Source organism: Acomys russatus, chromosome 5, assembly GCF_903995435.1.
Source record: "Acomys russatus chromosome 5, mAcoRus1.1, whole genome shotgun sequence".
NCBI classification, from domain to species: Eukaryota; Metazoa; Chordata; class Mammalia; order Rodentia; family Muridae; genus Acomys; species Acomys russatus.
The window spans coordinates 75294102-75438280 of NC_067141.1; the positions used below are offsets into that span (position 1 = coordinate 75294102).

Below are 144179 nucleotides of genomic sequence, written 5' to 3' on the forward strand. Positions count from 1 at the left end.
GAATCGCTTTTAGTTTGAGGCCAGCCTGGTCTTGAGCCCAGGACAGCCAGGGATACACATAGAAAAAAAGAAAAGAAAAGAAAAGAAAACCTTAAAAAAAAAAAAAAAAAGATGGAAAGTGAAAGCGGAAGACAGCTGACATTAACTTCAGGCCTCCATACATGAACTTGGACATGCATGTTGGCACATACAGAAACACATTCTTACACACACACACACACACACAAGAGTGCATGCATGGTTATTTTCAAAATATAATGAATTGAAAGAAGAAAAGGGAAGGAAAATAAAATCTGTACTCAGGAGATAACTCTGTGCTGAGAACATCCTTGGCAAAGAATATTTGAAAAACTACGTGATCTACATATCAATCACTCACTAATGTGGAGCATGGTGGAAGCGTAGTTGTTAACGTTATGAAGCCTTTAACCGCTTTCTCCATTGAGAGGAAGTGTGTGTGTTTGCCCCAGGAAGTACAGACAGGACACACAGGACCTGTGGTGAGACCTTAAGGCAGGAAAGCCAGCGTGAGGAGCCCTGGCTTCGTGGAAGCAACAGAGCTGCCTCTGTCTGCTCACAGATAGCAAACTGAGTACAAATGTGACCAAGTGGAAACACCTCCCCACTGCCAAAATAGCCACTGAAACTTTGATAAGAAGGTGATAATTTAGTGGTGGGTACAAGTCAGAGAACTTTTAAAGTTAGAAGGGATTAAAAAAAATTCTAAAGAAAGAAACTGTGGTTACATCAGCCAATCAGTGACCCTAAGACAATAAAATAGCCCCCCCATCCCCATTTCCAGTGTCCCTGTGTCCCTTGCTGTCCTTCACCATCAACAACTGCTTCTTCTAAATTCATAGTTATTTTCCAAACTAATCTTAAAGATGTGCTGACAGGACTCCTTGCTGTCCCCTCTGCTCCTGTGACCGCCCACCAGCAGTAGCCTCACCTCCCCCTCTGGAGCTTGGGAGGTGCCTAGAGATGTCTTCTTCCTGTGCTGTTTCTTTCCTCAGCTTCCCCGTCGAATACTGTCTACTGTCTGACTAAGGCCCATTTGTGTGGTGATGGTCCAGGAGCCTGCATGTAGCCAGAACCTTCGCTTTTGAGCAGCACCCGTGTCATGACCCAACACATCCAAGCCAAGCTCACTGGCCTCCCTCCACCACAGCCCTCCACCGCGCAGAGAACACCGTGGAGTTTGCACAGGCAGATTAGCGGGCCCTGCAAGCCTCAACCTTCACTCAACGGTTACTAAATGTGATCAGCCAGGTGGACAGGAAACAGGGTCAGACTGTCCTCACCCTTGTGGGGCTGGGGTCCTGGTCACTTCCTGGCTCTGGCCAATCCCGCTAACTCCGTGTGCTGTTTTGAGACAGCTCCCCCTTTCCTGTTGCTACCTCTACTCCGGGTCTCCAGGGGTCTAGCACCCGTTACCTGAGCGGCTTCCTCGGTACTTTGTCAGCATCTCACCATTTCGCCTCTACTTGGAACCAGTTTCATCACACCATCTCTGCTTAACATATTTCAGTAGCTCCTCACTATCCCCACTAAATGGCTTAAAGGCGGGCCTGGCCCAAGGCCTAGGGAAACCCTGGGGAGCAAGCACCAGCTGTGTCCTTCAAACTTGGACTTCAGATTTCTATTCTTCATAATTAATCGAGAAACACTCATTCTGTTTTCAAAACTGGAATATCCGTTTAGATCACACACGTGAACCCATCCTGTGTATTCACTATTGTTAAGCATATACTCCACTCTTCATAAAATGATATTTTGCTCTGCATAAGGGAATGTCATGTAGCCTCTTTTAATTTCCATATTGTGGTTATTCTTTCTGTCTTATTAAGTAGTCTAATATATCATCCAAATGACACACTATCTATTTTTAAGCGTGATATTTTTCCAAAGTCATATATGTACAGGTTAAAAATCAAGTACAATCAAAGGCCATATAACAAAAATCAGTGTGATCCCACGACACCTGTCCCACTTCATCCTGGTTCCCAGAACTAGCCATTTAAGAACATTTTAAATACTGTTTCTTCTAATTTATCTCTGTTTCCAAACAGCATGTCCATGTTGGCCCTTAAGATTAACTTATACTTTGTCTGTTAACTTCACAGTATGATATAATTAATCATTCAACAAATAAAAACAGCTCCCTGACCATGTGCCAGACACTGCTCCAGGAATTACAGCTCTAGCAGTGAGCAAGGTAGACAAGGTCACTCAGTCCTGGAACTTGAAATCTAGCAGGGAAGTGGCAGGTGAGTGCCTGAGTAACACACACACACACACACACACACACACACACACACACACACACACACTGAACAGTGAGAGAAAAAATGACTTTCAATAGAGTAGCAGAGAAACATTTTTCTGAGGTGGCACCTGACTAGAGCCCTCCGTGCTGAGAAAGGCCTGCACTGTGAACGCCTGGGTGAAGGCAGCTCTGTGCGCTGGGGTCTGGCTCTGGGTAACAACGATCTTACAAGAATGGATTACAGCGAACATTTGTGTTTTCTTCTTACAATAGGCCTCAGGACAGCCTATCCAACTGAACACCATGTTGGAAAAGCCTAGATGCCTTAGCATGAAGGTCCAGGCAGCAAGAATGGAGACAAGCAGGATGTACTTTTTCTGTGTGATGCCAACTCTGAAATGTCTCAGCTCTTCTGCTCATGTCTTTTTGGTCAGACCTTAGTCACATTGACGCATCAAGCTGCAAGAGAAAATTGAAATGTAGCTTCTATTCTGGGCACTAAGCTAAAATTCTCTTCCTGTGAAAAGAGAATAGATATCAGGGGCCAATTCATTTTCTAACAAAATAACATTTATGCAGAGGAGAGATTAGTGATAAAATCGTTGATGAAATTTTTTTAAAAAGTATTTAAATAAGAGAAATATTCTGGGCTTGTTGGTAGTTGCAGCACTTGAGAGGCAGCAGCAGAGACCAGAACTGAAGGGCAACCTCACCTAATGACTTCAAACCCAGCTGAGTTGCTTAAGACCTAACACGTGGGCATGGTCAGGAGGAGATGGAAAGGGGGAGAGAAAGGGAGAAGAAGGAAGGAGAGAGAGAGAGAGAGAGAGAGAGAGAGAGAGAGAGAGAGAGAGAGAGAGAGCATGCATACCAGTGTCACCAAGGAGGGGGGACAAAGGAGAAAGTGGGGGATATGAGCAGGGCATATTTGTGTATGTGTACATGTGTGCATGTTCCTCGGCCCATATGAAGGCACATTTGTGCTACAGAGTACATGTACAGGTTGGAGAGAAAACTCAGCTGCCAGTTCTCTCTCTCTACTTTGTTTGGGACCAAGCATGGTCTCATCCCCATGGTAAACACCAAGCTGGCTGGCCCACCAGCCTCTGAGGATTCTCCTGCCTCCATCACACTGTGGAAGTGCTGGGATTACAGGCATGTTATAGCTTCCAGTTTCACACAGGCTCTGGAGAGCTGAACTCATTTATACGGCAAGTGTGCTACCCACTGAGCCATCCCCCAGCCCAGGGGACTTTACTTTTATTTCAGTTGCAACTGGAAGCCGTGAAAGAATGTTCAACATGGAACTAATTGGATGTTCCCTGTACCTCCCCCTTTCTCTGTTCCTTATTAGCATTAGTAACCAACTCTTATTATTAAATAATTAAACGCCTTACTGCTTATGTCATCGCCAGTCAAGACCAAGCACTTTGTGAGGGTCGCCTCTGTTGGTTTTCACTTACATAGTTACACACATGAACACGCAGCTACTGTTCGTTCCAGATTTCCCACCATGCCATCTATAAACCACCTACTCTAACCATTTTGCCTTTTGTTCCTTTTTCCTTCCAAAATTTGGTTGGCGTTCTTAGCCACTGATTGTAACTATTAATCATCTGGTCCTTGTGGGCCTGCTCGCTGTTACTATCACACTAACGAATCTAGGATAGAATGGGGAAAATTAATATAATCTCTCCAACACTGTAACTGAAACTCCATTAGCATGTGTCCAGGAGAATCTTTGATAGTAACTTTGACTTTGTAATATATGTTGAAGTGCACCTCCCGGTTTGACCTTTGACAGTAACTTTGACCTTTATGTAAACTGAAAATGCACCTCACATCCGACATTCTTGAGAAGTGACAGAAAAGATGAAAATTACTTTCAATATTATCTTCGTCAAGTTTCATTCTCAAAGGATGTGACTCCACACCAGAAGGGGGCCGTGAGGTGACTCTGAACACAACTCCAGTCTCTCCCAGCACCTTCTCTGAGCTTCGACAGCACCTCCCCCTCGCAACAGTCTTCTCCTGTGTGGTGAGATTTCCCCTTTACTTCCTTGTGTATTCTAGTGGCCCTTTAGAGGCTGACATCTGGCCTCCAGTGTCTCACTATACTGCCTGAAGTACCTTAGCAGACACTCCACGACGTCAGGACACACGATGCGGTCCTACCGTTTCCTTGAAAGGTTTCATTCACATCCGCCTTTGTTTTCTTTTTTAGAGCTGATCATCACTCTTTGCTCTTTTCTCCCTCGTGGGTGTCTTAGCTGGACTCTTGCTCCTGGGGCTCTCCCTAAGGAATCTGTCCTCTGACTGACCGCAGTGTGCCTCCACAGTGTGCCTTAATGTAACCAGCACTCGGTAAGCGCTTCCTAAGCGACCAGGCCGAGCCACTCATTGAGGATGCCAGTTCACTGCTCTTGTGCTGTGTTAGTGTTTCAACGTCTGCCATTAAGTATTGAACCGCTGACGAGGCTGGAAATGTTGTTCACGGCGTTCCCAGCCTAGGGACAGACCCGCAGCTGGAGGAATGCACCAAGGACGACGGAACCAAGTCCACCTGCCCCGCCACCCGCCGCCGGGTCCAGGGCTTCAAATGCTGAACTTCTGATGACTCCTACAGGGCTTTTCTTACCTGCTCTTCATCAAACTTGTTAGAAATTTTAATATGTTGGGTGAATTACCAGGCCACACTGCGGACTGGGTCTAGAGTCCTGCGTAAACAGTTTCAGAGTTGTCGCTCGGAACAAGACGCTGTTCTTGGCTGCTCTTTCTCAGGACACGAAACATGCTGCATTGTTTAAAACACGGGACTTTATTACCTATGTCTGAAAACCTGATCTTAGCCAGGAACTATATGATTTAGGGCTAAAGGGGAACTAACTATGCCATGTGTTTAACTATACATCTATTGAATTACATAGTTCCAGATACTATTTTGGTAGCATGCTGTAGTTTTAAGGTATAAAAACTGGATACTTAGTTTTTATATATTTACAGAAACATCATGGGTCATTTTTTAAAAGTGACTTTTCTTATTCCAGGTAGGCTGGCCTTCCCATTGTGATTTATATATTTATATCAACAATACTGCAGTATATACATATATGTGTAGACAGACACTCATACACATAAAATAAGTGTCTTTAACATAAATAAAATGTATTCTATTAGTAATTTAACTTATTCTTTTTTGTTGTTTGTTTGGGGTTTTTTTGTTTGGTTTTGGTTTTGGTTTTGGTTTTGGTTTTCCTATGAGACAGGGTTTCTCTGTGTAGCCTTGGCTGTCCTGGACTCGCTTTGTAGACCAGGCTGGCCTTGAACTCACAGCGATCCACCTGTCTCTGCCTCCTGAGTGCTGGTATTAAAGGAGTGCGCCATCACATCCACCTTTTTTGTTGTTGTTTTCAAGACAGGGTTTCTCATGTAGCCCTGGCTGTCCTGGAACTCACTCTGTAGACTAGGTTGGCCTCAAACTCACAGAGATCCATCTGCCTCGGCATCACTACACCCAGCTAACTTAACTTATTCTTATTGAACCAAAATTGTAGGCTTTTCTTTGTTAAACATCGTTTTTCAAACAAATCAAGGCCAAAGTCTAAAACTAACCATTCTGCTTAGACTTTAAATAGCATGCGGCATATCCACCTAATTAGCTTTCTGTGCACTGTTTTCCTCCACGGTCAAGTTAATGAGAAGAACACTCAGTGCTACTCATCAGAGGAGAGCTGACAACAGCCACGGCTAGATGCTGTCATCATGCACAGCAGGGTCAGCGGAGACGTGAGCAAAGTGCGGACGCTCACACATTGTTGTTGCATTTTGGGAAAGCTTTCAGCTGTTCCCCAAAGTTTAAACATAGCCACCGCATGGCTGAGGCTTTGCTTATACATGTGCAGCCAAAAGACAGGGACATGTGTGTCTACACACCAACCTACACACAAGTAGCACCATGTTCTGTGTTGGCCAAAGCATGGAAACAACTCAGGGAGGAAAGCGTGAACAACACGTGGTGTTTCCAAATAGTGACAATATACCTGCCCTGTAAAGAATGACATTTAGTATGCTCTACAAAGTCTTGAAAGCATCATGCTAAAGAAAGTAGAAAACAGAAGGCCACATACTGGAAGCCTGTGATGACAGGCCACAATAGGCACCGACGGCAAAGGGAAGGCGAGAGAAGAACTGCGCGCGACCGCTAAAGACAGATGATCTTAGTGTGACGGAAACTCACTGGTGGCACTGGGTGCCAAGTTTAAGAACCATTGTACACTTTAATGAGTGACTAGTATGGCATGTGAAATCGACTTGGATAAAGCTGTTGAGAACAAACCATAAAAATAGGGCATGGCACTTCTTCCACGGATGAAAGATATCAGCTCCGTTATCCCCATTGTCTTTGGCCGACCTTGCACAACAGGGACCTTTGACCTTTAACCCCCTTGAAGACAGACAGTGTTGCTTTTAGCTCATTTGCACGTATGTCTGCTCATCCCATATGATACGTAATCATAGCTCAGACCTCACTAGGAAGTCTGGAACAGTTCTTTCATAAGAACTTTTAAACAGTTTAATATCACCCAACAGTGAATTACAACCCTGCTCTGATGCCACTCTGTGACCTTAAGCCTTTGCTTTCCGCTTTGAAATATCAGGAGGGCTTAAACTGATAAAAAAAACAAAACAAAACAAAACAAAACAAAAAACCAACCTGACTTTACTAAAATTTTTTTCCTTTAAAAATGTCATTCACATTTGGGACAAAGCACACAGTGTTCTCAGTTGCCTTAAATCCTTATGTAAACTGCTATGTGTCTACCAGAGTCTAAACCCCGACGTTTATTCCAAAACATAAGAGTAGTATTTATATAAAACCAAGTTTGATTTAAACCAAACAATCAGCTTAAAGGCTGGCCTGGTCACCCTCACCCATGGCCTGTTATTAGGTTTCTAAATTTGTTTCATATATATTTTCTTCTACCAACTGGAACATCATCGACCTCGGCAAGCGCAGCCTCGCCTCCCTCGGGACAGGAAGTCACGCCGACTTCCCTGGTTAGCTGCTGAGCAGTAAATGTCCAGAAGCTTGCGATCTGGCTTCGGAGACAGGCTCAACCTCATCTTCCTGACTCTAGAGTAGGTGAGGGTTCAAGTCTATGCCACCTGGCTGAGCTGATTTCCCTCTTTTAAATGTTCATTTTCTGAATTGTTCCTCTGCTGAAATCAATTTGGAGAATACATACTTGAATGTACTGAAATAGTTCATTGTACATTTTTATTTCCAGTGGTTATTCTGGAACAAACCTATTTTCACAGAAGGGATACCTATAAGAGAATTTTGAGAATCGGTTCCTAAAACATAGATGGATTTTTGTCACTGTTTATTCAAGGTCCAGTCAAGCATTTATAATTTACAAGAACTGTCTCTGGGCCAGACACCAAAAGGTACTGTATCATAAGATGAATAAAATATAAGCCCTTGCTGTAAGGTATATGCAGTGTACCATGGGACAGATCTTAAAGGAATCTGGGTTTTCGGCGTTCCAGGAAAACTTGCTGCTCGTTAGCAGGAATAACACTGGTTGTTCTGGAAGTAAAACTCTCTGTATCTCAACTCCAGGTTGCAGCTCTGCTGTTCTCATATAGGCTAAGAGCAGAGCCACTGGGTCCCTCTCCAGCCCTCAGGGAACGAGGCAGCCTAATTAGATGCTGTGGACCCAGCACTGTGTGAGGCAAGAGCGGCTCCTTAGTGTGCAACTCCACAGGGTCACTCCTGCTCAGCAGCAGCTTTGAACCCTGGGCCCAGGGTATTGCTCTACCTTAACAGCCCAGCTGTGGAGGTTTAAGAGCAAGGAAAAAAAAAAATCAATTCTCTGCCATCCTAGCAGAGAATTGATATATTCCGGACACTCCATGACAAATGTTTTATGGATTACTTTTGGTTTATAAAAGAGTTAGGTGTGAAACCCTGAGGGGAGCATGTCACTATGCAAAGAGAGTATCTTTTGGGTGGAAAGGGCTGGTACTAGAGGAAATGAGAAGAAACACAATTACCACACTTAAAGGACTGCCAGGTAAATGCGTTTAGTTCCTCAGACCAGAAATCCCTGTGGCTGCCAACCCTTCCCACTGTCCGGTAATTAACGGATGCTTTTGCTGGCATCCAAATGATCTTTATTAGCGTCTTCCTAAAGCACTCATCAAATAGACTGAGTGAACAGATGAGTTGTGACCTCATCAGTCCTTTTAGGATGCGTCGTTTTGGGGAAGCAACATCAGAAGTGATTCTCTACCTAGTTTTTTGTGTTATTGATGGGTACTCGGGTGAAGCAGGGATGTTCAGGGTGCACTTGGTCCACAGGGACAGAACTCGGCAATAGTAGGGGGCTCAGTCTAAACCAGATGTCCTAAAGACAGTCTCCTTTCCAGACGCACACCTGAGCAAGGGTAACTTCGATGTAAAAGGCATTGACACCAAGGGAGAAAGGTTCTATATCATAGCAAATCCTCAGGACTAGAAACCATCCTTTCAAGGGCCATGGAATGTCCAAGGCCAGAAGGCACTGGGAAGGAGCTGTGTGAGGAGCCCAAGCACATAAAAAGAACACTTTCCCCTAGGTCGGCTCCAACGTACCACCTCTCTGGCCGTTCCTGAATGTCAGGTGTTATCATCATCTCTTCTGAGTGGATTTCTTCTTTCATTTCACTTTACCAAACTGATGGAGATCAGATAAGACTCTGAGAGCCAATATGGTGGCTCATTCTGCAACCCCAGCTACTCCAGAGGCAGTGGTAGGAGGCTGTCAGCCTTGAGGCCTGTCTGTGCAGTGGATTCAAGGCCAGCCCAGGCAGCACAAAGCATCCTTTCCCAGAATAAAAATAAGGGTTGGGACTGTAGCTCCACAGCAGATTACTTGTCCAGCATACCCAAAGCCATAGGTTGCGACCACAGTACTGCAGAACAAAACAACTCTACAAACAAAAACACCAGAGCTGTAGAACGATCTGATGTGACTCCTTAGTTCATGATTTGTAACAATAGCAGCAAAGCAAGCCAAGCCAAGCTGCCACAGAGTGAGCCTGGACTAGTGCATTACTGTAGAGGACTACAGGCTGGGGTGCTCATAAAATGGCAACCCTAATTTTATAAGTAAAATATTCAAAGACGAAGGGCTGGAGGTGACAGGCCCTGAGGTCAAGCTGTAGCTCTGGGGTGGTGGTGGTGGTGGGAAGATGAGGGAGTTAATTAAATACTCTAAAATGACTTAACCACATCCCTAATGTTAAGAATCCCTATAGACTGTTTCCAGGTTCTGGCTGTTATGAATAAGGCTGATGTGAACATGGTTGAGCATATGTCCTTGTTGTGTGGTGGAGCATTTTCTGGGTATATTCCAAGGAGTGGAATAGCTGAGTCTGGAGGAAGCCCTATTCCCAGTTTTCTGAGAAGGCGCCAGATAGATTTCCAAAGTGGTTTTACCAGTTTGCAGTCCCACCAGCAATGAAGGAGTGTTCCTCGCCAGCATGTTGTGTCACTTGAATTTTTGATCTTAGCCATTCTAATGGTATAAGATGGAATCTCAAAGTCATTTTGATTTGCATTTCCCTGATGACTAAAGATGTTGAGGATTTCTTTAAGCGTTTCTCAGCATTCGGTCCTCTGTTGAGAATAGAAGTATGGATAAAGAAACTGTGGTACATTTACACTACGGAACGTGTATTAAAAAAACGAAGAAATCTCAAAATTTGTGGACAAATGGATGGGACTAGAGATGATCATAATGCGTGAGTTAACCCAGAAGCAGAAAGACTCACATGGTATATACTCACTTATAATTGGGCACTAGCCCAAAAGACATGTCCCATGAAAGTCTTCACTTACTAGGAGATTGGGATAGATGTGAGGACATCCTACTGAGACTCTAGGTAAGAGAAATATAGGAGATGGGGAAATAGAAGGACCCAGAGGGTCCTAGAAACCTACAAGAAGAACGTCATGATGGGTGGATAGGGGCCCAGGGGGGTCTGCTCAAACTATTGCACTAACCAAGGACAATACAATAGTAAACATTGAATCCCTACTCTTATCTACCCAATGGACAGGACATTCTCCACAGTTGCATGGAGAGCAGGGACTGACTCTGACATGAACTCTGGTGCTCCATATTTGGCCACCTCTCCTTGGTGGGGAGGTCTGGTGGCACTCAAAGAAAGAATAAGCAGGCTACCAAGATGAGACTTGATAGCCTATGACCATATAGTGGAGGAGGAGGTCCCCCTCGGTCATAGACCTAGGGGAGGGGAATAGGGTGAAAGCGGGAGGGAGCAAGGAACAGGAGTATACAAGTGATGGGATAACAATTGAGTTGTAATCTGAATAAATTTTTAAAAATTTAAAAAATAGAGACTACAAAAAAAAAAGAAGAAGAGGAGGAAGAAGAAGAAGAAGAAGAAGAAGAAGAAGAAGAAGAAGAAGAGGAAGAAGAAGAAGAAGAAGAGAAGAAGAAGAAGAAGAAGAAGAAGAAGAAGAAGAAGAAGAAGAATACCTATAGAGCTGGCTGTGGTGGCACATACCTGTAACCCAGCACTTGGGAGGCAGAGGCAGGCAAATCATTGTGAGTTTGAGGCCAGCCTGGTTTACAAAGTGAGTCCAGGACAGCCAAGGCTACACAGAGAAACCCTGTCTCAAAAAAAACTTCAATATATATGTGAAGTTTCTCTAATCATAACCTTTAATTAATAACTTAAGAAGCTTAAAACTTCAAAACAATTAAAATTCTTTAAACTCAATATAGTTAGATCACTCCACTGAGCCCTATGTCCACCCTGTGGCCTGGACCTTTTACCTCCACAACAAAGTAAACCCAAGCTTACACAAATGAGGTTTGTGATGAGTGTCAGTCTCATGGTTAAATTCATTTCTGAAATTTTTGTGTGCTTTTATGTAACTGTTTATTAAGAAACTCCCCCAATCAAGCTCACTGATAGAGCAAGGCAAGAATACACATCCATATAACACATGTGGCACTAACTAACATGTCCTTAGGCATCATAAAGGCATTTTTAATATGCATGAGATCTTCACTTTGGACCAAGCACTCAGTTGATGTTATAGAGAGACACACTCATAAATAAGTTACATAACCTCACTTTAGGAAACAATTGCACTGCAATGTAAATGTCCAGTTATCTGATGTCGCCATAGTTCAGCTGAACACACTGCTGCAAACTTCCCCACATCCCTTATTGGTAATTATGTTGCTGTTTGAATCATCTTCCCAAACTCAAATGTGGAATTGCTTTAGCTGCTATTCTTTTTTTTTTTTTTTTAAGATTTATTTATTATGTGTACAGTGCTCTGCCAGCATGTAGCCCTGCATGACAGAAGAGGGCATTTGATTGAACAGTATAGATGGTTGTGAGCCACCATGTGGTTACTGGAAATTGAACTCAGGGCCTCTGGAAGAACAAACAGTGTTCTTAACTGCTGAGCCAGCTCTCCAGCCCCAAGCTGCTATTCTTTATCAGAGTTGCAAATCCTAAGGGCCAAAGAAACTGGGTACTTTAGATATAGCAGACCAATCCCCGGAGTGACAGAACCTGTCAAAATGGACAGAGAGGACACTGGCAATGTGGTGGAGCTGTAACTATTACAGAGCTTTGACCAACAATGAGGAACTTCCTAAAACACAAAGCATCAGACACACATGCACTCAATTCTGAGCAGAGAATGGTGGCCATTTCCTGCCATTCAGAGTCCCGCGGGCAGCCCGGATTCTGAGTCCAGTGGGTTGGTCCAGTTGCTGCTTGCTTCTGGACATGAACTGACAGACCTTTAAATCAAAAGGTCTCAAGGTCCTGCTTCTTGCTCAGGGGCAGCTTAGAGCACTCAGGGTGAGGCCCGTGGCCTGGTTGCTAGGCCAGTTTCCTGGTCTCACTGGGAGAGGTGGAAAATGAATTTTCCAGAGTGTTACAATTTAGCTCTTCTAGAATGTGAGTGCTGGTATTAGAAGGCAGTGGTGACTCAGGAGCCCCACAAGACCATGCTGATATCCAAAGTATGTATCGGCCCTTTCTTAAGCTTCTGCGCTAACCAAAGTGGAGGAAGGAGTTGAGTGTCCTAAGCCCGATGGCAGGCGGGTGAGACGCAGGCCCAGAGGGGCTTTACTGGGAGTCAGCACCGAGCGATCAGCGGTGGAGCTGCTGCCAAAGTCTCAGATGGTCATGGTGGAGGAATGGCGCGAGCACTTGAGAGAGAGCACGCCAGCTAGCCTTTATTAACCTTGGACATGGGGGCGGTGTATGTGGGGGTTTGCGGGTGAATGTGTCTGATTTGCTAGGGTTAAGGGTGCCAGGATACTTAATCTACATACAGTAGTACAGGAACTCTTTCATATGCAGAAGCAAGGGGTCCTATCACAAGAAGGGAAGCACAGTACTTAACTATGCTATTATGATTGGGGGAAGAACTTCTAGGTACGATTAAAGGTCATTTGCAGGACACTAGGATCTCCTTAGCATAAGGTAGGGGTTACTAAACCAGTTTTCTTATCAGAAAAAGGTAGGGTCTGTGATCTTCTATGAGGGCTTTGTGATGCTCCTTACAAGATCTGGGGTTACCAGATCAGGCGGAGTGAGAAAAGGGAGTCTACCGTTATAGGCTAAGTGCAAACGGCTATCTGAAGATGTTAGACTTCAGCCTTATACAGCAGACTCCCACAGTTTCTTACGGTCTCTTCCAGGTAGAAAGAGTTTGCTAACTTGGTTAAGGAGGCTAGCTTTATTCTTAGGAACAATCAGTTGCTACTGAGATAGAATTCAGCAGGTCATGGCCATCAGGCCACCCAGGAAACGGCATGAGTAACTTTCTGTGTATGCGACTGTGTGGAAGAAGTTGATGTAAAAACGCCGCCAACTACTGAATCCCAGTTATGTGATATTTTAGAAAAGACAAAAATTATAGAAAATAAAGATCACTGGCTGTCAGGGGCCAGAGGTCAAGGGGAGTAAAGCAAGAACACAGGGCACATAAAGCATACTTAAGGTAGTGAGACTTTTGTGTGGCACCCTGATGATTGGTTAAATATGTATCAAAGCCCGTAGGATGTGCACCACCAGCCGTGGACGATGGTCACAGTGCCGACATACATTCAGTAATGTTAGTGTGTGTACCATTCTGGTAGAGGGCGCTATATGGAGGGAGGCTATAATCATAAGGCTTGAGGCAGATGGAACTGTACTTTCTGTTCAGTTTTGGAGTGAATATAAAGTTGTTCTAAAAAAATAAAGTCTACTAAAAGGAATATAAAACAATAACAAACCCCACCAAAAGATGCTACAGTAAGTTCTATATTATTTTTATTAAGAATACATATAAAATATTTGTTTCATAATCACATACATAATGCTTTGTGTCTAAGACCCATTACCATGGATCCCTCTGGTGTTGTCCCGTCAGACGCTACAGACCACTGCTGCCTGTGTGGAGATTGAGGGTTGAAGGAACTGGGAGGATCCATCCTCAGCTGGCACCGAGGACTCTGAGCGGCATCCAGTGTCGTGGGTACATTATTCAGAGAGGAAGGACAGCCACAGTCAGTCCTGAGACAGTAGTCATGGGACACACTCCACATCCATGAGCCTTAACCACCAGCCCTGCTGCACACAGCTCGGCTGACCTCTGGGGCAGCATCAGTACCCAGCTTCCAACTTCCACTCCTTAAAGTATTTCTCCATTATGCTCCGAGCTGTGGCGCTGCCGACGTTCACAGTGGGGATGATTCTCTGCGGCTTCAGCCACTGGACAAAACGCTTCATTTCTAAATAGCTGCTGTGCTCACTGTATGGAATCCCTGTAAGAGCACAGGGAAGAGGTTATTTACTAAAAACCAAACTAACGGAGCAAAAGAAGACAGAAAAGCAATCTTCACTATTGCTGTCAAAGAGACTCTGGTTCTTTACTGATGACAGTCAAACTTATGTCCAGCTGGGCGCATACCTGCAACCCCAGCACGCAGGAGGCAGAGGCAGGCAGATCTCTGAGTTTGAGGCCAGCCTGGTGTCCAGAGATGAGTTCCAGGACAGCCAGTGTTACACAGAAAATCCAGTTTCAATGAAAACAAAAACAAAAAACAAAAACAAAAAACAAAAACATTAACAAAACATAAAACTCAGGGTACACAGAAAAACCAAAACCAAAACCTTTCAATATACCTAGAAATCATTTTTAGAGGATATTTAATTGGAATTTTCCTCCACTAAACTAGTGGTTCTCAATTTGTGGGCCACAACCCCTTTGGGAGCCGAGTGAGTTACAGGAGCCACCAAAGATCATCAGGAAACACAGATATTTACATATGACGAATAGCAGCAGCAAAGTTACAGCTATGAAGCAGCAATGAACATAACTTCAGTGTTGGGGTCACCACACCACGAGGGGCTGTACTAACGGGTCAGTGTAAGGAAGGCTGAGAAGCGCTGCTCTGACCCCTCCACTCAGCTGTGACCCTCAGGGAAGTCAGAGGAAACGTGAGGACCATGGGAAGGGTGACAAGCGAGCGGGGACTCCGGGTTTCTAGGGTATGGAAGAAGGGAAAGGGGATTCTAAAACCCCCTGTATTGTCTTTTTTATATTAAAGCCTCATGGAGGAGGTTATGAAAGTCCCTGAGAGAACGAGTCCTCAGTGAAGAAAGTCAGTGCTCTGGTCAGCACACTCCTACCCACCCTCAAGTTACTAAGGCAGCTCTGGGGGGGGGGGGGGTCCTAAAACACGGAAGCCAGCCTGCACCTGCTGCCACCCGTGCCGTCACCACATCTAACCCACCTCTTCCTGCCACAACCTCACAGCTTCAGTCAGCTAAGCGTGCCGTGAAACCACAGCATTGCCGCAGCAGGGAATGCTGTCCTTTCCTCGGAAACCGCAGTATACAGCAGTGACGTGTGCTGGTGGCATCTGGGTATCACCAGCTCTTTTGTGCTGGCTCACAATGGACTGACTAGGGATTCAGAGTTGTGGAGGGACCTGAAAGTCTTGAGGGGCTCAATTCTTTGCCACCTGTTTTCCTTGGTTGTTAATTTTATAGTGCTTTTAAATAACAAACATTACAAGTGAGAAATCTGGACTAGAGAGACGGTTCAGTGGTTAGGACACGTGCAGCCACACCTGACGACCGAGCTTGATCCCTGGGACCCACAGGGCGTAGAGAAGCCTCTACACCTGCACACGGTATAGTATACACACACAGATAAGGAGGTGGGGAAAGGGGGAAACTACTGAGAAATAGGACATTTGAATAGTTTTACCATAAATTGATATATTTCCTTTCTTCTGGGGAGCAATATCTGCAATACTTGTTATGTTGCTAGAGTGTGTCCATCCTGTGGGTCGAAAAGCCAGAATCTGGTCGTATTTCCCAGCACACTTCTTCAAATGGCTCTGTAAGCCCTGGTGAATAAAAACAGTGCATTGATTTGCTGGTTGGTGTCAAAGGGGGATCATACGGAATTAAAGGTGAGACTAGAGACCTGGCACTGACAGTCACGGACAGCAGCTGCTGCTAAGACTGGTGTCAGCAACCCAGCGCCATGCTTCTAAGGAGACAGTTCTGGGAAACACACACAAGCTTCCCTTTTTTACTTTCCAGAACGAGCTAAGGTGGTGCCGGGAAAGAAGTACGGCGAGTCATTTGAAACCCACGTAATAGCCAGCGAGCTGCGGGAGCCCCACCGCTTTCTAAACCCGCGTGCAGAGATGCTGGCACTGAAAACAATGCACATAAACGCAAGTCTGTGAGCACAAGCTGAGGGTTGTGAGGCGGGGGGAGGGGGAGAGAAGCCAGCTGGGCGTGCACTGCACTCAGGACAAACCTCATGTCCCAGAGGCGGAGCAGTGCTCTCAGCGTTTGTTTGCCTTGCACCCCTCAGCCTCAGCCGGGAACTGGACTCACCTTCAGTCTTCAGGTCACTGTGATCAGAATTAACTGCTATCTTGTCAGTCTTTTAAATTTTGTTTTATTTGTGTGTGTGTGTGTGTACGAGCGTGCAAGGATATGGGTATCTTGCTCTACATACTCTGCCTTGTTCCCTTGAGTCAGGCTCTGTCAGTAGACCTGGGGCAGTCTGCTGGCCAGGAACCCAATCACCTTCCTGTCTCTGTCCCACAGAGCTGGGATGGTAAGCACTTGCACCATGCCTGGCTCCCTACAGGGTGCTAGGGATCTGAGCCGGCCCTCCTCCTTGACTTCCTTTTGTACCAACCAAAAGCTTTTATTAATTTGAAGCAAATGTAAAAAATACCAATCACGAAAAGACAGTATTTCTAGTCAACTCCTAAACCTTGCTATTAAGAGCTGGAGTTACAGACATTTCCATTACCATGTCCCTGGCATTGTAAGTTTTCCAGTTTTTGTTTTGGTTACTTGCTTAATTACTATGTTTCCTCATTTTACCCTCAGCCAGAAAGGAAGTAACAGTAAACAGAGGCTGTGCACAGTGACACATGTAGTTATACGTGTACTCCATGAACTGGGGTCTAGTGCACAGCGTTTATTACCAACTTATCCATCTCTACTTGTTTCTTCAAGCTACCTGAAAGAATTAAATGAGAACCAATTTTTGGATCCTATGAGACAAATTAGTTATCCTAAAAATAGCATGAGATATGAGCCAGTGCTACAAATAGAAATTCACGGTTACACAAGCCAACTCTACAGAAAGGGCGGCCGGCAGCCCAAGCTGTACATTAACTACCGCTGCAGGGCTGTTCTCGTGAGGAAAGTTATTATAAACAATTTAGTCAGCGCGGAATCCCTGATTTATGACTGTCTCTCTCTGTGTATTAGGAACCAGTTTGTGGGGAAAATGCCTTGGCAATGTCACCAGTTTCCTGCAGAATGCCAACAGCATCTCTGTATTGTGTTTTACCACACATAGTCAATAAGGGAAAAGTGAGAGGTGGTCGTCAGCCAGATTACATCTCCAGGACCTCGGGATGAGCCAGAGCAGGAATCAAGCAGCATGCGCAGCATTGTGGTCTTCACTTTAGATATGAGAACGCATGTGATTGTGTGTGTGTTGTGCCTGTGTTCAGGTACATGTGTGCATGTGCTTGTGCTGGCCAGAGGGCAATCTTGTGTGTAGTTCACTGGGATCCATCTACCTGAAGCCTGTCAAGTATCCTAGGCTTGGTCAGGAAGTTCCAGAGATTCGGCTGTCTCTGCTTCCTGGTGCTGGGACTACAGAGCACCCACCATGTCCTGTTGTTTTAACATGGGTCTGGGGATAGAACTCACGTCCTTGTTCAGCAAGCACATTACTGACCCCCACATCCAAAACTTTTTAAAGATGCCCTGAATACCCTGAAAACACTTAGGTTTGTCTTTTAACAAAAAGCCATCATGTCTGATACAGTACAAATATTTGGGGTTGGTAAATTTGGTGATAATCATTAATATACAGAATCACAATAATCATCAGCTTCGACTCGTGTGTTTATCAGACAAGGAAGCCTCAAATGCCATCGCCATCTGCTCACTTTCAGGGAGGATGGGACAGTCCTGAAGGCAGGATGCTCCAGCAGGCTTGGGAGAGCAGGAGGGCGTGGCTCACTCTCTGGAGCTTTGCTGGCCCTTTCTCAACTTTCTTAGACATGCACCATGCAAGAGCGCTAAGACATAGCCTTTCATAAAGGGTGGATTTAATACCAACTCCCAGAAGTGGTAAAGTATACTCAGTGGGTTAAACATCAAGACAATGTCCCTTCTTTTCAAGGACACAGCCTAAATTGTGCTCAGGATAAAGGCTTCCAAATCTTAAAGCCAGTTTGAGTCCCTGTATAAAAACTGTACTTGAGTTTGTAGTTGCCTTAAGATTTATTTCTGTTTAGGTGTGGAAGGATAAAAATACAATCTAAAAGAAGGCCACGAGTACCAGAAAACAATCTGTGAAGCTATTGGCTGTGCAGGAGCCATCTGACTCCTCTTTCTCAGAAAGGCTGCTGAGAGGCCTCACTTTGCCAGTTACTGCCTTATCTCAGGGGTCACCAGTTTCTCCCTAGTCCCACCCACAAGGAAAACACTCTTCTCTAAGGAACCTCAGATCTGTGCGCCCTGCCTCTGCAGTGCTATGGCTGCCCCCTGACAGCCTGGGCTCTGCTTCTGGCCTCCACTCCTTCCGACCTCCACTCCTTCCAGCCTCCACTCCTTCCAGCCTCCACTCCTTCTAACCTCCACTCCTTCTAACCTCCACTCCTTCCGACCTCCACTCCTTCCAGCCTCCACTCCTTCTGGCCTCCACTTCTTCTAACCTCCACTCCTTCTAACCTCCACTCCTTCCGGCCTCCACTCCTTCTAACCTCCACTCCTCCCGGCCTCCACTCCTTCCGGCCTCCACTCCTTCTGGCCTCCATTCCTTTTGGCCTCTCCTTTGCTTTTTTCATTGTTTTTCCTCTTGACTTCTAGGCAGCAGCTGGCAGTGTTAAAATGACACAACTCAGCAGTTTTAGTCTATTTACAAAATCAAAGCTGTGCAGCATCGCCATTATCAAAGTCTAGGACATTTACATCATCCAGAGAAGAAGTCATTTGCCACTGGCAGTCACTCTCCACTGTCCTTCTTCTAATCTCTGGCGACCACCAACCCACATTCTGGACCTACAGATTTACATACTCTGGGTATCATGTGAATCAAATCACATAATACATAGGCTTTGCGTTGGTCTTTTTATCTTGGATATTTTCCCATAGTTCACACTGTAGTGTGTGCTACTACTCCATTCCTTCTCAAAGTTGAAAAACATTCTGTTTCATGGACACATCACAGTTATCCGTTCATTCACCATTTAACGGTGTTGGGGTTGTCTCTGCTTTTGGCTGCTATAGATCATATTACTGTGGATATTTCCACAGTTTTATGCAAGGTGTGCATCTGATTTTCTTAGGTGAGACTGGGACACTCCCAGGACTGATCAGGTTGGCACCAAGCTGACTATAAGGAGATCACTTCACAATCCCACTGCAAGGAGCAGGCCGTGACCTCCTCATGCCCTCACCAACCGCAGCTGCCCTCTGTCCGGCTCACTGTAGCTATGCAAGTGTGTGAGGAGGGTTAGGGCCTGTAAAGCCCTTTGGTTGTCTCGAGGCTGGCCATCTGTGAGGAGGGTTAGGGCCTGTAGAGCCCTTGGTTGCCTCGAGGCTGGCCATCCGTGTGTGACTTCTTTCAACAGTCTTCTCACTCCTCCCTGAGCTCTCTGCCATTGGGCTCTTCCCATGACGACTTTACTGCACGGTTAGTTAAGCATGGCTGCCTTCCTTCCCTCACTGGGCCTTGTCCGCAGCCGACAGCATCCATTACGGACACTTGTGAAAAGCTCTCGCCTTCACTGTCCGTAACACTGACTCCCCACCCTGACAGTCTGCTCAGATGAAACAAACCGAGTAGGGAAGACGGTGATGCTGCCTGCTCTCCAGGACAGCAGCACCTGTCCTGAGCAGCTCTCCTGGGAGCCCCACCAAGTGGGCAGCTCCCAAACCTAAGACGCTCACAAGCTGACTCAATTAACTGCCAATGTGCAAAACCCTGCTTTGGTTATAACTAAATTTTTCTGGATTATGAGCCCAGGAAAACAGGTTCTGAAATTGTACTTTCACCTCACACACCTGAGAACGAGCATTCCTTCTCTTGCTATCTTGCTATCTGTGAGGCACAAGCTTCCTAGTTTTAGAAGCTTCAGAAAAGTTACTTTGTGAACACGATGTCAAAAGCACAGCCACACTTTGTGCATCCTGTTCTCAACCACGTTCACTGTGCAGCTCGCGACATTCCGCTGCAGGTGTCAGAGCTAGAGAAGGGGATGCACGCTACAGTGAGACCTGGGACACAGCGCGAAACACAGCGGCACCGCACAAGACGCTTCAGACGGCCTGTTCTAGTTCAGGCCTGGGGCCACAGTGCCGTGGTCTTGACACACACGTGGATGAGCACGCGATGCACGCTGCTCTCTGCGTGCCCCTTCCTTTTGGCTAACCCTCTAGTGTCTCAGGCCCTGGAGGGAATGTGAGCTACTCGACTGAGATGTCTGCACAGAAAGGCTTAAAATATTACGTTTCCACTGCAGGTGAAAATCGTCATTCTAATAGAATTTCTTAAGAGTCAAACGAATCCTGGTTCATCTTAAAAGACGCACATCTTGAATGCTTACCTTAAAATTAATTTGTGACATTGGAAGGAGGTGAACCAAAGAATTGCACATGTCTGTAGTTATGAGGGAACTGACTTCTGGTATATTGAGGCACTGTAAAGTTTTATATTTTTCTTGGGTCATGCCCACCTTTGAACCCAGAACATCAGCAATGGCTGTAGTCAAAGCAAAAGATAGAAAACAATAAAATCATGCTTTGTTAAATAAACAAAGTTACAACTTACTCAAATTTTAAAATAAGAATTTACCAAATAAAAAACAAATTCACAAAACATACACTCACATCATAACCACAAATAACCAATTATTTTGTTCATTAGCTATGCGGAATTAACAACCCGAAAGCCAAAGAATTTCTCTTAAAATGACTATTACTTATTATTTAAAAACTACAAAACAAGTATAGAAAGCAGAGATGTTGGAACTGCGCAGTGCGTGAGAGCACACACTGCTCCTGCAGAGACCCCAGTTTGGTTCCCAGCATCTAGCTCCAAGGTAATCTGACATCATCTGGCCTCCGTGGACACCTGTACTCACATGCACAGACACAGATACATACATATTCACATGACTAAAAATAAAATTAATCTTAAAAGAAAGTAGTATAAAAAGAGGTTAACGCCCCAGCCTCATCGCTTCGTCCCTGGGACGCTGACATAGTGTCATCATATTTAAGAAGTGCGGAGCACTCAGCAGAAGCAAAACAACACATCTATCACCTAACCAAACAACAGGAAGACAGAAAAAGTCATCCTGGAGCAAAAGTCACACTGTTCAGCCGGTTCCCTGGTGGGTACGGCTATGCAGTAAGCACCTTTCCAGGCTGACTGAGATCACAGTGCCACACGGACTTTGCCTATAGACAGAAGTGTCAAGATGAATGCATTTATCAAACCTTCCATAAAGTTTGGCTTCCTCGTTTAAATGTATCAAATTATTTTCCCTCTACAAAGGTAATACTGGACCATTTCAGAAAATAAATGTCAAATGCAGGAGTGGAAACTGAAAGAACCTTGTGCAAGAGAATCTGGTCTTTATAATATATTAATGTGAACTAGACACTGCTGCCACCCACCTAGGAAGACTTTCTCCTTCCCGAGAGAGTAGGTGCCACACACAACAAGAACACGTGGGTTTAGAGTTACAGCCTCAAAGGCAGTGTTGATGGCAAAGCGGACAACCTCCTGCTGAGACGGGAAAGTATATTCCGGGCTGCAGTATCTGTGAGAAGGAAACACAGTTCTTCATGGAGTGATCTGATAGCTGGCTCTACTTGGGTAACACTTTAGAAGAAAAGAAACTAGCCAATTCAACTACCAGGAAGCCAGCTTCTTAGAACCACACAATGCCACACCGCTTAGAATGAAAATACCTGTTTCCAGTTACTGCCAATTTAGGGTAGAACAATAATTTTCTATCTTATCTTTTTATTATGTTTTTATCATCCCCAAAGAAACTTCCTGTTAGAACACTTTTCTTTTCAATAAGAATATATCTACCCAGTTATCCACTTTAGTTAAAAATGATAAAATTCATTATCTATTTTTAAAACCCAAGTCACTATCAAAGAAAATATGATTATATGTATAAGAAAGAATTCTGACTTATATTTTTAGTTGTGAGCCTAGCCTTTAACAGCTGAGCCATCTCTGCAGCCCAGAATTCTGACTTAATAAGAAACTAAATATGAATTTGAAACCAGTGTTTCAAATTAAGTTGATATTCATATGGTTATTACCTTTCACAGATACATAAATGCATACACCACAAGAACAGAGCAGACATGGGGCGAGGGGGACGGCTCATGGGTTAAGAGTGCACACTGTTTTTCAGGGGACCTGAGTTAGTTCCCAGCCCCCCACCCCCAAGAGTCAGATCCTAACCCACCCTGTAACTGCAGCCCCAGGGGACTCTAATGCCTTAGGTCTCCACTGGCACTCAGGTGCACATACTCACACAGACACATAATTAAAAAGATAAAAACAAATCTTCTAGAAATACAACAAATCTAGCTGGACCCAGATTCAAAAGTACCCAGTGAAAGACTGGACTCAAGCTATATATTTTGAGATGGAAAGTGTGATTTTGCCAATATGTAAAAAGCTATAAATACTGAGCAAATGATTATTTATGACTTTCAGAACTGATTTTGTTACTCAACCGTCAGGAAGGGGAATGACTCTCAATCCTTTCTATGAAAACCCACAAAAATTTCAGAATTGTATAAGGAATAAAACTACATGTTTTAAAATTTTACTTCTCTGTCTACTATTTAAAGGACATATGAAAGAATGAAGTGTGTCACTGCAAGCAAATGAGCGTGAAAAGACCTGTCCTTCACGTGTCTGCTCTTTTGGAAAGTATCTTTTACTAAAATATCGTATTCAAAAAAATCCTTAAAATATTTATATAATTAATTCCTAACCAATTAATGAGTTATTTTAATATGTGGAATTATATTATATACCACAAATATACACTCTTTCTGTCAATTATACCTTAATAAAGCTGAGACGTCATAATTTAAATATAAACATCTAGTGGCTCTATTTGTATCACTGGAAGATTGATTCAAAGGTGTAACTTACAAATTACCTTTTTAAGAAAGGAACAAAAGTAATTCCAATACTCATGAACAAACCTACACAGTGGCCTGTCTCCTCTTCCCAGCTACACCCACCAACTATATGGACCCTCCAGAAGAAGAGTAATTTAAAGACTGTTGTCCTAATATTTGTGCCCCATTTTTTTAGTAACAGGATTATACTATAAACATTTTCAAAAATTAAATAACAAAAAATTATGACATACAGTTCTAAATTTGCCTTTTAGCAGGTATTTTTATAACAGCATCCTTTTGTTAAACACTCTTTAAAATAACTGGCTGTAGGGCGTGGCTAACGTGGGGAAGGGAGAGCTCAAAAAGTGTCTCTCACGTGGTGTCTAAGTACAGCGTGTGGACTTTCCGGCCTGCAAGAAGAGAGCGCTCCATGCTGGGGTCTGCGCGGAAGTCTCCAGTGTGCAGGATGACGGCACCGTTAGGGAGGTGGAAGAGGATCATGGCAGCACCTGGACAGCTGGACACAAACGGTTTAGAGGAGCTCACAGAGGACACAGACCTCGTGGAGTAAGGGCATGTCCGTCAGCATCAACAAGAGAACGGACTTCGTCAGCCAACCACCAGTGTGCAGGTAGGCGGCCAAGCCTGCAGGGTGCACACTCCAACACAGAGCTGTCTTCAGGACTGGCTGGCCTCTGAGCACTGGGGACAACTTCTGTCTCATCAGAGTGTTGGTGAGATACTAGCTGAACAAACAGTTTACATGTGCTATGTAATCTGCAGTAAATATTTCAATAACAACTCCAAAAAAAGAAAATAAAAATCAGAACTCAAATTGACAGTGAAAGAAGACATTAGCAAGGCTAGAAGGCAACAGTCTATTGTGATGTCAGCCTGTGGACTTCAGCGAACTTAGCTTTTGCCTTACTTCTTTCCCAAGATGCTTATGGTATCTATGGAATGGGCCCCATCCCAGAAAGAAACATAGTTGACTGCTGTGTTTGGGTAGCATGAATCCTAACAGCACCTCACAGTGTGTGTGGGGGGGGGGCAGAGATGCAGCACCTCACAGTGTGTGTGTGGGGCAGAGTGCAACACCTCACAGTATGTGTGGGGGACAGAGTGCAGCACCTCACAGTGTGGAGGGGAGGGGCAGAGATACAGAGGGAATAAGAAGGAAAAAAGAAGATGGGGAGGGGAGGGAGGGGAGGGAGGGAGGGAGAGAGAGAGAGAGAGAGAGAGAGAGAGAGAGAGAGAGAGAGAGAGAGAGAGAGACCGAGACCATCTATTTCCATGGAAAAACAAATCTTGCAAATCTGGAATGATTTTTTTTAGATTTAAAAGTAGGATGGGTGCAGAGGACCAATCCTCTGGTTTTCAAGTAGAATATAAGATTTTTCCTTATGTAAATCATGTTATGGAAAACAGAAAACTTCATCTTTGAAGAACACTAATAAAGTATTTTTAAATATAAAATGTCATAAGTCAACTGCATAAAATAAGTTAGACAACAGAATCTCTCTACATTTAATCTGATAGTAAGATTATTTTTTTCAAAAGCAGAAATAGGATTTACTCCAGGTTAAGGATCAAGCTTATTAGATCCAGGCTCTCAAGACAGCCGTGCCACCATTTTTATGACACTGTGTGCTGCCCACTGTGCCAAGCAGGAGACTGAGGTGCCCTTCATACTTACTGATTGGCATCCAGCAAAATGACTCTGACCCCATCCACCATGCATTCGGTGTCCATGGGCAACTGATGGATGTATTGTTCCTGCACACGCAGCTTCCTCTTCAACAAATTGCCCGTTATCTGCCAGGCAGAGCGTGTGTTAGTGGCGCTGTCGCATCCTCAGTTTAGAACCATGCTATGTCAGAGCTGTTTCCCACTTCTCTGCATGTGAAGCCTCCACAGCAGGAAAGAGAGCTAAGATACAGCATCCCTCTTCTGCTCCGTCCCGGGGGGGGGGGGGGGGAAACCCTGCCATTCCCCAGGAAGCACAAACCCTTCCTCACCTGTGCCTGCCCTCCACCGTGGGGTTACCGTCCACGTTTCCTGTGCTGTGGTCTAGATACTCTGAACTTTCTGAAAGCCTGGCAGAATACTTGCAAGGCGCCTGGGCCTCTCCACAAACTATCTGAATCATTCCTTTTCACCAGGAGGCGAGGGTGCTTCCTGAGTGCTGTGCTGACTACCTCGGGTTCTAGATAAAGCCCCTGGAACTGGGGTCAAATGCTCACTACCTAATAACCAGGTCAAGGTATTCTGCACTGTGTAACTTTCTCTAAACTCATCTGGGGACAGAGTCTGAGGTACTGCTGTTGCAGCAATAATTCCTCCTTAGCTTTATCTGTAAATGTTACCCCTGGAAGCTACAAGCTCCCTAAAGTTAAGTATTTGGCCTCTATATCCACTTAGGCACTCAAAAGAATGTTTACTGGGTGAAACGTGGCTTACTGAGTACACTGTAACACCATTTATTGCTCTCACGTAGTAAAACACATGTTTATAAAAACAGGTTGTGGCTGTTGGCAGCGTCGTATTTAATTTTTGAACTTAAATGTAGAACCTGCGCAGCCATCTTCTCCAGTACAACAATGGCTTTTCTAGTTTTCAATATTGTGTTTTGAACCAAAGTTTCTCAAAGTCACAACATTCCACAAAGACAGAGTTTAGCACACTAGAGCTTACCTCAGTACAATAAACCGGCATGGCAAAGTCCTTCGACAACCCGGCATAGTGATCAGAATGGAAATGTGTGAGGAAATAGGCAGTGCAGCCTTCAACCTCGCCATACTGAAAAGCATCCACAGTAAAGCCAGTCCCTGCAACGAGATGCCAAGGTGGGATGAGCAGGGCCAGGTGCTCACACACTTGGGCGCCTTGTAAAGCCTGGGCCTCAGCTCTGCTGCTCTCAATTAACCCTCAATTTCACTATGATTTACTAACTCCTGTGTCTACTAAATACCCAGTATAGACACCTGTGAATAGTTTCACAAAAACTAATTAAAAATGAAGTTATGGATCAATCATTTCTTTGCCCTAATTAATAACTTTGTAGCACTGACACTTAGGGCTGGGCAAGCGGAATCTCTATTTTTGCCAGGCTCTGAGAGGAGCATGGTGTAGAGCATCAAAGACATGAATTGCCATGAGGGCGCAAGACTGGCAACGTGTCAAAGTGTGCAGTCCTCCAAAGGGCTAGAGCGAAATGAGAGACAGTCAATGTGATCTAGTCCTTGGATTTCCTTTCAGGATAGCAGAGGAAGAAGGAAATAAGGAAATGTCTCAAAAAGTCACAAAAAGATATGCAGGTAAACAGACTCAACCTCACAGTGCTGCTGAGGCTTTCAGTACAGAGCAGAATTACAGTGTAAAAAGTGAACCGCTATAACCATGGGAAACAGGCCTGCCCTCCACACACTGCGTAGAAGCTGAGCCTCTCCCTGCTGCTCTGACGTACACTCCCAGCAGTGGGTCAGTGGTTGCCTGGGTAACAGAGCTCACCTCTGTGCTCAGTTTTCCATGAACTCACCTGTGCAGGCACAGGCAGATAGCCAAGTGGAATATACGAAAGCAGAAAACCCCAAGTTCTCACCCTGCATTGAAATTGGCATTGCGGTGGGGACAACATGCTGTGCGCTGAGTGCTGTGTGTCCGCAGCAGTGCTTGGACACTAGCTTTTATTCTGTTCACACCGATGTTACCTTCTTCCAGGGAAAGTGCAATCTCCACTGTCCACTCGCCTTCCCATAATCTGTAATAGCTGCCTAATCATTATATATACATATATATATAAATAATAAAAATGTGTTGATAATGGAGAGAAAAGAAAAAAAACCAACCCAACCCAACCCCAATCCTGTTAAAAGATTCATAACGTAACATAAGGAGCAAAGAAAACATACACTGTACATAATCATTTCAAACACATCCACCCAGAGATGAAGACGTGAGAAGTTAAATTTGCTGTGTCTTCTCTGGTAAGAGAAGCTGGTGTTTCAACTTACCAGGGATTCTCTTATAGAACGGACATGTTCTTCTCCACTTCCCAGCACCGGCCGGCTCTGAAGTGTACGTGTTCCCTCTGCACGGCCTGCTCTGAGTCCGTCTTACAGAGGCTTGGCCTCTGCTTATGCCTGCAGGCCCCAACTCTGCACTGTTGCTAAGGGGGCCTGACCTCTGGTATTGTGCCTGTGAACTTGACTTTCTCTGTCTCTTCCTTGGCTGCCGAGCCCTCTCTCCAGACAGCTCCCTAGGGTGCTGACTCTCATTTGAATGCCTTCCATCAAATTCTAAGTCACCTGGAGAGTCGTCCGCTTTCCTCTTGCACGGCCTGGACCTCTTTGCACTAGGACTCAGGAGGGGACTGACTTTTGGCCTTTCTAACGTGCCTTTCCTGGGTGGTGTCTCTTCTTGTCTTTTGGGTGGTAGTCCAAAAAACACACCGATATCCACTTGCTTCAGCACTTTCTTAGAAGGCTGGCTTGCATTGCCTTTAGGACTGGTGGGCGACATGCTCAGGGACCTGGTGAGGGGCGTGCTTGGACTCTTTCCTGCCTCTCTGCAGGCGCAGGTGGAGTTAGCACCCAAGCCCTTACCCTGTAATCCTTTCACCTGGCTTTGGGTGGGGCGCAAAGACAGGCCCTCACCTCCCTCCTTTTCCAGCGGTTTTGCCATCTGACTGCCACCAGCTGATGGTTCAGTTTTCTGTTTCTGATGACTTGATCCAAGTGAGTGAAATTCTTCTGGCTCATCAGGTTTTGTCTTAGTGTTTTGATAATTAGAAGCAGCACGTTCCACTGCCAATGCAGGTGAAAACAAGAAAAAGCCAGAACCTGTGTGGGGTGGGTCATCTTGGGAAAGCCTGCTCTCAGTGTGGGAGATAAGCTGAAACGAATCATTTAGAGCACCGCCTTTACCCAAGCCACCAAACGTAGCTGCCCAGCTTTTCACCGAGGGGTGGGCTCCCCCTGGCTCCTTTGGGAAGCGATCATGAAGGTCCTCAGGTACGGCAGAGCCATCTCCCAGGCTGCTGTCTTCAGGGCGCTGGGTAAAAAAGAGTTCCTGCTGTGAGTCATCCAGCTCTTGGTCTGCCTCATAAGTCTCTTCGTCACTCTGCAGCGGAGAATACGAGATCTCACCGCTGCTGAGGTCATTTTCCGGCAACGGCAAACTCATACCCTGTGAGTTGCTCTGGCTCTTTACCGTGTCCTCAGCAAGAGGCCAACCACCTCCCTGCAGCTTGTCTTTCTTAACGGACTCTGCGCACTGTGGCGCTAGGGACCTTTGAGGACATGCAGATGACGGAAGCTTCCTGCTGGCTTCGGCTGGAGGCTGAGGCGCTCTTAGGCACTGGACCATCAACAGAGAGTCGTCTAAAACTTTTCTTAAGTTCTCAGTTTTCAGATGCTCAGACTGGCTCTCCTCAAGCTTACAAGAGGCTGGCTCTGCTGTGGGGAGACTCCCAGGTGACACCTGTGATGGAGTGCCGACAGGTTCATTGCTAGCCCTGCTCTGAGCAAGCAGGAGGTGGGTGTACTTCTTATAATGAGAAGGAATTGTGGAGGTACACAGAAGACCCTCAGGACAGTCTGAAAATAGTTTTTTTTTAAAAAAAGGAAAAAAGAAAAAAAGAGCATTTTATATAATAAACTTTGACTACACTGACATCATAAAGCAGTCTCTACCCACAAAACCATGGTTAGCATTATGTTTTGTATTTTCAGACAGCGTCTCTTTACATAGCTCTGGCTGTTCTGGAATTGACTATGTAAACCAGGCTGGCTTTGAACTCACAGAGACGTGCCCACCTCTGCCTTCCAAGTGCTGGGATGAAGGGTGTGTGCCACCACACCTAGCTTGCCATGGTCACCTCTAAGAACTACAGCAATGCTACGTCTGAGTCACAGCCGTTGCCAAGATCAAGACTAAAACATCAAAAATTAGGTTTACAAGGCACTAGTATATTAGACAAATTCTTTCACATTGCTGAGAGACCTTTTCAAAAAAAAGTCCTAACTCATTCTCCATATAGTCCAAGTAGATTTTCTATGTGTTAAATATGACATTTATCTTAAAATATAATAAAAACATGGCATCAGTTCTGTTGCTGGCACATTGTTGTGAGACTCTGAGTCATTTCAGACTTCCCCTACTTCCTCTTCCGGTGCGCTGACACGCATGCTGAGTACAACATAGCCATAGTTAGAAACCAAATGCATTTGTAATGTTCTTTCTAGTTTTAAAATAGGATACCGAATTGGCCCAGTTAACTAACGTGTAGGAGTCTTCATCTACAAAATGTTAATCCCATCTACCCATGGCCCTTGTCAGAGTTAAGCAAGAACATGCAGAGTGAATGTTCTTAGCTCACTCAAAGGTTCAGTGAACATTTATAGAAACCAAGAAGCTGGGATGATGGCTCAGTCAATAAAGTACCTGCTCTGTGCCCTCACAAAAACGAGCCAGGCACTGACTGGGGAGACAGTGACAGGGGCAGCCCCGTGGCTCTCCTTACCTGTGTCAGAGACTGGCGGACTATCCAAACACTCAAACACATGCCAGCGGGGTGTCTGACCTAGCAGTGAGGAAAAAGGCATTTGGCAGCTTGGGCAGTGTCCCTCGTAAACTGGGCGTGTCCTCGGGGACACCTGCTTGCTTCTGTGAGCTCTACAGTGCTTTCTTGGAGTGGTCTCTTTGCCTTGAGACTGTTGTCTCTCATCTCCGCAACTCGGATTCTGACTGGAACCCACAGAAATCTGACTGTCTGATTCCCCAGGGCACACTTTGTGGCCCCTCGTCCCACTGTTATCTCCTGTAGTTCTTTTTCTGTTTCCTTTTCGCTTTGGCTGGTATTTCCCATCTGCTGCTTTTTCAACAGATTCTGAAATCTTTTCAGAACAATTATTTGGATGTGCTGGTTTGGGTTTTCTTTTAGATTTATATTCCCAGATGTCTTCTTCCCAAAACGTGTCTTCTAACATGGCAAAATGATTTTTATGAGTACAGCATTAGTCTTTAGTAAGTTCAGAGTCCATTCTTTCTTACAGTTTTCTTTTTTTAAATAGGAAAAAAAAAAAATGACCAAAAGCCAACTAACCTGGTTGGGACTGAAAACTTTGGTGATGATGATGCCGGCGCACACAGACTTTCTGCCTGTGAACACCTGCTGTTCCATTTATACCACATAGAATTAGGAGAACCCACCACAGGTAACAGTTGCACGGTTCTCTTTATATTGTAACACCATTTTCCTCAGGCTTTCTTTTTTGGTTTTTAATTTTCCAGGATTTGATTTGTAAAAATAAAAATCAACAGTGCCTTGAACAATGCGGCACAGGCTCTGTATGACCATTAGGAAGCTATCCTGGCTTCACTCATGTGGACAAATGTCCAGTCACAGACCCTAGTCAATTGGGTACTTTAGCTCACTACTGAAACTAGTCACACCTAACCCTAACCGTTATCAAAGAGGCGTTAGTCACAAAACCCACAACCGCCCTTTTTCGTGACTCATGGATATCCAACCAGCTTCCGTTTCCTGGGTCACTCCATTTCTTCTTCCATCATAGGATCAAATCCTGCACAAGTGAACGAAGTTGAAACATGTGAGACTGTACTGAGGCTACACTGGACTCCATACCACAGGGGTTGTCTGTCCTGAAAATGGTCAGCCACCTTTCCAGAACTCCAGAGAGGTCAGGCACCAGAAAATCCCTACAGGCTCCCCTCTTTAGCTTTGGATCTGGGGTGGGGAAAGGCCAACGAGGGGCCCTGCATCAGTCTCAGGTCGAGCAGTGCCAGCTCGGAGGCCCTGGAAGTCCCTCGTGGGCGCACCTGGCCCTGCAGCCCCGGGGCCAGCTGCAGCTGCTCCCTCTCCGCGCCACCTCCCTCGCTCGCGGGACATTCCATTCGCGCCGGCACTTTCAGCACGCCCAGAGTCACAGGATACATTTTTTTTTTGTTGTTGTTGTTAACACAAAAACACCGGCCTCACTCCCTACATAACAAAACTTCCCTGAGGATTCCTCTACCGGCCTTTACCTTTTGGGTCTTCCTTGGCGGGAAATGTCTCTCGCTGTCACTGCCGTGCCGAATCGGCTGATCCCAATCTAAGAGGTGGGGCACAGCGGAGGAGTTTTTTTTTTTTTTTTTTTCCCCCTAAGTGGCCTCTTTTTAAGTTGTACATAGTTATTTGGACTTTATTTGAGTTGGAAACCGTGTCGGACTTCAAAGGGAATGGGTTCCCCAGCCCCTCTGGAGCCGGACCCCGAGGCCTTTCCCGCGTCGAATCTGTCGCTCTGAACGTCCAGGCTTCGCGGCGGCCCGGGACCTGGAAGGGGCGGGGTGGGCAGTTCTGGAGTTTAATTACGCGCAGGGCAAGCACGGCCCTTTGGACTTTGGCGTCCGAACGGAGGCTTCGAGTCGACGGAGGCGTGTGTGGCGCGGCTCCCGGCTGGCCGGGCCCGCTCCGAGGCAAGAGGGCGGCGGCGCGCTTTTCCGACCCGCGCCCTCGAGAGCCCGCACGTCATGGCGGGCCCCGGAACGCGGGGCGCGAGCCTCTCGGGCCTGCTGCCCGCGCAGACCTCGCTGGAGTACGCCCTGCTGGACGCCGTCACCCAGCAGGAGAAGGATGACCTGGTCTACCAGTATCTGCAGAAGGTGGACGGCTGGGAGCAGGACCTCGCGGTGCCCGAGTTTCCGGCAGGTGAGGGGCTGGCGTCGGGGGGGGGGGGGCACACCCGGGTCCTCCCCATCCTCAGCGATGGCTCCCTCCCGCCAGCTGTCTGGAGACCTGGTGCCCCGCGATCCATCCGCCCACTTCCCTGAGGCGCTATGGTGTGGCGGCGCTCCTCGGAAGGGTTCCTGGAGGGCGGGGACCAGTGTTTGCTCCTCTGTCCTGACGTCGATGACCTCAAGCCTCAGTTTCCACTGACTGGACTACCCAGGCCACCCGGTCGTTCACACAGCTTCAGCACCTCTTTCTCATCCCTGTTGAGATTTGTTGATCACTTTCTACGTGCAACAGACGGTTTTAAGCTCTTAGAGATGCATCTTTCTTAACGCCCGGTACCGCCCACTGGGGTGATCTTATTAGTCTTGTTTCACGGTTAGGGAAACTGAGGCACAGGAAGGTCAGGGAACTTGCCCACCTAATAAACTATTAGAGTTGAACTACATTCTACAGTCCTTGGATCTGATGCTTTTCGAGTCCTGCCACGTTTCCACGTTCAAAGTAGTGAACGTATTGAGTTTTAAAATTTGGAGTCAATTTTAGCTTGGTACTCGGGTTTGAATCCTGGCTGTGGGAACTGTTGGGACAGAAGGAAATGGATACTCCCGGCGCGGGGCAGTTTAAACACAATGCTCCTTTACCTCCTTTGGTTGGGAGTGCCATTGTTCAGCCTGCTGGTGTTGGCATGTGTCCTGGCATGACATTGAAACCACATGCATAGTTAATTTGCTACCTGTGGCGCGGTTCAGGTATCTCCCAGACGGATATATCAGTTCCTCCCACGACGGTCTTGGATATCTTTCCTACCCTTTTGCCCTCGAGAGGGGCGTACCCTCTGGCCCTTCTATGGTCCTGGAATTGAAATACTGTGGAATTCCAAAAGAATTGGCTGCATGGAGGTTTACCTCATCAGAGAAACTTCAAAAAGACAAGTACATATCTACAGATGGATACATACCTCCTGAAAGCGTTGTCATAAGGCATATAGTGAACCACAACACACTGCTATAAACCAGCAGGCCATCAGCTAGAATTTGGGGAGCGTGCTTCCGTTTTCTTGCTTTGTTTGTGTTTGTATTAAGTTTACTATAGTACCATAATTGACCACTGTGGCTCAAGCCCTACTCAAACGAAAATAATCAGACCTTGTTTTTTTTGTTTTTGTTTTTTTTTTTTGAGTTTTTTGTTTTTGTTTTTGTTTTTGTTTTTCGAGACAAGGTTTCTCTGTGATAGCTTTGGCTGTCCTAGACTCACTTTGTAGACCAGGCTGGTCTCGAACTCACAGCGATCCACCTGCCTCTGCCTCCCAAGTGCTGGGATTAAAGGCGTGTGCCACCACGCCCGGCCAGACCTTGTTTTTTACATAGTCTGATACCTGCTGGACCCAATTATTAAGGACGGGATGTTTAAAATGAACAAAGCCGTTTTTGAGATAAAGTTACATTCAGTCTTGATTGTACTTCGCCGATGGAACTTTAAATGCTCATTCTTCAGAAGGTGCCACCTGCAGTGTAGTGGAGGAGGGGGGATCTAGGCCGACCGGAAACTAAATCCCTGCTCCTTCCTTTTTGATTTTGAGCACGCTACTTGATTTCTCCAGGTCTTGGTTTTTTCACTCGAAAAGTGGAGCTAATATTTGCCCTTTAGGTTTATTATGTGGAGGTAATTCTGGCAAATTCTTAGAAAACAAGCAGACATTAAGTGTTGGTCATTTATTTTATTCATTGTAATTATTGCTGCTTAAAATACATTATCATTAAATCTGGCAAATACCTGTCACAATAATTTACATATAATAACTGTCTCTATGCCCTCACTAAGTCACCTGAACAATTTATAGAGACAGATTCTTATATATCTTACAAACTGGGCATGATATATATGCTAATTAGTGGGTATAATTAATGGCTTTGTGTCATCGATTAGGTATATAGCTAGTGCTTACCAAAAGTACCAATTTAATGTTCATTGAAGCCTGAAACCTTTAGTTTAGAGTATTTAGTGGACATAGGAATCTGAGATCATCTTTTAGAATTTTGTTATAATTGAGTAACCAGAGGTTTTGATATTGGGAGTCTTCACCACATCAGTCTACCTTTGTGTCTGGTTTCAGGGACCTATGGGTAATCTCAAAAGATTAAATGGAAAATTCCAGAAATAAACTGTTCATAAGTTTTAAAAAATTGTTCCGAGTAGCATGAACTTGTGTGCCTTCCTCCTGTGTCCTCTCCAGGACGTGACTGGTCCTCGCTGTTGAAGCCTTGTCTGCTGTCTACATCTCAGCAGTGAATGCGTTAGTCATTTAGCAGTTACTGTGGTTTTCCGATGAATGCAGTGGGCCCATGATGCTGTTGTTCTAATAATTCTTATTTCACTTAGTAATGGCTCCAACATTCAACAATAACGATGTTGTTGATTGCCTGTGCCACAGGAGGGACCGTAGAGCCCTCCTTTAAGTGAAAAGGCAGCATTTCTTGACTGTAAAGAAGGACAGCCACATGCTGTGCTTCTAAGATGTACTGTAGGGGTGAACTTCAGCCCTTGCGACTGAGAATGAGGAAAAGGGAACTCACAGCTTTGCAGCTCCGCCTCACACTGTGAAAGTGGCTTGAGGAACTCTCTGTGCAGAGATCAGAAAGTCGACTGACGAGGCCCAGGGTCCACTGAACAGAGCTGAAGGGAGCCTGCCCTGGGCAGCTGGACTGCTATCTGTCTTCTCGCCAACTTCAGCTTTTAGTTTTTTAAAACTATTTCTGTCTCCTGCAAAGTATAGTTCATACTTTACTAGCTGTGTTTATTTACAGAAATAAAGGTCCTTGTTTTCTTAAATTAGTTAAATAGGGATGCTACACCTTTTAACTAACAAAATCTTTATAGTAGAAAATTCAAAGCTGGAATCAACACCAACTAATTGTAAACTTTGTATTAAACACTACAAAATTTACATTCCTGTTTTTCTCTGAAGGGAAGGGAGCATGATCTTCACCAATGACCATGTTTCTTCTAAGTTACATCTCAGATGTTTTATACTTAGGGTTTCACACTCTAGAACACAGTGACACCTTTTGTAAGATTAGCTGAAGCACTTTGTTCACTCTTCACGCGCCATGGTCTTTTTGATGTCTTACTGCGCTTGATCTTGGCCTTTGTTCTCAGTGTCCCTCCATCCTTAGTTATGGCTACAGCTCGATTTTTAAAATCTTATTTTCTCTTGTTTTTGCTGGAATTCACTTCTGCTAGACTACTTTGGAAAGAATGTAGTACGTTTGTTTGTTTTTACTGCATTTGCAGGTTGCCTCATATTAGCAGTTTTTCCACTCTCAGCCAGCTACCACCTCACCCACCTCCCTGCTCACCCCTTGTTCGGCTTTTACTCTCCACGTAGTTGCCTAATTGGCCTTTTCATTAAATCATACAGAGCTAACGTTGCTGCCATCAGGAAGACGGTCCGTACTTATTAATAGAAAAGAGACTCAAATAGAATAATTAACTCAACTGCCGCAGACTTAAGTGTTGGCATCTCTTAAAGTGCTTGACTACTTATGCTGGTCTTGGGGAAAAGACTTACATGTTAATGGACGGTTTGGGTAAATTACCCTTTGTTGTTGTTGCTGTTGTTGTTTTCTTTAATTGTTGTAATTTGCTTTCTGTAAATTCCAGGGCTGGAATGGCTGAACACAGAAGAGCCCCTTTCTATTTACAAGGATCTCGGTGGGAAAGTGGTTGTCCTTGATTTCTTCACCTACTGCTGCATTAACTGTATCCACCTGCTGCCCGATCTCCATGCGCTGGAGCGCAGATTCTCTGATAAAGGTACCTGCTTTGTGATTGGTTCTCACAGACTGCGTGCCGTCCAGAAGCACTGGGAAGGGTCTGACTCCTCCCTTGAAGGAGACTGAAAGGACTGCCTGCCTCCCCGTCCTCCTGTGCAGTTTAGTTTTCAGATAAGATCTCAGGATGTAGCCCGGCTGTCAGCTTCCCTTCAAGCTCTAGGTCCCCGCACCTGCCTCCCAGGTGCCGCTAGCCTGACTGCGCCTGACTTCCATGTGCTTTTTCCTGAGGGCTTGAACTTAGTGATAATGGTTTGCCTAACTGAGAACCAGAATTTAGGATTCAGGTTTTGTCTGAGGGTAAGAGCCTAATTTGTTTTTTTCATGATGAGATATTTAGAAAAGTCTTTTTCTATCCCAGGCTTAACTAAATTTGTTCTATGAAAAAAGTGAAACATCTGGCCACAATTTTGTACTCTTCTTGATGTAATGATACAAAGATTTAAATTTCTTAGCAGGAAATATTATTAGGCTTCTGACGTGAACCACAGTGGAATGCAAAATACAGCAGATACTTTTCTTTGACCTTGTATCGTTAAAAAATGATTTATTACAGTTAATGTTTCCAAAGCACCTAGGAAATCCTCTTAAAGCATTAGAGCCTCTGGAGATAGGAAAGATTATACTTAGTGTTTGCTGGCCAAGTTGGAAAATAATCGGGTCTTTATTTATTCATTCTTTTTTTTTTTTTTTTTTTTTTTTTAACTTCTTTCTAAAAACAACATGAGAGAAAATAAAACTGATAAAATGTTTTCATTTAATTCAGTTTAAGCTAATCAATATACTTGGCATCTGTATGAAAGCAGTAGGGCTGCTGATTGTGTGAGCAGATGTTGGGAGAGACTGTGAGTACACACAAATGGGGGATCTCTACGAATGGAGTTGAGCAGGACTGTTGATAAAACCTAAAAACACAATAAAGATTTAGATGCTTTTTAGCTGTAATATATTCTGTTTTAAAAATACTAACCAAAAGATTTACTAGTGACTAAATCATCAAATATAGATGTAAGAACTGTTTTATTATGCCTTAGGTAGTGAGTGCTCATCCAGAGGTCCTGAGTTCAATTCCCAGCACCCACACGGTGGCTTACAACCATCTATGATGTGATCTGATGCCCTCTTCTGTCTGATGCAGGCATACGTGCAACAGAGGGAGTACTTATATACATAAATAAAATAATCTTTTTAAAAAGTTATTGCCAGAATTGAGGAGAGAAGTAGACAATTCTGTGGTAATAGTGGAAGAATTCAACACCCATTCTCAGTAATGAATCCTACACTCAGATGGAAGATAAGGAAATAAAGGGCTCAAAACACACAGTAAGCGAGCTGCGTGTAGTCTGTGAGACACCTCGATCCTCACAGTAAGCCAGCTGCATCTGCAGTCTACGAGAACACCTCAATCCTTTCAGGGTACACATTTCTTTCAAGTGCACATGGACCATTTCCTATGACAGACCACATGTTAGGTCAGTTTTTTCCAGTGTGTTTTTAAAAGAATGTACCAAGTATCCTCTCTGTTATCAGTTAACATTAGAAATTAATAGAAGGAAAGCTGGAATGATGAAAGGTTTGTGGAAATTAAACACATCTTTAAATACCCAGCAGACGAAAAAAGGAGGATACAAGGAAATTGGAAAATACTTCAAAACAAAAATGTATGGCATATTATAAGAAAGAAAACTTATGAACACATCAAAAAATACACCAACCAAACTTAACAGCATAAGGAACTACTCTCAATAAAATTAACAGAAGGAACACAACAGTGACGGTTTGAGTAGAGACGAACTGAATTGATAATAGGAAAATAATGAAAGCTAAAAATTGGTTTCTTGACAATATCAATATAATTGACAATCTTAGCTAGATTATTAAAATCAGAAATGCAAATGAAGCTATTACTACTTAGTCCATTGAACTAAGGATTATATGAGTGTGTGTAATTGTGCGCCACTGATGAAATGGATCTGTGTGAAAACACGGAGCCTACCAAGAGTAAACCATGAAACAGACCTTCAGTCACAGCAGCCAAGACACAGTAACAACCAAACTTTACTGCAAGATGAGTGGAAAGGGAAAATAGACATGGACACTGGGGGCTACTGTTCAACCTTAAGACGGAAGGAATTCTGACAGCTTTGAAAATGTGACATTGTGCCAAGTAAGATAAACCAGTCTCTGTCTCTCTCTGTCTCTCCCTCCCTGTTTCTCCCCCCCTCACGCGCGTGCGCGCGCGCGCGCGCACACACACACACACACACACAGGGATTCATTCCACTTATGTGAAGGATCTAGAATTGTGAAACATCATGAGATAGGTAAAATGGTGTGGAAAGAGTAATAAGGACTTCCTGTGCAATTAGTAGCCTTGGGTGCTTTATTTAAGACAGGATCTCATTCTTAGCCCAGGCTAGTCTAGAGCTCACTGTGTGGCCCAGGATGAGCTTGGCTTTACGAGCCTGGCACTTTCAGTTTTGCAAGATGAAGTGTTCAGATATGGATGGTGATCAGAGGTAGTTGTCCAACAGTATGAATGTAGTCAGTGCTCTAAACCACACTTACACATTGTTAAGGTGGTAACATTTACAGAACATGGACCGATGTGACACAGGAATGGCCGGTACAGCCTGTGCTGCAGCCACTGGGGAGCTGAGGAATTTCAGGCCAGTCTAAACTGCAGAGGAGTAAAATGCCATTTCCAAACAAGGGAGGGAGTACGTAACTCCTGTTTTGAATTTTAAAATTAACATAGTATAGTCAAATTGTGCCTCTTGAGAAGAAATTCAGTCTGTTCACTAGCACCAAAGCCTACTGACTAGCGGGACCCATTTGTTAGGTATATAGATAGTTTTATGAGCCAACCGTAAACTCAAAACTGGCCATAGGGGAAGTATTTATACCAAGAAAGTCAACAAATGCTACAAATCAGGAAATTTAAAAATAATTTTTTTGATCATCAAATCAAAGGGCCTGGAGCCTGTAGCAAGACCCTGTCAAAATACCAGCGTAAATAAATAACATAACCTGTAAATAAATAAATAACCTGTTTAAACTCAGGTCTGGGTCTGCAATAGTGACCAAATATCATTTTTATAGTAGCATATGAAAAACTCTTTTCAGCAAGAAGCAAATAATGCTTAACTGTAGTGAGTCATGTTAATGCTTAAACATTTTAAAAGATGTAACTGTGCCCTGAGGTCGTCAGCTCGCACTAATTCAGCACATGTTTATGGTAAATCAGAGAGTCCAAGTGATTTCTGCTTGATACATGAGACTTTCTAAGGTTTTTCACTTCTTTATGTTAGCGCTTGGGAAGTGTATTGTTACAGCACTCAATGAGGGCAGTGGCTGCTGTCACAGGGAGAGTGTTCCTGATTTAAACAAAAGCATTTTCTTAGAAAAAGCTTTTACGTTTTTAATATGATGGATGTATAACTGCATCAGATTTGTTGTTCTTTGGGGTTTTGTTGTTTTGTTTTGAGGTAGAGTTTCTCTGTGTCACACCATGGCTGTCCTGGAACTTGCTCTGTAGACCAGGCTGGCTTTGAACTCACAGAGATTTGCTTACCTCTGCCTCCTGAGTGTGAGTGTTAAAGGAATGTGTCGCGACCACCCATGTTACATCAGATTACTTTTAACCCTGGATATTTTGTTACTGTTGAGTGAACACTAGTATTTGTCATGCAGTATGTGAGGACTTAACTGTTTTACACTTTACTCAAATCTGCATAAATATACTTCTAATTTTATAATGAAACTAAACCTTGAAGTGAATTAAGTGTAATTTCATTTTAAGTCAGTTTCCAAGTCACTGTCTATGATAATTCATATAGAGGACCAGGTGAGGATTCATAGCCTAGGACTCAGAATATAGTTGCCTTTGTGGCACAGTTGATTACAGTGAAAGAGCACAAACAAGGTCAAAGAGGAGCACTGAGGGAGCAGACGTAAGGAGACCGGATGCAAGGTGCCAGTCTTCTCTTGATGGACACAGAGCAGACAGCTCCTCCAAGCAGGGAATTGAGACGCCTTTGACACACTGCCAGTTAGGGAACTTACTACCAATTGTCACGTTCATCTCCCAAGGTTTTTAGTGGAGGTGCTCACAGGGTAGCTTCTGTTCTGTGGCATCTTCCATAGAGAATGTGCTTGTCCAGCATGAATCACACGGTTTGTACACAGAGTACACATGACGAGCCCTTCTACCTGTGCTGGAAATGATGAGAGTCCTCCCAAGTCCAGATGTAAGCCTTTCAGGCAGCTGGGTCTGCTATGTTCACTCTTATCCGTACATATTTTCTTTTCCCACAACCCATCTATTTATTATTCTGTGTTCTTAAATAGTTAGGCTCCTGTGAAAATATTGGTCATTTTATGACACATTTTCAGAAGTTTGGTCTGACCAGGAGCCTAATGACTTTTTTTCTTTTCTGTTTCACTTCTGGTCTCTGCTTGAACTTCATCTTTAGTGGTTTGGATTTCAGTATTTCTACTGTGCTAAGTACAAACACCTACTGTCCATGTCTTCTGCCCTTAGGTCCCTTCCCCCTTTGTTTCAGCCTCCCTAGCTTTGCGCCAGGTCATCATCTGTGTTATTGTTGCCTGGTTGGGGTGGTGCCTATGAGGCCACAGGTTGACCTCAGGTGTCTTCCTTAAGCTCTCTGCATCAGGAAAGACTTCCTATGCCCTCCCTTCCTCTGAACAATGACATGGAGACCTTACATATTTACTAGAAGCTTCAGGCAGTATAGCTAGGCAGATGCTTTAGCTGTTCTAACCCGACAATACTGGCCTGTTCCCCTCCCACGCACATGGCTCGTTACCTGCCCTTCCTGTCTCATCCTTGCACCTGCTTCTTCGTCAGGTCTGGCTGACGACCTCTCCTTTTTCTAGTCCCCACCTGAGACACTCCCTGGCTCAGAAGTCCCTCCTTACCCGCTCCTGCCCAGCTATTGGCTGCTCAGCTCCTTATTTACTCAATCAGAAGGGGATGGAGAACAGTGTGTACAGCACACCAAGACAGGAGCTGCTTCATAATGACAGTGCCAAAGTCTGGACTGCAGCCAGATCTCCGGGTACAGAAATCAGCATTTGAATGCACAGTGCACAAAACATCTTCTACGTCTCCCCCTTTTAGTCAAATAAAAGGCTCTTTCTCATACATTAATAAACTATATATAATAACAACAAGCATTAAAGCTATCAGGTAAGAGTTACATTCACAATGTCTCGTCCATTTGTATTTAGCAAACTTAGATAAAGCACTCTACTATCTGCCCTATCTTGCTGAGTCCAAAGTTTTGTACTCCAGTCATTTTCTTTTTAGCTTGTTTTTATCAACCTAAAAATTATGTTCTTGGACCTAAATCATTTTTTAGATTCTTTACAACTTAAGTTTAATTATAAGAATATAATTATTTAGGTCTTTAACCCCATCAGAGACCTGAGAAGGATAAATATTACCAGAGTAAACAAAGTACAGAGCAAGCAGTTTCTAAAACTATAGAAATGACAGAGGTTACTGGCTACCTGGAAAGTTACCCAAAGTTTCTCTACAACATTCGGCATCAATTCAACCTTCTGGCCCAGTATAAGACTGGCTTCTTTTGTGAAGCAGGAATTATGAAGGACTGCCTACTTTGTCATGACAGACCTGAGCAGTTGACTTCCCTGCATGTCCTGCTTGTCCACAACTTGGACAGCATGCTGTCTACAGTTGAAGCAAGGACAGTTTTCTGTGCTGTGGCTTGCTTTGCCACATTTGAAGCAAGCTCCACATGGGGGTTCTTAGATGCCCCTCGTCTTCTCTGAAGTAGAATGGCGCTGCTGCCAGGAGCTGACATGTTCCGTTGTCAAAACTCCCCTTACCCTATTGTTCCTGTATTCCCCTTTGTTTTCATCCTTTCTCTCCCCCTTTCTCCATAACACTAGGTAGGAGAGAAAGAAAAAGAAAGAGAAGAGATCCCTGAATCTAGCCTCCTTTAATTTGTTTCCTCTCTGATGAAGACCATTAACAACTTGCAACTAATACCCCTTTACCAATGACAAACATCCATCACCCACCAAACAGCCAAAACCCACCCGCCCCATTTTTAGGGAATGAGGCATCATCCTCTTAAGTTTGCTTCCTGATGTCTAGGGCAACGTTCTCTTTTTGAGGCTGTAAGAAAACTGAGTTCTAGTCTTTTTGAAAGCTACTATTACAAACTGTTTACAAAATAGGTGGGTAGTTGTTTAGGATACTAGGATGAAAGCTTGTTATAAAATACATGCAGCATCTCCCATAAGGCTGGGTATCATTGACTGAGGAATGATGCTCAGGATAAAAGGTCTAGGGAGGACAAGTCTGTAATAAACTTAATAGTCTGGGAGATTCAGCTGTGGCCTGGCCCTACAACTGCTCCCTGCCTTCTGTCTGGAAAGCAGGTATACATCCTGCATGTGTGACACTCCTGGTTTCTTTCGTGCTATCTGTGAGCACAAGGCCCTCTGCACTCTACAGAGGGCTATAGGAGGTCTATCTGTGAGCACAGGGCCCTTGCTACTCTACAAATGGCTATAGGAGGTCTATTGGTGAGCAGAGCGCCCTCGGCACTCTACAGATGGCTATAGGACATCTATCTGTGAGCACAGGGCCCCTGGACTCTACAGATGGCTATGGGAGGTCTATCTGTGAGCACAGGGCCCTCAGCACTCTACAGATGGCTATGGGAGGTCTGTGGTAAGGCTGATCTGCTCTGTAAGACAGGGTAACAGGCTGAAACCAGTTGTAGAGGATAAGATCAATAGGGCATGGTCATGGATTAAATATGGATCAAGGCAGCTCATGGGCTGTTACGGAGACATGTCTAGATTCTGGCCATGACTTTGAAGACCGTTTCTTCCTGTTCTTATTATCTTGGGCATCAGTCCTCTCTGTCTGCTGTTTTCTCTCCCTGAATCCCCTTCATCACTCTCTTCACTTCATTTCAGCTTCTCGTCATCGAGATGTCACCTGCTCTGTCACTTCTTTGGGAAAATACTGGAATGTATTATATTAATTCGTGGGAAGTAGGTGGGAAGCATGATGATATACTTTGAAGAGTATAATTGAGGGAACTGTATAATATTCATGCATAAATGGTCTTAACTTGTAGGCTCTTATTTGAATTTGGTGAATTTTGAATCATTACTGTTATTTATTTCAGTGTTTGCATTGTCCCAGATCTTACCAGTGTCTTGCCCCACAAGCTGCCTCCTGTGCTCATGCCATTTTTGGAGTACTTCCCTTTCTTACCCAAATATTTCTAGTTCCTCCTGTGCGTTCCCAGCCCATCCCCAAAGTTACCATTTCTCTAAGGAGCTCATGATTCCTAAGCTGTCTTTTGTTTTTAGTTTAATCCCTCTCAAAGATTTTAACAATTACTGAGGCTAGTCTTTCCAACTGCCTCCACCCAGAAGTTACAGTGTTCATTTGAAGGCTCTTTGTATTTCATTTTAGCACCCTTGCCATCCTTGTTGCCTTGGGTGTGTGTGTGTGTGTGTGTGTGTGTGTGTGTTGTCGTCAAACAACATGGTATTCACAGTGAGAACTAAATGGAAAGGTTTGTCATTCATGTACTTATTTCTTTATCTGCTTCCACCTTGTACTTTATTTCATTTACCAGTTTTTCTCTTAAACAGAAAGTGATGTACTTAAGCATCATATTTCACAGTGTATGTGTATGTAAGTCCATTTTCCTTTATGTTGGCTCTTAGGTTGTTACTCAGTAGGTACAATGAATAATATTGTGGATGGATAGGTTTTCATATGCTGGTGGGCCCTCGTAAGGGTCATTTTCTAGAAATGAGATTGTAAAAGTCATTGTGTTGCATATTTCTAAATTCTCAACCCTAGGGTCATGCTCACTTGCATTCCTGTTAGAGAGAGGAAGACAGAGAGGAAAGTGAGAGGCAGAGACAGTGTCTATCCCCCCTTGCTGCTTCAGCGAAGTGTTTTAACTTTAACCTATCTAAATATCATCCCATATAGTTAATGTGGCAGTTTATCATACATGTAGTTTTTTCTATACGTTAATAACTGATTATTGTTTGGCTATATAAAGGCTATTTTCATATGTTAATTTTACATTCAAAATTGCTAAATCTTTTTAATTGAGTCTCGAGGGTATTCTTGTGCACTGATTCTATCACATGCATGCAAATGTTTTTGCAGTGCTTATGTCTTTAACTGATTCTCTCGTGTAGTCATGTTTGCCATCTGCCCATCTGTACCTCAGTTTTTTGTCCAGTAATACAAACAGAATACAAAGAGCAAGCAGGCACCTTTGCCTGTGTCCTACACAGCATTCTTCATTTAAAGACTCATTAGACTTAATTACATTTACTTAATTGACTAACAAAATATAGAAAATGAGACTTCCTTTATGTAAGTTATAAACATGATGTTAAATAAAATCTTTCTGTGTTGTTTCCAGGTTTGAAGGAGAGTGGTAGCCATCTGTGATAGTTAAGGCTGTCAACTTGACAGGACCAGGATTATCTAGAAGACCAGTCTCTGGGCACACCTGAGGGATGATCCATACTAGGATAAGTGACGTGTGGAAACCCACCTTAACTTTGACAGGCAGCGTTCCACAAGGCTTGCTTCCTGGACTGAACAAAAAGGAGAAATGTGCAGAATTCTAGTGTTCAGTGCTCTTTGCCTCCTGGCTGGATACCTCACCCTCCTGTCACCAGGATTTTCTCGCCTCGATAGACTAAACCCTCAACTGTGAACTGGAATGAGCCCTCCCTCGGGGCTCTTCTTGTTGAGTATTTTGTCATAGCAACGAGAAAGGTAGCTGACACGCCTACGCCTTAAATCTTTCTACTTGGTCTCTCAAAAATAAAAATAATAAGGAAAGCAAATATTTGACTCTACATTTCACAATACTACTAGACAGAGGGTGTCATGGCCTTCACATCACATGACCATCAAGAAATAAACTAAATTCTGGTTAAAAGTGCTGCTGACACAAGCTGAGGACAAGGACAGCAGATGCCTAAGCACCAGAAAAGTAGAAGTGCTTGGCAGACACAGAGCAAACCCCCGTGCGCTTGTTTGTTTGTTTGTTTGTTTGTGGGCTTTTTGTTTGTTTTTACTTTTCTTGTCCCTCTCTTTGTCTTACTGGTTTTCTGTTTTTAGTATTCTTTGTTGTTGTTCCATTATTGTTTGTGGGGTTTTTTTTTTCTGTTTTTTGGGAACGAGAGTATGAAGTTGGGAGGCAGGCAGTGGACACGGGGTGGGTGGGGGGCAGGCAGGGCTGTGAGAGGAGTTTGGAAGGAAAACATAATAGACATGGCATAAAAATTTTAAAGAAAAAACAAAATACAACAGTTTTGAGGGGGGAAAGAAAGAAAAAGTACAATAGTTCTGAAGACTTATAAAATACAGACAGAACAGCCCCTTTGGCTCTAGTAAGAAACACCCAATACAAAGTGCTAAATAGATGGATGTGGGTGCCCTCGTTGTATCACAACTCTTTAAGTGTTCAGGATGGATGAGGATGGGAAGTTTGAGGAACGGTTGCTTTGGGACAAGCATCAAATATACAGGCAGGGAGGGTGTGCTTCCCTTTGGATGGATGGGTCCCCAAAGTGAAGGAAGGACATAAAAGGGAAGGCTTAGGGCAATCACAGTTAGCAACCCCCCCACAATGATGTCCCTAAGTGAAACTGCACTGCAAACAGAGCTGTCAGAAGATGGCGCTCTCAAGCTAGCAACCTTGTTTACAAAAATGATAAGGTGATCTTACCCATATAAAACTACAGTAAGGAGAGTGTATGGAAAGCCTCATTAATAGTCACAGAGTTGACACCTGTGTTCCTTACTGTAGTAATATCTTCGAACAGCATTTAAGGCCAATGAAAACCAACCTGGATCAGAAATATTAAAACTAAAAAGAAAAATTGGATATTGATTGAATTATAGAAACAAAAAAATCAAGATTATATTAGAAATCTAAATTTCAAGATAGCTGAGGGAAAATAAATATATAGTAATGGGGTGGGTGACATTGAAGTGAAGCAGAGGACGGGGGAGCTCTAGGATATGTGACTAAGCTAACCACAGAGTGAAACTACACTTAGGGAGAAAGTGATGGAACCAGAAGACAAGCAAAGAAGGAGCAACATGACTTCACAGAGAACCTCAAGAAAAGCAAAACAACCAACCGAAACTAATACCTGAAATTAAAATAGGGAAAAAAAAAAAAAAACCTGAGCTATTAGAGAGAGAGAGACAGAGGCAGAGAATATCTTGTCTTTTCATCTTGAAAGGACCTATCAGGTGCCAGGGAATATTAACCCAGAAAAGTCCAAGGAACAGCTTAATAAAACTCTTAGACTTTACAGACCGGAAAAAAAAAAAAAAAAAAAAAAAAAGGTCCGAAAGAGCTCCAGACAAAAAGATTAGTTACAAGAACATGGGCATTAAACTGGTGGAAACTGTCCTGGATAGATTGCAAGGTGAAGGCAAGGTAAAACACCTTTCAGCACTCCTAAGGAGTACAAGGCAAGGTATGGGACCCATTTGCCCTTCAAGCATCAAGGCTGCAGTAAACCGTGAGGTAGGCCGAGGGTTCAGAGGAGTGTCCTGCAGGGAGCTTTCCTCTAAGTCTGAGTGAGTAAGAAAGCTGCCAGGGTTGGATGAAACTGCCGTACATGAAGATGCAGAGCTGAGATCAAAACAGTACTGTAAATAGTTTGTTCTGGAAACACCAGAACCACTGGGGTAAGGCAGAATGAGGATTACTGTAGGCCCTAACCTGCGCACGTAACTGCAGAGCTGCCTGACCCGTCTGCGTGGGGCCGTTGCTTCTGCTTAGTGTCTCAGTGGCAGATGGAGCAGTGGATACTGAAAGACAAAGAGAAGACAGCTCTGCTTTCTTTAACGAGTGACTAGCAGGTGCCCTTTATTCCGGGACTAACTCACTCCTGGACTGCAGTAGGGTGGAGAAGCTGGGGCGTGGGCTGCAGGCTCTGGTGGTCCCCCTTTGTTTTTAGCCTGACTCACTCATTCCTTTCGTCTGTGGCTCATACAGGATGCAGTCCAGTCTTCCTGCGTGTTTACTCATGCAAGTATATAATGTATATTAGGAGGCATCCCTCTCGCTTCTCAACATGACGTACTTTTGAAGTTTGATTTTGCTAATTTCTTTTGAAAATTTAGAGTGGTTCTTGTAATTTAAAAAATAGTAGTTAAAGTAGGTGATATTTCACTGTATTCCAAGCACTGTGCTAAATTCTCTGCACAGACTCTCTTCATTCACTTACATTTTCCTCACCTCACAAATGAGAAAGCTGATAAAGGGTAAATAATTTGTCCAAAGTTTCAAATCTTTCCCACTTCTTCCTGCCCCCTCCCACCCTATTAGTTCCTAGGCAACTACTCCACACGGTTTTTAAAAGCTTATTCCAAGATAATCCTTTGGTTGTCTAGTCATTGCTTTTCAGCAATTTGGTTATGATCTATCTAGACATAGTTTTCTTCTCTTGGGTCGTAGATTGTTTACTGACCATGAAACTGATCTCAAGTTGCCTGAAGATGTGTGTTTGTTTTCATTCAGCTTTCCTTGGGTGGGTCCTTTCTCTTACCTGGAGGCTCCCGGCCTTGTCTTCTGCCACTGTTCGCCAGGGAGCTCATTCAGTATGTTTGTTCCGAGTATACTTTCAGCTCTAACATTTTTATTTAGTTTTTCTCTTACAGTCTTATCTGTTTGTTTCCTGTCTTTTCATTCATTTCATTTTACTTTTTCTTTTACTTCATGGAACACAATTTCATAGCTGCTTCAAGTCTCTGCTGATTAAAATTATTCTATTTTGGCATCAACATCTTGTTTATTTTTTATTTCCTTTGATGCTAAGCCACATACCCATCTTTATGGTGTTTGTTTGAGGCAGGGTCTCACTGTGGCTCTGGCTGACCAGGAACTGGTTTACTATTCTTTGTGAAACAGTAGTTTGGGATTTTATGCAAGACATTGGAGTTTTGTGATATGTAGAACTTGGGTTCTACTGAAGTCTGATAGATATTTTTAGCTTGGTTTTAGTAGACATTCAGCGCAGTTACTTCTGATTATAAGTTCTTATCTTTTAAAAATATTTTTAGTTTGTGTATATGAGTGTTTTGCCTGCATATATATGTGTGCATCACATGCACGCAGTGGTTACAAAAGAGGGCACTGAATACTGTGAACCTGGAGTTACAGATGGTTGTGAGCCAACATGAGTGCCAGGAGCCCAACCTATACCCTCTGGGAGAGGAGCAAGCTCCGAACCACTAAGTCAGCTCTCCAGTCCCTCTGCTCCTCCTTAGATGCCTTTCCTCTCTACTCAGTCATTCAGTTCTCAATGCTTTGCTGGTCTTGCCTTATGTGTGCGTAGTTTAGAGACGTGTAAGTTGAGACATGCGTATTTTCACTGCTTCCTCACACTCTCCAGCCTCCCTGGCTAGAGTGCAGTTGGCTTTCAGTTGGAATGTTAGCTACCCATGTGGCTTTAGCTGACACCAGAGCTTCTGGCTTGGGCATCTATGGTTCACTCCTTAGACTTATTTAAATAGCTTTCCTGAAAAACATGGAGTTCTAACTCTGCACATGTGTTTATGTGTCTACGTGTTTATGTGTAGAAGTCAATGATGTGTGAGGTTTAGTTTTGTATGCACATGCTTAAATACAGTTAAATACACCATTGCAGTTCTTTCTTTACTCTGTAGGTTGTTTATACTGATGAGCAAACTCTATTATGTGGATTATGATTTTTAATCCATGATGGTTAACATATACCTTCCCTTTTCAGATGGCCTTCTGATTGTCGGTGTTCACTCAGCTAAGTTTCCAAATGAAAAGGTCCTGGACAATGTCAAGAGTGCTGTCCTTCGATATGACATCACTCACCCTGTGGTCAATGACAGAGACGCCAGCCTTTGGCAGGAACTTGAAGTCTCCTGCTGGCCAACACTGGTCATACTGGGGCCTCGTGGGAACATGCTGTTTTCTTTGATTGGAGAGGGACACAAAGATAAACTGTTTTCATATACTGCTATTGCTTTAAAGTATTACAAAGACAGAGGACAGATCAGAGATGGAACAATCGGGATAAAACTCTTTAAAGAGTCTCTGCCGCCTTCCCCGCTGCTGTTCCCTGGAAAAGTAGCAGCAGACCACGCAACTGGTAGATTGGTGGTGGCAGACACTGGGCACCACAGGATCTTGGTCATTCAGAAGAACGGGCAGATTGAGTGCAGTATTGGAGGTAAGGCTCACCTCTGATCGTGCCGTGCAGTACATTTTTCACTTTAAAAATAGCTCAAGTAAATACACCAAGGCAGCCTGAATTGCCTGGTGACTCTATCACCGAGTGATTTTGTTATTTAGTCTGCGTCTGAGTTAACCTCCCTGTCCTCTTCAGAACAAACAGTGCCCAGAAGCTCCACGGTAAAAGGAGGAAATCATTAAGTTATATTGTTTTTAGGTGTATTCGTGTGTTCCATCCTGTTTTTTAGTAAAAATGTCACATTTATTTGTTTTTGGAAATATATACCAAGATTTTAGGTCAATGACATTCATCTTAAATGGAAATTTCATGTTTTTTTTTTCTCTGAGAAAACACATCCATATAGTTTTCAAGACAGTGACTAAGAAACTTGATATTCAGACTATAAAGTAAACAGGCTAGGGCTCGTACGTAATTTCCTTTTTTCTTCACTTGTCCTTAAGAACTACAGCGCACATCTGGCCCCCTGTCCTTTCCGTGCACACACAGCCCATCTCAGTGTGCATCTCCCTGCCGTGGGTGAGAGCATGCTCTAGCTTCCATCTGCCGACTGCTAACATCTCCCAAGTATATCGGCCGGATCTGCTTGTCTGGGCTGAACTGACACACTGCAAATTAGTCAGGGCGAAGGACCACCACCTCCTGCAGCCCATCCCCCTTGAAGGAGAGCAGCCCTGTGCCTCCTGGTAGTAGTGTCGAGATTTTCTCATCTCCTGTGTCATTGTTTATTGATTTTATTAGCGTTTATGTCGTTTTGTGGAGTTTTTGTTTCTTTGTTTGTTTTTTTTAATACAGTTTTTGTGGAGCTTTTTTGTTTGTTTGTTTGGGCTACTTGGTATTTTTAGTTGTAACAGGCAGGTAGGAGAATTGTTATTTGAAAAATGTCTTAAATTTAACTGGCCCTTATGGGTTTTGGTGTGTGTGGTATCTATATATGCTCACGTGAGTCTGTATGCTGACACATGTGCACATGTGCACGGAAGCCAGAGGGTGACAGTGTTTGTCTTCCTCAGTTGCTCTCCGCCTTATCTTCTGAGACAGGGTTTCTCTGAAGCTTATTGGTTTGGCCAGGTTTGCTAACCTTTGAATTCCAGAGGTTTGCTTGCTTCACCTCTCTAGCCTACCACATTGCGTTGCTCTTGTTGCTGCTTTAAGACAGAGTCTACATGTCTTAAAGTCTCTCTATGTAGACCAGACCGGCCTCAGCTCACACAGATCTGCCTTCTGGGATTAAAGTGTATACAACCATGTTTGACTTTACACTGTACACTGGCAGTCCAAACAAGACCCTCATGGTAATGTGCCTGTACATCACCAGATGAGCCATTCCCACCCAGATCTGTTATGCCATAACATTCAAAGTGGGGTAGGTTAGTGTTCTTCTTTTTAACACTGAGTCTCACTGTGCACCTCTGCTTGGCCTGGAACTCTGTAGCTCAGGCTGCTCTGGAACTCACAGAGCTATACCTGCCTCTGCCTCTTGAGCTGGGATTAAAGGCGTGTATCACCATGCCTCTAAGAATACTGCTGTCTCTTGACATACTCCTGAACTTGATGGTTTTTAGACAGAGCTCAGGTGGGCCTGGAACTCACTGTATCCCAGTCTCACCTTGAGTTCACAGCAGTCTTCCTGCCACCTATTATCACTTCTTGTATTTGTTTGTTGTGTGTCGAGAAGCACAAGGGTGCTGTGTGTCCTGCATAGTGGTCAGGAGGCAGCTCATAGGAGTCAGGTCTTCCTTCCATCAGATGGGTCAGACGGTCAGGCTCAGGTAGTTAGGCTTGCGAGCAAGCTCTTTCACTTGGAGAACCAACTTGCTAGGCCCCAGATAAGTTTTTTAAAAGAATCCTTTGGTCACATATTTTCAAGGACTATTGATTTCATGTGACCGACAGATTTTGTCTGTGGTAGTGTAGTATTGTCAGGTTTCTAAGGCACTTACTCTGGCAATGCCTCATGACATTCAGATGGTTGCAGTGCTCCATGTTTTCAGATCTGAAGTGCCATAGAGCTCTTCCCCCATCCATTTTTTTTCTACAGAATTCATAATGTTAACAACAATAATAGTATTAACAGTAATGGTGGCACGCCGTGCCCCTGGCTGCACTCTAAGCACACTGCCCTCAAGTCCTTATTCCCATTCCTGTGACGCTGTGAACTCAGGCGTTGTTAGCTCTGTTTTACAGAAGTGAAACTAAGACTTAAAGCACGTACCCAGGCCACCAGCTGGAGGAGCAAGCGCAGGGAGTCGCTGGGACTTGCATGCATGCCCTAGCCTCCAGGTATAGTCTGCAGAGGAGTCTGTGAGCGCTGACTGAGAGCCTGTGAGCAGCAGCAGCTGTGTGTGACCATGCCAAACTGTTCCTCCTTCGAGCTGTGGTGTTCCAAAACCTGAGAGGACAGCCATTAGGCCAGAGTCAGTCTGCCTGTCTTACCATAAGCCTGCCATGTTACATGGCTTTATGACAGAGAAACCCCAGGAGGGAAGGAGTGTTACCTGCACTTCTTGACTCAAGAAGATGTGGCTCTCAAGGCTAGGGCTACTGACAGCAGCTTTGAGTAGGAGTGCTTTCCTAGAGAAAGAGTGTGTATGGTTTTGTTTTTATTGTCAAAGGAGTCTATTGTCCAAAATTGTTTTTTGTTTTTTAAATCATCCTTTAGGGCTAGAGAAGTGTCCAGTGGTTAGAGCACTTATTCTGTCAGAGGGCCTGGGTTCCATTCCCAGCACCATGTGGCAGCCAACAACCACCTGTAATTCTAGTTCCATTTCTTCTGACCTCTGTGGGTACCAGGCACACACATGGCACTTATTATACATACATATGGACAAACATGCACACATAAAATAAATCAGTTTTTTAAAAATTATCTTTGTAGCTGCTGAAAGGTTTAAGTTATTTTTATCTTTCTAGTCTAGGTAGCAAGTATTTAAAATGCTTTTAAAATTATTCTCTGTTCTATATGCTACTGGACTTCACTAGAGCCCACTACAAGCCCCAAACCAATGGAAACAGAGAAATCGAAGGTGGCAAGCAGTTTCATTTAAAATTTTTTAATGATTAAATTTTTTTATGTGTGTGATGTCTTGCGTGCACATGTCTGTACACCATGTGTGTGCAGTGCCCTCCAGGGCAGAAGAAGTCACCATTTCCCCCTAGGACTAGCGTTGCAGCTAGTTGTGAGCTGCCATGAGGGTGCTGGGGTTGGACCCAGTCCCCCAGAAGAGCAGCCAGCACCCCTAACAGCTGACCTGCCTCTCCTGCCCCACAGTCTCAATTTCAGATAGAAATACTGAAATACTATGTTACTTATTTTTTAAATGCCAGCATTACTAATTTTTTTTCTTTTTGTTGTTGTTTTTCCAGACAGGGTTTCTCTGTGTGGCCCTGGCTGTCCTGGACTCACTTTGTAGACCAGACTGGCCTCGAACTCACAGAGATCCTCCTGTCTCTGCCTCCCAAGTGCTGGGATTAAAAGCATGAGACACCACCACCTAGCTTAAATGCAAATTTTTAAATTATTTGTTTGGAGGATATTACTTTGAAGTTGCTTTTTTAATGTGAAAAAGAAAAAAAGAAAGAAAGAACTATCTCCATCTGTCTTGTTTTTTAGGACCTAACCCTGGAAGGAAGGATGGAATGTTCTCAGAATCGTCCTTTCATTCTCCACAGGGCGTAGCTATAGTGAGTAATGTCATCTATGTGGCCGACACTGAAAACCACCTCATAAGAAAGGTAACTTTCCACTTAGGTCAGAGTTCTAATAGGTCCAGGGCCGTCCTTGCTCATGTAGTAAGTTGGAGCCCAGGCTGGCCTACACACGCCCAGGCTGGCCTACACAGGCCCAGGCTGGCCTACACGCGCCCAGGCTGGCCTACACACACCCAGGCTGGCCTACACAAGCCCAGGCTGGCCTACACAGGCCCAGGCTGGCCTACACACGCCCAGGCTGGCCTACACAAGCCCAGGCTGGCCTACACAGGCCCAGGCTGGCCTACACAGGCCCAGGCTGGCCTACACAGGCCCAGGCTGGCCTACACAGGCCCAGGCTGGCCTACACACGCCCAGGCTGGCCTACACACACCCAGGCTGGCCTACACACACCCAGGCTAAGACTAAGAAAGAAGAAAGCGTAGGAGGGAAGGAGGGAGGGAGAAAGAAAGGGAAAGGAAAACATGCAAGGTTTCAGGGAAATTCTCTATCAATATACTTTTGCAATTTTGGACTTCAAAAACTATTTCTAGAGAATTTTTTTTAAACAAATAGAATTTTTAAAACAGTGTTTTGCAGGTTTTATTCCATATTGATCACAGAAATGATATGACTGTCATATTTCATTATAGATAAACACAGTTATTTTAAACATTTTCTACCAGTAGTGATTTGATATGGTCTATTGATCATTTCTTGTCAATTTGGAAAATAAGTGCCTGTGGTGCACCTTGTTATGTAAACACAATGCTTCTGATACTTGACTTTCATTCAACATTGGCATTTATCTTCATTTATCTGACAGAGTTATCACACAATATATGTATAATAGCAAGTATCTATCTAAAGTGTGCTGGTGTCCATTGCACTGTAGCTTAGTAAAAGCAATGTTTTTTCTTTGCTGCTGAGTAGGAGCTTCCCTGTTAAAATGTTTAATAGATATTTGTTAAGTAAGTTTATTAACAAATTTATATATTTAATGAAACATTTTGCATGAATTTATTTTTATAATTATATATTGTTACTTAAGGAAATAAAGAGGATGTGTTTGTGTGTGTGTGTGTGTGTGTGTGTATGTGTGTGTGTGTGTGTTTTGAGTCTCGGAAGCTCTTCCTATACACTTCAATGTGCGAATATGTTGTTGACAGAGTTGGGGGGATACTTACTGATTATGAACCCCCCCTTTTAAGGCAGTGCTTCTTAATGTGTGTAGGGTACAGAAAAATGATGTGGTTTTAATTACTGAACTCAAAAGTCAGTGCTTCTGAGTAATTTTCTCTGGGAGCTGCTCCTTAATTCTGTCAACGTGTCATGGACATCTGATCACTCACTAAGCCACCACAGGCAGCACTTGCCCCTTGCTAGCTGTGTCCACTCTCCTGCGTCACAGTCTGTGCGGCCCAGTGCTGGACAAGCTGCATGTCAAAGTGTAATCATAGAAGGCAGTATAGTATCCTCTGTGTGACGTGACGTCGTGACTGTGGAGACAGGACGTGTAGCTGCAGCTTTCTTTCGCTTTTCACCTCTTACAGTCACACTCACAGGCATCGCTATTCCACACTCACCTTCTTTTGTTCAGAATAATTTCTTTATTAATGTATAGATTCTTTATGGCCCCCTTTCCTAACTCCCCTAGCTATTCCCTCACATGAGCAAACTGTAGATAACCATTTTAATATGCTTGTCTGCATACAGCCCTCAAAATATCAGTGTCCTGTGCACACGGTTATCTTAATGACTTCACTGTGGAACACACCAGGAGGTTTACCCACTTAGCTCTAGAACTCACTAGTTTTTAATCATTTTAACAGGCTTTGCAATGATAACTTTCAATTGGTCTTAGAATATTTCAACTTCCAAATAAGAATTGTCACAAAAAGGTGATCAGCTTGCCCAGCTCTGGGCAGGCAGCTTCTGCCTGTTGCTCAGCCCTCGCTGAGCCTTTCACACAAGCAGCCCTGTGACGGAGGCCTTCCTCCTCACTCTACTTAGCACTCCACAGCTCCTCCACAGGGTAAGGTGTGCTCACCCTTCCTTCCCAGTAGGGAAGAATTGTATACATTGTGAGTGACAAGTCCTCTACAGTCAGCCTTCTAAAACACTGTGTTTCAAAATGCTGTATGCTCTATTGGAATTATGCACATATTGAAAACAAAAGTAACAGGCATTGAATAAAAGATGTACTGAATTTTTATAGATTGACCTGGATGCTGAGAAGGTGAGCACTGTTGCTGGCGTCGGCATTCAAGGGACTGATACGGAAGGCGGAGAAGAGGGCGAAAAGCAGCCTCTCAGCTCCCCTTGGGACGTCGTGCTTGGAGCCTCAGGTATGAGAAAGGCCTTTCTTGGCTGGAGAGATGGCTCAGAGGTTAAGAGCACTGACTTCTCTTCCACAGTACCCAAGTTCAATTCCCAGCACTCACATGGCAGATTACAACTTTCTGTAACTCCCAAGATCTGACAACCTCACATGTACACACTTATAGGCAAAACACCAATAAATTAAATAATTTTTAAAAATCCCTTTCTGTGGCAGTGGTGGTGCATGCCTTTAATCTCACTTGAAAGGCAGAGGCAGGCAGATCTAAGTCTGGGGTCAGACTGGTCTACTGAGCAAGTTTCAGGACAGCCAGGGCTACAGAAAGAAACCTTGTCTTGAACCCTCCTCCCCCCAAACCCAGTCTTTTCTAATTTTTTTTTAAACTAAAAATAATCTTGAAATTTTTATTTGGATTAATTATGTAATATGTAACTTGTTTTATATATTTGTGCTTAATGGCTTGGAGTTTCCTGATTGCGTAAAACAAAGGCAACCATAATATAGACAAATAAAATACATGTTATATATACCACTATCCTATACTTTTCAGAAAAGACAATGATGTCTGGTTAGCTGGGCCACTCTTGGATGAGAGTTCTAATTTAAACAATCTCATCTGACCTGCATCTTCAATGGATGTGGCTCTAACTATTTGTAAACTGACAGGATTGTGATTTCAGGAGCTGCAGAGATTATCTGGGGCTACTCACTGCTTCGCAGTTCCCTTGCTTATTCTAGTTGGAAAGTAGATATCAAAGAGGAAGCACCCCATCTTTTTCATTTTTAGAAAACTTTTCAAATAGGATAGCATCTTTTGCTTAATTAGAGAATATCACCCTACTGAGTTAGGCAGATGCTGGTAATAAGCGAGACTTGCTGTCTCTGTTGTCTCTATTGCCCGTGTGTGCATACTAAGAGAAACACTGGATTTCTTGTCATTGGTGCTGAGCAGCGCTGACATGGTTAACAGTGTCAGACATAGAGAAAGTAGGATGCACGGAAAGTAGAATTTGGAACTAAATGGTTCCTGTGATCTTGGCGTATTTGAATGGCTGCACATTTGGAATTCTTGCTTTGCTAGTGCTGTCTCTCAAGAGAAGGAAAACTTTATGTGTTCTATGTCAGATTCATAGCCAGTAGTTAATACAGTGATGGAGTTTCTGATGTTCACATTTGCTGCTGTGTCTTCCGTATCTATTAGTAATTATCACAGTGATGCCGTGTTAGGCAGACACATCAAACCTAAGCCCCTGTCTCTTACACACAAGCGGTGTTGGGGAGGAGTCAGCCCAGCCTGAGCTGGCCTGGACTTGCCCGGAGCTGTGTCTCGAGTCCACATCTTTTGTGCTTATGAGTAAATATGTAAATATCTGATATGCAGGATGTCTGATAAGTGACCCCTTTGGGGTCACAACCCACAAGTTCAGAACTGCTGATAGAAATATAATGATGACTCATAACATGTTTGTATAATTTTAAGAAATATAAATGTATATTTCAAAGTCAGTTTCCCTGTTCTGTTGTGGGTAGTTTTTAAGACACAGTCACCAGATACTCATATGTAGCCTAGGCTACCTAAGCATAGGGTGCTTGTGTCTGTAGGTGTGTGCCACCACGGCCAGCTAGCCAGGCTCCCGATTAAGAATAGAGCTTTTTCTTTAAGCAGCTCCTACTGACCTTTTTTTTTTAACCACCTCAGATAAATTGCTTTTGTTTTCTCAAACCATGGTGTAAAGAAATAAAAATGAGGGCTGAAAAAATTATATTGTCCATACATTGAACGATTGACTGAGCTACTTGCCTTTATTGTGTCTTCCTTTACAGTAGTCTTCTATCAGAGCATGCGCAGCCCTGTCATCCAGATCAGTGTGGGTGTGTTTGCATCGTAAGCTTATGTAACTGGCCCCAGCAAATGACAGTGGAAACTCTGGAAAGCCCAGGGACATGGTTCCTCTTAAGTTCTTTTCTTTTCTTTCTTTCTTTCTTTTTTTTTTTTTAAAGATTTATTCATTTGTTATGTATACAGATTGCATTATAGATGGTTGTGAGCCAACATGTGGTTGCTGGGAATTGAACTCATGACCTTTGGAAGAGCAGTCAGTGCTCTTACCCTCTGAGCCATCTCTCCAGCCCTTAAGTTCTTTTCTAATGTCTCCAAAATTTTATAAAACTTCCTTAACTTCTACGCTAACTCAAGAAGTGGGAGAAGACCGAATTATCAGGAAGAAAACTTGAAAGGGTTGTTCTGTCGTGCTCTTAAGCTGTAGCTTCTGTCTAGTGCACATCAATAGAACACAGGCACTCTCAGTGTGGACAGGGCGGAGCGTGAGGAAGGGACTCAGTAAGCTCCCTGTAGAAGTTAGGACAGGTGAGACATTGGGAGGTACACCCCCATACACCTAAACCTAAAAAGAAGGAAGGAAAAAAGACAAAACCCTACACTAGTGATTTCTGAAAAGAAGAGGGGACATGTGATCACACAGGAAGAGGGACATGTGATCACAGAGGAAGAGGGACATGTGATCACAGAGGAACAGGGACATGTGATCACAGAGGAAGAGGGACATGTGATCACACAGGAAGAGGGACATGTGATCACAGAGGAAGAGGAAACATGAGATCACAGAGGAAGAGGGACATGTGATCACAGAGGAAGAGGGACATGTGATCACAGAGGAAGAGGGACATGTGATCACAGAGGAAGAGGGACATGTGATCACAGAGGAAGAGGAGACATGAGATCACAGAGGAAGAGGGACATGTGATCACAGAGGAAGAGGAGACATGAGATCACAGAGGAAGAGGGACATGTGATCACAGAGGAAGAGGGACATGTGATCATAGAGGAACAGGGACTTATGATCACAGAGGAACAGGGACATGTAATCACAGAGGAAGAGGGACAGGTGACCACAGAGGAAGAGGGACATGTGATCACAGAGGAAGAGGGACATGTGATCACAGAGGAAGAGGGACATGTGATCACAGAGGAAGAGGGACATGTGATCACAGAGGAAGAGGGACATGAGATCACAGAGGAAGAGGGACATGTGATCACAGAGGAAGAGGGACATGTGATCACAGAGGAACAGGGACTTGTGATCACAGAGGAACAGGGACATGTGATCACAGAGGAAGAGGGACAGGTGACCACAGAGGAAGAGGGACATGAGATCACAGAGAAAGAGGGACATGAGATCACAGAGGAAGAGGGACATGTGATCACAGAGGAAGAGGGACATGTGATCACAGAGGAAGAGGGACATGAGATCACAGAGGAAGAGGGACATGTGATCACAAAGAAAGAGGGACATGTGATCACAGAGGAAGAGGAGACATTAGATCACAGAGGAAGAGGGACATGTGATCACAGAGGAAGAGGGGACATGAGATTACAGAACAATACTGAGAATCTTCAAATGATGCTCTTTCTCAGGGTTGAACATACATGTGCATATAGGATTTAGTTAGGTAAACTTTCTATATTACATATGTATTATTGTATTAAAAGTCAAATTAATATATAAAGAATTAAAGAAAAAATAGGTACATTAAAAAATGTCAAGTAACAAAGACAGATAACTTCAATATGTACTTGAACTCAGCTTAAGTAACAACATGCAGAAATAGACTTAAGGGGGTAGAGAGCTGGCTCAGAGGTTAAGAGCCTGGCTGCTTTTCCAGAGGTCCTGAGTTCAATTCCCAGCAACCACGTAGTGGCTCATGACCATCTATAAAGTGATCTGATACCATCTTCTGGCATGCAGGTGTACATGCAGACTGAACACTCATACAAAGTAATTGACTTAAAGTGATTGGTTATTCTAAATATATATGTAATTTTTAAATATGTGTATTTATAAATAGTGCCACAATTTCACCTAATTATACAATTGCTACAGTAAAGTAAAAATAATTAACAGTTAATTTACAAAAGCAAAGTTCATCTTATCACTTTAAATATGATGATAATGTCAATGTGTGATACTGATATTTACAATGCATTCATCTTTTAGCAGCTGTTTTACCACATTTCCTGAATGTGTTTTGGTTCTCTCTTGATTCTACTGATGCCTGTAAAGTGTTTCCTCGTAGAGGCCAGGACCCTGCGAGTCCTGAGTGTTTCAGATGGTCCATGGCTCTGAATAATTTATAGAAAGGGTACTGTGGTTGAATCCCGCAGCCTTCCTTGACTCTTTAATCAGCGTTTTTCTAGATACAAACTCCACTTTTCCTATATCACCTTTAATGCTTTGGATCCAGCAGGAATGTATCCAGCTGGTAGTCTGTAAATAAACAAAATGTATTTGGACGCTTACATGCTTAGATATGTCACATGACAGCCATTAATGCTCTAATCTAAGCTGGGGGTGGGCATGGTAGCACATCCTGTAATCCCAGCACTCGGGAGACAGAGGCAGACAGATCTCTGTTAGTTTGAGGCCAGCCTGGTCTACAAACCAAGTCCAGGACAGCCAGGTATACACAGAGAAACCCTGTCTCTAAATAAATAAATAAGTGTAATCCAATGATGTAGGCATGTTTAAAGGGATCAATTTCATGCACTGTGGCCTGTGCACTTTCATTTTAAAAAACAGCTGTATCTTTATATCTAAAATTTGACAGAAGAACCTTTTTCTATATAATAATTTTACTGACTTTTTTCCATACAGTATCCTTTGATTATGCTTCCCCTTTCCCCAACTCCTAGGGTCTCCCCACCTCCTGACTTCACTCCCTTTCTTTTTCTCTCTCTTGAAAAAACAGACAACACACATATACATACACAGACAGACAGACACACACAGACAACACACATGTACATACACAGACAGACACACACAGACAACACACATGTACATACACAGACACAGACAACACACATATATATACACAGACAGACAGACACAGACTACACACACGCACTAATAGACATACACACTAATGATAATAATCCACAAAATCAGAAACCATATTCTATAAGCAAAAGACCAATAAGACCAAAAGATTAAAAAATTCCCAGACAGAGCAAAATAAGACACAGAAAGTCTACAGAAGTACCATTGAGTTTGTTTTGTGTTGGTCATCTACTGCTGGGCATGGGCCCATCCTGAAGTTTGGTCTGTATACCCAGTGAGGCTCCATTGAAGAAAACTAAGTTTTCTTTAGCAAGTAAGTGCCAGTAGCAGGTAGCTTCTTGGTTAGGGGTGGGGGCTCTGTACACTTCCCCTCACAGTGCTGGCCCCGGTTCGAATCTGTACAGGCCCTAGGCAGCCATCATCTCTGGGTTCATATGTGCATCAGTCCTGTCGCGTCTGGAGGACACTGCTCTTTGTAGTCATCCAGCCCCTCTGGCTCTTAAAATCTTCCCACACTCTCTTCTGCAGAAATCCCTGAGGCCTGAGGGAGGGATTTATGAAGACATCTATTTAGGACTGAGTGCTCCAAAGTCTCTCACTCTTTACATGTTAGCCACTTGTGGGGTTCTATGTTAGTTCTACTGCAGGAGGAAGCTTCTCTGCCATAATATGATAAACTATCTTGTTTCAAGTTAATGAGGTAAAATTTACAAAAAGAAAATTTTATTCTCACTATGTAGATCTGTGATTTTTGATAGATGTATACAGTCACATAACTATGACAGCAGTCAGGCTCACCCCAGATCGTTCTGTGGCGGCCCTCTGCTCAGGCCCCGCGCCCGACTCTAGCCTCGGGCACCAGCCATTTGTGCTTCCTCACAGCAGCTCTTTCTGTCTGCCTTCCTCCACTGAGGATGACGAGGATGGCGCTGTCAGGATCCTGGTTCTAGTTTCCTGCTTCTTGTAGAGAAGCAGCCAATCTGTGGCTCAGCACACTGCATTCAGGGGCCTCTAGTTGCAAAAAGTTACAAAGACAGTAATGCCTCCATCAACATTTGTAGTTTCTATTTGTTTGTGGTAGTAATTCACTTACTTCTCTTGGGTAAATGCCTAGGAATGAAATTGATGACATTTTCCCCAAGTGGCAGTCTTCTTTGGGACCAAGCATGGGCTTGAAATCATTGCTTCAGAAAAATTTTAAGCCAAATTTCTTTTTAAACTATGCTGATTTCTTGCCTTTTCCTGAGCTGAGAAAATGTTCAGCCTTCATTTCAGGAGACATTTTCCCTTGATAGGAAGGCTGGGCCTGTTGCATTTCCTGAGCAGTCTGCCTTGCCCTTGCTCTTGGTCTTCTCTGTGGAAAGTACTTTTCTTCCGGCAGCTTTCAAGCCTTTGCCTTGACTTTCAGCAGGTTGGCTGCTGATCCTGAGTTATCCTCCTGGGCTGCTGTGGGTCAGTGTCGTTTTGGATGGATGCTGTGCTTGACTGGTTTAATCACTGCTAAGATAACTGTGTGCATAGACACCTTCTAGTTCCTCTAGCTGGGCTGGTGCCATGGTTCCAAGGTAGGAGGTGGGGTCTCGCTGCCTGGGGTTCTTCTTGGTGGCATTCTTTTCCCTTGGGGTTCTGTCCTGTCATCCCACTCCACAGAGGCCACATGGTGATTCTCTCTGTGCTTGCCTCTGCAGGACGGACCTTTGCTGTTTGTTACTTTGTGCTTGGCTGTCATTGGTGCTCCAAAGTCCTGGGGAGACCAGCAGCCCAGTGGCAAAAGAAGAGTCCTCCGCTGTCCTGCCCTCCCCCACAGCTCTGCTGTCCTGCCCCTCTAACAGAGGACCTCCCCTACAGCGAGGACCTTCCCTGATGCCCTCCCACAGTTGCAATTGGTCTTTTCCTGTGCCCTAGGGTGCCAGTTGGCTACTTTCCCTGGAGGCTGAAGGCAGCTTTATAGGCTCTTTCAGAACCATGGAGCTGACCTGTTATCCCTGCAAATCTCACAACGGCCAGCAGGAGGGTGCTGGTCAGGTTTTTCAAAGCGAGACTTCAGGTGTTTTTCAGATGTCTTTTACTGAGTTTATTCCTATTTTTAAATGTATTTTAGTAATCTTTGTTGATAATTATGTTTCACCTTTTAAAACTTTTTGGACATTAGAAAGGGTAAACTAGTTTCTCTTCCTGGAGTTGGAGGCTGCAAGTGCATCTGAGCATTTCAGCATTAAATGAGCCCAGGTGCCTTGACTAGGGCTAGTACAAGGGTCAGAGGCCAGCGGAGGGAAAAGCAAAAGGACTGAGCAAAGAACTAGACACACAAGCTCTCCCCACAGTGCACTACAGAGGAGCTCAGTTTCAGGCCCAGCTGTGCAGATGTTAATACTTAAGCTCTGTTTTATAAAATGATGGTCATGGTAGGGCGCCCAAGCTCTCCATCCTCAACAGGGTGTAGTCTGGAGGGTTTTTGATGTCTCTCACCACTGTTTGGGTCTTAAAAGCTCCACAAAAGCAGACCCTGAGCGGACACAGCCTGTGCATCTGCACTTACCTTGTGGCTCTAAAGGAAATCAGTGCACAAAGGCCAAGAAGAGACACGTGTGCACTTTGTGACAGCACACTTTACCTTTGCACGTGCAGGAGACAGCTGTCCTGGCCTGTGTAGAGAAGCAGACAGCAGAGGCCTCGCTGACCTCTCAGTCAGGTGTGCAACAGCAAAGCTCTCCCTCTAAGGGCAGGCTCTAAAGACTCCTGAAGCTGGAAGTGAGCGTCTCATCTGTCCTGTGCCGTGTCTGTGTGTCTGTCTTTTCTTTTTGTTTATTTGGAGTCAGGGTCTTGCTTGTGTAGCATAGCTTGGCATATGGAACTGACTGGGTGGAACTAGCTCTGTGACTTTCCTGAGTGCTGGGAATACAAGTGTGTGCCACATACGCAGCAAAAGGGACAGAGGCTCATTTTAAGTGTGAACAGAGTAACATAGTTAAGATGTAATTCTCCAGTCACCCCTGATTGGCACCTCAGATCAAGGTGGAAATGGTTCAAACTGATCAAATTCTTCATCCATTTGAAACGAGCAGCCAACAGCATTTGGTCCGTGAGAGAAAGCGTCAGTAAGGGTGAGAGCAGGGTTTATAACCCAAGAAACAAAATTTGAAGCTGGCCATTGATAGTGCTCCATAGTGGTGGCTGGTGAAGAGGACACGTGCACCCCTGGGTAGGTGTGTACTTACTGGTGTGGTGTTGTCTAGCTCCGTCACAGACGTGCACCATCTGTCTGCAGATAGAGTTTACAGCACCCTAACGTTTTCACATGTGAATTCCAATCCTTCTCGAGCAATTTCTCACATACAATCCTGTACCTGCTGGTACTTGCAGTTTCACTGATAATATTTGCATTTATTTTTGCTTCTACTCCACAAGCTGGGACCTTCCTGTGATACTATAGAGAGGTAATGGTAGCGCTTCTATCTCATTCATGTTGTGCATTCCATCATTAAATATGACATTTGCCATCAATTCTTTTGAAAGTATTCCTTATCGAAATAGATCAGTTATCCATGGATCTTAGCTTGCTCAGAATTTTTATGACTAAAAACATTAAAAGGCTGTATTTTCATATGTAACTTGTGAATTCTTAGCCCTGTTAGACCACCCTCAAGCCCAACCCCATTGTAAATTATCTGAAAAAAAAAAAATCAAAGTGAAATCCACAGTTGTATAATCTAACTACACTTATATGTCTTTAAAATAGAGGGGAAAAAAGAAGTCACTAATAATTAAGGATTCGTACTGGCCTGGCCTTGAGTACGTGCAAGGCAGTGTCAGTTGTGTGTGCAAAGCTGATTAGCGGCGAGATTCTGCTCCCTTCGGTGTGGTGACTTGGGAGGATAGTGGCACAGGTTTGCCGTGTTGTCCGAAGTAAGAAAGGAGTCTGAGTGGAGTCCTGTGCTAGGGGCTGAGGGTGTGAGTCCTGGGGGCAGGAAGGAGGGAGCGAAGGCCTGCAGCTGTTGTCTAGGACCCTGCATGGGCGGGGATGGCAGTGGCTTCACCTCCAGAGTCGGTGCTCACCCTTTGGCCATTGGCCACTTTTGAGATGGACAGTCCTATAGCCTCATTTGACAGGTGAGCAAAGTGGGCAGAAATTGGAGCCAGGATTCAAACCCTGAACTGTTAGGCTCCTTAGCCATGGAAGAGCTGTTCTTCGAGTCCTCTTGTTTCAGAGGCTGTCAGCACACCGGGTGCATAATTTAGTCCCATCAGGGAGAATTAGGAGTGTTTAGTAGTGGGCTTCAAACTATAATTGTCTACAGTCTCCGTGCCTTAGTCCTAACATGCCACTGGATAAATACAGGCCTTGGAATATTGTGAGTGGGAACATTCCAGCTGTTGTAAAAGTGAGCATTATTCATTTGTGCCTTTTGTTTATATTACTCACTGGAGCTTTTGTCTTATTTTGTTGTTATTTCCTTAGTTAATGATACCACTATCTAATCAGGAACTTGGACTCATTTTCATTGTTTGATATGAGTTTATACTCTAAATTTGTGACAGCCTTAACACAAGTGAGCAGCTGTAAACGGAGTGCATTGTTGGCTGGCTTCTGTTGTAGCACAGGTGTAGTCAATGCTTATTACTGAATTGGGAGACCTGTGGGAGACATTGTCGTAGTCCTTACCCTCAGTGGCACCGTCTCCAGACTGTTGAGTTTGTAGACACGTTGATGCTTGCCTCGAGCACAGGCTTTGAAGGTCAGAACCAGATTCATGAACTACTGCTCATGCCTGACATCAGAGCATTGCTGCCTGTGGGTGCTTCCATCTGAGAGTCATTACATCTGAAACAATGGAATATTCTATTAGCTTAGATAACTTAGTCATTTTCATAGTCCCAGAGACTAGCCCTAGAGTAACTGATGAAGCAATGTGTGTTGAAAAATTAATGGTGCAGGTCTTTTGATCTGGGCTTAAAGTGATAAAGCAGAGGCTGAGTCCTCAGAATACACAGACAGCAGAGTCCCCTCTAGCACCTCCTGCATCTGCAGGCATGGTTGTGTATGAAGGAGGTACACTGCAATATTTTCTACTGTGTAGCAATTAAGAGCAGAGAAAGGACCAGGGGTCGGGGTGCACACCTTAAATCCCAGCATTTGGGAGGCAGAGCTCAAGGCCAGCCTGGTCTACAAAGTGAGCCCAGGACAGCCAGGGCCACACAGAGAGACAACAGCAACAACAAAGAGCAGAGAAAGGGCCAGCACCTCCAAGGCTGAGGTGGTGGATTTTTCTTGGCTAGCTTGGGCCCAGAGTCCAGTTCCTTCCTTTGCTCGCTGGTGACCTTGCATGCTGACTTCCCTGTGCCTGGTCACTTCTGGAATTAGACCTTCTAACAGGGCTCCTTAGGCCTCTCGTGGGCCTTTGAGAAAACTGTAGTGAGTTCTTGGAAAGTGCTTGGAATTACAGCATCCATAATTACTTCAGAACCATCATCACTGTAGGTTGTTTCTGTTGTTACTAAATTGAAAGGCATTTAAAAACTATTACTAATTAAGGAAAAAATACCCTTCTCATCACAGAAGTCTTGACGTTAAAGAAATTACAAATAAAATAACTTTCTATAAGATGTCTCACCAGACAACTTTTGTTAAAATTTCTCAGTCATTTCAGAATACTTCCTAATTAAATATGTTAACAGAATTAATCTGAGAAATGTAGCTTTGTTCCCTTATAGTAAGTGTGACATCATTCAATGTCTAAAAGTAGAATGGTAAAATTATGGTGGCAAACAGCTATATTACATTATATTGTACTTTTTTTTTTTTTTTTTTTTTTTTTTTTTTTTTTTGAGACAGGGTTTCTCTGTGTAACCTTGGCTGTCCTGGACTCACTTTGTAGACCAGGCTGGCCTTGAACTCACAGCGATCCACCTGCCTCTGCCTCCCAGCCTGGGACTGCAGGCATGTGCCACCACACTGATCTTACAAGCATCATTTCTTTGATGGAAATCACCAGAGTTTTCTTAGAGAATGTCAGCCCATTTTTTGTGCCACATAATTTTTTTAAATCACTATTTAAAACATTATTTCCAGAGATACAGATTGACATATTGCTATGAAGAATGTGTGGATTTGGTTTAAGGAAATGTTAATTGCTTCAATTTTGTCATTACACATTGTAAACATGTACCGAATTATCACCCTGAACAGCACTGCATTTAATTTTTTTAAAAATCGACAATTTTGGGTTCTCGTGAAACTGTTGCAGGTGAGGAGCTACGTCTGTTGGAACAAATCTGCTAGGAATCATCTTCAAAATAGTCGATTTATAAAAAGTAGTGTCATCCATGGACTTCAGACATGCATATAATACATGCTATTTATTTTCATAAAGGTTCAGAGGTCCAAAGAAATGACATCCTGTGGATAGCCATGGCAGGAACTCATCAGATATGGGCGCTCCTCCTGGAGTCTGGCACACTGCCAAAGAAAAGGTACGTGGTGGTGCCCTGGGAGGACTGTGCTCCTCCAAGTCCCCAGAGTTCCCTTTCATAAATCACCATGTTCGCAGCCCTGCAAAAGCATGGAACTGGTTTCTTCTTGCTCACTCCTGTAGACTCACTGGGGAGTGCTGGGCCAGCCCTTCTGCCAGAGATAGGGAGGAGGGGGTGCTAGCTCACTGGCTGGCTCTCAGAGCTGCCACCCAGAAGACGTTCCTCCTCACTTGGATTTGTGTTCCACAGCTCTGGTTAAGCCCAGACAGGACTCAGATGCCAGATGGGGCTTCAGTCCTTTACAAGAGCACAGTACAGTGTCTGCGGCCACTCCTTCAGGTGCTTGAGTGCTGCATGGCACAGCGGCTAGCAGTCCCAGCTGCTTCTTTCTGTGTGAGCATAGGAGAGCAAGCCCCTTTCCCTCACTGCCATTTCCCATCACTATCCGTGTTTGTGTGACCTCAGGGGATTGCTGTGTGTTGTTCAGCATCCCACAGGTGGCTGTCCATGTCTGAAGGGTCAGTCCAGGCACCGCTTGCTTTCAGGCTAGAATGGATGGACCTTGAGATTAAAGGTCCCACTCAGGGGCAGCTAAGGCACATAGCTTGGGCACTAGGCCTCTTGAGGAGAGTGGAAAGTGAGTCATGGCTTAGCTCTTTTTAGAATGAGACTGCAGGTCTCAAAAGGCAATGGAGACTCCACAAAGCCTGTGATGATACCAAGTGTTACAGCTCCTTGTTTGAGCCACTGTGTCAAGCACAGCAGCAGAAGCAGGCAGATGTCTGAAACCCACCGGCAGGCAGGTGCCCTGAGGCATAGGCCAGAGGTCAGCACCGAGCCTGCAGCGGTGGTGGAGCAGGCCCCAGCAGCTGCAAAGGCAGTTCCACCACTGCTGCCTGGCTTCCAGGTGTCCAGCAGTGGTTACCCCCTCCCCTTGAATAAAGGGGGTCTCAGGTGCTCTTGGTGGAGGAGTGGCAAGAAAGAGAGCTCAAGCACCCCACAAGCTAGCCAGCCTTTATTTATAGACCTTGGGCGGTGGGGAGGAGGAGTTTTGAGGATGAATGTGTCTGATTGGCTAGGGCTAAGGGTGCCAGGCTGTTTATTCTACATACAGTGGTCATGGAGGGGAGGGGGCTCCCAGGACAAGAAGGAGGAAGCCGTGCTTAATTATCCTATGTGTGAGGGGGTGACTTCTAGGTACAGTTAAAGGCCATTTGCTGGGGCTAGGATCTACTCAGCATAGGGAGGGGTACTTTCAGGAATTGTCTGTGTTTGCTTATCAAGTTCCTTATCAGGATAGGGTGGGCTTGTAATCTTCCCTGAGAGCTATGACATTCCTTACAAAATCTGGGGTTACCAGATCAGGTGGAGTGAGAACCCCACTAAGAACAGGGAGTCCAGCCTCATAGGCCAAGCTATCTGGAGAAGTCAGACTTCAGCCTTAGCGGGCAGTGTCCTGCAGCTGTGTTAGGAGTCTAGCCCAGCACTGGCACATGAGGCCATAGAGTGCCTCTTCACAGGGTCTCCTGACGCCTGCCTTCTCCCTCGCCTCAGGCAGAGCTTGTCTTTCTATTTCTTCCTACTAAACTACCTCTTAAAGAAGGGCGCCTCGGCCATTTATGTCTTGTGTCCTCTTCCTCGTACTATGCTTGGGATATACGAGCTCAGTAAAAGCTTGCAGAGTAGCAGACAGATGCAGGTCTGTCCTGAGCCTTCTGCGCTGTGATAAGCACAGTGACCGACAGCAGCCTCGGGTGGGGAGGGGGTTATTTCATCTTACAGCTTATTGTCCATCCTCGAGGAGCCTGAGGAAGGGGCTCAGTAGAGGCCGTCAGTGCTTCTGACTAACTGGCCACATTTGCTTCCTTGTATGTCCAGGGTGATACCGCCCACAGTGGGCGGGGCCCTTATGTCAATCATCACTAAAGAAAATGACCACATGTTTGTCCACAGGTCGATCTCATGGAGGCATTTTATTAGTTGACACTTCCTCTTCTCAGATGACTCCAGTTTATGTAAAGTTGACAAAAAAACTGACCAGGACAGAGTCATAGACCAGAAAATTGTTATGTAACACAGAAAGTACGTGCTAGCCTTCACCGTTATTTTCTGTTTTGTTTGCGTTTCACTTTTTGTGCAGGGTTTCTCTATGTAGCCTTGGCTGTTCTGGAACTCACTGTGTCTCCAGACTAGACTCAAACTTAGAGCTCTGCTTGCCTCTACCTCCTGAGTCCTGGGGTTGCAGGTGTGTGCCACCCCTGCCTGGCCTAGTACTACCACAGTTATCAGTAGTAAGGGACAGCTGTCCAGCAAGTTCAAGATCTCAGATGTCCAGGGTGGGCGTGGGACACAGTTATGAAGTCTTTTATGATAACCGTGTGTCTAAAACAGTGGTTCTCAGCCTGTGGGTTGTGACTTCTTTGGGGCTAAATGATCCTTTCACGGGGGTCATTTTTAAGACCATTGGAAAATACAGATTTTTACATTATGACTCATAACAGTAGTAACATTACAGTTATGAAATAACAACGAAAATAATTGTAGGGTTGGGAGTCATCACAACATGAGGAGATATATTAAAGAGTCACAGTGTTCGGAAAGTTGAGAACCGCTGCTCTAAAACATTTGTTAAATATTCTTTTACTAGGCACAGTGTTAGACAATAGGGATGAAATGGAATGCTCTCTGTGTTAGAGATAAAATGAAGACACGCCTACCCTCAGAAGAATCAGATCAGCAAACAGTGGGAAGTAGAGGAATCGGGTGTCAGCAGAGGCTGTGCGGTGTCTTTAGCTGAGCTTTCCATGGAAGGGGTTGGAAGTGCCGTGGAGGACTCGTGTGGCAGAGGTCTTTCAAGCAGCCCTGATGCTAGTGTTGTCAGTAATCAGGTCATGCTGCACCTTGAGTCCTTTTAAGAGATTTGGACATTCTAAAAGCTGTTATAGAAAGGAGGGAAGGACAGGAGGACCCGGAGGGGACAGGGACACTGCAAGACCAACAGAGTCAACTAGCCTAGACCCATGGGGCTCACAGAGACAGAAGCACCAACCAAAGGGCACGCATGGACTGACCTAGGCCCCTACACATATGTAACCAATGGACAGTTTGATCTTCACATGAGTCCCCTACTAGGTTGAACAGATGCTGTTTATGACATAGACTCTGTTGCCTGCTTTCGATCACTTCGCCCTAGCCAGGCTGCCTTGCCTGGTCTCAGTGGTTGAGAAGGAGCTCAGTCCTGATACAGCTTGATGTGCTGGGATGGGTTGTTGGGGGAGGCTCTCCTTTTCTGAGGACAAGGCAGGTGGGGGTGTAAGAGGGTGGGAGGGAGGAACCGGGAGGAGAGGAGGGAGGGATGTAAAGTAAATAAATAAATTTTTTAAAAAAGAAAGAAAGAAAGCAGGCTGAGCAAGCCATGGGAAGCAAGCCAGTGAGCAGCACCCTCCATGGCCTCTGCTCCAGCTCCTGCCTCCAAGTTCCTGCCCGGCTTGACTTCCTGTCCTGACTTCTTTCAGTGATGAGCAGTGATGTGGAAGTGTGACCCAAATAAACCCTTCCCTCCTCCTTCCCCCACCTCCAAGAGAAAATCTTAAGCTAGGACATGGCTTGATTGCATGTGTTCTTGAAGGAGCTCTCATAGTGGAGCAAGACACGCTCCTGGAGGCTGCAGCTGCCGTGCAGGCTCGGGACAGCAGTGACGTGAGCAGGAGACTGCCAGTCATACTTAAGGCATAGTTACAGCAGAAGCCAGACTGTGTTGTCAGGGCTGCCTAAGCCTATTGTAAGAAAGGCTGTCACTATTGGTAATAGGAAAATGGTTGCTCAAGTTACGTTGATCTGCATCTTAATTTTGTGGGTGCATTGCTACAAAGATAGTATCTGATACAGATTGTAGGCAGTGGTGACCCCTGGTGCTTTAGTGTCACGGATCTCCCGCTCTGTTACCACAGGATTCCTTTCTAATGGCGTTAACTTCTTCACTTGCAGTGTAAGTTTTGCACATATTTCTCTGGCCATCACATCTGAGTGGGTTCTGTGAATAAATGGCCATTCATTCTGTGTCCTTGCCTTCTGTGCCCTACTTCCAGCCCGCTTTAGCTTTGGGAAGGGACCAGTCTAAGGGCTGGTGGCGTTGCACTTCTGTGTGAGGTGCTATTTTGGAGATGGTGTACACGTCGTCTCTCACTTTGCACTTGAAGTCAGCATCCGCTGTACCGTGTCTCAGTACCGTGTCCCCTTTTATTATCCTTTTAGCATAAATTTAGAAATCAAGGTGTAAACTTTCTCTGCATTACAAAGGCAATCAGCAGTGGTCCTTTGCAGCATTTTGAGACACAATCTGCTGCATCTGTAGCTGCCCTGGCCTTGAGACAGCTGTGTGCCACCATGTCCTGTGCTGCACTTCTATACACTTCCCAGTGTATAGAAGAGATGGGGTTTGTATAATTGATTATTTAATGCACTATAGTTATTATGTCATTTTCTTAAATGGTCATGCTCAGAGACATGGCTTCCTTAAATCTAGTCTCTGCTTTACAGAGGACATGGATATTTTTAAAGCAAATTAAAGCTTTAAATGATCAAAAACTAGATAAATTCCTGATTTTGTACAAAACTAAGAAGTTAAAATGAAAATGAAATCATTTTGTTATTATCTCCTAATACCTGATGGTTGTTGTTGTAACTCAGGGATTTCTTATCTGGTATGAGACTGTCCTCTGTAGTCAGTGTGCTCAAGAGACGTGAGGGGCCGTGTGAGGAGCTTCACCTGGAGAATGAATGACTGGACTGCTGGCCCAATGGCAGGCAGTGGCCCTGTGCGCCTGTTAAGCAGTGCTGTCACCATCTGTTTGGTCATTTACCTTCCTTTAGTAACGTGTGTACCCACCTATGAACTTGTCTTTCAGCGAGCTGAAAAAAGGGACCTGTCTTCGCTTTGCTGGAAGTGGAAATGAGGAGAATCGAAACAACGCGTATCCCCACAAGGCGGGTTTCGCCCAACCTTCCGGTCTCTCTCTCGCCTCCGCAGAGCCCTGGAGCTGCCTCTTTGTGGCGGACAGTGAGAGCAGCACAGTGAGAACCGTCTCGCTCAGAGATGGAGCTGTGAAGCACCTTGTGGGAGGAGAACGAGACCCCATGGTAAAGACGCCACTGTGTGTGCGCAGGGAGCAGCTCCTGGGGTGGGAGCCACAGGTGAAGTTTAGGAGGTTCAGACTCCATGGTAAAGACGCCACTGTGCGCAGGGAGCAGTTCCCTGGGGTGGGGGCCACAGGTGAAGTTTAGGAGGTTCAGACTCCATGGTAAAGACGCCACTGTGCGCAGGGAGCAGCTCCCTGGGGTGGGAGCCACAGGTGAAGTTTAGGAGGTTCAGATCCCATGGTAAAGACGCCACTGTGCGCAGGGAGCAGTTCCCTGGGGTGGGAGCCACAGGTGAAGTTTAGGAGGTTCTCTCTTGGCCGTCTGTGACAAGGTGCAAGCAGGTCAAAGAACGTGTGACTAGAAGGAAACACAGAGGAAGCCTTTAGGAAGAAATGCTGGCCCTGCCCACAGAGCTTAGGCTCCAGAGGAAGGGAGAAATAGTGTCTGCTTTTGGCCAGAAGAGAGTGTGCTGGGTTGGTAACGGGATTAAAACGAGCACTAGACTTGCAGACGTGTCCTGTCCTGACCAGATGTGGGACTGCTGTGAGTGGAACAGCAAGGTAGCAAGTGCCAGGGCACAGACTGTCTGCCTGACTCCAGTGTGTTCACATGCCCAGCTCTACCGTGAAGTCAGAGCGTTAGCTTCTGCTTTAGCAACCCTGTGACCTAATTATCTCCTGACAAAACACTGAAAAATCTTAATAACTGCTGTTTCTTTCTCTTCAAAAAAATAAAATAAAAGAATCTATTTGCTTTTGGTGATGTTGATGGAGTAGGCCTCGGTGCAAAGCTGCAGCATCCACTGGGGGTCGCATGGGATGAGAAGAGGAGCGTGCTGTATGTGGCGGACTCCTACAATCACAAGGTGAGCCCCTCTGAAGACACTCCTGCTCTTCACCACGGGCCTCCGCCCAGCACCACTTCAAAGAACAGAGCGACCACGGCTCAGTGTGCTCAGTGTGCGCAGCTCACTGGGGCCTTGCTTGCCAGAAATTTATACCTGAACTGACCTAAATGTATGAACTGTGACCTATCAGAGCTGCTCGGTAATGACTCAGGAAATAAAGAGCCATGTTAGGGAGAGAGTGTGAGCCGGTTGGTCAGGTTTCATTCTGTGGTTGTGACAAAACTGGCCAGAAGCAACATAGGAGGTGAAGGGTCTGTTTGGCTCGCCCTCCCAGGTAAGTCCTTCACTGAGGAAAGTCACAGCTGACACTTAGGCCTGGCTTGCTTGCTGGCTCACTCAGAGCCCCAGGCTTAGCTAGCTTTCTTTTGTCACCCAGGACCCAGCCCAGGGATTGGTGCCACCCACAGTAGGGTGAGCCTCCCCACATTAATTAACAAGACAGTCCCTCACAGGCAGGCCCACTGGCAATCTGATCTGGGCAGCTCCTCGCCTGAGACTCCCTTTTCTGTCGACTCCAGATTGTGTCAGGTTAAGAGTTAGAGCTTGCTGGGACACTAGCAGAAGACCTTTGAGCTGTTAATGAGCTCTTGGCTGTTAGTGAGCTGTTAGTGTCAGTGAGCTGTTAGTGTCAGTGAGCACGAGCAAAAGGCCCATCCACCTTCAGCGCCACTTCCACTTCCTCTAGCTGATTGTGTTGTTCTTTTTTATTTTTTTTAAATATTTATTTATTATGTATACAGTACTCTGCCTGCATGTACACCTGCAGGCCAGAAGAAAGCATCAAATCACATTATACATGGTTGTGAGCCACCATGTGGTTGCTGGGAATTGAACTTAGGACTTCTGGAGGAACAGTCAGTGCTCTAAACCTCTGAGCCATCTCTCCAGCCCGATGAGTTCTCTGCAGTGTGATGAGCAGCCCACTAAGCTTGTGACCTCACCAGTAGCTGTCCTCAGACAGTGCTCTCAGGAAAGCAGGTTAACTGTGGAAGTGTGCTCTGTAATGCAGGAAAACCTTTAATTTCAGAAAAAAAAATTCTGGAAACAAAAACCAAAAAAACAAAACAAAACAAAAGCCCATGGTATAATTAAGATTTTATAAAAGTTATACTCTTAGGATAAAAATGTTCTCTCCTTTGGTGATGTAATTTGAATATTGGGATTTTTGGGAAAATATAAAAATATCTACTGTTTTGAGATTGATTTACTGAGACTACTAATGGCAGGTGGGACCCCTGGCTCCCCTGGCACTGCTGTGAATAGTGATGGCCTCAGGGGAAATGTTTGTTTGTTTGTTTGTTTAGGTTAAAGTTGTGGATCCAAAAACAAAAGACTGTACAACCTTAGCAGGGACTGGAGATGCAAAGGACGTCAGTTCCAGTTTCGCAGAGTCAGCCTTTAATGAGCCCGGAGGCTTGTGCATCGCTGAGAGTGGTCGGCTGTTATACGTAGCAGACACTAACAATCACCAGATCAAAGTGATGGATTTAGAAACAAGAACAGTTTCCGTGGTGAGTTCTCTTAAAACAGCTCAAAGGATGTGGGTTTTCAGAGTGACACTGAGCCTTGAGGCATGTTTGATTGGCTGCCTCTCTGGTGGTATGCGTTTGGGTCTGAGGAAGTGGGTGCCCCTGCTGTGTTCTGGGATAACTAGACCAGCAGGCTTGCTTTGAGGAGCTTCTGTTAGTCTTAAAATATAAGTTCCATCTGTTCTGAGCATTTAAGGAAAATGCTGGAATTCAGAGAAAATTGGATGAACCTTTACTAAAAATAGAGGTCAATCTGCTTTTAAATGTGTAGAAGTCATGACACACACTTTATTTGTATGCCGTGTGGACTGGTTGTTTTATTGTGATCCTTAGATCACTGCCTACTGTCTGTTTCCTGTGGTGAATCCACTACCAAATCATCTTCAGAAGTTCCAGATCCACAAACTCTGAAAAGGAAATGGTCTGAGAAAACCTGACCAAGTTCAAATCAGTAGAAAGTCTGTTGCCCACTGCCTTTTAATGTATCCTAGCTGCCTGGTTGTGGAGGGTGGCTTTTTTTTTTTTTTTTTTTTTTTTTTTTTTTTTTTTCTAAGTAGTGTTTGCTAGGTAATTATTTTAAAATAACCACCAAATATCATCAAAAGTGTCATCTCTTGCATAGATTTTTCTTGGAGTTATGACTATGTATTATACCCAGTGTCCTTAAATTTGTAAAGCTTTACTTTAATTTCCTGCCATTTATAGTCCTTCAGACAATCAGTCTAACTCTGTGTCCTTAGGTGGTCTGACTACTGAGGCAACTGTTTTCTCTCTACCCTGGAAACAGTCTTTAGACTAAATGGCAGCAGATTTCACTGATGGAGAACTTCATGTTTCTTCCCAAATCTAAGGCTCAGGGGTCTTTCCCTCCCTCCCCCTCTGTCCCTCCCTCTCCCTTTCTTCTCTCCCTCTTTCCCTCCCTCTGTCCCTCCCTCTGTCCCTCCCTCTCCCTCCCCCTCTCCTTTCCCTCCCTCCCCCTCTCCCCCTCCCCCTCTCCTAAAAGGTCTTCTGCTTTAATGCACATCGTCTGCTCTTCTAGCTGCCGATCTTCAGCTCTAGCAGTGCGGTGGTAGACGGCCCCTTCTCTGGAGAAAAGCAGAAGACTGTGCCCAAAGTGCCGAAGTCTGCCCCAAACATTAGCCTGCCCCCTGTGACTGTGCACCCTGGCCAGACTCTGCAGCTCCAGCTTAAGCTAGCCCTTCCCTCAGGGACAAAGCTGACGGAAGGTGTGCCCAGCTGCTGGTTCCTGACAGCTGAAGGTAGGAGTGTGTGCCATAGACAGTTGGTAAATCACCGCTGTTAGTCTGTTTTCTATCTGTTATGTATTTTACTGCATGTTTGGGCAAGATTAGAGAGAATGCTGTGAAGACGTGTGACTGGAGCTAGAACCCACTCAGGGAGTTGTCTCTTGGCCTTTCCTCGCCCTCTTCCCTTCCCTTGAAGCCTGAGGCGCGTGAGACCCTGGCAGCTCTGAGCAGTGCAGCCTCTGTGGAGTAGACTTGCCTGCGTGGCCACCTCATTCTACCGTCGTCATTGTGTCCCTAACAGAACCACTTAAAGTTGAAACCTCCCCTGTAATCCCAGCACTGGAGACTGCAGTAGAGAGCCACAGGTTCCAGGCTAGCGAGCTGCACAGTGAATTCTGACCATCTGGGCTGCAGAGTGGGAGCCTGCCAGAAAACCCAAAATTAATTAAGTAAAAAAGGTCTGAAGAGGAGAAATAAGGTAGCACTTCTTTATTTAAGCCTTTTTCTGTAGCTTCCCTCTGGGCCCTGTGGACATGACTCCTCCTCGCACAGTTGACAGTGAGGAGTCGGGCGCTGCTGCTTAGTGCTGCCCGGCATTGTCGTCCCCTGGACAGCAAGTCTAAAGAGCAGCACTGCAGTCCAGAACCCTGAGCGCAGGACTTCTTGGCTCAGGGGAGCTCCTCTGTCCCAGTGTCCCACGCTCTTTCACACGTTCTCACTCAGTCTTCCGTTTCCTTAGTTCCTTCTCTCATACCCTTTCACACACATATTTTTCAATGTTACCCTAACCCTGGCCGCGTGCCTACTTACCTTTTACATTCTCCACACAGAAGCGGCTGATCTGCGCTGTCAGTGTGATGTCCAGACCAAGGAGAGTCCCTGAACCTGTGCTCCCCAGGCTATCCCACAACTCCTCTCTGGCCTCCTGGGGTCCTAGAAAGACTTCAGCTCTTCTGCTTGTGTCTGTCCATATGAAAGCAACCCTTTAATTGGGGATCACATACTTAATTTCTCTCCATGTAAAGGCCAGGATTTTTGTTTTTAAAATAAGATACTGACAATTAACCTTTGTAACTCTGCATTCTTAAACATGCAAACTATTGAATGCTGACTGATTGTCCTGAAAAGTGAAGATGACCTTAAAGTGAAGTAGTCAGATACTTAGATGTGTCACTGTTTCTCTAAAACATTGCCTCTGCTTTACTCTCTAGGACTCTAGGACGAGTACATTTTTAGGCAAGAATCCTAGTAATACAGAGATTCTGAAAGTATTACAGAGCCCATGTCTACACTTGGAGACAAAGAACACTTCTTTTTTGGACCTGGTTCTGTAGAAATAGTTAGAGTGATCAGCACTTGTGATGTTTTCAAGAACATGGTCCTTCTAAGTCATAATTGTGATCTCTGTGAAAAGTATACAAACAAATAGTTGGCGTTATTTCTAGATTTGAATATGAAAATCGCCCCTTGTCCATCTTGTCTGGACTTAGACATCATGGCAGTCGTGTGTACATTGTGCCCTCCAGAGCTCATCCATCTCGTTGTGTTGAGACTGTTACCCTTTGGCGAAGCGTGGTCGGTGTCTCACAGGCCCTGTGCTTATTTATTGACAGTCGGCCTCACTCTGAGCTGGGTGAGGTGGCTCTAAGGAGCCGGGGTTGCAGTGCTCAGCTTCAGATCAGCAGGAGCCGTGTGTGCTTTGTTTAGAGGAGGGAGTTGCACTATGACGTGCAGGGGCCGTCAGTCTGGGATGATCTCACGTCGCTCATGATGTCAGAGCAAAATGCCTGGCACTCACGGGCTCGCAGTAAATACTTGCTGACTGAGAGCATCTTTTCTTAGAGTTTTCTAGTTCCCTACTTGGATTTTATTCAAATATATGTGTGCATAGTATGCATGCGAGTGTGTCCACATGTGTGAGCATCTGGTATACATGCACGTGCTTGTGCCATGTGTCTTCTTCAGTCTCTCTCTCCCTTAAATATCGAGATGGGGTCTCTCACTAGCCTCAGGCTCGCTGTTGTGACTAGTTTGACTGGACAGCACATTGTGGGGATGCCCTGTCCCCACCTCCTATGTCCTGGGATTACAGGTGATGACACACACACACACACACACACACACACACATACGCAGCATTTCCGTGGGTTCTAGGAATCTGAACTCTGGCTCTCACACTTGTGTGGCAAGTGCTTTGCCTAGAGCTATGCCCCAGCCTCGTGTATTTTTCATAGTCTTACTAATACTTTCTCTTATTTTCTAGGCAATGAGTGGCTTCTTCAAGAACAGGTCCCGTCTGGAAACATAGAGAGTATTTCCAGTCAACCAACAATTTCCCTACAGATTCCTACCGAGTGCTTGTCACTTGAAGCTGTGATATCTGTCGCTGTGTTTCTGTATTACTGTAGTGCAGACAGCAGTGCCTGCATGATGAAGGGGATTCTGTTCAGGCAGCCTTTGCAGATAACCAGCACCCAGCCAGGCTGTGCAGCTCCTGTAGAGCTCGCACATATATTCTAGAAAGCCAGCCAGCAGCCCCTCACCACAGCCCCTGTCCATCCTGCCATCTGTCACTTAGGGACAAAAGCATTATAGAAACCCATTGCTCAGTTGTAATAACTGATACCAAAATAAAGTTGTGCTCCTTATTAACATTATGATTCTAAACCAGTTCCTTCATTTTAGCTCTGCACTAACCAAGTCATCAAGCATCGTGTGAACCACAGTGCTGTGAGCGTTGGTGCTGCAGGCCCTGCTGTGTTGAGCGCACTACCCTTTCCAGTCAATACTGATTTTAAGGCCAAGTATCTTAAACAACTTCTTCTCCTTTTCTCAGTGGCAGTCAGCCCGTTTCGTGTGTAAGCTTCAGGGCAACGTTAGATCAGCCTGAGCCGGCGGCGCCCGAGGTCTGCCCAAAGCCAGGGCGAAGGTGTTCAGGCAGCGGCAGCTGAGCGAGGCGCGGGGGCGGCTTCTCAGCTCCTCTGTGGTTTTTATCACGTGAGATATTTTTAAAAGAGAGTTTTAATCTATTTTTATTATAAATTATTTGTTTTAACTTTCTGTTATTAATACTTTATAACTTTATAAAAATAAATATAGAATTTCTAGGGGCATACAGACCCACTCTTAGCTATTTTCTGATAAACACATTCATAGTAGGCAATGCCTAGATCCCCAGGCACGTGCTGCCTCTTGGGAGCGGAGCTTGGGCTGTGTTGCTGTGTGTGACAGTTTATTGTAATGGTTGAACTTGATGTAAATGAGTGTTATGTTGCTCTGGAAATTTATATTTCTATTTTAAAAGTTAAATACAGGTTTGTTGGGTCTGGGACTTGTGTTATTGTTTTGGTTCCCATATTTAGAACTTAAATTATGATCAGTAATTCTGGTGATTTTGAAGAATCACATGTAAATTCTCACATTGCTGTTTTCAATGTAAAATATTTTAATGCAATTGACAGGTATAATTGTCCTAATATACTTCCATTTAAAATATTAGGGCTAACTCACACAGTGGTTTACTGAATCACATAGTATGACATTGTCTTGGTGTTTGTTTTCTTTAACACTGAAAGAGATATTGGAGAGGTTTGGTTTTCATTGTTTTAATTATCATGGGTTATCATTATAACAGTTAAAAGCCCATCTTGTTTCTGAGTCTAAAACAGACTCAACATTTTTTATTTACTCATATTACAAGATTTCAGAAGCATTGGCTGAACCCCACCCCCCTGTAAATTCACTAAGTGTGTAGGCCGTCTAGTGTAGCATGTCTCCCTTCCTCCACACCTATTTCTTGATTGATCTTTGAAGTAGTTTTGATAAGTAGTGTTTGATTGTTTTGTTACTGAGTTAGCTAAAAAAAACAAATTCTGAAGTAAGAATGTATAGATCATGATTTTAATTAGTAACTTGCAGAAGCTATTTTTCAAGAGAAATGAACATGTGAAAGGAAAGGGCACATGGTTACCACAGAAACCGCTGCTTCCTGAGGCAGCCAGAGAAAAGCTCTATGGCTCCAGGCTGCGCCTGGTGTCTGTGGGCAGGGCACACAGGGCAGCTGAGCCTTACTTGATTTGCTGTAGTCCTCATTTTCAGGTGGACATAAACCATTTCACTCTATAAAATAGTTCATACAGTTTAACTAGTGTGAAATAATGGTAATTTATTTTTCACTCTAAAAACTCAAGTATCTATTATGTAATTTTATGTACCTTACAAATACCAAAATACTTATTAGGTCCCTTGGTTTTCCTATTGTTTAGGTAGAAGTTTAATTTAGTCTTCAGTGACTAAGTAGATCTTCAGAACACACAGTCTGACTGCCCATTCTTACCCTGCCTTTCTGTGCTGCTATCTAGATTGGGGTATCACTGGTAGTAGGGTATCAGGGACTTAGAAAACTCAGCTGAACAGTGTACACTGGTTCCACGATTCGTGAGGGACATAGATCTCTGAGATAAGGAGACGCTGGGAAGTGTAGTTCAAACACTTGTGGGTCTGCAGCTGCCTTCTGTCTCCCTAGGACCTTTCACCTGTTCTATGGCCAGTCTACTTTTGGACTCACACCAAGAGGTTATGTTTGGCCTATTTTTGCAATGTTGGAAATTGGGAAACATAATGAAAATGCATAACTCTGATTTTCCCACATACACAGAGCTGACTGTTAGTTCTTTGTCAGTTGAGAGGACTTCAGCATAGCTGTTGCCCATGGCATGATGGTTAAGACCAGGCACCAAAGACTAGAACTGTAACACAGTTGGAGGATGTTTCTCTGTTACGTGCAGAGGCCCTGGGTGCAATCCTCAGGGGGTGGGGGAAGGGAAGCTAAATTTTGTAGTGTGCAATGACATAAAAATACTTGCAGAGGGGACTGTATCGCTGATGCTTCTAAATGAGCAAAACACTTGGCGTTTCATTTTAACTCTATATTTTTCAATGATCAATACTTTAGGGAGAAATCTAATTATTTTTAAAGCTATTAAGATCATCTGAATTGTAAGCCCCAATGTAATAGCTTTTCTAGAGCCGCCTCTGTTACCAAGATCGGACCATCCTGGAGCATTTCGGCTCCCCGGCTCCCCTTAAAGTGTGAGAAGATAAGGGCAGGGGTAACTACCCCTGTGTAGTGGCAGGAGTGAGAGCTCCGTAGCTGAGCCGACCCTATGAAGCAGGCTACTGGACTGCCTCCTGGGCTTGCCAGGATCCAGTGGAATGCTCACATGGCATTAGCACGGAGTAAGTTATGGACTGCTACTTATCGGTTTACTTACTAATAATGACAGTAATTTATGGCCATAGACACGTGCTCCACATTTTCTTCACAACTCCAGCTGCTAAAGCAAAATATTTCTCCACCATTTAACATGTTAGTAGTCCCAACAGAATCTGGGCTCAAGAAAAAAAGAACACTTTATGGTGGAGTATATTAATGTCTCATAAACAGTGTTGTTCATAGAGAAGCACCTCTCTATTGTATTAAATTATTTAAAAACCTTCTGAAACTTTAACCAATAAACCTTTTTCATAGAGAATCCAGACATAGCTAGAGACCACACCACAGTCTTACAACTGGTACAAGAATCCTTGAATTGTAACCCCTTCAGAGTAGTGTCATAGTCTAGGTAGGTGTGTGCGGCTAGGAAGGAAGCTGGTTTGGCATGTTGGTGGCCCATCTGGAGGTCAGGAAGCCGGGTGTCCTCTTTTGGCTCACATGTGGCTAGCAAGCAGCCAGCCTTGACCGAGGCGCTCCTACAAGTGCACAGTGGAGAAGCTCCTGAAGGAGGGGCACTTCTGTGGCCACTCAGGCCATCAAGACACAGTTAGAGTTCGTGTCACCCGCTGGTGCCTTCCCAAGTGCTTTGTGTGCGTGGAGCAAAGGTGACCTCACAGCGGCCTTCCAATGGAGGATGAAGGCAGTCACCTAGCAATCCAGACCCTGCACCTGGAAGTGGCAGATCTGGACGGTGTCTGCCCCCTGCCTGCTGCGTGGTCTGTCCCTTGTGTGCTTCCGCCTTTAGTGCCTTCATGTAGTAACTTACCAATCCAGAGAACTCCAAGATCCCTAGGAATGATTGTTTCTGAAATGCAAACAAAGCCATTTAACCTACCTGACTTTTCACTGATTCTTATCACCTGGGCCTTGGAATGGTGTATATAATTGTTGTTTCCCAGAGAGTTTTCTGTGCCCTTAATTTTTGTCATTAGCCACAGTTTTTCTTGGCAGGTGTATGTACAGAAATCCCAGTTAGTTCCTGTGGAACTGTTTTGAGTGGCCTTGTCATGAAGAACAGGCCTGGTGGGGACCTCGAGAAGTCTGCTCATATTTGAGATAATGTGTTCCTGAGCCAAAGTGAGGCGTAGAAGAATAAAGGCCTCTGCCTTCCCCCAGCCTTAATGGTCTGGTGTGCAGCATTATGAGGGAGAATGCTGGATTCCAGTGATGGCTTTTAATGGGCATCCCGGTCTGTACTTTGTGAAGGGGCTCGGTACTGTGGTGGGGTGAGGAAAGCACACGCCGCTCCAGGCATCCATGCGAAACCTGTCATAACTACCTAAGGTAGACCTTAGTGCTAACCACCAAGCAGGCTTTTCTCCCTCGTCACCCAGCTTACATGAAGATTTAGCACTCACCCGAGTCACTGTTGGACCCTGGCTTAATAAAGCTTGCTTTTCTCCTGCTTCTCTGCAATAGGATAATTGAAGGAACAGTCATAAAAGCTAGAGGCTTGGGTAATGGAGCCACATGGCAGCACATGACAGTCTAGTAAGTCTTGTCTCCTTCATGTGCTGACTTGTCAGCTCTCAGGTGGCCCTGTGGCACACAGGCCGGAGAGGAATAGGACACAGCCGTGCCTGCAGGCTTCTCTACTGTAGCTTTTGCCTTATGTGCTGCTCTGGTTTAATCATTGTCAAGGGCTAGAGTTCATAAACTAAAACCCTATTACCTGTGGAATGTGTGCCTAACTCATTGCTTTCCCTCCCCTGCAAGCCACTCTGGTGTGCCTGTGGACATTCTGCTGTTGGTGGCCTCCAGACCCAAAGGAAAGTTCTTCAATCACTTTCAGATACACTTCTACCTGTGTCCACATCAGCCTTAAGTTAGAAACGAACACCAAGCCCACAGCCTTGTACCAAAAGTATTCTGTGGCTGTCCTGGCTAAGAAGTTGACCTGAGCAAAATTGCTTCTTTTAATATTAAATCCAAAGCTGTAAGTATGGTGCTCATAGGATACTTAGTTTCAGCTTTCCACTTGAAATAAAACAAGAAAAGTCAAGATCAACCCTGAGATGTGGACAGTTTAAAAAGAGTTTTTATTCTATTTTGAGATAAATAAAACAACAAATTATTATTTTTTTTTTTTAAATAGGCAAGTTCCTAACACGGCCGTTGAGCTGTCTTCTATTTTAGAAGTTAGTTGTCTTTGTTTTCAGTTCCACCAGGAACACAGTCTTGTCTGCATAAAGTTGGAGTATACTGTTGATGCCTGCCTGTGATGTCATCCTTGCAGTGTACCTGCAAAAAACCAGCCCGAGCCCCTGAGCCCCCTGACATCCACCTCAGAAGCAGCTGTGGTTTCTGTAGAGTGTGTGGGGCCACAGTTCCACAGAGCACTAGGAAGGAGGAAAGTGTGTTGTTGCAATGATTGTTTTAAAATGCCTAGTAAATTCTGTTTTCAAAGACAGGGAACAAGACTCTGTGTGACTTCGAATTAGCTTCTCTGCTTTTTAATTGCACATGGGCTGATGGTGTAGTTTTAGATGTTTAGGTGTCTGTAGGAGACACCATTAGTGGCACTTCATGTCAGCTCTGTAAGCAGCATTTCCATCTGTCTCATGTGGGTCGCGTTACTCTTCCCTTCTTGTGTGCATAAATTTTCTCATTTGATTTGTGAGCCGAGAGGTGACCTGCTGTGATGACTTCATGCCCACACAACGCAATGAAAACCCAGTGTACATTCAGATATGGATACTTCCAGACACGGCTTAGTCCTGAGGGGATGGACTGGCTGTGCATTTTTAATGCGCGGCTTTTTCTTCCTCTGTGTAGCTGCTGAGATTAATGTGGATGGATTGGTATATTTCTATGCAACTGTGACTTTGCATCTACTTCTAAACCGAACTGCAGTGGCTTTTCCAAGTGCACTGTTAGGTGGATGCAAGGGTGGCGGCCTTCACTGGCTCCAGAGAAGTGTGACGCCTCGGGTCTTGGGACTGTGAATATGTCTACTGTAAATGGAAACCTCAACCTTTTCCAAAGCTCTGTACTTTTTTTCTTCATGAAATAGATTAAATATTTTCTCTCCAAAGTTGTGTTTCTGTCCTTAATATGCTCTGTGGTTTAAATTTATCACTTAGAACCCTATAAGCTGGGGCTGGAGAAGCAGGAGTCTTGGGTCTCAACATCTCCATAACAACAGCAGGTGTGGATGGCAGAGGAAGTCAGAGTCCTCTCTTGCAGTTCTTAGTCTCCTTAGTCTAAGAATTCGAAGCTGACTCAAATGGATAAGGACAAGTTCATTAACATTTAAGAGAAACCCCAGGGCAGGCAAGCTGTGAATCTCAGTGGCTACCTGAAGAAGGGGGCATGGAAGGCAGACAGGCGCACAAGAGGCCAAATGGAGGGAGGGGAGCTTTAGAGAAAGCAAGGATGCCCAAAATGTTGGGGGAAGTGTTAAGGAAGGGAGAAGGAAAGCAAAAGTTAGCCTTTCTGGGTAATTAAAAACAAAAAACAAAACAAGCAGACTTTGGACCTTTGCAGGGCTGTGGCTCATAAGCTGCTGCAGTAGGTGCAGGAATTCTGGGAAGGAAACGGTACAGGGTCTCATTAAAGAGCTAGTTAGCCTGTCCATCTTGTCAGCATGGCTCAAGGTGAGCCCCTTCCTGGGGGTTGGTCCCTTAGAGTGGTTGGAACCAGCTAGATCTCTACCCAAGTCCAAGAGTCCATTCTCTTAACAAGGGTTTTGTTCTTTGTTGTTGTTTTTCTACTTTTAACATGGTGGCCTGCCTGTAATCCCAAGGAAGAGATAGGGGATCTAGTGAACAAGCCAATAGGTAACTGAGTAACTGAACTGGGGTGTTCTTGGTTTAGGGAGAGACCTTTCCTCAGTAAGTAACTGATATCTTACTTAGTGTTACTACTGAAGAGACGTCGTGACCACAGCAACTCACAATAGAGAAGAGTGCCCCATTGGGCTGGCTTACAGTTCAGACGGTCAGTCCATTGTCATCATGGTGGGAAGCGTGGCAGAGTGCAGGCAGACATGGTGCTGGACAAGGAAGGAGCTGAGAGTCCAACATCTGGATCCACAGGCAGCAGGAAGAGACACCGAGCCTGGCTTGGGGTTTTGAAACTTCAAATCCCACTCCCAGTGACAACTCTTCAACAAGGCCACACCTTCTAACCCTCAAGTAGTGATACTCCCTGATGACTAAGCATTCAAATATATGAGCCTAAGGGGCCATTCTCCTTCAAAGCATCACATCTGACCTCCATCTCTGCCCTCCATACACAGGCACAGATGTGTGTCCATACATGCACACACACATGCAGAAAAAAGAAACTATAAGACATGACTTATTTGAACCTTGGAGAGTATAAAAAAGACAATACTAAGTTAAAAAAAAAAAAAAAAACAACAACCTGAAAGTATTACTTGTTATTTATGTACATGAGGGCTGTGCCTACATAGGCATGTATACAATGTGTATGCAGTGCCTACGGAAGGCCAGTGGAGGGGGCCTGGTCCCCTGGACCTACAGTTACAGACAGCTGTGAGCTGCCACATAGTTGCTATGAACCAACCTCCTGTCCTGAGGAAGCATTTCTTACCACTGAGCCATCTCCATCCACTGTAGGCAAATATTTAATAATCAGGTCATTCAGTTTTAGTTGCAGATTTGTGTACACTGACCTGGGAAAGAGGAATCCAGTCCCTAAATGATAACTGGGAAACTTGGAGTATAAGAAAGTTTGATCTCCACCTAAACTATAAGAATTAGAAAGGAATTAATGGTTTAAAGGAACTACCAACAGGATAGGATGGAGAATATGGCATTCCTGAAAATTACTTAGACCCAAAAGAGTGATTGGAAAGATTGGTGCATGTGACCATATACAAACTGGAAGCATCTGTGTAACAAATATGCAGCAAGGGAAAGCCAAATGTACTAGTTACTCATGTGCTGCATGGGTAAAGCAGCGTGGCCAAGGCAGCTAACAGTGTAAGGGTTTATTTGGGATTGTGGTACCAGGAGAAGAGTCCGCTGTGGCCACGACGCATGGCAGCCAGAGCAGAAAGCTAAGAGCGCACTCTCATTTGCAAACACAGGCAAAGAAGCAAACAGAAAGTGAGGTAGGACTGTAAACACTCAAAGTCCTGGCTGCAGACTTCCTCCAGCAAGCTTCCACCTCCCAGGAGTTTCACAAACTCTCCAAACAGCACCACCAGGTGGAGGCCAAGTGCCCAAGCATCTGAGCCTCTGGGGGACATTCTCATGCCAACCACCACATACATCCAAGAAAGCAAACCTCAAAACATGAGAGACCTAGAATTAATGTTGTAGGATATGTGAAAGTTACAGATTATAAATAAAGATATGCCAGTTGGAAAGTTATCAGGGCACATCAACGTGCTACTGCTAGGGATTTACAGTAATGAAGTGGTGCTCCCTCCAGGGTCGGGATGTGCACATTTACTCCACTGCTAGTAGCCTCTTGACAACAAACACTCGTAACCTTAACCTGACACACAGGGCCATCGAGGCACAGCAGGTGCAATTGAACAGCGAGTGGTCCATTTAGATCTCGGGCCATGCATCCAGAGGTCCCATTAACTACACCAGTACTAGACACATATATGGGAACCGATGAGTCCTCAAGTTCTCCACCTGTCAAAATTGAGTTCTTGACCTTCAGTTATCTCATTGTGCAGATTTTGTTGCTGTAACCACCAACAAAACTAGATTATTTGGGGGCAGTCTGACCTAGAACTCAGTGCCCCTTCTGTCTCAGCTAGAATGATACAGTGATCCCACTTGTAGAAATGCATTCAGTAGAATGTTTGTGTACATACACAAAAAATGTGTTAACAGGGCAGCTGGAGAGATGGCTCAGAGGTTAAGAGCACTGACTCCTCTTCCAGAGCTCCTGAGTTCAATTCCCAGCAACCACATGATGGCTCACAACCATCTATAATAAGGTGTGGTGACCTCTTCTGGCCGGCAGGCATATATACAGGCAGAATACTGTATACATAATAAATAAATCTTTTTTAAAAATGTGTTAACAGGTGAAAAAAAAAACACAATGTAAACAGCCTAAATATCCATCAGTAGTGAGATATTAAGTACCAACAGCTCATCCATTCAGTAGATGACAACAGCCATTAAAAATAACTATGGGTGTGTGTCTGTGCTCACATTACTCAACAACATATTTCAGAATACATATAAATATTCCATTTTATCTTTTAAAATTAACCATGCATGCACATATGCATATTTATAAACAGACATTGCTTTGCAGTTATACAAGACTATAAAAATGATTGTGCAAGCCAGAAGTCATAGCGTATACCAGAATTCTGTGATCATGGGAGGCCAAGGCACACGAACCACAAGATTAAAGCCAACCGTAGCTGAGCAGTGAGACCCTGCTTAAACAGCACACGAATGTTCAGGCAATCTGAACTACAGAAACCCTTCGCAATCCATGGGGACTGTGACTGTTCTGTGACCTTCAGTTACCAGAGCCTTTCTCTGCAGTGTGTTTTATGTTGGTTGACCAATTCCCTCTTCGGACTCACCATTTTTATTAGGTATTGCTAAAAACAGGTGACACGGCTACACACTGTGCTGTCTACGAGTGAAGAGTCAAAGATGGAAGGACCCCTCTCTAACAAAATTTAAAAGAAATTAGTTTGCGACTGTGGGACACACGTTACAGAGTGGTTTGTGGACAAAGACAGCAGTAAAGCTTGCAACTGAAATTTAGTTTGTGTTCTTAGAGACCGGTGGGTGTCATTTACACCATAGAAGCAAAAATTGTGCATATCAGAGCTGTGCAAAGCAAGAAGTGCCTGCAGAGATAGGTAGGCAAGTGTGCTAAAATACACATGTGCACACATAAATTAATATATATGCATACATATATTTACATATATCTGTATGTGTTTATATGTACATACATGAATATACGTGTGTGTGTGTGTGTATGAATAGAAAACCCAGAATGGTATTAGGTCACAGCAAACGACTAAGCGTGTGAAGCTGAGTGCATGAAACTATTCCTTGCTGCCCTGTGTGGCTTTGTGTGGCTTCAGCATGAAGTGAAGTAGGAACTGCTATGTCCCACAGTTACATGGTTCACCTGTGCTCCTAGAAAAGGACCAGAGATAAAGCAAGAAGGGTGTGAGGAAGAACATGAACAGCCGCCTGTTGTGGGGAGAAGCAGCCTTGTAATGGATGTCTGCAGAAAATATGAAATGAGTTTCAACCTGCCTCCAGCACAATGCCACAGCCATGCCACAAAAGAGCGGCCCTGAGCCGTTCTTCACCTTTCTCCAGCAGCCAGCTTCCTGCCTCAGCAGCTGGATTTGTTATAACCTAGTGCTGCCCGGAATTATCTTATGATTACACAAGAAAATGATTAAGAACTAGGAGGCTCAAAACACTGAGCTCTCCGACAGTGAGTGTCATCAGCCTACTGTAGTTGCTCTCAGGATTTGCCACGTCACCTGGGAAGTGGAGCCAACCAACCTCAGTTCTGAGCTGTTAGAACAGTGTGCTTTGCAGAACACAAGGACAAGCCCGTTTGGCAAAATTCCAAAAGAGTAGTTGGTTATTTATACCACAAGATTTTGTAAGATTTTTTAATGACATCTGTGTATGTGGGGTAGGCATATGTGAGTGCATGCATGCTTGCACATGTGAGGTTATATGGGTGTATAAATGAATGTCCACATGGTGTGGGGGTTTGTGTGTGCACATGACTGGGGGTCCTATGTGCACGCGTGTGTGTGTGTAGGTCAGAGGCCTTCCTTAATCACACTCCACTTTACAAGCAGTGTCTCACTGGGTAGCACTTGACACTGGCTGGTACAGACAGCCACTTGCTCAGGATAAGGCTTCTCTGCCTCCCAGGTGCTGGGGCTCGGAACACCAGGCTTTGTGCTCACACAGTAAGCACTACACCCATTGAGCCATCATCTCCCAAGCCAAGAGACCGCTTTTCAGAATCATACCCACTTTAAACCGTCTCAAGTATGACCCTTAGAATTTTAATAGGACTCAGAATTATTTTAAGTACATTTTGTTAACTAAGCGAAGTCTTGTGAATAGAGGTAGTTTTGTGTAACCTCAACCTCCATTTGCATCCTGTATAATATACATGAATATGTATTCTCTGTAACAAGCTCAGTCAGAAGGACATTGAGAGGCATTCAGTTGTCTCCTTTTATTTTCTTTATGAATAATCTATAAAAAAATTTGAAATATCTTTATGTACCAAAACCTTTTATCTAGGGTAGTTTAAAAGTTTGCTGAAATGAAATGTTTTTTAAAAATTATGTGATTTCTAACATATAATGATGTTATCTAACAGATTTGTGGCTTCAGTTTTAACACTTTCCAAAGAACATATTGCTTCTTTTTATGTTTGCTTTGGCTTGGTTTTTAACCAAGACACAGGGATGCGTCTCGTCCTTTGTCGTGTTGTAGGCTGACTCCTCACCTGGTCAGTGGTTATGAGAAGAGTCAGTCAGCAGGCTCGCAGAGCAACAGGCAACTGACCTTATTCCCTGTGTGAAACCACGGCACCGTCCGGTAACGTGCAGAGGCCAGCTGATTATTCTCCGAGAGAAGATGCCCCTTAGAATAAACAAAGGAGTTGCCTCGGGTCCATTTTTAAGTCAGTTTAATAAAACTAAAGTGAGAGAAAAGTCCCATCAGGGACACTCAGTTTGATGTCTAAGGGGCATTAGCTGGAGCGTGGTAGTAACATGCTCACCAAGCTTGTGCAGACCCTAGGCTCAATCCCAGCACCCCAGAAACAAGGAACTTTGGAGTTGACTTGTTCCTGTAGAGTTTAGCTTTTTAGTTTGAAGACAGCTCCGTGATTCTTAAAGCATGCTCCATGTCAGTTGTGATGGACACACAAATTACATGCAAGCTGTGTGATTACCTTCACACGTGTGTACATATGTGTATGCAGGTATGTATAATTTGCATGTGTGTGTGTGTGTGTGTGTGTGTGTGTGTGTGTGTGTGTGTGTGTGTGTGTGTGTTTGAACAGTTGCACCTTCTGGCTTCCTGTTGGTGCTTCCAGGCAAATTCAACCAATCCAAGGCTGTCAGCTTAGAAAGTAGCCGCTACCTAACTAAATTTCCCAAGTATCGAGCACTACCTTAACTTCAGTCCTGAGCAAGCAGGGAGCATTGCTGTGTGGTGTCTGTGTCTGTGGTGGCTCCTCTTATAGAAGAAGTCTGTGCACTGCCCAAAGCGGGGGGGACTCCCTGCAGAAGGCTGAGCTCTGTGACCCCACTAACCCGTGAGACGTCCCCATTTCCCGAGTGTTTATGATCTGAATCTGAAAAGAATCATCCGTTGAACAATTTCTCTCTGTGTAAATTGAAATTGTTCTATACTTAGCATTTTATTTGAAATGTCACCTCAACCAAACCCCTTATTAGAACATACAAGATAAGAAGAATAAATATTTAGAGTGTAGTTTATCTCCCCATCCTGGAAATGGAAACACAATGGCTTAGTCATGTTCAGGGAGCTGACAGGACCTCGGAACCCCAAGTATTGCCAGGGACTGATTGCCATGTTCTCCTGTCTTCAAGCAGCATGCCCACACCAGCCCTACAGAAAATCAAGAAAGAAAAGACAGTTGCTTCTATCTAACCCTGAGGAAGATCTGAGCAATGCCCTCATAGCCAGACCCTCCTTTGGTTTTCTTGCATCTTGCATTAATTGCTGGCTTTCAGATACTCTTGGGTGCTTTTGCTGAAGGCTAGGGTTGGATGTGAACACACATTTCTGCAGTTGTTTAAAGAATTGCATTAGCAAATCTCTCTGTCAGATTCTACTGGAATGGGAGTGACTATAGGAACTAAGATGCTGCTGCTACTGAGAGGTTAGCCCCCAGAAAGGTGAGGGTCTATCCTGCTGTAAAAGGCTATCCTGGAAACTTCTGGCAAGTACAGTCAACTGTTTAACAAGCCTAGCAGGAGACGTTCCTGGTTCTAGTCCAGTGGCTTACCCTGCATCAGATGGATCCCATTGGTTTCTTGTTCAATGAACACGTATGCCAGATCATTATGTGTTTAAGGCTGATCACTTTGGCCCCTCTGATAGGAATTCCCTGTGTGCATGCCTGCTGGGACATCTTTCCAGTGCTCCCCGATCTGTTCACAGCTGCCAAGAGTCACGATCTGTTCACAGCTGCCAAGAGTCACGCAGGAATTGTAGAAAGGATCAGCCATGTTGGAAGTAAAGGTAGGTGTGCCTCCTGAACGAGCTCCCTCTCTCCCTAGCAAATGACCATAGCTGTTGGAAATTATTTTTAAGTAGCCCTTTAAACTCTCTACAAATTATCCCAATGGAAGACAACAAAGAGAACATGAGTTGATTCAAGCAAACATACCAGATTGCAATCCGTGAGAGGCTGTACCCTTGCAGCCACAGCTTACTCCCCGCTCCCGAGACCGTCCATCCCAGGTGTGGCTGCAAGGGTGAAATTCTAGGCCCAGTTCCAAGTAGGGATCTAGTCCACCCCCAACCCCACCCCCACCCACACCCACCCCTCAACCCCCCCACTGCCCCCCCACCAAGAGGTTCAGACCATCAGCATTCTCATTCTGTACACATCTCCAGAGGCACTCCCATGTGCTTCTCACCCAACACGTGCAGTGCCCCACCCCCCAGGATCCTGCTCACGTGGCTGGCACGCCAGGCTCACAGTTAGGCACACTCTTGATGCTGTACATTTAATGGCTCAGTAGGTACACTGTCTTCCGTTATGCACACACAGAATTTCACTGCCCTGAAGTCTTCTGTGCCACACCTCGTCATCCTCCTGTCCCCGCTGAGCCCTGTAACCACTCATCTTTTCACCGTGTCCATAGCTTTTGTTTTTGCTTTTTCCAGAACGCTGGACAGAATTACACGGTGTGGAGTGTTTTTGAATTGGCTTCCTGAGCTTAGAAACGTGCATCCGAGCTTCCTCCAGGTGTTTGCATGGCTCTGGCTCTTCCACAGCAATCCCGTTACCTGGATGAGCCACGGTTTAGTTACTCATTCGCCTCTCCTGACCTGAAATTGTTTCCTTGACAACTGGACCCCATTTCCCAGGCATGCTCTTTGTGAAGCAGAGCTCCATTCCACCAGTAAGGGCTGGACAGAAAAGAGTGCCCGCCCCTTGCCCGCCCTTGCCAATGAGCTAGAAGCCACGCAGGTTGCTGGGGCCCACAGGAGAAATGCTGAAGATTCCCTTCCACGGAGAGCTGGGAAAGATTCCTTGTGTCGGCAGCAGCAGGAGGAATGGAATCTATCTCATTGGACTGTGGGATGAAGGACAGAGCAGACTTCCTTTTAACTAAATGTTTAAGAACTTTTAAAAATTCATGTTATGAGCTGGTCTTGGTGGCACATGCCTGTAATCCCAGCACTCAGGAGGCAGAAGCAGGTGGATCACTGTGAGTTTGAGGCCAGCTTGGTCTATAAAGAGAGTCCAGGACAGCCAGGGCTACACAAAGAAACCCTGTCTCAAAAAAACAAAACAAAACAACAACAACAAAAAAAAACCCATGTTGTTTGAGGCAGATGGATCTTTGAGTTCATGGCCTGGCCTACCTTGGGAATTCCTAGCCAACTAGGCTACAGAGGAAGACCTTGTCTCAAAGAGGGAAATGGTGTTGCCCCAGCTGAGGCAGGATGTTGCAGTGAGTTCCAGGCCAGCCTGCACCACACAGAGACTGTTAGGCCAGACTGTGGTATATAATGAACCCCTGTCTCAAACAACAACAACATGCTGGTGACTTTAATGTAAGATCTGCATTCTATTTCCATTCCAGAGAGAGACTGGAGCTTTATTAAGCTAAGTTCACATATTAATTCTAGCCTATTTGCTAGAGTCTTGGTGTTTTCTGTATATAAGATGATACCATGTGCAGAAAATTTTTTACTTCTTTCCAATTTGGATGCTTTTCATTTCCTTTTCTTGCCTAATTGCTCTGGCTATGATTCTCCATACTGTGCTGAATGGAATTGCTTTTAGGGGAAAAAAAATGTGTCTTTCATTATTGAATGTAATGTCATCTTAGATATCATGTAAGTCATTTACATATTGGGATACACTCCTTCCTTACCAAATTTGTTGAGCCTTTTTATATTGAAAAGATACTGGATTTTGTTATATTACCTAAATATCCATTGGCAAACACATGCATTTAAAGTGTGATGTGTCTCTCTGGCAATGGGCAGAGAGAGACCTCGGTGGTGCTGCTGTTCTCATACCAGTCAGGGCAGGCCGAGTGGCAGTCCCTTCTTTATCCCAGCTTGACGCCTGTCTTGGTGGCCAAAGCTGTTTTATTTTGTGTTGTGTTTTTTATTGCGGGGGGGGGGGGGGGTAGGGAGAGGGGAGGCTGCAAGGACAAAGGACAGGGATGAGCAGGACTGGGTTATATAATAACCCTAGTGGTTATGTTAATTAGCCCGGATGTGGTAGGTACACAGTGTCTGTGTATGTCAAATCAGTTGGACTGCTGTGATGGTGACCTGGTGAATTGGTGAGTTGGCACAGTTTGGAGTCACCGGAGTTGGGGACCCCACGGGGAGGTCCCCCTGAAGGATTGCCTCTCTGTGGGGATTTTGTTAACTGGGAGGATGGCGGATCCCAGCATGGGAGGTGCCATTCCCCAGCCAGGGGACCGTGAGCTGTCTGACTGCAGATCGCTAGCTGAGCTCTAGCATTAACTTATTTGCCTCGGATTCTTGATCATAGATGTGGTGTGACAAGTTGTGTCAAGCTCCTGTCACGGTGACTTCTCTAAAATGATGTCACCAGCCACCTGTAACGTTAAGCTAAGATAAACACTTCCTTCCCTGAGTTGATTTTGTCAGGATATTTTATCATAGCAGGAGGAGAAAAAAAAAAAACTAAGGTGTATACCTTAACTATACATAATAATAAAGATATTTAAGTTCAAAATAAAGTAAAATTTTATTCGACAACAACAACAAAACCTTAAGAATTGATGTTTTCAGGTGTTTATATAGCTAAGAAATTTATTTATTTTTCCTTAGTTTCTGGAAAATTTCTAATATTAGCCAAGCCTGTTCAGCAAATAAGGTTAATTTATTAATCCCTTGGGACCAACATATGGCAACCAGGTTAAAGGTTAAAACAAGAAAGGTACGGGGGGGGGGGGAGGGAGTCAGGAAGAAGGTATGAGGAGGCATGAAGGGGTGAATGCAATCAAATACATTTATGAAACTCCCAGAAAATTAGTAATTTTTAAAAAAGATTACAACGATGACATCAAATTGGACCTTGTCACTGTGTGGCTTTCCTGACCTCAAGCATTGTCCAATATGGACGGGCTCAAATCCACACCTGGGAAGAAAAATACTTTCTTCTATACCGAGGTGCTCTGTGGAGAGTCTTCATCTTGAAAGCATGTTGAATCTGTTAAACATCCTAGACACCCATGGGCAAACACACAGATTAAAGATGCACTGTGCTTGGCTATAGAACCGACAACAAAGAGAAAGGCCTGGAGGGGCTCTCAGCCCACACCTGCCCAAATCTATCTGCCCCTTAGGGTTCTCATTCAGCCTGGGCCCTCAATGGTATTTATTGTCCTGAGCTCTGGGGACATCTTTACATAGCTCTTGTTTTGGTGTCCTCAGCTGCCACTTGTTTTACAGAAGGAAATATGACAATGGTGTCCACTCCAGGAAATTCCTGGTTTTATTTACTGTAGAGCAAGGAATGGACACAGACAATGGTAAATACGGGCAGGCCCTGAGTACACTCCGTTGCCTGGTGCAAACTCAATTTACTTGTGTTTAAACTCACTCATGGAGTTTTTCTATCTCTGTGGAAGCACCAGCCACTTCCTCAAAGGCCCAGACGGACCGACGTCAGCATGGGGGCTTTTGAATGCGTGTCTGTACATAGTTACACACACATAGCTCTGTGATGTCAGCTAATGGTTTGGTTAAGACTCACAGTGAACTGTAGTTTTCACACGAAAGAAGCAAAAACGACGGACTGGCACCAAGTCCTGCCGACGCTCTGGACTCCCAGTTCTTTCAGTCACTGCCCTCTTCCCACTGCATCAGAGCTCAGGGAACTGGGTTCTGTGGTATAAGCAAAACAGTGGCCCCTCAAAGACGTCCTCGAACCTGCAACTACGGCGTTGTCTTCTGTAATGACAGTGCTTGGCAGGTGTGATTCGACACCTCGAGGTAGGGAGAGGACCCTAAATACCATGATTCCTTGAAAGAACTGTAGCAGCAGAAGCCGAGGTTGGAATGAAGCTGCTGCTAGCAGGGGCCACAGGCCAAGGGATGAGAAGCTGGTAAAGTCCGGGAAGCCTGTGGCGGGCTCATGACTGCTGACATCCTGATATTGGTTCCCTCAGGACCATTTGGACGTGTGACTTCCATAACGAGGAATAAATATGTGTCCTTCTGAGTCACTGTGTTCATGGTTATTTGTCACAGCAGCTTGGAAAACTACCATAGGTGGGATGTTCTGGTTTATAAAAAGACGGGAGGGCTAGGGGTAGTGGAGCATGCCTGTGATCTGTCCTAGCTCTGGGTAGGTTGAGGCAGGAGGATGACAAGTTTGAGGCAAGCCTGGACTACATAATGCAACTGTTTGAAATAACAAAAACTTGCTAAGGAGAGAAAGACTGACTCCACCATGGCTACATGTGAGGGACAGACTAACTGCAGAAATACACTCTCCCCAAAATGCAAAATCAGTGTACAGATACCGGAAACGGCAGGTGGACGCTGCAGAAAAGATGCGTAAGGACCCTGAGCATGTCCACCCTCAGGGACACTGCCGCCACTTTTACAACTGCCCGTGTCCTTGTGTTCTGTGTACTGTGACCCAAGAACCCAGAAATCTCAGGTGCCCTTCAGACTCTGGTCCAGGGAGGGAAGGAGAGGCAGGCCTCATAGTCCCACTGTCCTTAGCCAGCTAAGATGTGTGGCATCTCACAGCACCGAACTATTACAACGGGGATGCTCCCCTGAAGGAGACTGAAAATGTGAGTCCAAAAGCCAGGCAGGTGCTCTGTGGCCCAGCACGGGGCCTAGGCAGGCATGGTCCCTGAGCCATTGATGGCTCGTTACTGTTGCCCACAATCAGTGTTTACTATCACGACATTTTTATTCACCTTTGCTTAGGAGAAATGACAGACAGATAAAGCCTCCTTTCTTTTAACTCAGCTCTTTGTGCAGCCAATAAAGCCTAAGACAGATGAAAAGAACAAGAGGAGGGGTGCTGGTTTTGCAGGAAGAAAGGTCACCAGCACAAAAAGCCACTCGAGGTCTTGGAGACTTGGTACAGATGTTTCGAACCCTAGTAAGAAGAGAGAAGGAAGACAGCTGTGTGAGGAGTGAATTGCAGGGCACTTGTAACCATTGTGTTGAGTTTCCTGGTTTGCTACTATGCTCATCTTCCTGGTTTGCTACTATGCTCATCCTCCTGGTTTGCTACTATGTTCATCTTCCTGGTTTGCTACTATGCTCATCCTCCTGGTTTGCTACTATGCTCATCCTCCTGGTTTGCCACTATGCTCATCCTCCTGGTTTGCTACTATGCTCATCCTCTACATGCACATGGAAATATCGTCTATACCTTAACGAATAAGCAATGCGACCAGACTCACTGCTCAGTGGCTGAGCCATCTTCTAACTGCAAAAGCAGCTTCAGCATCTAACAGCGAACAGAGATCAGCACATGGCTCTACAGCTCTTCTTGCTGGGACAGAGTGGGCATGGCTTTTGGGTGGAGAGAATGCATGGCCTGGTTGGTGTTGGAGAAACTCAATGTTGCCATGCATTGCCCCTGAGGGACAGCTGGCCCTGCTTGCAGTCTGGATGCGAGGACCCGCCATGTGGAACTGAATATGGGCAGAACTCCTCCTAAAAGACGGCACATGGAACCAGTGGATGCCAAGTTTTGTTGGCCATCTGGAAATCATGAGAAGCTTACATCAGGGTTGTTTCTTCAAGGACCTCCAAGGTCCCCGCCCCACCCTCACCCCCATCCCCCCATCCCCCACCCCTCACCACCGCTCCCCACCACCACTATCACCACCCTCGTTAGCCACAGAGCCCATCCGCTGGATGGCAGCCCCAGTGAATGACACATGGCAAAGACCTGTGAGCTGGTAGTTGGTCTGCCTGTCACTCCAGATGCCAGGTGAGGGGCCTTTCCCACAGATGTGACCACTTAGGAAATCCTTGCTTGCCTCGAGCCTCTTTGCAAGATAGGTGTTCTTGGACGGGCCGCATGCCACCGTCTAAAGCCCCTGTTAACTCCAAAGTGGGAAATTACGGCCATGAGGGCTGGTCAAGGGCCTCAGGAAATCATGGGGCTCACGTTAGAAACATCATCCCTTAGGGGACAGATACCTGCAGGCCGTGGCTGCTGCTGTTGCTGAGATTTAGTCTGGAAGCCACTGAGTAGACCAGACTATCTCTAACTTATAGTGAGTGGCCCTCGGGTCTGCTTTGGGAAGAGGTTAAGTCCTGCGATTTCATCTCCACAGATGGAGCTAGAACTTGTGTAAGGGGGCTTGCAAGGGAATAGAGTCTAAGTGTTCTCACCACCAAAACAAACACACCCAGTGATTATGTTAATTAGCCTGGATGTAGTGGATGCACAATGTCCCCCAGGGTGGGGCGACTCTCCCCTTCTGTCATTCCAGGCACCTCACAAGACAGCTTGGACTACCTAGTCTTTAGAATTGTGAGCAACGCTTTTCTGTCATTTCTAGATAACCGGGTCTGGTGTGTTGGACTTAGAACAAGGCATCCGGAAAGCCCCTGACAGCAACACCAGCAAGATGCATCCATTTCCCCGAAGGTGCTTGAAAGGCCATTTGGAAACTTCAGTGCAGTTTCTCCCCCAGCACAGCTCAGGAACTGTGGGGACGGTGTCCTTTCGTCTGCTGTTTACAGTCTTAGGACTGATAAAATGTGCTTGTGCCGTAACAAAACCCCCTTGCTTCCCCTAAGAACAAGTCCTCCAGTGGCTGCTCAGAGTTTAAAGCTGGCACAGCAGCAGGTGGCCCGGCACCTGGTTTCCTCCTAGGAAAATTGGTATAGAGCTCGGAGACCTTTTCAGATTCCACACCGGCCCAGATGACTCAGGCCTTGCCCTTTCTCAGAACTCCCCAGTGGCAGGCACCGCTGTTGTAAGGGGCACCATGACTTGTCTCTGCAGCAGCAGCAGGAAGTGAAGGCTGATTCCAGGGAGGGTGAGGGCTGCCCAGAGTCACCCCAATAGTCCTGAGGCAGATGATGTTTCACCTGGGCAACCTAAGCCTTTCAGAGAAGAATTGCCAATACATCTGCCCTTTAAAAGATAGAACTAGACTATAAAAAGACCATAAGAGACAGTGTAAAAGTTACATAAGAGGCAAACTCAAAACATTTCAGCCCATAAAAAGACAAATGACACATTAATTACAAATGTTATTTTTCCATGTAAGCAAGCTCTAAATACCTCCCTCTCCCAAACAGTTCTTTATTGATTGCTGGAGGCTGAAAGTAATGAGAGTGCATTTCCTTCAGAGCATCTAAAAGGAGTGTCTTGGTGTTCTCCGTCACCCCTGAGGGGAGGAGTTTGCTGGAGACATCCCATTTAGGGCTGAGTGTTCCAAGGTCTTTGCTCTCTGCCTGAGTGTCTGTGGGTCTCTGTATTTGCTCCCATCTGCTGCAGGAGCTTCTCTGGTGATGAGGGCATTTATGTATGAATAGAGCAGACTGATGACTCAGCTCTTAAGGCGGTCGATCTTGCAGGAATCTAAGTTGATTCTCCGCATTCCTCGTGGAGTCCTTTATAACCACCTGTAACTCTAGTGCCGGGGACCCAGCGCCCTACGCATCCTCCTAGGGCAACCCGCGCATGCGCACAAACCCACCCACGCAAGGCACATATGCATAATTAAAATAAAACGATATTCTTTTTAAAGTAAGCCTTCAGAACTAGATTCCCAGCAGAGTCAGAAGCCACACCCAGCTCCCATTAAAGTCGCCAACTGTCTCCACCTAAGTAAGAAGCATCAGACTCACAGACCAGCCAGACAGCTGTGGCCAGTGTTGACTTCTGTTTGCCATCCACATGGATATGTCCTTTGATGTTCCTTCCTTTCACGTGTGCACGGACAACATAACTTAATTGGAAGCCTCTTCGGCCTGGTTTTTAAGACCAACCCGAACAACACCGCCTCGGTCTGCAATAGGATTAGGCACTTGAAAGGTGCTCGCATTTGTCTGAAAACTGGCATCTGCCACAATCCTGTTACAATTACCAGGAGTTGAAAGGGTGAGGTTGCTTTCTCATGCGGAGGAGGCAGGCTGGCTTTCAGGAGGTTTTGCCAAGTGGAGCTCTCATTTAGCCTGGCTGTGAGAAGAAGGGAGGGGAAGCAGTTCGTTGGGGAACCCGAAGAAGGAACCGTATCAACTGGCCAACTTGAGGTTCAGCAACTTTGCCTGCTGACAGACTTCTCATCCGGGACTTAGGACTTAGGGCTGGGAGAAATGGGTGGAGGAAAAGGACTGCACAGTTTAAGGCAGAGAGAGCTTGAAACATCTTTTAGTCACTGAGGCAGAGCACCTGGGAGAACGAGCAAGGGAGCAAGGCTTAGATGTAGGGGCTCTGAGACTTAAGGCCCAGGACCCCAAACCTGCACACAAAACCAGCCTTACCCCCAAATGCTGGGCAATGCAGTGTGCCAGGGCAGCTAAAGGCTCAGTGCAGACAGGGATCCTCCTCCAGGGACCCCATCTCCAGAACCCAGGGGATATCCCTGCTTTTTATAGAGCTGTAAATCCAAATGGCTTCAAAAACACAATGTGTGTGTGCTTGTGCATATGTGCAGCATTTGCGTGCCAGCCAGAGGTCTGTCTTGAGTATTGCTCCTCAGAAGCAGTCCACCTTGCTTATTTGAAGCAGGGCACCCCACAAGCCTGGAAGGAACCCAATAAGCCAGGCTGGCTGGCCAAGGAGCCCCAGAGAGCTACCTGTCTTTGCCACCCCAGCCTTAGGACTACAAGGACATGCCCCACACTTAGCTCTTTTACATAGGATTTGGAGTTTGAACTCAGGTGCTCATACATACCCAACAAGCGCTTTATGGTCTAGGCTTTCTTCTCAGCCCTGGGAACTTTTGTTTTTTATGCCAATGAATCCATAAGCCCTCTGGAGTCATGGTGTAAATCACTGCAGGTTACCATCAAAGAAACCTGTGCATTTTATGAAGCAGCGGGCTCAAACATCCCACCGTCCGTCAGAACGATGTCTTCATTGAAACAAAGAGGAATGGACACTCTCACTCCCCTCCTGCACTTCCTCACTGGACTAAGAGAATTCAACTCCTCTGGAAAGGCAGCATCCACACCCTTTCCTATGGGCACACAGCTCACAGTTTCATTTTTTTCTCTTTTTCTGGAGCCCTCGGCAGCATGCTAGCCAAGGCAAGGTTCGCACGCAGCATGGCAATGTATAAAAGTCACAAAGCCACTTTGTCCCCATTTTCCTCTTTGTTCCTTTCAGTTAAGTTCATTTCCCCCCAAACATTTCCCACTTCAAGGAAAACTTTGACAACCCCTCATAAGCCTGCATATTTCGTGACAGATCTATGATTACAGCTAAGCAGTCTTGTCAAGAGACACACACTCCAGCTTTTTTCTTTGCCTTGCTTCTGAAGAGGGCCATGAACTCCCAGATACTCTAATAAGAGCTTTCTACACCTCAGGAAAGGCGGAAAGGAATGCTGGCACTTATGCAGGGGGTGGTTTGCAGGGGGTGGGAATGAAAGAAAAATTAAATACACACACTCTCTTCCTCCTCCTCCTCCTCCTCCTCCTCCTCCTCCTCCTCCTCCTCCTCCTCCTTCTTCTTCTTCTCTCTCTCTCTCTCTCTCTCTCTCTCACACACACACACACACACACACACAAATTTAATTTCTCAGAAAAGCAAAGATCGGGCCACTGGTCCAGTCGGTAGAGAGATGATGTAGGGCTGTAGAGACTTCATTTTGGAAGCCCTGGGACATAGCATCCATGGGCACAGCGGGGAGGTTGATTTCCTCTGCTTATAATGAAGATCCCAACAGGACTCAGTTGTCTCTGTGAGTGGAAGGGCATCAAGCAGATCCTGTAGAATCTTTTTCCCAAAGTGGCCGAGGGCGTCTCCCTTGAGCCAGTGTGGCACTCCATCAGAGACCTAGAGCACGGCCGTCCAGCTGGCCGACCTGTTCTTAAGCTTCATGGCTCAATAACCCACTGGGGGCCTCGGCTCCCTCATAGAGAAAACAAGGGCCTTGTCCCACAGCAGGCTGTTTCCAGCCTCTCTCAGGCACAGATGGTGCCATCACCCGCTGACACACTCCTGTGACACAGGCTGCAGAGTACGGTCCACAGAGCGATGAAGACGTGCGCCAGGCAAGTGCTTTCAGGCTTCCTCTGGGCTTTACTTCAGGACAAGCATCTTAGCAGTGCCTTGGGATTCCTGGGGGAATTTAGAGGCTCTCGCTTCATGTCTATTGATGATTTGATTTGTAGAATTAACTTCAGGTCCAGGGGGCTTGTTTTGAAAGAGGAAACTCCCCCAGCAGGGAGGAGGAGGCACATTTCTGGCCTCAATCCCAGAAGACGGTTCCTCGTTGTCTCGTCCCAAGGAGTCCTGCCTTTCAGCTAGAGGAGTGTTTGGTACACAGTTGGTGCTCAATATTTCTTTGATTGGGCAACATAGTGTTCTTAAGGAAAATGTCTGTTCTCAACAGATCCAATCTAAACTTGTCTATTATACCTGGAGTGTGCATATAACATACTTTCAAAAATAAGAAAGGCAAAGTCTTGGAGGAGATGAGAGCATCTGTGATGGTAGTAAGGCTACCGCGTAGGCCGCACAGGTAGGGCTAGCAAGCTGGAGGAAGTCCTGAGTGGCCTCAGACCATCCCTTGCTGGTTACATGGGGCTCTTCATCTCCAAACACGGGGGGGGGGGTGTTTTCAACTAAAGAAAGGTGTTCTCTTATTTTTCTTTCCAAACTGTTAGGGAAAGAAAACAGGGGGTTCCTTTATCAATAAAACTGAACTGCAATGACTTTAGGTTCCTGGCCACATCTCTTGAGCTCTGGGCTAACAGTGTTCATGCCAGGGCAAGCAATAGTAAAGAGGAAAGAGCCCTCTAAGTCTCCCCCACCTCCCCGAGATCTTGCCCTCCAAGTGTCCAGCACCTACCCGAGGCCCCAGTGGGAAAGGCTCCTAAGCTCTCTTTAGTGCCTATCCCACGGCATTCATCGCCTCCCGCTCAGCTCAGTAGTGCAGAGCTCTCTGGCTCATGTCCCTTCATATTCAGCACCCTGTGGAAGTCTGTGCTTCTAACGACTGACACAGACATAGCCACCATACGGCTGCGCTGCACTGCGTGGATACACTGGAGCAGGAGACTCGGGCTGCCTGAGGTATTGAACAGCGCCACGGAGACAGTTTGTATTCAAAAGCCCTGCCTGTAGCCCAGCACCCAGCATTCCCTAAGTAACATCCAGGACACATGAACTAAAAAAGAGAATAGAATATTTTAAGTTAGAGTTATTTAAAAATTCCGGATGTCCGGTTCCTGAATATAGAGTTCGCCAACTTTTCCAATTATCTAGGTCAGTAGACAGGCCCTGCTCACAGACCTGCCTGTGTCCTCCCTCTGCCAACAATGGCTTCTCCAGCCTGTCAACGGGGAAGGACTCTCTAGCTTTGCTCAATGGGGAGGTACTGCTTTGTAGGCTTGAGTTTGTGACTATTTAATTTCACAAATAGTTTACGTCTCTGATTAGACTATCGTTCCACTGGTAGCTAGGATCTTGTCCTAATGGTCTCTACATCCATCAGAGATACCATCACATGTACTGGTGTGTCCAAAGCCGTCTGCTCAGTGAGGATGGGAAGGATGGGTAGTATCCTGGTTTCATTTCTGTTGCTATGATAAAACATCGTGGCAATAAGCAAATCAGCAAAGAAGGGGACTGTTGTGGACAACAGGCCACTGTTGTGAGGAAGCCAAGGCAAGAACTCGAAGCAGCCAGTCACATCCACAGGAAAGAGCAGAGTGAATGAATGCACGTTTGTCTACTTGTGCTCAGCCCCCTTCTCAACACTTACATAGTGCCCTGGGGAATGGTGGCACCCACAGTGGGCTAGGCCTTCCCATATCAGCTAATACAACCAGGGCAACTCCCCAAACTTGACGATTCCCTCATTGAACTCTCTTCCCAGGCAGTTTTATGTTGTATCAAACTGACAACTAAAATGAAGGATCACTGATATGCAAGCGGACAGAAGGATGGGTGGGTAGTTGATAGTTACAGCCTACCGGAACCCACGATTTAAAGTGCAGGTCATGTGAGGTCAAGACCGGATAAGGTAGAGGTAAACTTAGGGAGAGGAAAGCAGAGGGGGAAGTAGAGGCAGACAGAGCAGAGCCCCCTGAAGGCCTGTTGGGGTGGGGCAGTGGGCAGGAGAGGCCTGGAGAGAATCTCTGTGCTTACCTTCTCACTCAGCTCAAGGACTGTGCTGGGCGCATCTTCCATTCAACGGCACCTTGGACCAAAATTGTGGATTCCCAGTTATTGGGCCCCAGTGAGTGTACCCTCCCACAAGAGGAAATCCTTGCTTTTCAAAAGCTCCACCAATGTGCGCGCGCACCTCTTAGCCTTCCTCTTCTCTGTACAGCATCATGGACCCGCCAACTTGGATGCAGGGAACGGCGTGTCCCGCAGAAGTCCCACCACACCCTTCCTCCAGCTGAAGCTTGACCCCGGCTTCTTACTATAAGCTAGCTCAATTATGGGCAGCAGGGACCACTGAAAACCGCACGCACATGGACACACACAGAACACACTGCTCAAGAGCACTCAAGTTCAAGAACATGAGTGGGAGAAGGGCAGAGAGATTTTAATCGTTGGCCTGTCACGTGGGATAAGAAAAAAAACCTCAAGTCGCCAAGCTTGTGTCCGGCAATGTTTATCTTCTGGGATCAAAGAAACAACTCCTCGGTGTCCCTTCTCTTACCCAGGCCTGGCTTTGGCTTCAGAATTGGAGAAGGCAGGGTGTGTGCCTGTCAGGGACAAACACGGAGTTCTACATGGAGCCTCTGGAGGAACAGGAAGTAGAGGCCTAACCTAGAGCAGTGTGGGATGCTGGATCTCGGCCCACTATTAGAGGCCACTCTGTAGCAATTAGGGAGGATAGTCACTAGAGAGCATACCTGTGCGAGCCTTCTGGAGACGCTGGGGTGAAAGACCACAAACGAGGGACCCGAAGGGCCCCGAGAGATGGCTCAGCTGGGAAGGTGCCTTTGTGTGTCTTGGTTGGGGCTCCCATTGCTGTGATGAAATACCATGACTAAAAGCAGCTTGGTGAGGAAAGGGTTTGTGCCAGCTCACAATCCTCCCATCATATTCTGCCATCAAAGAAAGTCTGGGCAGGAACTGAGGGCAGATCCTGGAGGCAGGCAGGAACCCGGCAACAGGGGCTGAAGCCATGGAGGAGTGCTGTCTCCTGCCTCACTCCCCGTGCCTTTCATATGTTGAGGTTCTGGGTAGGGGTGTGTGTGTGTGTTGTGTGTGTGTGTGTGGGGGGGGGGCGCTTGCTGCTCTTCAACCCAGTACAGCATAGCAAAAGGCCAACTCCATATCCTAGGAATCTAGAGGTATTGGTTCAAGGTCAAGCTCTTACTTAACTAGCAGACAAATAAGCTGTTAATGCCTCAGTTTGCCCAGGAGTGAAATGGAAATGATGTTGATGATGATGATGATGACGACAACGAAGATGACGACGACAACTTCATCTTATACTTACTCTGAGACTTTGAATGTCACCTCTCAATGGTCATGGAAACAGCTGGAATGCAGCACTCAGTGTCTGGGAGGAGGGGCACAGGGAAGTGCTGTGGGAAGGGGAGACACAGGGAAGTGCTGTGGGAAAGGGAGACACAGGGAAGTGCTGTGGGAAGGGGAGACAGGGAAGTGCTGTGGGAAGGGGGGACACAGGGAAGTGCTGTGGGAAGGGGAGACACAGGGAAGTGCTGTGGGAAGGGGGGACACAGGTAAGTGCTGTGGGAAGGGGGGACACAGGTAAGTGCTGTGGGAAGGGGGGACACAGGGAAGTGCTGTGGGAAGGGGAGACACAGGGAAGTGCTGTGGGAAGGGGGGACACAGGGAAGTGCTGTGGGAAGGGGAGACACAGGTAAGTGCTGTGGGAAGGGGAGACACAGGGAAGTGCTGTGGGAAGGGGGGACACAGGGAAGTGCTGTGGGAAGGGGGGACACAGGCAAGTGCTGTGGGAAGGGGAGACACAGGGAAGTGCTGTGGGAAGGGGAGACACAGGGAAGTGCTGTGGGAAGGGGAGACACAGGGAAGTGCTGTGGGAAGGGGAGACAGGGAAGTGCTGTGGGAAGGGGGGACACAGGGAAGTGCTGTGGGAAGGGGAGACACAGGGAAGTGCTGTGGGAAAGGGAGACACAGGGAAGTGCTGTGGGAAGGGGAGACAGGGAAGTGCTGTGGGAAAGGGAGACACAGGGAAGTGCTGTGGGAAAGGGGGACACAGGGAAGTGCTGTGGGAAGGGGACACAGGCAAGTGCTGTGGGAAGGGGAGACACAGGTAAGTGCTGTGGGAAGGGGAGACACAGGTAAGTGCTGTGGGAAGGGGAGACAAGGAAGTGCTGTGGGAAGGGGACACAGGCAAGTGCTGTGGGAAGGGGGGACACAGGGAAGTGCTGTGGGAAGGGGAGACAAGGAAGTGCTGTGGGAAGGGGACACAGGGAAGTGCTGTGGGAAGGGGGGACACAGGCAAGTGCTGTGGGAAGGGGGGACACAGGCAAATGCTGTGGGAAGGGGACACAGGGAAGTGCTGTGGGAAGGGGGGACACAGGGAAGTGCTGTGGGAAGGGGGGACACAGGGAAGTGCTGTGGGAAGGGGGAATTCTGATTTTCAAGACGAAAACATTCTAGAGAGGTTTTTGTGGGTGTTGTTAGTGGAGCTGGGGTACACACCCGATGAGAACAAATGTGCCTATTTATTTATTTAAAAGAGTAATTGCACATTTATTGAGGAAAGGTGAGAAAGAACTCCAGAGAATGGGAGGGGTTCCAAGAGAGAAATATCCTAGCGTACATTTATTTTTTTAAAACTCTTCTTTGAAAGTGTTATGCATTTATATAAATATTTTGATCATATTCATCTACCCAACCTCCTTTAACACCCCCTATAGCCTGCTCCACCTGCCTCCTCGCTTCATGCTCTGGTTGGCTCTGCCCACACGTGCACATGGGTGTAGGGTTATCTACCGGTGTATGTTTAGACAGGGCCAGACCCTGCCGCCGCCGGGTTTCCTCCTAGGGTTCATGTGTAGAAGCTGCAGTATCTCTCTCCAGTGTCTGCAGCTTGAGAATCATCTCATTGCTGGAATTGCCCTGTGCTAGTAGGATTTGGGAGTCACAGTACCCCCAAAAAGGGTCTTAATGCTCCTCAGAGATTGTAACTAAACTTCTTTTTCTCCCACTTGAGGTTTTCAGCCCTGTTTGAACTGTGCGTATCTAGCTAGGAATGGGGGCACAAAAATCTTAACACGGTTTTACTCTGCAGGATCCAGGCAGACGTAAAGCAATCTTTGTCAATGACACCAAAACTCCATACGACCTGCCCTGCCCAAAGACGCCAAGTAGTTCTCAAAGGCCACCAACTGTTGACTTAGGCTTCAGGGAAGAGACCAATTTGGATTTTGAAAGTGCACATCAGGCTGCCTCCTGAGCCTGAAAACACTTATCTGAATGGGTTTGAAGTCCAAATTATCATCGGATGGTTTTAGCCCTGTGTCTACGTCACAGGATCACTCATTTGTGGACCTAGTCATTCTACAAATGTGGAAAGGGGGCAGGCCGTGAGTCCACAAGGTCATGGAAGGATACACTGATGGTCGGTAACAGACCTGGGGCCAGAGGCCAATCTGTTCTCCCCACTACAGCCTGTCGGAGTTCACATAGAAACCAAACACTGACAGACCCTGCCAGCGACACACCGACTTCCATCAATATTTGTTATCACAAAATTCCAGCAAAACCTAGAGACACTGCAGTCTGTGTTCATGTGATCTCACATGTTTTCAACTGGAAAAGGATGGATGTCTCTACATGGCCAAGGCCGTCTGTTGACATAGGTAGGCCACGTGCAAGAGTGTTCCGTCCTTTCCTAGAGATCCACTCCACAGATGCTCCATAAACATCCCGCCTGTTTCTTCCATTTCGTCACCCCCCAGAAAGGACCCACATGATAAACTCTGCTGGTCCCCTGAGGCATGCTGACCTGGGGTAGCCATATTAGAGTGAAGGCTCTCTGGCAATTAGTCTTGGGGGCGTCAGTTAATGCAGCCGTTGGACCCAAAGATAGCAAAGCTGGGTTTACACTTTGGTTTGGTTAGTACCTGCAGGAAGGTCCATTCCTGTCACGACCTGCAGAGGCCAGGAGGGACATAAGGGGCTCGTGTGATGGGCTCCCCACTGTAAGTGGAATTGACTTCTCACTTCCCTCTTTAATGTTTTTGATTTGTCCCTGGTCGGGGAGTAACCTGCCATGGTATCTGTTGGAGTCCGCCCTGGGTTCTGCAAACCACAGGGCTGGCTTGGGCCAGGGGAAAGGTCCCATGGTTTCAATTCTGGATGTCTGTATGCATGCAGATCTGCAAGCTGCTGTCCCCCTGGGATAGAGGAACACTAGACTGAACTGATCTGTGGCTCCCAGTCTCAGCTGGGCCTTCCTCCCCTCGCCGGCTTCTCTTTCAGCCTGGCTCAGGAGCAAGACTACCCTGTCTTGTCAAAATAAGGGACCTAGCTGGATGGGTGCTTTGTGGCTGCCACACAGTCTCAAACACAGCGGCACAGCACGGCTGCCCAGGCTGCTGGTGGGAGAGACATGTGGGACAGAGAGAAGAACTTCACTCTTAGAGCAATGAGGCTGCTGGGACGCAAAAGTACATTTGGTTATCAACTTACATCTTTAAAGCAACTTTGGATGGGAAAAAAACCACACCCACTCAATCAGAGAGATGAAAATTTGAAAATCTGAACATATCAATAGGTCATCCTGACCCCACTTACTATGCCACCAAAATTCAGGAACTCCTTGTCCAGAGACCAGAGCAGGACTGGCTGTTGAGAACCTATTTTTTTTCTTGAAGCACAAGTATATTTCTTGTTGGAAACTCTAAATCTGGTAGCATAATGAATAGCCTCCGTTTCTATTTAAGTTTTGTTGATCAAAAAACTGTGGGTTCACGATTTGTCCCCTTGACGATTTCCAAGAACACGTGCCTCCGTTAGACATCGCTCTGCTGGGCCTCGCCCAGCCCTCATCCCGTGCCGGAACTCTGTCTCTCCTGGACCCTGAGAAAGGTCACCCAGGGAGTGCAGTGGGAATACGCTGATGATCCCTGGGTGGACAGGGCGGCCTGAGCAGGACCAGAATGCTCAGGCCCCCAGAGGCCCTGCGAGATGAAAGCGCTTTGCTGATGTGGCCGGCTTCATGCGTGGAGCTGGGGTCCGGGTGGACTCCTGTGCAGTGACACACAGTGTGACAACCCCCCTCCCCTGAAGAAATGGGGGAGAATGGGACAGCAGGACAAGAGATCAGAAGAAGCAAAGATGTGACCCTGGAACGTAATTACACTTCATGCTGTTTCAGTGACCCCCTCCCCCAACCCCTGTCATGAGGAGTCACACATGAAGGCCTTTATCAGTCTTAACACTTCTGAGAAACACACTTCAGAATAGGCTGTTAGTGTTTGTCTTGTTTGCTTTGTTTTGTGGTGTGTGTATGTGTGTGTGTGCGTGTGTGCACATGCCTGTGTGCACGTGTGTTTATGCACTCGTACCCACAAGTGCACATGTATGCACATGCTTTGGAGGTCAGCCTTGGTGTCACCACTCCAGCAGCATTCACCTTAGGCCAGGTTGGCTGGCCACCGAGCCCCAGGGATCTGCCTGTCTCCATCTTCCATGGCTGTGCCCACTTCTTTAACATGGGTCTGGAAATCAAACTCAGGCCCTTGGGCTCAGACAGCAAGTGCTCTGCCTGCTGAGCCATCTCCACAGCCCACAGGTTGTTTTTGGATCAACACATTTCTCATGTGTCTTATGCTACCCACTCTACACAGTCCTTAGACCTTTGGTTCCCTATCCTACTGTGCAGAGTCTTCCCTCCTCACTTGCAAGGTAACCCCCCCAATCCCCCCACCCCCCCCCCCCGCTCCAGAAGACAGCATGCCTCCTCCAGCCTCTGTGCATGTTCTAGCCGGTGTCTCCACTGTCCAGGCCCTCCTTAGAAATTGGCATCAGGGCGTCGTGGCTCATGCCTTTAGTCCCAGCACTGGGGAGGCAGAGGCAGGTGGATCACTGTAAGTTTGAGGCCAACCTGGTCTACAAAGCGAGTCCAGGACAGCCAAGGCTAACACAGGGAGACTCTGTCTCAAAAAACAAAACAAAACAAAAAACAAACAAAAAAAGAAATTGACTATGCAGCCTTGTAGGTCTATCTCAACTGGCCTACATTTTCCCCAGGTACATCTGATGCAAAGGCCTAGTATTTGGGGCTGGGTTAATACCAGTGTACCTTCCATAGCACTTGATGGTGGAACTCAACATCCCTGGCACTCAGATCTGAGCACAGTGGTACTAGAATGACAGAGGCAGGGGAATCATCAGTTTGAAACTAGCCTGAACTGTATAGTGAGACTGTCCTAGTTAGAGTTTCTATTGTTGTGATTAAACACCATGACCAAAAGCAAGCTGGGGAGGGAAGGGTTTATTTGGCTTACACTTCCACATTGCAGTCCATCATTGAAGAAAGTCAGAACAAGAACTCAAATGAGGCAGGAACCTGCAGGCAGGAGGTAATGCAGAGGCCATGGAAGAGTGCTGCTTACTGGCTTGCTCAGCCTGTTTTCTTATAGAACCCAGGACCACCATCCTAGGGACCAGCCACAATGGGCTGGGCCCATCAGTCACTAGTTAAGGAAATGCCCTACAGCTGCATCTTATGGAGGCCTTTTCTTAATTGATGTTCCCTCCTCTCAGATGACTTTAGTTTGTGTTAAGTGTCAAGTTGACATAAAACCATGGTGCACAGAGCCCCTGTCTGAATGAATGAATGAATGAATGATGAATGGATGGATGAATGGATGGATGAAGGATGGATGGATGGATGGATGATAGATGGATGGATGGATGGATGATGGATGGATGGATGATGGATGGATGGATGATGGATGGATGAATAGATGAAGGATGGATGGATGACAGTTTATCATGCAATGTTGGGGGAAGAACATGGAAATACTAAGACCCTGAGCTGGCAGAGTGTTCAGTTGGACAAGCTGCAACAACTTTTGAATGGGAATTTCCTGCCTGAACCAGATGCCCTGTGTTCAAGTCTATCCACCCCAAATGCAGCAGGAATGGGGGCAGGCTCTGGAGTCAGCCTGTCCCTGGAAGTACAGGGCTCTTCCCTGCTTTCTACTCTCTCAAAGAGTGAGGTGGCCTTCTTGTCACAGCACTTGAGGGGCAACACAGCTTTACTGCATAAGGACTTGAAGGGCAGGGCAGAATGCTAAGTCAACTTGCCTATTGCTGTCACTGGGGCTGTTTTCCAAGAACCAGAGGGCTGAGGTGTTTGCTTCAGCAGCCTACATCTATCTAGGAAGTTGTGCACAGATGCCATTTGTCTGTAAGGGCTTCCCTGGCCACCCTATTTTAGAATATTCTTATCTTTCCACGCATGTCATCTTCTAACCTTCCGTGTACCTCTTCTATCTGCCCTTCTCCAGTAGAGTAGGAGGCGAGAGCAAGAATCCCACACTAGTTTGTCCCATCAACTCCCTCAGTGCTTTGCACACAGTAGAAACACAAGATATATCCCTCAAGTGAGGAGGAGGCAAACAGACCAGTGGAACTTCAGTACTCCCAGTTCCCGACTTTGGGTGAAGGCCTTGGTGTGGCCCTAAAGCACAACCCTCTCTCTCTCACCCTTTGCTTGTGACACCCATTGATACACAGTGAACCACACAGGCACTGCGCAAGTTCAAGTACTTGAGGCTAGCTGCCAGGCACACACAGCCAGCTCCCGGCTTGTCTGTCAGGCTGGCTGTGTGATGGTTCTCTGCCCTCTGCAGCTTCCTCTTCGGCAAGGAGCTTGGTTGGCCTCTTTTGGTTTCCTTGATTCTTCTAGAAAACCCAAGAAGGACTGGGTGTCTGCACTCCAGGCCTTCCTTCGTCTAAATGCAGCCCTGGCAGCCAGAGGAAACCAGGAGCAGACCGCTCTGCAAGAACGGGCCAGCCAGCTCCCTTGGACTGGGACTGACCCTGAGCGTGAGGAGTGCTCGCTGAACCCTTTGAAGCCAGGACAGTCTTTAGGGTGGGGCAGAAGTTTGGCTGGGAAGGATTTTTTCTTATTGGCAAACATTTCCTTTTCTCTGGCATCTCTTTTCCCCAGGAATTCCCTTTCGCTAAAAGAGAAAAGAAAAAGCAAACAAAAGCCGCCCTTGCTGCACACGGAGCCCTTTTCTCCGACTGCGAGGCCCTGATAAGAGAACCCATCTGCCAATGGCAGCATCCTGTTCCAGGACCCTGTAGCTCCTCTGCCAGGCAAGGCCTCCTTGGCTCATGATTAATAGGCAGCCATGGGGGCGGGGTGGAGTGTGCTGGGTGGCCTTCAGGTAGTGGCTACAAGGTCAACAATAGGTGAAGTTTTGGAAAGGGACTAGAATTCAAATTGGCAGCCAAGCATGTAGACTTGCCCAGATGTGACTACTTTATGTCTTTGCCCTGTTCCCGTCCCTCTGCTTAGGCACGATAATCTTAACAACTTCTAGACATGTCCAATCTGTGGGGCTGGCTGAGTGCATCCCAGGGTAGCCATGAACTAGTCCTGACACACTTGTAGATGACATCATAGCAAACATCAAAAAAAAAAAAAAAAAAAAAAAAGGTGAATATCCTGGACTGATATTGGTGCCCTGCCCACCTCCATGTCTGACAACCTGAGTTTAATCACCAGGACATGAGGTGGAAGTGGGGGAGAATCAACTTCCCCTAATTTTCTTTCTGATCTTCATGCATATGGGTGGCATTGCACAAGTCTCCCACAAACAAATAAATATATAAAATATTTTTAAATAATTTAAGGTTGGACATTTCGAATAGCATGGTTTAAAAGAGAAAGGGAAAAAAAAGCCGGGCAGTGCTGGCACACACCTTTAATTCCAGCACTAGGGAGGCAGAGACAGGTGTATCTCTGAGTTGAAGGCCAGGGTAGAATACAGAGTGAGTCCCAGGATGGCCAGGGTTACACAGAGAAATCCTGTCTCAAGAGAAGAGAGAGAAAAAGAGAAAGAAATAGCCAGATAATCAATCAATCAATCAATCAATCAATCTCTCTGTCTCTCTGTTTCTGTCTCTGTCTCTCTCTGTCTCTCTCTGTCTCTGTGTGTGTGTGTGTGTGTGTGTGTGTTGCATGCACACGTGAATGAAGATGTGTATATGCACGTGTATGTGTCCATGTGCAGGTCAGAGGCTGAAGTCGGGCATCTTCCTCCATCACACTCCACCTAGTGTTGAGGCAGAGTCTGTCACTGAGCATGGAGCGCCTCAATTTGGCTTTGGCTCAGACATGCCCCTGTCTCCGCTCTGCAAACACCAGGGTTATGGTGCTAGCCATCTCGCCTGGCTTTTGTGTGTGTGTGTGTGTGTGTGTGCCAGGAATCGAACTCGGGTGCTCATGCTCACACAGCAGGCATTTCACCTACCCGCCCATCTCCCTAGACATCCAGGTCTAAGGGCCTTTGCTTTGGTGGAGATCTAGCTGGGATGAATCCTGCTATGGAGAGCTCTCCCACGCAACACGGAGGCTCCTTGCCACACGCAGCTACTGTGTGCTTGAGAAGTGGCCAACGCACACTAAGGTGGACTAGAGATGCAACATCTGCCTGGATCCTCACAACTTAATGTGACCATCTTTACATTGGATCATATTTGGAATATATTAGTTTAAATAGAATATAGTACTAAATCTACTTTGAAATGTTTTCAATACGGTGATAGAAAATTTAAAAATATCCATATCACATTGTGTTCTGTCATCTACTGCTGGTTCAGAACTCGGTGTTGTCAGAATACCGAGCCTCTGAATCAAGCCAGAAGAGCCAGCGTTTCGTCTTGCCCACCCGTCTCTCATACCCCAGAACACTTTTCTCAGGCTCCGAGGTAAGCACCGTCAAGCCTTTGCTAGTCTGTTCATTCCAAATGTCCTGAGAAGGCGGGACACTAGGGTCAATCAACAGCTCCTAAAGGAAGTGAAGTCTCATCTTTCTCTTAAGTTAAGATGAAGCAACTCCTCCAGCGGGCGCACGTCCCTCACAAGCCTCAGCTCCTGTAGCTGCCAGCACACAGTGCCTGGGATGTCACTGAGCAGGGACAGCCCTGATGGGAACTGGTCAGGAATGGCACAGCATACTTCCATGTGCTGCCATAGCTTGGCACTCAGGAGAGATTTCCTGGAGCAGAACTTGGGAGATTTAAACACCAGCATCAGCCCTCACTGGTAGCTCCAGGGCCTTGAGACACACACTTCCTTGGACTGACATTTCAGCATCTACACACGGGGCCAGTGGCTGCTCAGAGTCCTTCCGTCTTTCACAGTGGACTTCAACCACTGCCACTTCCTGAATTACATCTTCATTAGGACAAGCTTCCTGATTTACATCGTAATTTTAAAAAAAGCAATGGGGCTAGCAAGATGGCTCAGCAGGTAAAGGCACTTGCTGTTGGGCCTGGCATGTCAGAAGAAGAGATCCAAGTAGTGCAGGTTGTCTTCTGACCTCTACTTGCACACTGTGGTTTATGCAAACACATAAATACATGAAATTAAAATAAAAAGAAACAATAAGAAAATGTTGAGTGTTTTGTAGTAAACTTTACAATAGTACACAGGAGTTTTTGGTCTGATGAAATGTTTTCTTTTTTTAAGTTTGGCATAAGGAGATCTAAGCGGCATGGTCCCTTACACGCACTGAATTACTTCAGAGGAAAAGGCACAGCTCATCCATGCCATGGCTCCAGGGCAGTGATTTGATAGTGTCTCCCAAGAGCTGAAAAGGTGCTGGGTGTGGTGGCATGTGCCTTTAGTTCCAGCACCTAGGGGACAGAGGCAGCGAGTGTGAAGCCAGGTTGCTCCATGTGGTAACTTTCAGACAGCCAACTACAGAGTAGGACCCTGCCTAAAAAATGAAGGGAAAAAAGAAAGGAAGAGAGGAAGGAAGGAAGGAAGGGGAAGGAAGGAAAGAAAGAAGGGCTGTGAAGATTGTCTCCCACAGTCCTATAGTTTTTTTTCTCAGTATTTGTCATAAGGAAATTAGAAAATTGAACCAACAATTTATATAGCCAATTAATGAGCCAGGATGCTTAACACTGCAAAATAACACTGAGAAGTTCATGTAAGTGAGTGGCAAGACAGAGAAACATAAAGTAATATTACTCCATTAACAGTAGTTGTAAAATGCTGTTTGTGGTGGATCTGGGCCCAGGAAGTCTGCTCAAACTACTGCACCAACCAAGCACAATACAAGCAGTAAACATCGAACCCCTACTAGCCAACGGACAGGGCATTCTCCACAGTTGTGTGGAGAGTGGGGACTGACTCGGACATGAACTCTGGTGCCCCATATTTGGCCACTTCCCCTTGGTGGGGAGGCCTGGTGGCACTCAGAGAAAGGATAAGCAGGCTATCAAGATGAGACTTTATAGCCTATGACCATTTAGTGGGGGAGGAGGTCCCCCTCGATCATAAACCTAGGGGAGAGGAATAGTGTGAAAGCGGGAGGGAGGGAGGAACGGAAGAATGCAAGTGATGGGATAATAGTTGAGATGTAATCTGAATAAGTTAATTTAAAATTCCCAAGGGGGGAAAATCCTCCTGATACTCTTAAAATCAAGATGAAGGAAAAGGTTATAAAACTGAAACAGTAGTTCTCCTAGGTAGAGGTAGTTACAGATGATTCTGACTTTTGTAGTGGCATTTTTTGTTTGTTTTGTTTTGTTTTCCAAGATAGGGTTTCTCTGTGTAGCCTTGGCTGTCCTGGACTCACTTGTAGACCAGGCTGGCCTCGAACTCATAGAGAGCCACATGCCTCTGTTGCCCCCCCTCTCCCCAACCGAGTGCTGGGATTACAGGCATGTGCTGTAGTTGTATTTTTCTGTACATTTTCCAAGTTCTTGACTAATAGAAATTATTTCAACAATAAGAAAAATAATGGCACTCAGACCAGAAAAGTGGTTCGGTGCTAAAGGCCGCTTCCTGCTCTTCCAGAGGGCCCGACTTCAGATCTTAGCACCAGGACGGATGGCTCCCATCGCCTGTAACTCCAGCTCCTGGGATTCTGACGCCCCCTTTTGGACTCTGAAGGTACCTGCACTCATGTGCACCAGCCCTCAACATATCTACATATCTACATATAGATAGGGGGTTTTTTTTCAGGTAAGAAAAAATATAATGACCTTCGAAGGAAACATCCTGTGCTTTTGTAGGTCTCATAGTGTTGGAGGAAGCTTTTAGTTCCCTGGGAATTTGTAGGCAAGCTGGAGAGCGTGGCTACCCACTTGCTTTAGAAAGAAAGACCTAGAACCGAGTACATAGGGCCCCAAGAGGCTTCAGATAAATCAAATGAAGACTCAGAGACACAGCTAAAGAGGAAATAGGAAATAACTTTTTAATTTCAAGTTTCACCTTTCAGGTCAATGATACAGGGAGTAGCTGGGATGAAGGGAGTATCTGGGATGAATTTACAGAGGTGGGGATGTCAGCTGAAAGGGAAATCCTCCTGAGGACCTGAACACTTGTCAACCTGGCTGTCCTGACAAAAGATCATGGGTGGGCAGCTGAAGCCACACATGTTTAGTTCTTACAATCTAGAGGCTTGGAGTCCAAGGAGTGGGCAGGTGTGGGTTCTCCCACGTGCTTTCTCATTAGCTCTGAGTCTCCATGGCATTGTCTTGGTATTTGTCATCTGTGTTTGCATTTATTGCCTGTTTGTTTTTAATAGTCATATATCTATGTATGTGATATATTGTGATTACATTCACAACCTCTCACTCTCCTAATTCGTTCTCACTTGTACAAGGACCCTTCTTTCTCTCGACTAGTCCACTGTCTATTTTTATTTTAATGTGTGTGTGTGTGTGTGTGTGTGTGTGTGTGTGTGTGTGTGTGTGTGTGTGTGTACATGTGCACGTGCGTGCAGGTAGTGTATAGCTGCTATGTTTTCATGATTACAACTTGGCCACAGTTAGAGGACACTGCTTCATAGCACACTGTGGCCTCCAGTTTTACAACCTATCTGCTCCCTCCTCTGCAGCATCCCCTGGGCTGTGGAGGGAAAGATGCAGATGTTCTGTTTTGGGCTGAGCACCCAGCAGCTACGTTTGCATTTCTTCTTAGGAAGGCATCTGCAGATGACATTAGAACCACCCCAAGGATCCGCACTTAAGTCAGCTGCTCTTCATTTAAAACGCAGACTCACCATGACCTACCAGGAGTCAGAGCATCTGTGGGAACTTGAGGGAGGAGCTGACACAGCTCATAATCCCACCTGATCTAGGTGATCCCTCACCTGGCGGGTGAGCAAGACGTGCAGGTGTCCAGTGAGCCTTGGCCAAAGGCTGAGGACAGCAGGCTAGGAAGGCACTAATTCTCTGCTGCTTGGGCACCTAGATCTGAGGGCTCCTAGAACTGGGGGTGTAGCTCAGTTGGTGAGGTGCTTACCTAGCACACAGGAAACCTTGGGTTGAGTCTCCTCTGCACTACATCAGATGGGAATGGTGATGTGCACTGTAATCCTAGCACTTGGGACATGGAGGCAGGACGTCTGTAGCTACATAAACCTCTGGACAGTCCTGGGAAATAGAAGACCTGTTTGTAAATTTTTTTTAAGAAAAAAAGGAGGAAGAGAGGGGCTTTGGAAGGAAGACCACCATGTCGAGTCAGAGGAGTCAGAACGCAGTAGACGCCTTTGTCTTAACAAAGCCGTGGAACGTGTCCCAGTTGATTTGTGGAGATCCCTGGACAGTCTTAATGTTGTGTCCTTGTAGCGTCCTTCCTCATTTTCCATCTTGTTTTGGTGTGTGTGTGTGTGTGTGTGTGTGTGTGTGTGTGTGTGTCTGTGTGTGTCTATGTGTCTCTGTATGTGTGTTTTGTTTTTCAACTCTGGAGGGTAAAATGACTATCAGGCATGAGATGTCAGAGGTGTTGCTTGTTAACACAGGGAGTTTAAATAAAGATCATCTTGGCAAACAAGTCTTGGAGTTGAAAGGAAAGATAGCCTTTGTTCTCTGAATAAAAATACCCAAACTGAATAAACATGGCGCTGTTTTACTGTGCCTGCAGAGCCAGCTCTGCTTGGCTTTAGAGCTGTTTTCGGGAAGGATGCCTACCTTGTCCTGTTCCCTTCCAGAAAACCACAAAGTCCAGAGCCATTTAAATGTAGAAGATGAAATAAATGGGTCATGCAGAATTTTCTTTTCTAAAATGTGGAGTTCCCGTTTTGAGCAGGGTGCTTGACTCTTCCTTGACCTTTGACTTGCTCTTACACTCCCACAACTTGCCAAGTGCCCTCAGAGAGGACCAAAGGAGGAAGGCAGTTACATGGAAGCTGTCCACAGGCCATGGTGGACCTGATTTTCTTATTGAAATGGAGATGTTTGGTCAGAGAGCCAAAAAAAAAAAAAAAAAAAAAAAAAAAGTCCACAAAACCAGAGGAGACTCATCGAAATGCAAGTCCCTAAATAGAGAGGAACACTATTTAACTCTTAATTTAAAACGGAGATGGCACAGCATGCCACTGGCCTCTAGAAAACATGGCTCCATTCCCTACTACGCTGAATAGACTGAGTTTGCCTTCTATTTTTAGACTTGGTCTATATTTTGTCCCTTTCCCCCTGTTTTCCTGTTTCTTGTCTCTTACCATGGATGATGTTCAGCACAGCAGGGCATCTTGAGTCTTTTTTGGAAGATGGCACACTAAGCCCGAGGAACAGCGTTTGCACCCCTCCCTGGCTGCCTCACAGCTGACTGAGTCTTTCTTCTTTTTCCCACTTTGTCCCCAAAAGACTGGACTGTGGGAAAGGAAACGCCCCTGTCCTAACCATTTGTAGGCTTAGTTGGTGGCGGGTGAAGGCGAAGTGTGGAGAGCACCACGCAGAGGGTCCGTCGCCTGCACACTGGAGAGCTGCCTTGTGCTGCGGGCTGAGGATTTGAACCCACACACTGTCCCCAGCCAGCTCTATCAGGGGTCTTTGGGAAGAGAATGCATTTAGCGTTAGATAGCAGCAGTCAGCTCCTCAGGATGGACTGCTGTCCTCATGAGACAAAGGGAAGACAGCATGTGCCCTTTGCCGCATGAAGGCAGCAGGTATATGCTTATCTAGAAGCAAGGGAAAAGGGCAGAATGACAGGCAAAGTCTGCCCGTACCTTGACCACTAGAGCTATGAAAAGCAGCTGCCATGTAGCCCAATTGATGAAGACTCTACCATCACACCAGCCTCAGACTCAGCAGCCATCCCTGCACGCCTTCCCTCTGAACTACCTGACATCTGCTTTCTGCTGGTCCTGAGACTGGTCCAGCCCTTTTCAGACCCAAGGGCTGCATTGAGTCTTTCCTTCTCCCTTAAAAAGATCACGAGGCCCTGTCAGTACTGCTCCCCACACACCCCACACTCCCACCATTTCCCTCTGCACCTAGCATAGTGGAATTTCACAGGAAGTACATTTTCCTTCTGTGTGTCCTCTTGGGAGCTGACCTTTTCTCTGTGAATGTTGCATATTCTATCAGCGTCTAGTGTGCCAGCTCTCTAAATTTATGGCTAATTTACTACCCTCTGCATCCCATTCAGTGAAAACCAGCCACAAGAAAATTACACATTCTGTTTTGTAGCTGGGCAGATATTCCAAGTTGATAACAATATGTTATTTATAGGAGTGTGTCCTGTTCATCTAAACAAAGACAGATAAGACCTAACTGCTTAAACTGGCAAGACACAGGAGCTTGGAGGAGTGATTCTAAAATCCCTGCCGTCGCCCAGATCTTTGCTGCCTTCTCAGCAAGCTCATCACGTCTCCCCAAAGTGGTTTACACAGAGCAGTAAAGTTAGGATAATTACTCTGAAATTAATCTGTATGGAAACCTATGTAAAGCAGCGTCACATTTAGATTGTCATGGAATCACCACCTTACCCTTTGTCTTGGTGTCACCATGTTTTATGGAGCTCAGGTAAGATTCACTCACAGCTGGCCTGCTGGGGCCCTTCACCATGCCACAGTCCTTCAGAGGCTCAAGCAGAGCTTTGACTTGGTGAATGAAAGGTGCTTTCCGTTTCTCTGGTGTGCGCAGCACTAAGTATTGAAGTCGGGGTCCTGAGCAGGATAGGCAAGTACTCCCCTAGCTACACCCCTAACCTTTTTACCTTTTGTTTTGAGACAAGGTCTCACTGAATTGCTCCGGCGGGCCTTGAACCTGCTATGTAGCCCAAACAGGCTTTGACCATGTAATTCTTCAGCTTTCCTGGCAGCTGGGATTGCAGGCCTGAGACACCCCCCCCACCCCCACCCCAGGCTCGGCTGTGAGAAGAGTTCTGAGTGAGAGATGAAGTGATTCTGCATGGTCTTCTCTCCTCCATCACCTGCCACAGGGCTGAAGAGACTTAAAGAGGGAAAAGAGGCCGGAGGCAGCCTGCTAGAAAAGAGTGCTAGCCCGGTCTGCGCCAAGCTGCTCATCTGGGGCAGCTGACACTAGTTCCTCAGTGGGAGGTGGCATCTCTAGCCTCCTCGGTGATGGCTGCTGTCAACTGGGCAGGAGCTAAACTCATCTGAGAGAAGAGGCCTTAACTGAGAAACACTGATGGAGGAGGACCCAGCCATTGTAGGAGGCACCATGCCTGGGCAGCTAGTCCTGGGTTCTATTAGAAAGCAGGTTGGGCAAGCCTTGGGAAACAAGCCAGAAAGAGCACCCCATCAGCATCAGCTCCTGCCTCCAGGTTCCTGCTCTGACTTCCTTCACTGATAAACAGTGACGAGGAAGTTTAAGGCAAATAAACCCTTTCCTCCTGAACTTGTTTCTGGTCATGGAATTTCACCACAGCAATAGCAACCCTGACTAAGACAGCCTCGGAGCTGCTTCTGCTAGTCCTCAGGCCATCGGTTGGGTTAGAGCTAGGATGGCTCCATCCCTGGTCTGTTCCTGCTGTGATAATGAAGTATTGTAGACTTAGATGATTTATAAACAACAGACGTTTACTACTCCTAGTGCTGGAGGCTGAGGAATTCGCCACCGAGACACCAGAACTTTCACAGCTGTGCTTGGCCCCCACCTTGGTGGTAGAGTTATTGAGCCTTCCAAAAGGGAAGGCTGCAGAGTCCTCACATGGAGCAAAGTGCAGAAGGGCCAAACTTTGAGGTCTTTCTTGCCCTGTTATAAGGCACTCATCTCTTCCATGAAGACAGCACCCTCTGTGCAAACTGCCTCTTCCCACAGCTGTGTTGGGCCTTGAGCTCCACGTGACTTTGGGAGGCTCCTCCACTCTGACTAGCTGTAGGAGTCCGCTGTCCAGCTCCTCTAAACAGTTCTGTGTGGCCACAGATTTCCCTGAAGCACTTAGACCCTTCCATGGAGCCAGACCTAGCCGCCGGGGTGCCCGACAGTATCAGCACATGGCCAAAACTCCACGGGCTCTTTGGGGACTTGGCTGGGTCAGACAGTGGTGGAGGGTGGACAGGACTCCCAGCACCATCCCCTCAAGTGTCCATTTTACGGTGTCTGAGCTCCTCAGGTCTGTTCTAGTTCTGGGCTCTGAGAGTCATGAAGCAGAACCCAGAGTCATGGAAAAGGACAACCAAAAAGGGGGCTGGGCATGCTCTGTGACCCAGCAGCTTCTGGTCAGGTGACTGGAAGTATGTGGTGACTCATGGAGCATCTCTGGGGATCTTCCAATATTTAGTGCACAGAAAGGGGACTGCTGAATGTTCTGGAATGCAAGGACACCCCCACACTAAGGAATTGTCTTGTTCTCACTGGCAATTACATATTGGAGAAGCGACGGGCATCAAACCTAGGACAGGAGTTCCACACCTACAAACTGACATCATCTGGAGAGCCCTGTGTCCTTCTTGAGACCTGTAAGGCAGAAAGAACAGGCCGTGCTTGTCCTGAAAAAATGTTTCCATTGCTTGATTCCTTTCCCCACACCATAAGCACAAGAGAGCAGATGGCATTTCTAACACTTTAAATGGCATCTTATATACAGTGGGTCACTATAAGGCCTGTGGAATTTGGTGAACCGAACTGAGTTTGAGCCACTTTCTGAAAGAAAAGAACATATATACAAATGAGTGAAATCTGAGAAATAAAGGTATGTGATGATTTCTGTGAGAATGGCCCCATAGGCTCTTGTGTTTGAATCCTGGTTCCTCAGTTAGCAGAACTCTTTAGGAAGGATTAGGAGGCATGGCCTTGTGTGAGGAGGTGTGTCCATGGGAGCAGGCTTTGAGGTTTCAGAAGACTGGAGTGATTCCCAGGGTGCTCCATGCCTCCTGCTTGTAGCTTGAGATGTGAGCTGTCCCTGTCCCCATGGCTTTACTCTGTAACTGTGAGTCCACTCCAATGCTTTCTCTTACAAGTTGCCTTGGTTATGGTGTTTCACAGCAGCAACTTAACTAAGACAAGAGGCTGGGGAAACACTTGCTATGCAAGCACGAGGAGCTGACTTCAGAGTGCCAGGGCCCATGTCAAGCCTGGCTACGGCAGCGCACTCCTCTGATCCCACTACTGCTGAGGCAGAGACTGCTGGGCACTGCCCAGCCAGCCTAGCCAAATCAGTGAGCTCCAGGTTCAGAGAGACTGTACTTCAAAAAGTGCAACCTTCAGTTATGCTTGTATACCCCACCACACACCACACGCACACGCACATGCGCACACACGCACTTACACACACACACACACGCACACACGCACGTATACCTACACGCACACACACACACACACACGCACACCCAGAATGAAAGCCCTTATTTGGAAGAGAGGAAATGCTGCATATGAAATGTGTTTGCTGCCCCCTTACCACAGCCTCCTATTTTTATCACGTCCCATCCCCTAACTTGACAAAGAAGTCAATCAAAATCAGTCTTGAGCTGTCTGTGGCTCCAGTCGTGAGAACAAGACAAGTGATCATCATGAAACAGAGGGCAGTGCAAAGGGATGTGTTTGGGATAGATACGAGTTAGTATCTGTCCTAGTTAGTTTTTATTGCCAACTTGACACAACCAGATTTACCCGAGAACAGGGAACTTCAATTGAGGAGTCAGTGAGGTCAGATTGCCCTGTGGCCACGTCTGTGAGTGATGACTGATGCAGGAGGGCCCAGCCCCCTGTAGGTGGAGCCATCTCTAGACAGTAGGCTTGGGTGCCTGAGCCAGGGAACAGGCTGGAAACAGTTCCTCCATGGCCCCAGCCTCCAGCTTCCGCTTGAGTTCCTGTGCCAACCTCATTCACTGAGGGGCAGTCCCCTGTGGCCTGAAATCCTTTCCTCCCTCCCCGAAGTTGCTCTGAGTCATGGTATCTTATCACAGTAGCAGACAGAAAACTAGAAGAATATCCTAGAAAGAAAGAGTAAAACCCAGAAAGGAGGGATTTGGAAGAGAGACAGGGAGAGCCGCGGAGCATCACAGGGAAGACTGGGGTGGGGGGGGGGGGGGGGGGCGGTGAAGAGGCAGGGCTGGGATCAACTCCATACTGGGAGGATTCTTAATTTGAGAAATGTTGGAATGTGGGTGAATTTGGAAATGGGTGGGCATTTCATTTATTTTATTTATTTGTTTAAGCTTTCCTCTTAGGTTTGGGCGATTGCCAAGAGAGTCAACACCACAGGGAAGGCAAGCTCACAGCTCCCATGGATGTACTGCATAAGAAGTTGAAACCACCTTTGAAGAACATGCACTTAAAATTATTTTAAGTAACAATAAACTATATAGAATATAGAATTTGCCATCAACAGCTTTTCAACATTCCGTTCCATTGTACTATGCACACTCAGACTGTTGGGCAATAGAAATACAGACCTTTTCAACAGCTCCTTTCTTCCTCCAATCTCTGATGACCACTGCTCAGTTTTGTTTCTGTGAACTCATTTATCCTAGATACTGGCCCCTCAATCAAGTCATACTGGCCTTTGTGTTGAAAAGTGAACATGTTTAATTCCCATGGTGTGTCCATCCCTGCACCAGTCTGACACAGGAAAGCAGGAGAGTTCAATGGACTGATTATCAGCAGCTCTGTGGTCACAGTTCTTCCTACTGTAACCAAACATCTGGCAGCAGCTGCTTAAGGAATGGAGAGTTCATCTTAGCGCACAGTTCACAGGATACAGTCATCGTGGTGGGAAGGCATGGAAATGGGGGCTTATAGCAGAGTTTGTTCCCCTCTGTGAGTCAGGAACCAGAGCTCAAGCTGGAAGCCAGGCAGACCAATAGCCTTCAAGTCCCATCCCTCAGAGACTCACTGCCTCCAAGTAGGAGCCTCTCCTAAAGCTTCTGCAACCTCAGGCCAGAGAGGCCGCTCAGCGACATGGTTGCACAGGTCTGACCACTTGGGCTTGATTCCTGGAACCCAGAGCAGAAGAACAGACTTCAGAGTGTTGTCCTCTGACCTCCCATGCACATCATAGTGGCATGTTTGCACTTCACCCCAGCACCACCCACACATGATGATGATGGTGATGATGATGGTGATGGTGGTGATAGTGATGATGATGGTGATGATGATGATGGTGATGGTGGTGATAGTGATGATGATGGTGATGATGTTTTGTTTTGTTTTGTTTTGTTTTTTAAAGAAAAGAGTCAACAGCTTCTAACACGGCATCATCAGTTGGGAACAAGACATTTCCCATCCACCCATAAGAGCCCCACCACTGGGGGATGGCCAATCTGGGGAGAAGCCAGACCTTGGCCATGGCTCCTTGCATCACCCAGCTCATGGCACAGCTGCCTACTCCCACATTTCTATTCTGGTCTTAACTTTCCTCCCTGTCCCTATCCAATGCTGCCTGGACTAATTGCCACATCGGCTCTGGGACAAAAAAACATTCCCATGAAAGTGCTAACAGCTGAAAACATAATAAGGCACATTGTGTTTCAACTTCATGATTCAGTCCCCTGCATCTGTAAGAGTGAGTTTCAGATGATGGCCATGGTCTGGTAAGGGGCAGCTCACTCACCATTGCCACAGTCCTTGATGTGTCTGCCCTGCCTTGAGCCTTACGTCTGCCCTAAGCCTGTCAGTGATGGCGGCTCCTACGGGTTGGATGTGAAGGGCGAAATCTGAAGTTTGTTCCCAGTTAGCAATGCTGATTGAGAGGTTATTGAGTCTTGATTAAATTATAAAAATTTGTTATGATTAGTGTGTATGGCTGCTCTGTGTGTGTGTGTGTGCATATGCGTGTGTGCATGTGTGTGTATGCACAGGCATGTCATGGTGTGTATATGCGTGTGTGCACGTGTGTGTATGCACAGGCATGTCATGGTGTGTATATGCGTGTGTGTGTGTGTAGGTACAGGCATGTTATGGTGTTTGTGTCTTGTGAGTGTATGTGTGTGTGTGTGTGCAGGTACAGGCATCTCATAGTGTGTATATGTGTGAGTGTGTGTGTGTGTGTGTGTAGGTATAGGAATGTCATGGTGTGTGTATGCGTGTGAGTGTATGTGTGTACAGGTAGAGGCATGTCATGGTGTGTGTATGAACAGGTCATAGGACAATGTTAGAGTCAGTTCTCTCCTTCAACTGTGGGCTCCAGGAATCAAAATGGGTTATCAGAGAAGGGACAACCCCTGTCTAATGGATGCACCCTAAGGAGAATCCGTTCACTGAAGTCAAGGTGCTTACACTGAAGACCTTCTGCCTTCCTGCTCTGTGCCTGAGTGGAGACTCCATGGCCTGCTTTTACCAGCCAAGGTGAACCTGGGAGGGAACCGAGAAAGAAGAACTGGTGTAGGGCATCTAGGGTCCTCCTCTGATGCCAGGTAAAAGACCTTCAGACTGGAGACTCTCTGAGACCATTGATACTGGGATTTATGTACTGAGTTAGTTCCAGTGCCAGAATGGAATCTGGGACAGGATGTCCAGACATGTGACTTGTGAGGGAGACAGCCCTCCATGACAGTGAGGGAAAGAGGAGCCCAGGTAGTTTTCTCAGATAAAGCCACTGGAGCCTTCTCAGATGGTTGCCATGACATCCTTTGGGCCAGATGGTGTGGCCTTTGAGCCTTCTCATCACTTGGGTGCCTCTTTCCCTAGTGGGCTTGACTTCTTAGGTCACACCATCTTGGGATGAGGGCCCTGCCTGGGAAGAGCACCTACCTGGCTGTCTTCTGGAGGAGGACGACATTGGCTGATGCATGTACGCAGACCACCCACAGGCTTGCTGCCTGAAGTGGTTGCTCCTAGAAACAGAAATAAACTCCAGTCCAAACAGGAAGAGTTTTCCTGTTTTGAGGCAATTCCAGAGAAACACTTTGCATTGTGAAGAGGAGTCTGAGATTTAAGGTAAGTCATGATTCACCAAGATGTGAAAACACGGGCGCAGCACTTTCTTAAAAATTAGAGAAAAATGACTCCATATACAAACTGGCTGCCTGTAAAACCCTACCCCACCCAGCTCCCCGTGATAAGCACTGGCACCAGGCAGACAGTTAGACACTTAGCACCTCCTTGATGTGTTACAGCTCCGCCCTGTGCATCAGTGTTTGCTTCACAGTCTGATGGAACAAGATGCAGTTGTATTGATTCGACAGATTTACTCACCTTGTTTTGGAGCCTGGGGTCATTTGGTAGACGTGGGGGGGGGCGTGGTCTGGTGGTGAAGACCCTGTAGTTCCAACAGCAAAGAGAATGGCTCAGAGAAAACTTGGCTGGTGACGGTTGGCTTTTTGTGGCTGCTGCTGTGGCTGTTTTTGGTTGCCTGATTTATGATCCTCATGGGGTACACAGTGGCCAGTCTCTGTGACATTGCTCAAGAGTGCAGCAGTGACTTATGCTTGAAGATCTGACAGACAGTAGCTGCTCATTGACAAAGTGGGTGGCGCAGAATGAGGTGTGTTAGGGAGAGAAGCTATAGCCAGGAAGACGGTAGGCATGGCGGTTGTCGCACTGGCGAACTTGATGAAACCCTCTGAGTCAGCAAGCATCGCACCTGCGTTCCCTTCGGTCTCTCAGGCCGTGTCACCAGCAGAGTAGTGCTCACTCCCTCGGTATGACGTCTCTGCTTCTTTATTACTGACACGAGGTCTGTGACGGTCTGGCCAGCCCAGCTGTTGCGTGGGAGTAAGGCTGGGACTCTTAGCAGTTAGATATGCCCCCTTAAAGTCCTTCTGCCATGATGATTGGAGTTTCTCAGTCTCCAGGAGTCAGTCTCTATAGACACAGTATCTGTGCTAGGGGACAGCCAGTGAGCACCCAGGACACATGAATAAGTGCACTGTACCTCTAACAGTTACTTTATGAAGGGTTATATAAGGTGCTGGCACTGAAGGTCACACAGGGTTCAAGCTCCAAAGACTTACAATCTTCAAACCAAGGCAGGCCAGATTGGTGCCATGGGGAGACTGTGACCCACCTTACCCAGCCTCACCCACAGGTGCTGAAGAGACTCTCTGGACCCCTCTAGACTCTCTCAGACACTTTGAAACCCCCAGCCCTAGTATAACCCCTTCTTCTGCAAGGAGACCCAGACCTGACTGGGAAAGCCCCCTTTCTAAGGGCACCACTGTGCCCAGCCTTCTTGCCAGAGGCCTGTCCCCCCTGCAGTCCTCCAGTCCCCTCTGTCTCTGCTCAGCACCAAATGCTAGAGCTGGTTGTCATTTGTCCTCAGACCCCTGTTCTCATCAGGCACACCGTGCCAGGTCCCCTGCAAGGCCCTGACCCGACCAGGCAGCCAGACTGAGGCCGAGGACAAGGCGGCTCCCTTCGTTGGATGTCCCCTTGTTGTTCAGAGAAATAAAACTCCAGGATTGGCTGGAGGTTATAGCTAAAAGACAGAGCCACCTTCTGGAGCTGTGGACGTTGCCCAGACTTCACAGATGATGAGACAGGAAATGGCAAAGGATGGCACTGTTCGCTCTGCAAGCTTCTGCATCTGCTGCCTTTCCTATTACTGGAAACAGGAGTTGCTGCTCCCAGGAAGCCTTCTTGAGTTCCCTCTCCTTGCCCCTTTCCCCCTCTCCCTCCCCTCTCCGTCACCTCCTTCCTCCCCGCCCCCCCCCCCCCCCCCACTGCCCATCCATTAGCTGAGCTTTATTTACTGGCTTTAGCTGTAGAGTTTCTGTCTGTCTTCTATCTCTCCCTGCTTTCTTTTTCTCCTTCAGTTGCACATACAAAGTGCAAGTACCATACACACATGTACATGTGCAATCCCATCCAAGATTACAGTCACAGAGCCACAGAGCACCACAAGAGAAACATGCATATACCAGACATACACACACAGACTTGATTACCAGCAGTCATGTGCAACTCCTCCAGTCCTACACAGCTCACACAGTCATACTCACTCACATATACACGGACTACATACACACAAATGCAGGTGTGCATACATGTGCACACCATACCACACACACACACACACACACACACACACACCCCTTTCCTGCTGTGGCCAAGCTAAGTAAATTTGTAAGAGACTAGCTCTCTCCCCATGGCTCGATGACACCTTTTGTCTTAAAAGTGATTGGTAGCCATGGAGTTGCAATTGGGACATGGATGGCATAACCTGGGAAGCCTCACGTGCAGAAGTGAACCGGTTCCAGCTGTGATCCTCCCACCCCCAAAATGAAGTCACTTGAGCTTGTGGTGACCTTGGCAGCTGCAAGCGGACTTCTAAGACATGGAACTTCTCAAATGCCTTTTGGAGATGGTTGTGTTGGGGCCTTGGCGGTCGTTGTTGGTTTGGATTTAGGATGAAACATTGTAGGAGGGGGATGGGAGACAGAAACCGTGCTGGAGGTTTGCTTGGTTGGTTTGAAAGTTCTTCGGGAGAAACTCAGGATCTACAGTCAAGCTGAAAGTAGGGTGACAGTCTGCCAGGTCAAAGGGCAAGTACTAAGGGATGGGAGTGTCCATCTTGGCTCTGTTAGAGGCCTAACACGGTGACAGTCAACCTCTTGAGACCTTGGCTTCTTATCTCCCCTGCCAGTAACCCAGAAGGCAATTTACTGACAGAAAAAAATCTTGCAGAAAGTTCTTTGTCAGGGTTGAAAAATGACAAACAGGAAGCCATAAAATATTTTATTACATTTTAACATATGCAAGGAAATGCATGGTTTAGAATTCTTTGTAAGTCAATAGGTTGGGAACATTTATTGTAAAAACAGTGGTTTTACAACCACTGGCCATAGTATCTGAGCAGAAAAAAACAGGAAAGGTACTTTGACAAAAATAAGGAAAGAAGACAGGATGTCTAGAGTTAGGATCTTGCCAGAAAATCTGCAGCTCAGGGTAGGTTTGATGGCCAAACAAAAATCAGTCACACCACAGAGTTGGGGAGTCATGCCACAGAACTGGGGAGTCACACCACAGAGCTGGGGCACGGTTAGTCCCAAAGGCAAGAGTTTGTCCGTATGTCAGGAGAATGCAAGTAAAGTTTAATAGACTCCATTTCAGTTGGAAGGAATGTATGTGTGTATTGTATATATAAATATTAAGAAGTATATAAGGGCACACATATCATATACACACAGATGATAGATTTATATCAATCATCTAATTAAGAAAGGCTTTAATTTTTGGTTAGAAATGTTTATCTTAAAAGTGTATAGAATTTTAGACAGAGCTTTGAGCCTTAAACAGGCGAAGTCTCATTTATACGGAAACTCTCAGCCATAATGTGCAGGAGTCCCAGGTTTCCTCACGCACCATGTTTAAACAACCTCCAAGTGTCCGTGACATTGCCCTTCAAGCTTCTGAGGGCATCCAGCTTGAACCAGGGCCCTACACTGGTCCTCTCACATATCCATTGCCAAATTAGAAACAATGTTGTGGTTCAACACAAAATTTTCTTGGAGTTTGGGGATCAGAAATCAGAAAAGGGCCCACTAAGGTATCTTTGGGCCCAATTTTACCTTTTTTATTTTGAGGTAAAGTTGTCCAGGCAGGTCTTAAAATGTTGCTCTTCCTGCCTCAGGCTCCCAAGAAGCTGCAGTTTAGAGGCCTGTGCTGTGAGGCGAGGCTTGTTTGGGTTTGGGTTGTTGGCTGTTGGTGGTTTTGTGGCTCTGGTCTTGTACAGATGCTGGTGTGGAGTAGTCTTTCACTGCACATCTTCCCTCAGGCTCATGGCAGCCTTGTTCAGGGGAGTGAGCAGCAGGGTTCCCAGGAGAACCGCAGTGCCCACGATTACAAGAAGTCAGGCTGCCTAAGTAAAAAGTGTTTCCTTCTAAGTTGGTGGGCACATGTGGGGGCAACCAGCCACTTTCTGCTTGGACTTGAGGCCTCCTGCATGGGTGGGAATTCATGTCCTCTGCCTTAAACCTACTCAACAGCTGGGGCTGTGAGAGTCACAAGCCGGGAGGGAACTGGCACTATTATTTTGCAAAATGGACAAGTCAAACTGCCTTCTAAACAACTGTTTAAGCCCATACACAAGTGTTGCTTTTAGCCTTGTTCAGAGCGCTGTGGACTGCTGTTTTCTGAACTCACAGTCCCCTGTGGTGGATATAGTTACCTGCTTGCGAGGCCTGCTGGAACTCAAGGCTGTCAACTTCCCAGAGTGGATGGGGAAGTGCTCCTGAGGCCCCACCCTTGGCTGTGGAGCTGAAGGCAGCTGACAGCTGCTGGGGAGAGGGGAGCCATATTTCTTCTGTAGCACAGCTGCTGATAGGCTGTTCATGGTTCAGTGGTGGACTCACACCCGTGTGCACTCGGGCAGCACAAATTGGACTCAGCTGGTTATAAAAACTAAAAGGAGGAGGCGAGGGAGGAGGGAGGGGGAAGCTGGAAGTAGGGATGGTTAAGATACGGTGTTACGTTGTATACATTTGTGAAACTGTCAAATAATACATTTTGAATATTCCTTTTTAAAAAGTGAGTGGTCAGTTATGAAGCTCTCTGCTCAGGTAAAGAACATGGGATTTCTGTTCCCAGTTAATCTTTACATTCTTAGGCCCTGTATTAAATCAATGTCATTTCACAGGTCACTTCGCAAGGTCACAGGTTTGTCCCAGCAGCAGGTGCTAAAATAACAGTAAATTCTTTGTTCATATAACTAGTCAGATCACGGACGTGTTTACTATCGACTTTTCCGGTTGGTTCTGAGCCTAAAGGCTCTTGGGGTGTCTACAGTAGACCCTGGCTCGGTACCCTGGTTGGATTTTCCTTGAGATTAAAATGAAATTGGCTTTTGAGGCAGTTCCCTTCCAGGCCTCAGACCCTTGAGGGCATCTTCCTTACTTGGAGATGTCTTGGGTTCATTTGGGGGCCAGCAGCCTGGTGATGCCCTTATTAGTTGAGTCCTGGCACTTGCTCTCAAATTAGCACCCTGAGTTGCATTATGGCAGATTGATCCACACTAAACGCGACCTTGGGGTATTTGCGAAGCTGAGGGAGATTTGCAAACAGAAACCCTGAGAACGAGTAATCCCTCTGGCACAGCAGCGCGGCACAGGCCCCACAAAGACAAGCCTGTGCAGAGATTTTCAGAGTCATTTCTAGCACGGTGCTTGCACTTGGGCTGATTGGAGGGCTGAAGCTGAGGAGGTGTGTGGGAAAGCAGGTGATTAGCGCTGTTGCCCGAATCCTGAGTGACGCTCATCACTCCTGACCAATTGGCCCCAGAGTAATCCTCACCACAATTAGCTGGCCTTCCATTAATTCTGTGTCTGCATCCCATCTCCTTGGTAAGTCTTCTAGTCATTTCACTAGCAAACTTTGGGGCCAGTTCACCACCCCCCTGTGAAGCTCTTTAGCGTGTCCTGTGCACTATGAACACTGAGAGGAGGCGAGGTGCGTGCTTACGGCTCTCCTCCTCTTTGACTGTAAGCAAAGGCATCGATGCCAATCAGCGAGCACACCGCTGCTGTGCCGTCCCACTGTTTTCAGCACGGGCCAGGCCAGCAAGATCATACTTACTTCCCACTGTCCTCTGGCAGAGGTGCCATTGTTTAATCTCACTTGACTGGAAGTCACTATGTAGACTAGTCTGGCCTGAAACCCATGGCAGTCCTCCTGCCACAGCTCCACTTCCAGCCAACCTTCCCAGCAGAAGGGACTTCTATCATCATCTCCTTACTGACACAACTAGGATGGAGTCTTGACTGTCAACCTGACACAAGGTAGAGTCACCTGGCAAAAGGGAATGTCGGTTGATGAAGGCCCTCGGACAGACTGGCCTGAGGGCACGGCCATGGGGCACACTCTTTATCCATGATTGGTGTGGGCGGGGCTAACTCACTGTGGGCAGCACTGTGCCTAGGCAGGTGAACCTGGGCTGCAAAAGAATGCAAACCCAGCAAGACACAATGTCTGCTTCAAGAGGGTTCCCAGCCTGTTTGAGTTCCTGCCTTGACTTCCCTCAAGGGTATGAAATGAAACAAACTTCTCCCCCGTCCCAGTGTTGCTTGTGGTCCACAGAAAGCCCACTAGAGCACACCCTGGGGAGCAGGCTTGGAGCTGCTCTCACTCTGGTGTGCTACCACTTCTGAAATCTTCCAGAAACCTTCCAGGAAGGAGCCATGTCGTCTCTTCCTCACCGGCTTCATGCAATGATAGAGGCATGCCTTCAGCGCAGTGACTGACGAGCTGCGGACCCAGCACCTGCAAGGTTCCCCTGAACAGTCAGGCCAGCTGTACACAGCCACAGCGGCCCAGATAGGGTGGGCAACTTGAGCTCCAGTTACACTTAACCCATAGAGAGGCTCAGGCTGAGCCTTCCTGGTCTGGGATGCCAGCTGAGTGAGTTTTTCTGCAGTGAAATTCACTTTGTCAGTTTGATTGACATGCATGACGTTGATACTACGTATGGCCCTCAGCTGGCAACGAGGTTTACAGATGATAACAGGGTTGCTATACACCAACCTCTGGAAAGAGGCCCCTCTGGTGGGTCCAGACACTCATTACGTCCCCCACCCCCGCTCGCTTGGTCTACCAAAGGTCTGCAGAGGACAGAGCTCGCCTCACGGTCTTTGCTTTCTTTTAGGAGGCTCAGTGTTTGGAAAGGTTGTCGTCTCCTTCCTTCTAGTAGCCAAGAATGTGCTGCTCCGTGCTGTGAGCTGATCTAAGCCATGTTTAAGACAGAGCCTCGCTATGTAGATGCAGGATTCAAACTTAGGTCTTCGTCCTTGCACAGCAGCCATGCTACCCTCTGAGCCATCCCCCCAGTCCCACGTGCAGATGCTGTAAACTGTTCACTGACAGTGTAACCTCTTCCCTGGAGTCGAGGCAATCTTGAAGCCAGAGAACAGCTGCAGGAGGCTCACAGGAAGCACCATCACGTCTTCTACATCTTCCAAGTCGACTTGGGTGGGGCACGCGGTAGCCTGCACTGGGACAATCTGCCTGAAGGATTGCTGGGAGAGCTTTCTAATGCCAGAGGAAGGCTGTGGAAGGCTGGGATGCACTCATTAACAAGTCATTGCCACACAGGGTGGGATATCCAAGAGAAAGGGAGCATGAGTTGTGGGCGTCTGCTCCCACCTCTCCTGATGACCTGCTGGGGACCTGCTGTCTGCTCTTAAAACTCTGGGCTCTGCCTGGTTGAGGTCATGGTTCCCTAAGGGGACACACTCTCATCAAGGGTCCTATTGAGCTGCGATGTAGAGTTGTACTCCGCCTCTGGTTTTGCTGGCCTGGGAGTTGCCCAGACTGTCATTGTATGTTTAATATAAGAAAATGACAAGAAGATACTGGATGCCAGATATTAGGTATGGAGAAGTTTATTAAATGAGCATGGGGAGAGAAGGAAAGGGGGAGGGGGTACCCCAGAGAGAGAGAGACAGAGACAGAGACAGAGAAAGAGAAAGAGAGAGGGGGTGGGGGTAAGAGAGGGTAAGAGAGAGAGAGAGCGGGACAGAGACAGAGAAAGAGAGTAAGGGAGTAAGAGAGAAAGAGAGAGGCGAGGTAGGTCTGTCCTTTTATGTACTGGACAGGGCCACGCCCCCTTGGCAGGTGGACAATGGCATCACAGGTAGGCAGACTGAAGCAGAATCCTAACAGCCTAGCCGGGTGAGATGGGCCCTACTCAGCCGACTCAGTCGCGTTTTCGTTCCTTCTCTCTTTCTTTCTTTCTTTCTTTTTTTCTTTCTTCCTTCCTTCCTTTCTTTGTCTCTCATATTTTTTAAATGTTATCTCTCAGTGCCACTGAGCCACGTCAACCCTCAGCCACCAAGGGTCTAAGCAAAGCCTACAGGTCCCATCCCTGGAAGCACCTTAACCCCCGTGCACTCACCTTCCAACCCAAGGTCGGAATTCCTCCCTGACCCAAGATAAAGAACCAAAATAAGTCTTGGGAAAACTGTGATTTCACCCAATTGGAGACAATGTTTTCCCCACCCTGGGAAATAAAAACTACTTCTCTCTGCTTCTAGAACAGAGAGTAACTGGTCCTTTGGAAGAGAAAAGACTTATGCTAAGCTCTGCTCTACATCAAAATGTCTCCTAATCTTGAGATGTTATCTAGGACAGTCTATATTTTCAAACTTTGGTTCAGGTTCATGCCCTTTGGTCGCCTCAGACTCAGCCTTTGCCTGCACTGCTGACGTAGGGGGACACGCATGTTTGCGCTCAAAAATAAAACGGGGTGAGAGGAGGAAGACAAGGTTCAAATCTCAGTGTATGGGTTTGTTTAAGGTTAAAGCTAAATTCTGAAATGCTTTTGCTTTGTTTAACAAAGGCAATTTGGATTTACAGTTTCTCTCTAATAAATCAATTGACTATACTACGTTTTACTGCCTTCCCCTCTTTATAGTTTGATCATTTGTTACTAGGATCCATGGAACTGGAGCTGGACAGAGCGCTCAGTCAGTATGGGGCTTGTCACATAGCGTGAGAGCCTGAGTTCAAACCCCAGCACCTTCATAAAAAGCTATGTGTGAGGGTTTATGCCTGTACACACATGTGCTCATGCATCTGCACACACCACACACACACACACACACACACACACACACACACACACACGAGTAAATCAACAGGACTGTATAAAGCAGACATTTTTGTTGAGTTGAATTAGAACTCAGTTCAAGTCAGTCAGCTTAGTACTTCACGTCCCGTCTGCCCAAGCTATCGATTTGGGCTAGCCCAGGGATCGCTTCAGACAGTGAAACAGCAGAGAGCTGCTGAGTACAGGAGCTGGCGAGGGTCTTCCCATCTCTGTCTTTTTTTTTTTTTTTTTTTTTCGTCAACTTCAGTCTTGAGTTAGGCGTTGACCACAGTGGCACTGCAGGTGGGATTATGCCATTTGGTAGAGGATGTCGCACCACAGCTGACATCACTCAGTTCCTTGACTGTGTTTACACTCAAGTTCTTCTTCCCAGTTTACTGCTAGCTTTTGGTAAAGAGGACAGAGTTAGAAGTTGACACAGCTCTGTTTAACAATCCCTCTGAAGCCTAGATACAAATAAGTAGGCCTTCTTCAAAGGCAGCACCCTGGGAAGGGATGGACTTTGTTTCTAAGGAAGCCCTGGCCGCTCCACATATTAGCAGACACCTCTTTTGGAAGTACTTTGAACACGGCTCCAAAAGCCTCACGGGGCAACGGCCAGAAGGAATTGCACTAGATTTCATATGTCTGGAATCTTCCATACCATTGCTCTTGGTGTTACCTTCAGTTATGAGCTGGTCTAGTCAGAGGAGCATGGGCTGTGCAGCAAAAACTAACACACCTGCAAAGCCAGAGTGAATCCGGAAGCCCCTCCCCTCAGCTCTCATGGGATACAGACATTCTGGGTACCTTGCAAGCAGATGCTCTGATCAGCTCCATCCTAGAGGTGGTACACGTAGTGAGTAGAAGAGAAACCGCCCCGCCCCCCAAAAGAACAGGTTCACTTACTGTCTTGGAAAATGGAGACAGTGACTCCCTTAACATCGAAGGGTGTTCAGGCTTATGGACTAGCCCGACAAAGATGGTATCTCCCTGAGGAACCAGAACAGCATGGCCATTGGCCAGGACAAGAGACTCCAGGCAGCGGTAGCGTGCTTACCTAGCACGAGTCAGGCCCTGAGTTCAATATCCAGCACTGGAAATAAAAATAAAACTCTGGGACCGCAAGATGGCTCACCAGGCAAAGGTGCCAAGACTTTGATGACAGGAGATTGAGCTCTGAGACCCACATGGAGGAAGGGGAGAGCCACAAGTCCCCAGAGTTGGCTTCTGACTCCACGCACACGCTATGGCACATGCACCAACTCGTTCTCTCTGTGCCCTCATTTGATTCTTTTTGTCACTCAATGGGAATCTGGAACACACAGATTCAGGAACCCTGCCACTGTTCTCACTGTAATAAACCTCCCTTTGTTTCTGACCTAGGAACTTAAATGGTCACTGTCTGTAGACCTGTGGCTGACTAGCTGTTGGCAAATGGTCCTCAGGATTTTTGGTGTCCTCAGAGTGCACAAGGAATGTTGTGTTGGTGTTGATCCGGACAGGAGGAGAGAAAATCCTAGAGAAATTGCAATAACAGGCAAACAAACTTTAATATGGGTTATAATTGTAAGGAAGGCCCCAGATTCAAATACTGAGTAAAAGCAAAGAGCATTTATTTTGCATAAACAGCCTGCATGCAGGGGTCAGCCAAACACATAAAATGACGGCGACCCTTGCTAAAGGTCTTCTAAGAGGGCATGCTATCTTCTACTTTGATTGGGTGGCTAGGAGCGATCACGGGGTTGGGGGGGGGGGGGAGTGGCATCAGCTGGGGCCCAGTTACAGTCCAGAGGCATTAGGCCATATACAGTCACATTAGAGGCTGATTGGCTCAGAGCTTTTCTGAGTGCGGTCTATCTGGGACCAGGAGCGTCCTGTTATATGACTCCAACTGGGATTGGCTGGTGCCCGCCAGCATCCGTTCCCGAGTTCTGTCACGGGCCTTTTAGCAATGTCTGACCTGTCAATAATGTATTGTTCTCCTATAGTTGCTAAGACAACCATTCAAATTGAGTGAATCAACATGATAAATCTATTATTTAACATTTCTGGGAGCCAGAAGTCTGATATTGAGGGACAATCAGAGCTAAGGTCTCAGAGCAAGCTCTGGGAGAGCCTGCACCCAGCTTCCTACAACTTCTGATGGCTGCCAGCATTTCTCAACCTGTGGCCACATGGCTCCAAACTCTGCGTACGTCTCTCCTCTGTAGCTCTAACAAGAGCACTTGTCATCAGATTTAGATCCAGAATTCATCTGTGTTATCCAAGACGGCCTCATCCTAAGATATGGGCATGGGCCTTTTTCCAAGTAAGATAGCCTTCCCAGAGCCTGGGACTAAGAACAGCATGTCTTTTGATGCCTGGTTTACTTCACTATAATGTCCTTCATTTGTATAATTTGAATAGTCAAAAAAAATCTTAAACCATTATGCTAATTGAAATGGTCCTAGTTCTTCCATTCCCTAAGTTCCTGAAAGGAACACAACTCTTCCCTTTTCGTGAGTTTTTTTTCTGGGAGGCAAGGCCCAGCTTCCTCATCCTAGAGTTTCAAAAATGTCCTACAAATAGTATCTCAGGATAAGTAGACACAGTGGAAAGCCACAGACACAAAGGGACAGGGCACTAGGAGAGAAAGCCTGTGTCTGAACAGTTGTGGACATAAGGTTGCCACATGGAGCTGTAATTACAGCTGAAATGAGTCCCCTGCTAAAGATTCCAACACAGAGCAGCAAGCAGACCTCAGTGGTCTCAGGAGGAGCTGCTGAGAATTCCCTGGGGGTTTACGAAAACATTTCATATGTGAGAACGTATACTTTTCTTAAAAGAGGATTCCTAGATTTCATCAGAGTTTTAAAGCCAACCTCTAATCCCAAAGGAGCTTTAAAATTATTCTGGGCCTAGAGAGCTGGCTCAGGAGATTAAGCTACTTACTGCCAAACCTAAACACCTGAGCTCAATCCCAAGACTAGGTGACAGAAGGAGAGAATTGACCCCAAAAGTTGTCCTCTGACCTCTAAATGTACACTGTGCCATGCCCCCAATAAATTAATTAATTCTAAGACTAACCTGTACCAAGTAAAAACTAAGAGGACTGTGGCAAGTGAACAGTTGTTGAACTATCATATAACAGGCAGAGCTTTAAAATTGTGGATATCTATGTACTGTGAAAATCAAAATTATGAGGCTAGGATACACCTCTGGAGAGTGCTTGTTCAGCATGCCCAAGGCACTGGATTCAATATCAACAATGCAGTGTGTGTGTGTGTGTGTGTGTGTGTGTGTGTGTGTGTGAGCACTCACAACTGGGAGTGGGTTTCTCAGTGTTGCCTACTATAAACCTGCTACAGAGACTGTCGTTATGTGTGAGACACAATAATAGCCCTCATTCTGGAAAGATGCCTGTGTCAATGGATGACGCCTCTTCTCTGTCCCTCTAAGAGTTAAACTGTCACAGCTCCTGCCCTTGTATTCTGACTATTTTCTCACCTTCTTTCTTGTAGTTTATTTCACCTGGGAAGCCTTTTATCATTTTGCCTTATGTCCTCATCCAGTCAACTTCAAACATGTTCACCATGAAGTTTCTCCTAGGTTCTAAGGCCTTTCTCCTCTCTGTCCTCTTCTCTTCTCTCTCTCTCTCTCTCTCTCTCTCTCTCTCTCTCTCTCTCTCTCTCTCTCTCTCTCTCTCTCTGTGTGTGTGTGTCTCCTCCCCCTTGACTTTCAGAGTTATGTTCATTCTTTGACAAATATTTTGTCTCAATGACTCACATTTAGCCTTTGTTTTCATTCCTAACTCCCTTGGTTACAGGAGACCATCCACTTAAACTAGCTTAAGCAACGAAAGGATGAGAAGGAAGGAGGGAGGGACGGGGAGGGACAGGGACGGACAGGGAGGGACAGGGAGACAGAGTTTGGAGGCCTCTGAACCTGGATAGGAAGGACTAATGTGAGGTGGGGTTGACTGTGAGCCTATGGGAAGGAAGAGGGGCCTAGGCTCTCTCGGAGCTTCCCACCCCCACTTCCGATTCATAGGAATTTCCTTCTGGGAGGGGGGAAATGCCTGCTGATGGTCTGCCTCACCCCCAGCAGCTGCAGAGTCACACTGGAGGGGGACATGCCTGCTGATGGTCTGCCTCACCCCCAGCAGCTGCAGAGTTACACAGGAAACTGATCACTCTCTTCCAGATCCATTATTAAAACTTCAAGAAATACCTCATGGTAGATTTTGTCAGCGACTCACCCTTGGCCCAGTCACTGCTGCCAGGGAGGCGAAGGTCATCAATTAGGCAGCCCTGGGTCCCAGGGGTGCTTCTGCAGCCAGGAACAATGTCATTTTTAAGAGGAAACATTGCTCCTCGGGCAATTCGTACCCACTGTAGCATCAACTCCTACTCTGACTGACGCTGATCTTTACTCAGCCTTATCTCTCTCAGTATAGGGAGCTCTTTAAAGAGTATGCCTTGCTTCACAGTGGCCTCCGACCTCTGACCTCCACTTCAACTGATGACTAAAGTGGGCATCAGACACAAGAGTGATCAAGCTTCTGTTTGGATCGTGATCTCCAAATGGATACAATCGGTAGACTCACTCCTCCCTCCTCCTCCTCCCTCCCCTCCTCCTCCCTCCCCCCTCGTCCCCCTCCTCCTCTTCCTCCTTCTCCTCCTCCTCTTCATCACATGATGAACGTGATTTTGCAAGGAGCGACACATGTGCAGAGCAGCCAGAGGAGCAAGCAAGGATGAGCCTCATAGGAGCAGACTTGAGTTTACCAGTCTTTACATTGGCTGGAACCTAAGGTGAGGGTCTGTGAACTCCGTGTGTAAAGTAAAAGGAGAATGTCCTTAGTACTAGGGGCTGCAGGTACAGCTGTGTACAAGAAGAACATTTGTGTCATAGTGTACCAGGAGTGTGCAGCCAAATGTGTGTATTTGTGGCAAGTGCCCTGAAAAGATGAGCTCTATTAGAACATACCTAGCTGAATCCAGGCGCATCCAGAGTCATTTCCTATCTCCACTCTCCAAGCCCATAGACCCCTGGGCTCTCCGTGAAGATGGCATCGGATAAGTCTTCATTCACACAGTCAAGAGTCAAACCCCAGCTCTTAGCTCTGCTCCTTCTCCTTCCCTTAGCCAGCCCGGCGAGCCCCAAACTGGCCTGTGGAAGCTTTGAAGCAGTGTGCGCTGAATCGGGCCAGAACTCTTCTGGATTGCTCCAACACCCTTGGCATCTTGAGAACTGGTAGTTTACTAACGTGGAAAAGGAAGGACTTCTGATGACATTTCAAAGTACCGACTCCAGTCTCAGTGCTAGATGTCAACTCTGGGTCCCTTTCCACCCCACTGTCACTAAGTAATGACTATTTGTGGCCCTTAGTCTCCCCAGAGGATGCGTTAGCCAGACCAGGATTTTTGCTGGCTTGTGCCCCAGCATGAATAGAACTCCAATCCACACACCTTTGCCGCCTTGCCCACCCTTCTGAAAACAGCACTGCTTTCTCTTTGGGGAGTTGCCAGTTTTCTAGGTAAGAGGCAATCTCTTGTCACCCCCTTTGGTGTCTGCCACCCTCTATGAAAAGACTTGGGAAGGATCTGTTGGTGGCAGTGGGATGCAGCCAAAGACGAGGCCTCAGTTCTGCCTGCAGTAGTGTGGGGGGGATCCTTTCCAGGGACCCTGCTGAGTAAAGATGGGGTTTCCGACTTTACTTCGAGGATGAACGTCAGTGTGTTTCAGTGTGGAGTCCAGCTGGGGTCCCATTAGGATAAGACTTTAACAGAAACATAAGCGTGAGATTGAAAGGGAGAGGCACTATCCGCTGAGGAGAGCTGTGCAACCGTGTCAGCAGCAGCCAAATAAGCAACTTTGGCAACTCTCAAATTGGCCCTCAAAGAGTTAAAGAGCCCTGTGTGGGGTGTGGTGATGTGCCCTGTGACCCCAGCACTGAGCAGGCAAAGGTAGGAAGACTCCCAGGCCAGTTAGGGAGACATAGTGAGACCCTGCCTCCAAACACAACAAAAAACAAAGACTAAAGAGCCGTCTGTTTCAGTAAATGAGATTATAGGGTGAGGAGGCCCCAGAGGTTCCTGGGATAGGATTAAAGTCTAATAACACAAGACCGTGGGCCAAGGGCTTAAGATTCACCCTCACTGTGAGTAAGGTTTCTTGTGTTTACAGCTAGGAAGGGAGAGGCACTTTGCTGCTGTTCTGATGGTTACTGACATCTCTCCCTGTGGACAGGACACTGTGTCAGTGACCTCCACATCAAGGTGTGGAGAGACTTGGGCCAGACAAGGGGTAAAGACCCCTTTCCCTCCTCACGGCCTGCATATTTCCCCTGTCTCTCTAGCCCTGGGGTCCTGTCCCTGGCTTCAGGACTCAGTCACCAACCCAGGAATCCTGTGAGCTCTGCGTGTGAACTGTTCTGTCAGCACCAATACGATGTTGACTTCCTGATGAGGAAGAGCCAGACTCTTGGGCCTAGGTGTGACTGCGGGGCCTGTGTAGTCTGTATGTTGACATAAGAGATTTAATTGCATTCTACTTTAGGAACATTTGACTTAAGAGCTATTTTGGGAGAACAAACCAAACCAAACAATTAAAAAAAAAAAAAAAAACACCCTAATAGTAGTAATTATAATTCCTTTCCCTCGCTAAGTTATATCTCTGTACAAAGGCAACTTGAAAACAAGAATCTCCCCTTTATGCAAATGGAAATGATCTGCCCAAGCAGGCGCACTATAGATCAGGCCTCATAGCATTTCCCTGTTTGCTGCTTCTATTGCTCTCAAAAGCGCTTACATTTTTCTTTGCTTATGTCACAATTTCTTTATCAGTAGTTTCCTTTAAAAAAAAAAGCTATTACATTTTTGCTATCTCTTTTTAAAGAGATTAGGAAACTTCAAAAGCTCCATTACAGTATGGGACACCAAGCGTCTGTTCTTGCCAGTAGAATGCAACCTCGTGCTGGGCTCCCGTCTCCTTTGACACACAGCCATTTTCATGTGAACAGATGAGAAGGGTAAAGCCCACAGGAAGTCGTGCAAACATGCTTGCTCGCAGAATCTCCCAGTGACCCGTGTGGAGTGAAAAGCTGCTCCTTTATGCCTGAGAGCATGAGAGAAGCCAGTCCTGGGCTGCGGAGCGTCACCAGCCAGTCTCTGCATGAAGAGTCCTGCCTGGGACCAGCAGAGTTTCCTTCTGAGAGAAAGGAGGGGTTGCCAGGGGAAATGCTTGTCCAGGCTCCCGGGTAACGCACAGCCTGTGTCCCTTGCCTGCTGCCGGCTTCAGCCGGAAGTCCAAGGAGGAACCTTTTCCAAGTCTGGCTGCCAGGCCACAGGGGTGTCCAGCAACATCCCAATTCTCAGAGAAACAGCATAGAGCAGCCATTGTGGTGGAAAGCCAGCCTGGGCAGAGCAGAGAGACATCGCTGGACTCACCAGGCTGTTCCTGCGCTAACCCTGAAGCAGCTAACGAGGGCAGTGGCTTTTGCTGTTGATCAGGAACACGGACCCCATTCTCTCCCACCCTGGCCCCCATCGGCCATTTTCAACCTCCCTCCTTTACTGAAGTCAGTTATTACTGTCTGTCTTCCCAGCGGATGGTCGGGAGAGGTATCAGCTGGCCAAGGCAGGAAACGTCCAAAGAATGCAGGATCACACATCTGCCAACACTCCTAAACTAGCCGGCAGCTCTTCTGCCAAGCTTGCCTCTCGAAATCACCCTTCGGCCTTGTGACACAGAATAAGGCCACTGTCTGGATGTCACCCTGAGGCCTTTCATTCAGGACCAGAATTTCTGACATTCTGAATCATACCTTCCCCAAAGAAGGCTTCAGTTCTCTCTCTTCTCGCCTGTGGAGGACACAGGGCATGCCAACAGCCAACTGTTCTGACCCAGCAGACCCGCCAGTGCCAAGGCAACCATTCTGTGGACTGCACATCACTTACTGTTTCTTTTCCAGGCTGGACACTTCTTGTGGAGCAAGGCAGGAGGCTGAACCATGCTCAGTGAATACTCCAGGAGTGCTAAAAAAAAAAAAAAGGAGTACTCTCTAGGTACCAGCTACTTGACCAGTGGACTGCAGCAAGAATGGGTTTGAATGCTGTTATTCCTGGTCAGCATGGGGGTGAGTTTTCCAGGACACAAAGACACACAGAGCTCTGTCAGCCTGCTCATTTCTCTGGCCTGTGGGAAGGCAAAAGGGGACAAGCAAGTGGACACACCAATGTATGAGTCAAATGAGACTGAAACGCTTACAATCAAGTCCTGGGTCTAAGTGTATATTCAGGAAGCATGGTAACAGGATATAAGATGAGGATGGGCCTGCTGGCATCCTCACAGCTCGAAGGAACACAGACTGTTGCCTGTTAACTGCCCAACACTCAGGAAAGACATAACCAAAGAAATTAACTTGGGGCTGGAAACTTAGGGAAATGCAGGGAGGGAACACATCACTTACTGGTTGTACTAGTAAGTAGCAGATGCTCCGCCTGGGTTGTTCTTGGCTCGCACTATTTCCCCCCAAACTCCTTTTATACCTGAGACGGCTTGTATGGGTGGCCAACTTGGCAGGATTCAGAATCACTGGGATCAAGCTCTGTGAGACTGTTTCCGGATTAGTTTAATTGAGTTGGGAAGCCCCGCCCATGTGTGGGCGGCCCCATCCCTTAGGCTGGGGCTCTGAGCTGAGCACTAGCACTCACCTCTCTGTTTTCTGATGGTCCCTGCCACTGTGACTTCCCTTCAGTGCAAGCCAGAACAAACCCTCCCTTCCTCGAGTGGCTTTTGCCAGATATTGTATCACAGCAACACAAAAGTTACCATTACAACTCTATAATAATTTCAGTTTTTGCTAAAAAGTTCTTCCATTAAAAAAAAAAAAAAAGAATGTATATCAGACACACACACACACACAAACACGCAGCTCAAAATCCAGCTTTTCTCTTTACTGTCTCTCCTTAGCGTCTGTCTGATCTTTCATTCTGGGTAATTTCTCGGCACAGGTGGATGGTGTCTGGCTTGCTGGCTGTGGAAGCCCTCCCCTACACAACTTCCTAGTTCCCTGTCTCACTGTCCACTTCACCATCTCTGCACAGCTAGAGCACACTTTCTAAAACAGAGTCCGAGTCCGCGCCCCCCCCCCCCCCCCCACTCCATGTCACATTCCTGCCTCACCTCTCCAGCAGGTCCCGGTGGAGACAATGGAAATTCCTTCCGTACCACACAGAGTACTTTAGAGGCCAACCTGCTGACTTCCTCAGCTTCATCTCTCCCTCCCAAGACAGCTCTCCTGGTGCCCCCTTCGCTTTCACTGTATCCCCTCTCTCTAGCAGTAACTGGGTACTTAGAATCACCACAGTGGCTTCCTGCAGTCATGCAAAGCCCATTGCCTAAAGCCCTTCCTTCCAGGGTGGCCTTGGAGTTGCAGGAACATGAAAGCTGGAGCTCAGATGCCCAGGCCCCACGTTGAAGCCATGTGGGCACCATAGCCGGCTGTAGTATTGGGATGTGGGAGGATGTGACAGGGTATGCCTGGAACAGACTGGCTAGGCAGACGAGCTAAAGCATGGAGCTCCAGGCCTAACCAGGGCTCCTACCTAGTCTCCTGTTGTGGAAGGCCTTCGAGGAAGACAACATCAACCCCAGGCCTCTAAATACAAACATGCATGCACAACACACACACACACACACACACACACACACACACACACACACACACGGCAGAAATGGCATTAGTGGTTCCTGAATTCTACATTCTGAGCATTTTCCCTTATAAATTCTGCGTTTGATACTCAGTGCCTTTTAGCGCTCTGGTTGCTCACCATCACACCCAAACCCCAAACAAGTATCTCAGAGGAAGAACCTGACCAAGTTGTATGGAACCAAAGAAAATGCACTTAGAACTTCAGTGGAAAGGATTATGGGTGACAGAATGGCTGTGGGCGGCATATTATAGTGTGGACGTATGTTGACAAGAACAGTCATGTCATAGACAGTCTCCTGGGGCCAGTGAGGTAGCTTCATAGGTAAGGGCTCTTGTGGCCAAGCTTCATGACCTGAGTTCTACCACTGGAATCTACACAGTGGGGCCAGGATGGGACTCCTGAAGGTCACACTCTGTCCTATGACCTCCACATGTACACTGTTGTGTGGGAGAATATGCACATATGCACGTGCTCATGCAAATAAAATAGATGTTTTAAAAAAAACTGTTCTCATAGAACTGTCCCTTGCATTGGCTGAAGCCCTGACAGTCTCTTCTTTGTGCATTACAGATCTTAACTTCTTGACATCAGATAAGGTGAGCACAGAGCGGAAGCTGGCTCTTAGCCCAGCCAGCCATTAGCCATGTGGGCCAGTTACCTGTCATTTGAGGGCACAGTTTCTCAGTGTAAAACAAAAAGGGGATTGAAGCAAGTTTCCTGTGAACCAGTGAAATTCTTCACAGCCTTAAAAAACGGTCCCTGACCTACACATGCGAATGGGGCCATGAAGGGGAGACAGGAGTCAGCTCCAGCATTGTTCCGTGTAACCTGCGTGTCCTCGTGTGTCTGTGGCCAGGGTTCTCAAGTTCCTTGAGAC

At 46.1% G+C, this 144179-nt stretch overlaps 2 protein-coding genes across 2 annotated transcripts; one reads left to right on the forward strand and one right to left on the reverse strand.

Annotated features, from left to right (window-relative positions):
• Nucleotides 1-13813: 13813 nt before the first annotated feature.
• Nucleotides 13814-30056, reverse strand: Dclre1a (DNA cross-link repair 1A). Its single transcript, XM_051146840.1, has 9 exons — nt 29550-30056; nt 27040-28623; nt 25721-25854; nt 24723-24841; nt 23403-23543; nt 21542-21687; nt 20467-20621; nt 15573-15714; nt 13814-14121 (listed from the first exon to the last, which is right to left on the reverse strand). The coding sequence occupies exons 1-9, from the start codon at nt 30013-30015 to the stop codon at nt 13961-13963; spliced, it is 3048 nt and encodes a 1015-aa protein (XP_051002797.1). The 5' UTR covers nt 30016-30056; the 3' UTR covers nt 13814-13960.
• Nucleotides 30057-31491: 1435 nt separating this feature from the next.
• On the forward strand, nt 31492-77820 carry Nhlrc2 (NHL repeat containing 2). Its single transcript, XM_051146842.1, has 11 exons — nt 31492-31739; nt 35427-35579; nt 48422-48877; nt 52512-52633; nt 54807-54936; nt 66160-66259; nt 71167-71398; nt 72141-72263; nt 73610-73816; nt 74874-75093; nt 77345-77820. Exons 1-11 carry the CDS (start codon nt 31562-31564, stop codon nt 77599-77601), a joined length of 2178 nt encoding a protein of 725 aa, XP_051002799.1. The 5' UTR covers nt 31492-31561; the 3' UTR covers nt 77602-77820.
• Nucleotides 77821-144179: the final 66359 nt, after the last annotated feature.

Coding starts and splice junctions, on each gene's coding strand:
- Nhlrc2 (XM_051146842.1), top strand. CDS start 31,562: ATGGCGGGCCCCGGAACGCGGGGCGCGAGCCTCTCGGGCCTGCTGCCC. Junction 31,740..35,426: donor GGTGCCCGAGTTTCCGGCAG/GTGAGGGGCTGG, acceptor TGTAAATTCCAG/GGCTGGAATGGCTGAACACA. Junction 52,634..54,806: donor AAAACCACCTCATAAGAAAG/GTAACTTTCCAC, acceptor GAATTTTTATAG/ATTGACCTGGATGCTGAGAA.
- Dclre1a (XM_051146840.1), bottom strand. CDS start 30,015: ATGTTAGAAGACACGTTTTGGGAAGAAGACATCTGGGAATATAAATCT. Junction 28,624..29,549: donor TCCGCCAGTCTCTGACACAG/GTAAGGAGAGCC, acceptor AACTATTTTCAG/ACTGTCCTGAGGGTCTTCTG. Junction 21,688..23,402: donor ACGCTGTACTTAGACACCAC/GTGAGAGACACT, acceptor TCCTTCTCACAG/ATACTGCAGCCCGGAATATA.